At 54.1% G+C, this 138,484-nt stretch overlaps 4 protein-coding genes across 11 annotated transcripts in view; 3 read left to right on the forward strand and 1 right to left on the reverse strand.

The window, feature by feature from the left end:
- Positions 1 to 6,128: 6,128 nt before the first annotated feature.
- Positions 6,129 to 72,667, reverse strand: LOC147204425 (glutamate receptor ionotropic, kainate 3-like). Of its 3 annotated transcripts, none has more exons than XM_086113019.1 (17): positions 72,229 to 72,667; positions 71,969 to 72,107; positions 41,217 to 41,390; positions 40,872 to 41,129; positions 40,502 to 40,683; positions 39,240 to 39,293; positions 35,659 to 35,829; positions 35,340 to 35,483; positions 31,253 to 31,360; positions 29,564 to 29,677; positions 27,440 to 27,643; positions 25,906 to 26,129; positions 22,888 to 23,006; positions 19,692 to 19,909; positions 18,079 to 18,304; positions 17,283 to 17,533; positions 6,129 to 16,118 (listed from the first exon to the last, which is right to left on the reverse strand). In XM_086113019.1, the coding sequence occupies exons 1-17, from the start codon at positions 72,625 to 72,627 to the stop codon at positions 15,765 to 15,767; spliced, it is 3,339 nt and encodes a 1,112-aa protein (XP_085969145.1). In that variant the 5' UTR covers positions 72,628 to 72,667; the 3' UTR covers positions 6,129 to 15,764. The 3 variants fall into 3 exon arrangements, with proteins under 3 accessions (XP_085969145.1, XP_085969144.1, XP_085969146.1); XM_086113018.1 differs by having other exon boundaries at positions 19,692 to 19,966; XM_086113020.1 differs by having other exon boundaries at positions 19,692 to 19,966; positions 71,969 to 72,667.
- A 36,161-nt stretch (positions 72,668 to 108,828) lies between these two features.
- LOC147204426 (uncharacterized) lies at positions 108,829 to 115,436 on the forward strand. Its single transcript, XM_086113782.1, has 11 exons — positions 108,829 to 109,020; positions 109,541 to 109,648; positions 110,590 to 110,643; positions 111,640 to 112,296; positions 113,014 to 113,100; positions 113,210 to 113,266; positions 113,340 to 113,426; positions 113,501 to 113,584; positions 113,672 to 113,745; positions 114,211 to 114,309; positions 114,785 to 115,436. Exons 1-11 carry the CDS (start codon positions 108,924 to 108,926, stop codon positions 115,028 to 115,030), a joined length of 1,650 nt encoding a protein of 549 aa, XP_085969908.1. The 5' UTR covers positions 108,829 to 108,923; the 3' UTR covers positions 115,031 to 115,436.
- A 1,177-nt stretch (positions 115,437 to 116,613) lies between these two features.
- inpp5b (inositol polyphosphate-5-phosphatase B) lies at positions 116,614 to 130,786 on the forward strand. Of its 5 annotated transcripts, XM_086113306.1 has the most exons (23): positions 116,620 to 116,809; positions 117,542 to 117,621; positions 117,732 to 117,829; positions 118,404 to 118,433; positions 118,522 to 118,632; positions 120,053 to 120,196; positions 123,177 to 123,258; positions 123,831 to 123,977; positions 124,403 to 124,504; positions 124,607 to 124,721; positions 125,073 to 125,189; positions 125,263 to 125,450; positions 125,522 to 125,633; positions 125,709 to 125,818; positions 126,236 to 126,371; positions 126,997 to 127,107; positions 127,176 to 127,341; positions 127,658 to 127,893; positions 128,589 to 128,696; positions 128,774 to 128,858; positions 129,136 to 129,263; positions 129,345 to 129,456; positions 130,377 to 130,786. In XM_086113306.1, the coding sequence occupies exons 1-23, from the start codon at positions 116,753 to 116,755 to the stop codon at positions 130,493 to 130,495; spliced, it is 2,694 nt and encodes an 897-aa protein (XP_085969432.1). In that variant the 5' UTR covers positions 116,620 to 116,752; the 3' UTR covers positions 130,496 to 130,786. The 5 variants fall into 5 exon arrangements, with proteins under 5 accessions (XP_085969435.1, XP_085969432.1, XP_085969433.1 ...); XM_086113309.1 differs by having other exon boundaries at positions 116,614 to 116,809; positions 125,522 to 125,818; XM_086113307.1 differs by lacking the exons at positions 116,620 to 116,809; positions 117,542 to 117,621; positions 117,732 to 117,829; positions 118,404 to 118,433; positions 118,522 to 118,632 and adding an exon at positions 119,598 to 119,978 and having other exon boundaries at positions 125,522 to 125,818.
- Positions 130,787 to 131,644: 858 nt separating this feature from the next.
- mtf1 (metal-regulatory transcription factor 1) overlaps positions 131,645 to 138,484 on the forward strand; it is a 7,819-nt gene continuing 979 nt past the window's right edge. The window contains exons 1-12 of one of the 2 annotated variants that reach the window (XM_086114431.1): positions 131,645 to 131,877; positions 132,810 to 133,329; positions 133,972 to 134,210; positions 134,808 to 134,939; positions 135,100 to 135,173; positions 135,623 to 135,762; positions 135,848 to 135,925; positions 136,458 to 136,560; positions 136,634 to 136,950; positions 137,034 to 137,100; positions 137,229 to 137,434; positions 137,522 to 138,484. The exon at positions 137,522 to 138,484 is cut by the window's right edge and continues 979 nt beyond it. In XM_086114431.1, the coding sequence (XP_085970557.1) occupies positions 132,880 to 133,329; positions 133,972 to 134,210; positions 134,808 to 134,939; positions 135,100 to 135,173; positions 135,623 to 135,762; positions 135,848 to 135,925; positions 136,458 to 136,560; positions 136,634 to 136,950; positions 137,034 to 137,100; positions 137,229 to 137,434; positions 137,522 to 137,602 (1,887 nt within the window). In that variant the 5' untranslated portion in view covers positions 131,645 to 131,877; positions 132,810 to 132,879 and the 3' untranslated portion in view covers positions 137,603 to 138,484. Of the gene's footprint in view, positions 131,878 to 132,809; positions 133,330 to 133,971; positions 134,211 to 134,807; positions 134,940 to 135,099; positions 135,174 to 135,622; positions 135,763 to 135,847; positions 135,926 to 136,457; positions 136,561 to 136,633; positions 136,951 to 137,033; positions 137,101 to 137,228 lie in introns of both variants that reach the window. The other variant, XM_086114430.1, reaches the window with a different exon arrangement.

The following is a 138,484-nucleotide window of genomic DNA, read 5'->3' on the forward strand; positions in this document are numbered from 1 at the left end:
GTTAGCACAGAGAAGAATGGCGTTAGCGCATCCACCTTTGGACATGACCTCACCCAGGTGAGCAAAGTCAGCACAAAGGCTAAGAAGGTTTTGGGCAATCAATCGTCAGTCATCGGATCCTGACAAAAGCCTCCGTGTGTCACGTTCCTCCGTGTCCGTGCTGATCCAAGGCCTCGGGTCATCATGATCTCAACCGTGGTTGCTTTTTGGATCTTTTGTAGATCGTGCCCTCATCTGCAGAGGCTGGGAAAAAAACAAAACAAAACAAAACACAACGCTAACAAGCTGACTTGGACAAAGGAAGGTGGAGAACCAAGAGACTGCTTTCAAATGTGGGCGGTAAAAAGGGAAAAGTACAGTGGCCGAGCATTTGCGCGTCGTTACTTGCCACTGCGGTTACGAATGGACACCGAACGGCGCACGAAATTTCTTGGCAATTGCCGGGTGTCTTGTCTTGCGCGCGGATGTTCATTTCCCGTTGAAAAGCGGAGCCTGTTTTGGCAAGGCGGGCATGCGCCGCCGCAGCAGTTTGCACCATTAGCGCGCAACGGCATCATTATTTTCCGGTCAGAGTCGAAGCCACCGGTGGACGGCGGCTCAACAGATGAGCTCTTTTTCTCGTCGCAGCGGTCGGCGCTTGTTGATGACCTCGTTAGAATGCAGCCCCCGGCCCCCGGCGGTGCCCTGCCTTCTGAACGACTTCCTCGTACGCCAAGCCCCAAACCGCCAAAGTAGCAGTCAACTGCCGAGTGGCGCTTCCTAGCGCTTGACAAATCTTGAGCGGACTGAGCATTTGGTGCCGGCCCACAAATGCTGACTTTCGGTAGTACCTCAAAATACTTGCTTACTGTGCTCGGGTCCATTTTTCAGGCTTCTGCACTTGAATTTGGATCTTCTCCACGCCGTTTTACTTTTACTCCTTCCATTTGAAAACCGTCATGGAGATTCTGCTCGTTACCGTGTAAAACATGAGCGCCATGTTTGTTTTCTTTTGTTTTTTCCCGCGCCCAATCTCTTCGGCTGACACGACGTGATTAAAGTCACCGTTGAGATCGTTGATGGAGATCTTGGGCCGTTCGGGCCTTTGCTCTTAGCACAGCACCGCGTCGGCCAACTTATCGATCGTGTTTGTGCTGCCGCGGTGCAATGTGGCGGCGCGGTACAGGTGACGCGCGCCGTGACGCCATCTGGACGCATCCGCTAGGCACGACAGTTGCTGGAGTGATTCCAGATTGACAACGGCCCGACATTTGGGCAGAGGGCACCTCCATAACAGCGTGGAAACAAACGCAGGAAAATGTCAGTCATGTCTGTCCTTGGGGAAATGGGAAACGTGTCACAGTGACGTGAGTAATAAAGAAACTGATCCCTGCTCAGACTGACGGAAACGTCGTAGTGATCATTCATCACGACCGTGACTAAAATGGCGCCCTGGGTAGGCACTTGTCTTCAAGAGGTCGCCGCTGCTTTCTTGTTTTCTCGTGTGGTGTTTGTTGACCTTTGCGTGGACCGGCCGTGGAACGTTTTGGCCGTGACATTGTTCGAAGGAGAAAAATCCGTGCTCGATGGTCGCAAGGGCGGCAGGCATTTTGATGAGGGGGATGTCGGCGCTATTGGACTGTCGCCGCTGGACGGGCCGCCTGTGTTGTTCGCACCCGCAACGGGCAGAATTTTTCACAGGCCCGTTTTGTTCAGCGGAGATGTCGGCGCCGTCGGACGGTCTGCCTCGGTGCGGCCGGATGCGCGACCAGAGAGGCGCGTCGTTTGGAACCGAGAGTCGGCGCTTGGAATTGAAGCGCATCGAGGTGGGACGGGAGAATGGAGAACTGCGCGTGTTACTCCTCGAATGTTTGTTGACTTTCTAGCTTAGCTTGCAGCAGACACGTGCGACTTCACGATGTCTCCGACGTCGCCGGTGAAAGGAGATTGCCTCGCCAAGCGCTTCGTCATCGGGAATGCCGGTGATCGAATGAGCGGAGGTGTTTCATCTTCTGTGTTCTGCCGTGTCCTTATGACGACGACGCGTTCTGTCAAGCGCTCGGTTACAGCCGTTGCTGTTGTGCAAGCGCCCTGTCAGTCGGGACGTGTCGTATCGCAGCTTGATGAGCTGCAGCTCACGTGCGCGCTCCCCAAGATGGCGCCATACCCGTGGAATCGGATGGGCTGGTTTGAACCTTCCGCCGTCCCGCTTTTCTCCTCGTTGGCCTCCCTATTCCGGAGTAAAAAGGACAAATTGTGGTCCTGCCAAACTTCATGTCCAGAGCAGCGGGAACAGGCACCGAGCTATCCTTTGCGGTCGCCTAGCAACCAGTGCCAAATATGAGCACGCCTGCATCCAAGCCCGCGATGCACCCTGCAAAAAGCAGTCGGAGACAGAGTGTGAGCGCCATTATGTGCCCAGACAAAGCCTCGTTGAGCAACGGCGCGGCGTAATTACACACGACTGCGAGATGGCCTTTGTCGTCAATGCTGACAAACAAGCCATGCGAAACAGGCGGCATACATTTGCGCTCATTAACATTTGAGAGGCATATTAGCGCCGCTGTAGCACAACAGAGGTCGGTCGACGCCGATGAGCCTTTAAATCACGTGTGGCAGCTTTTGTTTGTGTTGTGAACGGTCGGTCGCCCCTTGCCTTGATCGCACAAACTTGAAGCCATTCAAAAGGTGTTGGTCATCTTGTCGAATGGTTGCGCTTTGCCTCAATGGAAACATTGACCCTAAGCCATCCAGTCTCTGTCCTGCTTCTCTACGTTGGGTTGCGGGAAAGCGGACGGAGCCCGTCCCAGCAGACTTGGAGCAAAAAAGCAAAACCACGGAGCGGTTGGGGCACAGAGGAGAGACCGACGGATTCCGACAAGAGCCAAGTGAAGGTTGGGTGAAAGTTTTCCAAATAGTTTGGGAGAGTGACTTTTGGTGCCGCGCGTGCGCAAACGCTAAGTGAACCGGGCTGGAACGCGCGTGATCCCAAAGTGCTTCGGTGTGGAATGGAGCACTAAAAGACAAATGCCACTTCAGCCTTTTTCATTCTTGGATGCAAGCGAAAGCTCCCAAGTGCTTTGTGTCCGTATTACGCAAAGAGGCTTCCTGACAAAGAGCGGCTCAAACAAGCCAGGAACTGCATGTCATTAGGACGCTTTTCAAGATGAACACTCTTGATCGTCCATCACATCAATGCGACAAACGTTGGAACGGGGCCACCGCTCCTTCGAGTTGAGAGATTTTCACCGAGGTCGGCGAGAGGTTCCTTTTTAAGAGATGAAAAGCACTCTGGATTTCACTCGGTCATCAGAAAACCACTTAACGGCGAACCTTTGGTCGGGCCACAATCTTAAAATGGCGCTGGAAGTGATTTCCGAGCGATGGGCGATGACAATAGACGGTTCCGTTGACTTCAGGACGCATGGCTCGGCAATCAAACGCTGAGCTTGCGTCTGCGCCGTTCTACTTTGCTGACTCCGGCGGGAGGTCACCGGTCCATTCACAAGACGTTTGGTCCTACTTTTTAACCGGCGCGGTTTTGGCCCCACAGGGCAACGCCTGCCCATTGAGAGCCAGCGCCGAGATTGCCACCCCGAGCCTCATCACCATGAGGAAGGCTTCCGAGGTTCTCTTTTTGATCCCCGAGGGTACGGCTTGCCTAGGTGACCGGAGACTTGGCTCCATCCCGGCGGCGTTCTGGACCAACTGGAGACACCGGATGGAGGATTGGCTGACTCCAAAGTCAAGTGCATGAAAGCCATCCGGCCGAGATGCGAGGAAGGCGTGAGTGACTATTTGCTAAAGTCCAAATCCCATCGCAAATCCCCGTTTTTTGCCAATCAGAGCTTTTAATGTTTTGCCGCATTCTCTGAGGTATCATCGGAAATGACCACATTCATTGTTTGCGCTCGTCCGTTGCGGGGACCAGTCCAAAAGGTGAAAAAGCCCAAGGCACGCGTCCAATGTGGACACATCAGCTCAGTCTCGTATTGCCGGACTGCCGCCGTTGCTCATTTGTCAGGCCCGGCGTCATCAGCGGCCTGCCAGCGCAATGTAGCTTGATGATGATGCGCGAAGCAAAAGGGCCGCTTGCGCCGCCGTCTGTCTTCCAAAGCTTTGTGCTTTTGGAACCGGCGCGTTAGCTCGTGCCACAGCGCTCCCGCGAGACACGCATTTCGCTTCCTTGCACGCTTTTGAATCAGGATTCTCGAGTGTCATGCCGCGGATCGTGAACACGGTTTGTTTATAAAGGTCAACGATGCGCAATTGTCGGATCGTGCGCACGCAAACATGAGCCGAGCGCCGGTGCACGAAAATACGGGGCAACGTTCCCTGCGGAGGATGCGTTGGACGGCAGGTTACATCACAAAGGCTGTTTTGTTTTCAAAGCAGTTCACCAATGCTGGCTCTTGTTTTTTTTTGGGAGGGGGGGGGGGTTATTTTGGAATAGACGCTTGCTTCTCCGAGGCACTCACTCGTGTTCCATCCATCACTATGGCTTGAAAAAAAACTTGAGCGCTCAGGGCTCACATTTGATTTTCAAAACGGCCTGATGGAAAATTCTTGTACTCATGGAAATGAGTAAGAAACACGTCCTACGCATGCCACAAATCTCAACTGCTATTTTAGCCCATTGCAATGCCAACAAGGAATACAGCCAGCCGCATGTGGCATTTTCTCAAAGCTGCGAGTTGACTCTGCCGCGACGGGAGAGGTGGGGAAGGCATTGGGCGATGCATTCCACCCCGAGCCCCTCATTTTCCCCGACCTACTCGCAGGCGTAGGTAGCGAAGCGCATCGTTCAGGCTGCGGCACGTCACCCAGGAGCACAGAGGTGAACGTCGCCACCCGACGGCGCTGTCAAGGTCATCAAAGTGTGCGTCGCTCCCAACATGAGCACGCCGACGAGGACAACGATGAGCCGTTCAACAGAGCGAGGCCGACAAACTCCAACCTGCTTGCTAGCCGTAGCTATGAACAGACATGGTGTCAGATTTGCCCGCATCAAATTGGATGAAGACGCTTTTCGAGGCGGTAGCGTGAGCGATCGTGCTACGAACAAGAATGTGCTACCTGGCCCCTTGATTCTCCCCATTTTGGGGGAGAATTTATTTGGATTTTTATTTTTACAAACCCCAGAAATTCTTCCAAAGGGATCAATATTCAACATGCATTCTTGACCTAAAACAGGCCGAACTGGGAGGAAAAAAGTGCTTGCGCGCTGGGTCTTATACGACACACCGCCATTTTTATTGATTTATTTTTTTGCGGATTTGCAATGGACAAGCACGGCGGTGGCCAACCCGCGGCTCGCTCTTTGGCTGGTTCAATGCGGCTCCCGGGCTTTCGCATCACAAGCGTCGAAAACGCCTCGGCGGTGGCGCTTGCATTCACACAACGGCGCTAAATCCACAGAACGTACCACGTCAGCCTATCATCAAGACCGCTACTTGATTGACATGGAGGGCAACCAGTCAGATGACAACCGAATCACCGCTCATTCGCAAACAAAGGCGTGAAGCGCTAATCGCTAAGCTAATTTTAAGGCAGGGGTGCCCAATACGTCGATCGCCATCGACCGGGAGCCAGCGGACTGGTCCCAAGATGTCCATTCGGCGTGATTTTCACCGCCGTGGGTGAAACGATGACATTGTCATCACTGTCGGGTCCGATCGGAAGGGTGAAGCGTTGTTCAGTGCAAAGGCGAAGGCTGTTTGATGGAGCCTTTTGTGGACCCGATGGCCGGCGGCGCAAAGGTTTCCGTCTGAAATCCCGGTTCAGCGCGCGCAAGACAGCTGGCGCTCGGCTTGCGTTTCCCGTTTGTCCCGCCGCCGCCGCCGCAGCTTTGCTGTTCCCGCGGCGACAACCCGTTGCTGTTTTTTCCAGCGTGCTCATGCACTCCCGCTGGCCTGGCTCTGTCTGACGGGGATTCAGTGAGAGCCAAGAGATGGTAAATCATTGCTTGTTAGGCTTCACGCCACACCGCGCAGCTGGGGGATTTTGCTGCCCTTACCAGATGACTACCCGTGGCCTTCACTCCACTCACCTCAAGTGTATTTCCAGAGCCCTTTCAAAGAATCGGCGCAGTCTCCAAAGAATTGGGACAACAAACCAGATTGCTCACAACACAATCCAGTAGGTGATGATGATTATTTTTCTTTTTTCTTTTTTATTTCAAACTTCATGTCACAGCAAACTGTACAATTGGATAATTCACAGTGTGTTGAAAAGAAAATATTTCACTCACTTCTTTAGTTTGATGTTATGTCGCTGACAGTGGCTACGTTTTGCTCGGTTCTTCTAAACTTCTCTAAAACGCGTACTAGCATATCCATTTATTGGTACAAAACCTTACAAAAATCTATATTCATAGAAATTCTCAATGTCCACAAAGACAACCCTGGTTGGCACCAACATGTTTTTTTTCTTCTTCTTCTTTCCTTCGGACAACTGTGAGAAGCGGCGCAACTCGACGGGGAAAAACCATTGCGACGTTCATCTGCTCGAAACTCCTTCAAACCGACAGCCGTGTAAGTCCAAGAAACGCGACAATGGCCTCCACCAAGGAATGGATTGACTGACCGAATGTTGTCCGCCAGGGGTGGCCAAACGTTTGGGTTGGAGGACCACGTCCGGAAAAGTGTTTTTTCAACACACAGCCTTGTTTTACAATTGGTCGGTCGGTCGGAATTCAACACCGATGCAGAATTCCATTCATCACACACACACACACACACACACACACACACACACACACACACACACACACACACACACACACACACACACACACACACACACGAGGTTCAATCAGGCCTGCAGGATAATTTAAAAATGAAAAAAATGCATAAAAGACAGAACTTATATTTTTAATAAGGTGCAATTCATTGAGTATCCGCTAGGGGACACTGTTTTGACCAGAGAAGAAGACAACAGCAGCCTCAGTCCGTCACTTGACAGACCCATGACAGGAGACGCTATCAATAGCACTCTCACATTTACACATTTAACAGCACTCTCCTTAGTTTGTAAGGTGTAGGCAGGGATTACATTTAGATTTTATATACACGTGTAAATGGTTTAAAACTTCCTTTCTTTATAAATCTTGTTTAATTATAAAGTGCATTACTATATTTTTCCAAATACTTGTTAAAGTTTGTACAATCAATGGGATCAGTTGCAATGCATATATGTGAATGATAAAAGTAAATGGCACATTTGTTGAAGGAAATGTAAGGTGCTTCATTAAATGTTTTGTAAGAGATGCGTTCATTAAATTTCAACATTTTCCAAATGTTCTCGTGCTTCTTTATACCAAAACAAAGGAAAGACATGTTGTTTTGGTTGTTTGTAGAAAAATCGGTATCATTTTAATGGTCCGGCCCACTTGACATCTACCGAGGCCGTATGTGGCCCGCCATGTGAAATGAGTTTGACAACAGTGATGTATAGTAAGGCGTTTTTAGCCGAGAAAAAAAACGACCATTTATAGTAAGGCGTGTTTTCAGCCCAAAAAAACCGACCATGAATAGTAAGGCGTTTTTAGCCGAAAAAACAACCATGTATAGTAAGGTGTTTTGAGCCGAAAAAAACGACCATGTATAGTAAGGCGTTTTGAGCCAAAAAAAAAACGACCATGTATACGAAGGCGTTTTTAGCCTGAAAAAAACGACCATATATAGTAAGGCAATTTTAGCTCGAGAAAAACGACCATGTATAGTAAGGCGTTTTTAGCCAAAAAAAACAACCATTTATAGTAAGACAATTTTAGCCAAAAAAAACGACCATGTATAGTAAGGCGTTTTTAGCCCAAAAAAACAACCATGTGTAGTAAGACGTTTTTAGCCGAAAAAAACGACCATGTATAGTAAGACGTTTTTAGCCAAAAAAACGACCATGTATAGTAAGGCGTTTTTAGCCGAAAAAAACGACCATGTGTAGTAAGGCGTTTTTAGCCCAAAAAAAACGACCATGAATAGTAAGGCGTTTTTAGCCGAAAAAAACGACCATGTGTAGTAAGGCGTTTTTAGCCCAAAAAAAACGACCATGAATAGTAAGGCGTTTTTAGCCGAAAAAAAACAACCATGTATAGTAAGGCGTTTTGAGCCGAAAAAAATGACCATGTATACGAAGGCGTTTTTAGCCTGAAAAAAACGACCATGTATAGTAAGGCAATTTTAGCTCGAAAAAAACGACCATGTATAGTAAGGCGTTTTTAGCCGAAAAAAAAAGACCATTTATAGTCAGGCGTTTTTAGCCGAAAAAAACGACTATGAATAGTAAGGCGTTTTTTGCCCCAAAAAACAACAATGAATAGTAAGGTGTTTTTAGCCTTAAAAAAAACACCATGTATAGTAAGACATTTTTAGCCAAAAAAAAAAACGACCATGTATCGTAAGGCGTTTTTACCCAAAAAAAACGACCATGTATAGTAAATTTTTAGCCGAAATAAACGACCATGATTAATAAAAAAAACACAACTCCACTGCTCTATGTGGTGCTTTGGCTCAGTGGTAGAGTAATGGAGTGCCACACCAGTGGTTGAGTGTTCGATCCCTGTTTGGTGCAACAATGTCTACTCTTTAACCACCATATACAACTTATTTGAGGAAAAACACAAAACAACCCAAAGGTTCATTGTGGTGGGTTAGCTCAGTGGTAGAAAGCTGAAGTCCCAAATCCAGCAGTTGGGTGTTCGATTCCCAGGGTTTGCAAAAAGGTCACATCTTTAACCACCATTTGCAGCTTTATTGAAGACAACACAAAACAAACAAGGAGTTATGTGGTGGTGTGACTCAGGGGTAGAGAAACCATTTCCCAAACTAGTGGTTGGGTGTTCAATCCCCAGAGGTTGCAACCATACCCCTTCTTTCTTTGACCAACATGATAAGTAAGGCTTATTGAAGTGGTTTTTTGTATCGTAAGGCGTTTTTACCGAAAAAAACGACCATGTATAGTAAGGCGTTTTTAGCCCAAAAAAACGACCATGTATAGTAAGGCGTTTTGAGCCGAAAAAAAACAACCATTTATAGTAAGACATTTTTAGCCAAAAAAAACGACAGTATTGTAAGGCGTTTTTAGCCCGAAAAAACCGACATAGTATAGTAAGGCATTTTTAGGCCAAAAAAACGACATAGTATAGTAAGGCGTTTTTAGCCCGAAAAAAATGACATAGTATAGTAAGCCGTTTTTAGCCCGAAAAAAATGACATAGTATAGTAAGGCGTTTTTAGCCCGAAAAAAACGACATTTAGTAAGGCGTTTTTAGGCCGAAAAAAACGACCATGTATAGTAAGGCGTTTTTAGCCCGAAAAAAACGACAGAGTATAGTAAGGCGTTTTTAGGCCGAAAAAAACGACATTTAGTAAGGCGTTTTTAGGCCGAAAAAAACGACCATGTATAGTAAGGCGTTTTTAGCCCGAAAAAAATGACATAGTATAGTAAGGCGTTTTTAGCCCGAAAAAAACGACATAGTATATATAGTAAGGCGTTTTTAGGCCGAAAAAAACGACATAGCATAGTAAGGCGTTTTTAGCTAATAAAAAACGACATAGTATAGTAAGGCGTTTTCAGCTAAAAAAAAACGACATAGTATAGTAAGGCGTTTTTAGCCCGAAAAAACGACCATGTATAGTAAGGCGTTTTTAGGCCCAAAAAAACGACATAGTATAGTAAGGCGTTTTTAGGCCCAAAAAAACGACATAGTATAGTAAGGCGTTTCTAGCTAAAAAAAAAAAAACGACATAGTATAGTAAGGCGTTTTTAGCTAAAAAAAAAAAAAAACGACATAGTATAGTAAGGCGTTTTCTGCCCGAAAAAAAAAGACAGTATAGTAAGGCTTTTTCAGCCCAAAAAAACGACATAGTATAGTAAGGCGTTTTTAGGCCGAATAAAACGACATTGTATAGTAAGGCGTTTTTAGGCCGAAAAAAACGACATAGTATACTAAGGCATTTTTAAGCCCGAAAAAAACGACATAGTATAGTAAGGCGTTTTTAGGCCGAATAAAACGACATTGTATAGTAAGGCGTTTTTAGGCCGAAAAAAACGACATAGTATACTAAGGCATTTTTAAGCCCGAAAAAAACGACATAGTATAGTAAGGCATTTTTAGCTAAAAAAAAAAACGACATAGTATAGTAAGGCTTTTTAAGCCCGAAAAAACGACATAGTATAGTAAGGCATTTTTAGCCTGAAAAAAACGACATAGTATAGTAAGACGTTTTTAGCAACAAAAAAAAACGACATAGTATAGTAAGACGTTTTTAGCAACCTAATAGTATCGTAAGGCGTTTTTCGGCTAAAAACGCCTTATTATACTATGTAATTTTTTTTTAGCTTTTTTGGGGTGAAAAACGCCTTACTATACTATGTCGTATTTTTCGGGCTAAAAACGCCTTACTATACTATGTCGTTTTTTTCGGCCTAAAAACGCCTTACTATGTACTATGTCATTTTTTTCAGGCTAAAAACACCTTACTATACGATGTCGTTTTTTTCGGGCTAAAAACGTTTTACTATACTGTCGATTTTTTCGGGCTAAAAACGCCTTACGATACTATGTCGTTTTTTTGTGCTAAAAACGCCTTACGATACTATGTCGTTTTTTTCGGGCTAAAAACGCCTTACAATAGATGGTCGTTTTTTTGGGCTAAAAACGCCTTACTATAGATGGTCGTTTTTTTGGAGTAAAAACGCCTTACTATACATGGTCGTTTTTTTTCGGGCTAAAAACACCTTCCTATACATGGTCGTTTTTTTCCCCTAAATGCCTTACTATACATGGTCGTTTTATTGGCTAAAAACGCCTTTCTATGCATGGTCGTTTTTTTCGAATAAAAACACCTTACTATACATAGTCGTTTTTTTTTTGTTAAAAAGGCCTTACTATACATGGTCGTTTTTTCCGGCTAAAAATGCCTTACTATACATGGTCGTTTTTTGGGGCTAAAAACGCCTTACTATACATGGTCGTTTTTTTGGGCTAAAAACGCCTTACTATACATGGTCTTTTTTTCGGGCATAAAACGCCTTACTATACGTGGTCGTTTTTTTCGGGCTAAAAACACCTTCCTATACATGGTCGTTTTTTCCCCTAAATGCCTTACTATACATGGTCGTTTTATTGGCTAAAAACGCCTTACTATGCATGGTCATTTTTTTCGAATAAAAACACCTTACTATACATAGTCGTTTTTTTTTTGTTGTTAAAAACGCCTTACTATACATGGTCGTTTTTTCCAGCTAAAAACGCCTTACTATAGATGATGGTTTTTTGGGGCTAAAAACGCCTTACTGTACATGGTCGTTTTTTTGGGCTAAAAACGCCTTACTGTACATGGTCGTTTTTTTGGGCTAAAAACGCCTTACTATACATGGTCGTTTTTTTGGGCTAAAAACGCCTTACTATACATGGTCTTTTTTGTGGTTAAAAACGCCTTACTATACATGGTCATTTTTTTTTCGGCTAAAAAGGCCTTACTATACATGGTCATTTTTTTTCCGGCTAAAAACGCCTTACTATACATGGTCATTTTTTTCGGGCTAAAAACGCCTTACTATACATGGTCGTTTTTTCGGGCTAAAAACGTCTTACTATACATGGTCGTTTTTTCGGGCTAAAAACGCCTTACTATACATGGTCGTTTTTTTCGGGCTAAAAACGCCTTACTATCCTACGTCGTTTTTTTTTGGCCTAAAAACGCCTTACTATACATGGTCTTTTTTTCGGGCATAAAACGCCTTACTATACGTGGTCGTTTTTTTCGGGCTAAAAACACCTTCCTATACATGGTCGTTTTTTCCCCTAAACGCCTTACTATACATGGTCATTTTTTTTTCGGCTAAAAAGGCCTTACTATACATGGTCATTTTTTTTCCGGCTAAAAACGCCTTACTATACATGGTCATTTTTTTCGGGCTAAAAACGCCTTACTATACATGGTCGTTTTTTCGGGCTAAAAACGTCTTACTATACATGGTCGTTTTTTCGGGCTAAAAACGCCTTACTATACATGGTCGTTTTTTTCGGGCTAAAAACGCCTTACTATCCTACGTCGTTTTTTTTTGGCCTAAAAACGCCTTACTATACATGGTCTTTTTTTCGGGCATAAAACGCCTTACTATACGTGGTCGTTTTTTTCGGGCTAAAAACACCTTCCTATACATGGTCGTTTTTTCCCCTAAATGCCTTACTATACATGGTCGTTTTATTGGCTAAAAACGCCTTACTATGCATGGTCATTTTTTTCGGGCTAAAAACGCCTTACTATACATGGTCGTTTTTTCGGGCTAAAAACGTCTTACTATACATGGTCGTTTTTTCGGGCTAAAAACGCCTTACTATACATGGTCGTTTTTTTCGGGCTAAAAACGCCTTACTATCCTACGTCGTTTTTTTTTGGCCTAAAAACGCCTTACTATACTATGTTGTTTTTTTCGGGCTAAAAACGCCTTACGATACTATGTCGTTTTTTTGGCCTAAAAACGCCTTACTATACATGGTCGGTTTTTTTTCGGCTAAAAACGCCTTACTATACATGGTCGTTTTTTTGGGCTAAAAACGCCTTACTATACATGGTCGTTTTTTTGGGCTAAAAACGTCTTACTGTACATGGTAGTTTTTTTTCGTCTAAAAACGCCTTACTATACTATGTCGTTTTTTTCGGGCTAAAAACGCCCTACTATACTAGGTCATTTTTTTCGGCCTAAAAACGCCTTACTATACATGGTCGTTTTTTGGGGCTAAAAACGCCTTACTATACATGGTCGTTTTTTCCGGCTAAAAATGCCTTACTATACATGGTCGTTTTTTGGGGCTAAAAACGCCTTACTATTCATGGTCGTTTTTTTCGGCTCAAAACGCCGTACTATTCATGGTTGTTTTTTTTGGCTAAAAACGCCTTCCTACACATGGTCGTTTTTTTTTTTGGGTTAAAAACGCCTTACTATACATGGTCGTTTTTGGGGCTAAAAACGCCTTACAATACATGGTCGTTTTTTTTTTGGCTAAAAACGCCTTACTATACATGGTCGTTTTTTTTTGGGCTAAAAACGCCTTACTATACATGGTCGTTTTTTTGGGCTAAAAACGCCTTACTATACGTGGTCGTTTTTTTCGTTTAAAAACGCCTTACTATTCATGGTTGTTTTTTTCGGCTAAAAACGCCTTACTATTCATGGTGGTTTTTTTCGGCTAAAAACGGCTCATCGTTCACTTCAAAGATGTGATGGTGACAGGAAGGAGAGCATGAGAAGAAAAGAGGACATGGAGAGCGCAACAATTGGATGAACAGAAAAATACCGTTCAAGAGCAAGCTGCATCCCAATTTGGACTTTGTGTTCACTGTTAAATAAAGAAAAGTGCATTTTTCCAGTGTATGTGGAGTTATATGTGAGGTTCACAAATTATGACAATAAACATATTTTTATAACAGTCGTTTTTGAGACTTTTTTTTTTTTAATGTGGGTCAAATATGGCTCATGAAAGATGTGGCTTGGTTGAGGTTGAATTCAGGCTGCTATGAGGAACCTGTTCTGGCCCAACGTCGGGCCGGAGTAGGGCCAGATATGGTTTTACAATGCGGCTCAGATCTGGGCCGAATGCGATGCAGGACCGTCATTCATTGAGGTATGTGGGCCGAGTGTACGTGCCGTGTCTGCCCCAGAGCTGGGCCAGACCAATTTTGCTGACTGGGAGGTGTTTAGGCAAATAGTGGAGGAGCCCCTTTCCAAGTCTCAGGGGGGGGGGGGGGGGGGCATTGTTATTTTGTTCACTTAAAAATATTTGAAGTTACACGTGATGTTGCTAAGCGAGCATTTCTTGGTGGAGGTCATTGTTCTGACAGTCTCGATCGAGCGCAAGAAAATAGGTTCCGAAGCATAGTGTCGCTCTTCTTTCACAGGGCGGCGCAGGCTTTAGCTCACTTTTGACCTGGTAGAAAAGTATCAATTACGACGATGTTCGCCGATCCTCTCATTAAAATTCGGCCGACACAGAAGAAGATCACGGTGTTCCCACCCCGCGAAAAAAATAAAATAAAATTCAGTTGATTCTTGCCCCTTTTTTTTTCGGTCGTCACAAATACTCCAAGACAAGGTTTTGCACAAAAGTCAAATGTAAGCGCGAATGGACCCCCAAATGCACTATTTTATATTTTTGGGCAACTCAAAAATATCGGATATGTCATCTGCCAAAAATCCGATCGGGCTCCGCCTCAAAGCCCCGCCCCCCAAAAAACGCCCATGGGCCGGTCGGGCCCGAGCAAGTACCATGCAAGAAGAGGAAGAAGGATGCCATCAGCCGATTGAAATCCGATTTGGGGCCAAAGTGGGCTTGAAGTGAGCTCTCTATTGAAATAAATACTGTGGCGTCCACGACGCTGCCTTGATCACGATTACGACTTGTAGCAAAATACACGGGTCCTTATCTACACGCTCTACTTTGCAGGAGGACTCGGACAAATAATGAGATGAGGGGTCTCTAACCGGACCACCGCTAAACTTATACATACTCACCCACAAGCACACTCTTAACATAGATTTGCACTCTAAGGTCGATGTGGAACCTCACAGAGGTTCACCCGCGTGTTAGAGCCACACGGGCCCAACGGCCGGTCCGGAGGTCCGCTTGGACGTCGGATGAGATGACGCGCGGCAAACGCCGGACGGGCTCCCGCCTGAGCTTAAGATGATCTCCGTCCGTAGCGTTTGTCATTTGATTGCTTGATGGCCTGATTTCCCTCCGAACTACGCGACGGCCAATGGGCAGCCCCTCAGCTGGTCGTGATTCGCCGATCCTGCGTGACCAATGAACTGACTATTGTGCCCGTCAGTCGCGCGTTGTCGTGATAGTCCGCCGTTTGATAAATGAGACCAAAGTCAGGCTTTGTTCTTGGCTTCCCCTTTCTGTCACGAACGGACAGATTTTCATCCGATCCAAAGCTGAGCTCAAAAATGAAATTTGCACAATTTGCGATTTATTTTTTCTTCCCATTTTCCTCCTTGCCGGTGTGCGTGGCGTGTCGACGCCGAGATGGGATTCGCCTTGCCGATGGCAGCTTGAGGTCATCAAAGTACATCCATCGATTGTTTACAAACCTGCATTTGCATCGCAAATGAGACCGGCAAAACGTACAAATGAGAAAAAACAGAAAACCCAAAACGGTCCATCGAATGAAAAGTGTCGAGTAAGGGACTGCAGTGTAAGGATGGCTGGATTGAAATCGAGAATCCGATACAGGCGTGAAATGGAAATTGGTCACTTGGACCTGCAACGTAAATGCAAGCTTCTCATTGGCTTTCTGGCCGTCATGAGCTGCAGAATCCCGATTCATTTGGCACAGAGACCAAGATTGCGCACCGGTCCTCTGTCGACAGCTCACATCTTTGGCAAGAAACGCTATACGTATGTATCTTTTGTTTTGGCGGGGAAACAGATGAACAGTCCAAAGTCATGCCTCCTACGTGGAAGTCCCGTAACGACACCGCGACAAAGGCGGCTTTAGCTCGCGTCGAATGGAACGCGGTGGTGAAATGGCGCAACCTCGCTGCGTTTCGGACTGCGCAACGCAGTCTGTCCGAGGTAACGTTCGCGATAGTGCGTCTGCTATTATTGCCTTCTTTGTTTTTTGTTCAGTCCAGTCTTTTCTCGCTGATTCGTCGACGGTGTTTTTGCGTGGCCCACGCCGGCCCGGCGACTTCTCCGGGGAGCGGAACGAAAAGATGCTTTCTTGGGGATGGCGTCTGTGATGTTCAATTTTGTCGAGGTGGGATTCCGAGTCGTCATACCTGCGTGGCCGACGCCGGCATTTTGAGCTGCGCGAGTTTTGTCAGCGTCCCCGTGTCGCTGTGGTTGACGGCGTAGCGCAGGATCCCGTCCACGCCGTCGTCTCCGTTGTCGGGCGCGTCGCTCAGGAGGCCCTCGCCCTGCGGGGAGCGCAGGCTCAGGGGAAGACGGGGCTCATCCCAGCGCTGCGGCTCAGGTCGTCCTTGCCGGGGAGACGCCGGTCGTTGTAGGCGCGCACGTCGATCACCGCATCCGTCTTGGCCGCGGCCGGGGGCTGCGGCTTGTGTTTGGCCCGCCTCTCGCAGGTGAACGACAGTCTGATCTCGTCCGCCATGGCGCCGCACAAAGACCTCTGGGCAAAAAGGGAGGAGGAGCGCGAGGGGGAGGCGAGCCACGAGAGGAGGGGGGGGGGGGGGGGGTCAAGGCCTTAGCTTTCATTTGTTTTGACGGCGTCCGCAAAATGCATTCAAATGGCACCTCGTTCATGCTCGGCGCATGCCGCGCGTTTGCGCCACGTCTCCCGGCATCGCCTCGCGCGACATGATATCCGATGGCGAAAAGTGGTGAGAGGCCACGCCTCAAACGACGCGGCGAGCCGCCCATTTGGGTCGGAGGTTCCGCGAGCGCGTCAACCTTCGAAGTCTACTTGACATTTTCTCCGATCGGTAGCCAAATATGGCCGTTTTCGCCACGACGCGTGCTGTCCGGCCATTGAAAAGATCCGCGACGTGGAATTTGGGATGCGTCTCTGTCGGGGGCAGGCTTGCCAAAGGGTCTCAAGGATTCATCCCTGAAAAGACACAAGAAGGCCGGTGCGCTTCTGCTCCTGCTGATTGCGCGCGCTTACGACCAAACCGCAACCGATGGACCATATTGAAGTGCGAAACATTTGACGTGTCGTCGAGGCGCGTCGGTCGAGCTTGGCGGTCAAGCGTGAGGCCTCGGCATCGAAAAGAAAGAAATCGATCGGCTCCGCAAGCTGAATGCCACAAATCCGAAGAAACCTCGTTCCCTGAGGTCTGGTCTCTGAGCGGGGGCCAGATTTAAAACAAAGGCGATGGCAAATTTTGGGTCTCTCCCTCATGTGCCGTAAGATGACGGGAAGAAAGTACACCGAGTGACTTCTTCACCCGATGGGCGACGGTTGCCCACCGAGGACTCCCAACCCAAAACCTTTGGTAGATCCGCAGTCAGCGTGCCGCAGGATGCGTCTGTGTGTCTCAGCGCGCATGTCCTGGCGGGCTTGCGTGCGGAGCATCAAGATGTCGCGCGCGACGACGTGTCAAGCAACACCGCAAGCGCCGCCGCCAACACCTTGTGCACTCGAGCGTGCCGCCTTGGCTTGGCTTCCACTCAGATGAGAGGAAAGGGGTCACGGAGTCGCGACTTGGTTCTCTTTGCTCCGATTTGCACACCTGCCTATTCAAAGAAGCAAATGCGATGGCCGGGGGCACGCGAATCCTTTGCCGTCAACTGCCGTGACCTCCTCCCCTGCAAAACGGAGGCACGCATACCTGCTCGCGTCCCGCCGTCTTCCTCAGCTTGTAGACAAACTCGGCGACGGCCACCAAGACCGACAGCACCAGGCCGGACGCCAGCACCACGAATACGCCGCCCAGTTTCTGGATTCCCACGGGGCCCGCCTCTCGCCGCTCGTCGTCCGAGCAGCCGTCGGCGCTCCACCACTTCTCCTTCAGCATGTGGAGGCGACCGTCTTCCATGATGTTGAGGATGGCCACGGAGATCTTGTCCCTGTACGGCGAGCCTGCAGGCGACACGCGCGAGGCCGCTTTGACTTCTCGGCGTGGGCTCTCATGCCACCCGTTCGGCGTCATCAAAAGGAAAGATTTCTCTGCCGACATGCTGCCGTTGCCCCGACCGGACGGCGAGGGAAGCGGGGACGGCAAAGCCCGCCCGCCGCAGCCACGCGTTGATGTTCATTGCTAAGCTTTGAGATCGGAGATCGCTTTTGTGGTCGCGCTCGGTGCGACACTCTTTTGTTTTTGTTTTTTGGTTTGTTTACAACGGCCTTCACCCTGTGCGACATCCCTGATCATGGTGGCGATCCTGCGCCAGGTCAACCGACAGCCTCAGCCAGGCAACAGTGTTTTGGGCCGTTAGCGGCACACACGGTGGACTTATGTACTGGTCAGCCATTATTCAACATGTGGAGCATGCACAGTATGTGTTTCCAAAGAGAGCGGCGAGGTACAGTGCGCCGCGACTCTCCTCACAAGGTGTTTGCAGTACGATTCGTTGAGGCTTTTTGGAGACGGACACGGTTGTCCTCAGACAGCGACAATCTCTTACCGAGGGGAGTGCCGATCCCGTAGCCTTTGCTGTCGATGAGGCCCCCCACCTGCGTCAGGTTGCAGTTGCGCCTGGTGACGTAGTCGATGGTGGTGGACTCCATAATGAGGGCGTAGTCGGACTTGAGCACCCGCTGGACGCCGTCCTCGATGGACTTGACCAGCGACGTGCTGGGCTTGCTGCTCATGAAGGCCCACATCTTCTCAAAAGTGGAAACTTTGGATTTCTGGTGCGGTCAAAAAATGGTCAACGCTCGCACGGCGCTTTGAGACCTCGGCGACGCCGTTTCCGCCTCGTTGGCCTACTGATGACGCAGCGGCAGGCGCGACCGGGGATTCGGTATCTTGCTCGAGGACACTCGGACGTGGTCTGAATGTCAACATTTGTTGTACTTTTTAATGCTCTTGTTGTTGTGATGGAAGGCCCACATCAGACGAGCAAAAAGCCTCTCCATCAAGAGTCGAGCGAAGCAATTGCGAGATTGCGATAGTCTCAGAGTAGGAGATTGCTCCCTAGTCCTCCCGTATCTCGCCTCTCGCGTTCAAGTCTGGGGAAACCATTCTCAACGGCAGCTCCTTCTTCACCATGACCGATCGAGACAAGGCCCCCGTCATGTCTTTATTCTTGCGATTCTTATTTTGGTTGGACTTTTCGGATAAAACGAAGCGTTTCTGCTGGCTTGCCGAAACCAAAGCAAAGTCAAGCGTGTGGGTGAATCTCCCTCTGGATACGGATGTGGACCTAGGGGACGCGGCCCCTCTGCCGCCTGTTTGCGACGTCTCCCTGCTGGGGCGCGCCGGGAGCCTGCGATTGTATTGCGCATCTCCCCGCCGAAGCCATTCTGTTGGCTTTGCGACACCGTGACGAGGACGCCGCGGCGATGCGCTCCTCTTCATGAGCGCGACTCGAGGAGGGATAAGGAGCCTCTCCATTCGTCCTGCCCAGGCTGCCGTATTTCATGCCGTTTTGTACCAGGGTCACGTTCGGGCCGTTTCCAATCCAGGATAATTGCCGTCTTAACGACTGAGAGCCGTTTCGAATTGGTGAGAGGTGGCCGTTAAAACGAGGCCTCCTGTTTGCTGAAGACAAGAATGTTGATATTTGGGCGCAGGTTTGGAGAGAACGGCGAGCGATGCCAAGTGGCAGCCGAAGCGCAAAGTTGAATGAGTCTTTCACCGGACGCGTCCCTGCGAGACGTTAGAAAGACAAACTTGGCCCGCGCGAAGCCAGTCATCGTCATCGCAGAACGCTCGAAGAACAGTGAGAAACGGGGACCTGACGGACGGGTGACGGGAATGAATTGCACGGCCGCCTTTCAAAGGATTCTTGCTTTCATGTGGCGCAAAGTTGGCGAGGTGGATTGAAGTGCGGCGTTACATGTTATGAGGTTACAGCGTGCTACTTTCGGTAGCCGCATCAAATCAAGTGAAACAAAACCAAATTCAACCCACAGCGGTTGGAATAAAAGGCACAAGCATGTTGAGCGGCCTCGATCGGATCGCATGCGCCTTTGGGATCTCTCGAACGGTCGACGAGATCTTCCGCCGGGAACGATCGGATTGCCGGTGAAGGCGGTGACGCGATTCAAAGAGGCGCGATCGTTCACGGCGTACCTTGAAGAAAGTCATGGTGGCGCCGTCGCGGACCACGCCGTACTCGATCTTGGTCTGCTTGGCCATGTCATCGGCCGAGTCCACCGGTGAGTCCATCCTCTCCACGGTGAGGATCGCCGCCAGGTTGGCCGTGTAGGACGATATGATGATGAGCGTGAAAAACCACCAGATGGCGCCGATGATCCTGGTCGACAGGGCCTTGGGCATCAGCTCGGAGCCTGCGCGCAAGCCAGACGCCGCTCGAGCCTTTTCATCTCCAAAAACACCACCCCTGTCTGATCAAGGACAATCGCTTTGGCGTTTGCTAATTAGCCGGCCGCTCTTCCGGGTAAAATGTCGAGCGCAACTCCGAAGAGCCTTATCGCGGCCCGATTCATGCAGGAGCTAAAAGCCTTTCTGCGCTTCCTGCGCGCCGCCTTTAGTCCATGCTCAGGGCTGTCCGACATTTCACGCAATTGGGTTGGGACTTGGGGCAAAAAAGAAAAGCTCTTTCATGATCCTTTCATTCCCTTTCCATACTTCCCGTCCTGTGTTCCAGGTGAGCTGACTTGGCTCGGTCACGAGTCACTCGTAATAGACAAACGCACCTGGCAGGGACAATTTAGAGTCTTGGAATAGAATAGATTCCCATGCCGACCTCCTGTCTTTCCCCGTTCAGACTAGCCTTGCTCAGTGTCGAAATCGCCATGCTCACGTCAACGCTGGCATGTCTTCTCAATGCGACAAGTTGCGTCGCGGCGAGAATGTAAGCTGCAAGTTGTTCAGTGGTATCTGCTGCCATCGCTCGGCTCCAACTCACCTGGGAGAATACATGACTGAACCTTCTGCACCTTCTGAACCCTTTTCCTCTTCTGCGATCAGTTCATTTGTGGACTCGGCACATACGGCATTCGAGAGGGCCCAAGTAGCCCAGACGGTGTCCTTCCATGAGGTTTCTTCCAGAGCGACGGTGCCGTACTTGGTAAGCCTTTGGGAATATCTGCGCATATGGGCCGCCAAGCCCGGCACGGCACGGCCTCCGCCGAGCGATTCGGCTTCACCGGTGGCCCGCTGACTGATGCCGGAGTTACTTTATATCTCGTCTCTGACAAGCTTTAAAATACCCTTGCGCTCGGCGCGCACGTGTTACTTTCCCCAGAAGATTGATGACAGCAATTCTGAAGAGTAACAAGCCCGTGCGGGAGGCAGGCAGGGCGGGGAACGAAGGAATGAAGGGGGCGGGCCGAGCGCCGCGCTCTCTAACCTCTTCCGCCAAATGTGATTGCATTCGTCCTTCGTGGCTTGACGGAGGCTCGATGTGCTTACAAACGAGGGAGGGACGGTGCCATCCCCTAATTGGCTGTGACCGCAGGGAGGGGCGAGCGGCGCCGGAAACCGCGACAAGCGACGGGATTCGATTCCACGCCGTCAGCACCGGGGAGGAGGGAGGCGCAGTGCAAAAAGTCCAGCGGTCCCATGCTGGCAGGCTGATAAAAAAAAAAAGGTTCTTCCAAGGGCTCCCCTTGATGTTTTCAGCCTGTGCAACGTGCCTGGACTGCGACACTGACAGGGACGGAAAGCAAAATGGACAAAAACAAGCTCTGATACTTCAGAAAAGAGATTGGGGAGGGATGGGTGCATTTTCTGCGATTGGCCCCGTAACGATTGCGGACGTTGCGGTTGGAGAGGAAAAAAGAAGCTCTTACACGGGCAAATAATGGAGCGACAGGCTTTGCTGTGGTTAGTTTGTCTTGGAAAGAAACAGGCCCGCCTTGCTTTTGTCATTTTCTCAGATGAGTTTAGTCACGCTTTGGCCACGAGCAATCTGCGCAGACTTTTCTGCTCTGGTCTTATGAAGTCTGACTTGTTTCCAATCTGGTGATCCAGTCTGGATTGTAGGTTGGCCATGTTGAACGCTAAATTTGGGCGTGAGAAGATCGAGCCAACGGCGCTCAAGCTAGCAAAAGACAGGTCCAGAGAGGCTTCTTCTCTCCTGCCAGCTCGGTCAGTAACGACTGTCAAAGCGACAAATGTAATCTTCCGCTTTCCATTGCAGTCGCCGTCGCTCCACCCGAGCCGCAGCATCACGGCGGCAACGAGGCTTTTCGGGGTCCGTCTTTGTCGTCAGCCGCGCTTGATGACGGCCGTAAATCGTCCCTCCTCACTTTGGCAGCGTTCGTGGAAAAGCATTTTCCAACGTGGAGTCAAGGTAGCAGGAAATGATCACACATATGTTTGTTGTTGAGCGCCGAGCACATTTGAAGCGCTTTGTTGCTTTTGCACCTTGTCGTCTGGTGTCTTCTTTGTGACGCCTCCCTCCCACAGACAAGCTGCTCGTTTTCTCCCTCCTCTTAAACACAGTCATTTGCATTTTAAAGAAATGGCTGGCTTCCGTCTCAGCTGCTGTCACCGAGGTTGGCGGAGTGCAGGAGAAGAAACTCGTGTAGCAGACTTTAACAAACGACAGCTCACAGTGAATATCGGCAGTACTTTGTTTTTTCCTTTTGAGTACCACAAAAATCCAATTCGACAGATGTGTGCCCTTAATCCAAACGACTGAAACGCGAAGAATTACACACTGCGGTCAGTCAAAATTCCCACCATTTTTGTTTTTTTTTCCCTGTTGAACTTATCCAAGATTGCCTCGTTTGGAACCTTGGCTCGGAAAATATCCCAAGACACATTTGGTGCCGCCAACACGCGACGGGGGCAAGTTAGCGAGCACGCAGCCATTCCGATTTCCAAAGAGACGCTTGGTCTTTGGGAGACCGACTACTCTGCCTGTCGTCAGCGTTTATGCGAGCATCAAACTCCGTGACATGGTCAAACTTTGAACGAGCAATCTCATGAAGCCACATCACAGCGTGCCCGACAGCCGGCCGGCATTTGCCACTCTGAAGACGCTCTCCCGGGGGGGGGGGGGGGAACAAACGCCGCAACACTATCTAGCCTCAGCTGACAATGCCTGACAAGCCGCCCCCTTCCTTCTGTTTTTCTCTTTTGGGGGTGGGGGATGGGGAACAGCAGGTGGGTGACAAGCAACCCGCTCCGTCATGTGAGACAGAGCACCGCGCCGCTCGTCCCTGACGGGTGAACATCTTGCCGAAAAACAATCGCAGAACGGGGCGGGGAGAAAGCAAAAATAAAAATAAAAAATGGCAGGAAGTGGAGGCTGGGGGCGAATGGGGCGACTGTTTCGAGACAGCATATGCCGTACCTTGTTGCATCAAGGAGCCCACTCCGAACCAGAAGCTGTTGAGCAAGGTGAAGTTGTTCTCCACCACGTCTGATCCCGGGTTGCAGGGGTGGGCGTCGTACCATTCGTACGGGCTGAACCTGAAGTTGGGAAAGCAGATTTTTATAAATCCCACTCTTGCAGTCCCACAGAAAGCACAAGTTTCAACCCTTTGAACATCATCACTCCTCCCCGGTTCTGTTTGTGAGCTGTTTTGTACTTCAGTCATGTCGAGTTTGAACACAAGAGGCGCCAATGTATTGCGACGGGAAGTCTGTCAAAGTCGGAGCGCGGCTGCGTTCGCAAACTCACAGCAGATGGCTTTTCAAAGGCGCTCGACTTCAACATTTCCGTACTTGCCATTTCACAACATTTGCTACACCCGCACTATATTTTGTCACTCTGTGCAGGAGCTCTATGATTCTGGAAAAAAACCCCACTCTTCTTTTGATTGATGTGAATGAAACGATCTGCTTATTATTGTCCTGTAGTTTGCTGTGGAGTCGCTGAACAAAACGGTCAACGACTGTATTTGGATGTTATTGATGGACCGCATATTTGGAACTGGCATCCGAGTTATTTTGGCTCCGATCGCCGTAGCGGAGTCTGCGGCGCCGATCGCTTGCCGGCGCAGCGGCTAGCGGCAGCCGATCAGCAGCGAAAGCCGCAGGTTGCGCCGGCTCTCAAGACTCGCGCCTGAGTGAACGACGGTCGGGTAAAGCTTCGGACGTTTCCTGAAATTGGAATCAATGTCCGTCTTTTACAGCTCTCAGCAACTTGTAACGCTACGATGAGCTCATAGAAAGACGAGCAAAGTGGCGGCTCTGCTCGCCGGCCATCTCCCGACATGTCAATCGCTTGAATGGACGGCAATGGTGTAAAACACACCAAAGTTGCCTTGTGTATTCAATGTGCTGCTGCCGCCCTTGGCTAGCTCACCGGCTACCTACCAGCTAGCCCGGAGGGTCGCTGTCCCGCATGTCTTCCAAGTCTCCCTGTTGCAACGCACCTGATTCAAATGATCAGACGTTGAACCTGTTCATTTGAATCAGGTGCGTTGCAACAGGGAGAGATGGAAATCATGCGGGACAGCGGCCCTCCGGGAACTGAGTTTGACACCCCTGAGCTAGCCGCAACTTTGCTACGTCAACCACACGGTTCCGGGAGAGGTTTAACCGCCACTCTTGACTCGCCGCTGGCACCTCACGGCGTCCTACCGAGTCGGACGGCACACAAAAGGACCCGGGTTAGCTTAGCGCTAGCTAGCAGCCGCTACGACGCAAGCAGAAGGGTTGAGAATTGGTCCGAAAGAAGACCCCGGGCACGGCGAGGCACCAAGCAATTTCTTTTCCCAGCATTCGCCTGGCAGTTCTAAGCAAATTGCATCTTCTGTTTGGATCGGATTATCGCAAAAGTAGCCCCGGTGTAAACTTTTTTCGTTTCGTGAAAAGAAAAAAAAAATGCAAGGGCCGCTCAAAAATTCTTTCACTTTAATTCCCTCAACAGGCTAAAATCAGTCAAGCAAGCCGCAATATCTTTTCGAGTTACTTTGGAAAACATGGCCGATTTCTGTCCTAGGCGCGAAGGAAAATTGTGAAGGATTGTTTTTTTTGTCTCCAAGGTTTTAAGGGTGGTCAAGGGCCCGGTATCTCACTCGACGAGAGCCATCCCTCGCCCAATCCCATTTCCACTTTCAGAGCAGAAATGAGAGCAAACCATATCGGGCTGAGCATTTTTCAAACCGTGACGTGCAGAATGCTTCTCAAATGGAATGATCTTTATTTGTCAGTGTTTTGAAGAGAAATTGTTCTTTCGGGTGTGAACACAGTCGTTTATTTCTATCTTTGCATATCTGGCAAAGCTGTTCAGAATGCGAAACAAGTTATTTGTCGTCGGGTTTTTTTCTCACTCTGCCCACCTCCGCCCACTTCTTTTGATTTTTTAAAAAAAATTTAACTCGCCTTGTGGCCCGCATCGAATGTCATATTTAGGGTATGCGGCGGGCCACTGAACTGGCCTCTACCGTGACTAGGTGGCACAATTGGGAACATTTGGTGCATTTAAATTTTTTTTTCACTTGCAGAATAGCACTTTCCTACTTAGCACTCAGGGGTCGAGGATTATAATCATTTTTTTTTTGTATTCCGAGACTGAAGAGAGCCCGCAAATCTCTGCTACTTTTGCACCGGCTGGAATTAAGTGCGTCGGTGGCCATGGCGACGATAGCAACAAACAGCGGGACCGTCGGTTGTGTTGTGTTGACTTGGCCTGTCGCCGCGATCGGCTTTGTGACGCGAATGCTGATCGCTTCTCAGCTGAGGATCCCTTTTGTGTCGTCTTCCAGCCTTCGATTTCTTAACTGAGTGGCGGAAGTGCACTCGTAGCCTCTTACGCTCTCCCGCGCTGCACTTTGACAACCTTTTAGCTATCGAGGCCAGCTCGCCGATATCACAATCTGCCATGATTTCCTTCCCCCCCCCCCCCCCCCCCCCGGGCTGTGAAGCCCCCTCCATGCTTCCCGAACAAAAAGAGCGGCAGGGGACTGCAGCTGTCTGCACTTGAGCGGCCTGCTTTTTTTTTTTTTTTTTTTTTGCCCGAGCCCGACTTTGCATGAAAAGCGGCAGGAAACGGGTGGGCGGCGGGGGGGGATCATATTTCCACGTGAGATCGGGCTCAGCCAATGTGAAAAGTTGCTAACGGCTATAAATAGTCGTCATTGAGATCATTTCATCATCGGGCGGCGCCTTTAATCGTCCAGCTTGAGTTGGTAACTTTTGTTCCCTGCGAGGCGTCGATTCGAAGGAGGCTTTCCGGCCCCTCGTCCTCGGCCAGCGCGGCATGCGAGGCCGGCCGACGAGCTCCATTTCACACCCTGCAGTGAGAACCGGCTAAACGGCTCTCGTGGACCTCATGGAGATGTTTTGATGGACTGAGCCTCAAGGGGGTGGCGGGGGGGGGGGGGGGGGGGACAGACTCTTTCTCTCACTCTCTCACACTTGCCTGGCAATGACAAAAAGGACGCAGCTGACACCCAGGTAGGCCAGCAGGATGTAGACCCAAATGTCGGGCGTCATGGGGCTCAGGAAGGAGAAGAAGCCGTTGTTGGTGACGTTGGGCTTGCGGTACAGGATGCTGATGCCCATGTTCATGAAGGGCTTGGTGAAGTCCACCGCCTTGTCGCGCATGTAGGTGATGGTGAGGGGAGCCACCGCCAGGTCGGCCCTCTGGAACGCAAAAAACATCACAGCCGCTGTTTATGGCCCGTTGGGGGAGGGGGGGCAGAAAATGAAAAATGGTTTTATATCGGGGAGTCTGTCAAATCCGTATTCGTGAGCGAGGCGAATAAGGAGCACTTTGCGCCAGACGCTTTCCAGCCCCCGCACTCACGGTGCGGCGAGCACACTCTTGGTCAGCTGCTACGGAGGGAAAAAGAAAAAGATGAATCTCACTTCGGGTGCCATTCAATCTGCCTGTGCTGACCTCTCACAAATGTTTTCCGAGGCAATATTTTTGGCACTTCCAAAGCCAGCATGTGCTCACGCACCTGATCATCAAGTAGCCTCTTACAACCTCGTTCGGTTCCAAGGCGAATCCAGCTCGAAAAATTAATCACGTGTCCGTTTTTTGCTGCGGACGTTTGATTGATAATCCACCACTGGGTTTTTTTTCCTATTCACTTTGTTTTGGTCTTTTGCAACCAGATTTTGAGAGCTTGTCGACAGGACTGACATCTGAAAGCTCGGCGCATTCTTTGATTTTGGCGCTTTCCGACATTTTTTAAGCAGGAATCTGAAAAGCGGCTGACCTTAAAGGGCGGATGCATCCTGTGCCTTTTGCGTGTGCGTGCGTGTGTCGGCGCTCGATCCCGCCCCGGTTTCCGATGCGACAAAGGCGGCGCTGCGACCGCTGAGCAGGTTGTCAGCAGCGCTCGTGTCGTAAGAATATCACGTTTGAGGAGACGCATTCAACGAGCTGAATTTCACCGACCGTGCGTTCTTGTGTCGGCAAGCTGTTTTGCTTTTATGCTTGGATGCTCGCAGAGCACTTTGGATGAAGGCGCCATCTATGTCGAGGATATACAGTAGATGCCGCGGCTGAAGTTGCAATGGTTTCTTTGCGTTGGGGTCCACTTGCTTTGGGGCCAAGTGTGACCGGGACCGAGCGGAGGGGAACATCGTGCCCAAATGTTTTTTCCCTTCTTCGTTTTAATAAAAACAGGTTTTGCACAGCTCGGTCGCCGCGCCCCCGTTTGCCCAACCGTCTCTGTCGTCATTGATCGGACCCACCAAATAAGATGTTACATGGAACGAGGTTTCTCATGGCATACGCTTGTCTTCAAATCATCCCCGCCCTCCGTTTTTCCACGGGTCGAGTGTTTCTCAGCCTTTTGTTGGCCTTTGTTCTTTTCATGTTTTGTTTTGTTTTTTGGTCCCAGTGCGTTTCAGTGTCGACGAATGAATTTTTGTAGCCGCGCTTGGCTAAAAGACGCCGAGCCGGCCACGTTTCAAGCGGCGATGCGTTTTGTCGCACTCACGTGCTCGATGAGTTCCCGGATCATGCCGTTCCACTGGCCCTTGTCGTCCTGGGAGCCGTACTTGCCGTCGGGGACCAGGCGGATCTCGTAGGCGAAGCCCAGCACGCCGGCCAGCTCCTTGAGCAAGTCCACGCAGAAGCCTTCGAAGCGCTCGTTCCCCACCAGCGCCTTGTCGGACTTCTTCAGCATGACGTACGGCTCCTCCTGCGCGGGGAACCCCGTAATTAAAAAGCGGCCGCGGCGATTGGCGGTTCGCTCCGGCGCATTGGGCTATCCGACATCAAAGTCAGAGTCGCTGTCGCACTTAACAGGTAGCGACAGCGGAATGGCGAACTCGGGATAAAAGCGTCGCGGCGGCTTTCGCGGGGATGGATTCGCGAGAGAAGACGCGCAAGCTAACGTGACCGACGCGCAACGTACGTCGAACTAAGCCTTCTGCGCACGGGCCTCCGTCACGTCGCGCGTTGATTTTATGGTCGGGGAGCTAACGCTCTGCACCAGCCTGTAATCTCCCGCCTGGTTGCTCATCACTCGGGGCGGGAACCAAGAGCTAGATGAGGAAGGGAACGCAGCCGCTCACCGGAACGCGCCGCCGCCCACGGGGCCTTTGTCCGCTGTTTCCGAAGGGACGTGGCGTGATGAGAGTTACTCCACCTCGGATAAGTCAGGCGCAATTGCGAGCAAACCACCGATGGAGTGCGTTTGCCCTCAATTGTGACCCAGTCTGGAGTACATCGAGTCAACCATTTCCAGACTCAGCCCAGGAGACGAGTGAGTCATCGTGACGTCGGTGACGGTGACGCCGCCTTTTCACGCGGACCCCTTCGACAAAAACTCGCTCTTCACCAAAAGGTTCTGAGGACTCGATGCGCTGACTTTGGCCGTCGACTTCGCTCGAGCTGGCCAATGAAGTCGACGAAACAAAGTTTGCGCATGTTGAGGGAAGTCATCGGCATCTGTTTGGGAGCCTTTTTCCCCCCGCGGTTTGGGCTGCAATCAAAGCGCTCGTCGCGGCGGCGAGAGGAGGGAGGCGGGCCCGCGCGGAGGCATTACGGGCAATGGCGTGCAAACAATTAATGGAAGGGGAGAAAAGGCGTTCGGCGGCTCCATCTCGTCCACAAAGTTATCGCTAGGAAGCCGTCAGACGTCTCGTTCACGCGTCAGCGCCGCCGCTTTGCAGCAATGTCATTATGCAGAGATGCCGAGATTGATATTAAACTTGAAGATTTGCCTCCCGAAATTGAAAATTGATTGTTTTATAACCTTGAACTAATGACTTGTTGGAAGTACCGCAAATGCACTTTTTGGGAAGGGGCGGTGGGGAGGTGGGGCGCACCACGTCATCTTCATCGTCAACCAACTTTGACGTGTTCAGTTTTTCTTGCGATTTGGCTAATTTGACACTTTTTTTTTAGTGCGGCGGTGCTTATTGTTATTCCTCATACTCGTTAAAATGGGTGGGGGTGGGGGGGTGGGGGGTTGTGAATGTTGATCTTTTTTCTTGTACTATTCTGAGTTCCATATGCAAAGAGGGGAAGACCGATATGAAATCTTTTTGCGTTTGGAAAGTAGAGGACTTCCTGAGCATCAAGTCATGACTTGTTGGTCAGATGCAAAATGCCCTTTTTGGCAGAGGCAACGGCAGCTTCATCGCCAAGCAGCTTTGAGCCATTTCAAGGACGTTTGCCGTTTCCCGTTGCGTCTTGGCCCGGCCGCCGGGTCCAATCGGCGTGTTGACGGCCTTTTTCCACAGAGGGCGTCCTCAAGAGGGTCGCTGGGAACGTGCGTGTCCCCAGGAGCACCATTTCAGCTTGATCATCCGGTCACGATTGTGTCGAAAAGGATGCCAAAAAAGCAAAGGTGGGGGGGGGGGGGGGGGGGGGGATCACCGTGTTCTTTTTCGCAAGAACAGCTTATTCTGTATTCTTGAAGAGAGTTTACTGACACACTCTCTCTGCTCGTCGCGGTCACGTCCGAACAAATGCAAGGACCTATTTTGTTTTATTTTGTTGGTGGAGCACTTTATTCGTTTTTGTCGATCAAACCAAATGCAAAGCTATCCGTGCCCGGCATGAGCTCCGGAGGGCATTGTCGACCAGCGGCAAAGAAGAGCAAAGCACTTACAAGGATGGTGGTGATGACAAGCGAGCGGTTGGCCAGCGAATCCGTGATGTTCACCCCTTTTCGCTTGGGCACTTCTGTGATGTTGAGACCTGCGGACGGACTCCACTTGCCGACCTGCCGGAGATGACATCCGTGAGCTTTTCTCATCCGTTTTTCCCCTCATACGCTTTGTTCTTTCATGCCGTTTGTTTTGCTCACCGCAAATATTCTCCCGACCAGTCCGGAACTCTGGCAGAGAGAGCGATTGCGCGCAGCTTTCTGGGAATCCTTTCTAATTGCGCCCGATTCCATTTTGCATGATGAGCAAGAAGAGCGTGTTCCTGAGCGACAACTTATCTCGCGGCCCGCGTTCCCCAAAATCCGGTCCTGAATGACAATGACGAGGCGCCGCCGCTAAGAACCCCATCGTCATTCCGGCGCCAGCTCAAACCCGGGCTAATATTCAATTACAAGGGATTAGCCGAGAAAAGTCCACAGCCTAACAGGCTCGAGCCGATTCCGCGGCACGTCCAAGATGGAAGGGGAATCCGAAAACGCGCCGGCGGAGACGCTAATGCGCCATCAAATAATGATGACGGCACGCGCTTCTATGCTTCTATTCAAATGACCCCACGCGAGACGAAGGGGCCGACAAGAGTTCAGAGCCGGCGTGCCCCCCCCCCCCCCCCCCGCCGTCCTCGAACAGAAGGGTTACAAGATGAAAAGCTTCCGCTATTATGTCGTCTTGAGCCTTTAGGGCCTACTTGAGCAAGTCATAATGGGACTTATCCCGATTTGATATATTCATAATGGCGTAAAAGCCCTTCGAGGAGTGAGAGGCTGTTCGAGTTGGGAGGCTGCTTTGAAGACCTCCACTGTATTACCAACCTTTTACTTGAACACACACGCACGCACCAGCGCACGCATTATTTCTTCATTTATTTGTTTGCTTGTTTGTGTGTGTGTTCAATTTATTTTGTGTTTAGAGAGCACATTAGCACCAAACCGCATTTTGGGCATCACCTCAAATTATCATTAAGAGAGACGGCGATTAACACCCAAACGTGTGCCCGGATCCAATTTGCTTTATGATCCACTCGCATTTCAAGGAAGTGCCAAATTGGTTCCTTGTTAGAGAGGTGAATTACACTCGTCAGGTGGCGTTATTTGTCGCACACAGAGGGGAAAAATGACTCATTGCTTGGTCAATTTGGGCTTGATGCTTTTTGTCCACGATCGGGCGCTACTACTGCGCAACGGTACCCGCTCGTGACGCAAAGTCCTTCGATACTTGTGGGTCGGTGTAGCCGATACGAGCGGAGCCAAATTCCAGGAAAGACGATTGTGACGACAAAGTGAGAGCCCATCGACCGTAGGCTGGAGATGTGTTGCAGATATTTTCTTTTCCGTTTGGCCCAGTCGCCAAGAACATTTTAGGTTTGGGATATCGACGGTGTCCCATCTCACGTTTCTTTCAACAGTAACGGGGCAAACTGACATTCTTGCTATCCGCAACTTCTGACGAGGCAAAACTCTCGCTGCGACTAGCCACAATTTCATCAACAAAATGACGAGTCAGGATCAGTTTTATTCGCGATTGTCTAATTTACCGGAGAGGTCAAGTCAATGACGATTGCTTAATTTGATCGATTGTGGGAATTTGAAGGTGGAAAAAAGAAATGACGCGACACGGACTGAGGCGGCGCTTACCTTTTCAAGTCCCTCCTCTTTCAGGCTTACGACGTCCAGGTCAAAGTCTGTACGCAATCCAGTTGTCTTGTTGAACGAGAGTCTCCCGGTCAGTCCATCCCATTGGGACTGGAAAAGACAAAAAAAAAATTTCCAACCACAATCACCGGATTGCGTGTCTCCAGCAGGTGGCAGAGGAGGGCCTTGCCTGCGGCCTGCGCACCCGCTGCCCATCATAATCAGCTTTGTATTTAAGGAAGGACTTCCAAGATGCCATGCCTTCGTGGGATCATTCGCCTCGCTCACAACTTTGTCACTGTTTGAATTTTCTAGATGTCGCGTCGTGTTTTTGCGTGACATTTTAGTCTGGCCGTCTTTTTTTTTGCATTTCACTTTGGAACTAGTTTTTCGTTCTGATTCGTCATCTAGGCTTTGTATCATGAGCATTTTGGGTTTTCTTGTCTCTTGATTGACAAGCGATTTCCTTTGATATTTTGTGCTTGTCTTTTGACCTCCGTTACACGGGGTCCAGTTTGGATTTGTCCTTCTCGTATGTAAGACCTCATGAGGACCTACGTCAATGCACTCATAATAAATTGGTAACGCTGACAATAATTTAAGAGCTACGACGAGCAACAAAGCGTGTAATTAGCAGGCGGCGTGTATATATCTCACCAAAAGGCGCATCATCACGGAGAGCGTTCAGGCTGCATTTGCATCTTTTTGGTCATTACAATTCACATCGGATGCCGCCGACGCCAGAGAACCGCCGAGTTAATTAACGACAGTCTTTTGCTTGCTTCCCCTTGAAGAGGGAAATACAGAACTGCCCTCTTTGACTATTTTCCCCGGTAAACAGGAGACGCGAGCGGCGTTTGTGGCAGCATCCGCCCTGCTGCAGACCTTCCATTTCATCTGCCTGTTTGGTGCTGCGGTTTAAGTTGGGATCGAGCGCGAGCAGTGCCAAGCTAAGCTAGTATCTGCTCTTCCCCTTTTCCCCGTCAAAATGGATGGATGTTAAGGGGTGGGAGGGGCGGGGGGATCGGGGGAGGGGGGGCAGTTCCTTTTCCTAAAATTAGTAACACAACCAGCACTCTGAATGTTCGAGCTTCAATGTGACGTGACTTCCTCCAAGCGTTCTAAGTTGGCCTCGGGATGTTCAAAGGATTCAGAGTGCGATGCAAACGCCTCGGCCTCTTCGACCTTGACGACACATCTGACAGTCTGTCTTTGGGCGGTGCGTAAATCAGACCGGAGTTCGTGTTTTTACAAGCGAGCGCCGCGGTGTTGTCCTTAAACGGGAGCCCGGCGTAAGGACAACAATGTAATAATATTTCATTGGCTTTCGTCTTGATCGTCACCGGAGGCCGTTGCGGTAGCTTCCCGATAGGAGACCGTAAAAAGACAATCCCAAGTCTTTTGGAGGTGATGTTTGTCATTGGCGAGACAGACTGGAGGGTGATTCAATAATTTCCGAATGAGGACAGAAGAGCGCAGTGCGTTGACAGGGCTGTTGAAGCATGACTACAAACAACGGAGCCAATTCAATCTTGAAGGGATGCCAAACATTGATGTCACGGGATATCCAATCGGTCCGTTGGCATCCGCCTCTATTTTTGTCCACGTTTGAAAGAGGCCCCATTCCGATTCCGATTCAATCGCGGGGTGCGTCTCGACGAATAAGCCCTCACGCTCGCCTCCCGCCCTTTGGACAATTTCGAGGTTTCACCGAAGAAGCGTGTTTTCGGGGATGCGCGAGGTGGCCACGGGGCCCGGAGAAAATTAATTGCCAGCAGGGATGGAACAAACAAACTCTCCACACAGATGGTCCATCGGAGAGTCAAAGCAGGAGTGCTGACTGTGAGGCAGATGTCGTCCTAACTACTCGTCTACACTGCTGCCACCGATGCGTGTCAAATTCTCGTCCACCTTCAGAAGAAGCCCGAGTCCGATCTGAGGAAATTCAACGTACTTTTTAAGATGAGTTGGTGACAGAGGGGGAGGCGGCGCCAGAGTGGCCAAGCGGGAGATGAATCGCCGTTGCGCCCCTTACACGTCCTCAACGTTTTTTGTCGAACGACAAGCAAAAAATCACAAATCGTGGATGTAAGTACAAAGACAGTTGAAAACAGCAGCGGCCCCAAAACTGAACCCAGTGGAACACCGTACATTCCAAAAAACCCAAAGAAATCATAGCTCACTTCCTGTACACCCTAGCGTACGGCGTCTGGGGGTGCCTCCCAATTTTCACAGCCCAAGGTCAAATATAGCGGGGTGTGATTTTGTATCTTTAGCTCGCCTCGACCCATCCGGACCGGAATCACGTCACTGGAAATGTGCCGTGGAAGGCCTTCCTTCCTCAAGTTCTTCCAGGACAAACGACAAAGACACCGAGTTCGAAAGCCGACCCCCACCAGAAGGAAACACCACCTGCATACTTAGTTGAAATTTACCCGAAAGAGATTAGCGGATGATTTGCTGCCAAAGTCAAAATTGCGTCTGATCTTTCCCCGACAAAGAGAAAAGAGCCTAATGCTGTCAATTAGCGGAGGAGAGACTGAACTGGCACTCGACTGGACACCTCGTTCTTGCCGTTTTGGGATCTGCACCAGAGCGGATGACATTCCTCCTTGGTACGTACCCACCAACCTCCTTGGAAAACGTTTATTTCAGCAAAACAAATGATAACATAACCCCTTTTGGCGGTCGTCGGTATTCACAACATTGATATTTTGGACTGTAACAACACATCCCACTCTGTTTACCAAGCTTCTGTGATCTGGAAGAGCGACTCGCAACAAGCGCACCGCCCACTGTGATAGTTGCAATGTGCGAGCTGTCTCCGCAGATTGATCAAGCGAGGCCGCTTCAGCAGAGGGTGAGATGAGAGAAGACAAAAAAAACCCACAAAACACAATGAGCCTCCATAGCGCATCGCAAACTTGTCACTTCCTTGCTGGGTTTTGCGCAACGCACTGGAAATACAATCATGTCGGTCCCAAACGCCTCGAGACAGGTTTTTAAAGTCCATCAAGTAGGGCCGCTATTCTTTCTGAGAACTTGTGAGAAACCGCAAGAAAAAAAAGCCTCACGTTTTTTTTTTTTGTCAGTCACTTGAGAAAGAATGGAAATTCCGCAACTTGGTGGGGATTTAAAAATCTGCACGTAGCAAGCTCCTCGTGCGCAAATGGAAGGCGATGATCCTCTCCGAGGGATGCTAACGAGAGCCTCGGAGGACAAGGGAGTGGTTGAGTGATCCCGATTTCTCATTTGCCCACGCTTGGAGTTTGGCTCCGTCTGGGTCTGATGTCTGGCCATATTTCGGAGAGTTACATCAGACCTCAGACGCGGGCGAGCGGGTGCCGCGATCGTAGCCCGAAACTCCGGCTAAGCCGCGTGACCGGTCGTGCATCCGGAAATACCGCGGGAGGCACGTTTGACAATGCGCAGCCTGAAGGACAAGATAACCCGAGACTGATTGCCAGCACTTTCCCGTTCGGCCTTTTCTCTTCTCAATGTCTGACAAACAAGATTGCGAATAGGATCCGAACCAACACTTTTCAACCTCCTATGTCTCAAGCCCCCCAAAATGGCCGCGAGACGCAAAACAAGAGCAGCCAGCTTGCTGAAGAGAAAACATGCGTGGGGCTCCCACTCAACGCGAGTTGCGTTCTGCGTACGCTTCCTCACCGGCCATCAAAATGTGTGAAAGCGCTCAATGGCGCGAGGAAGGTTGCTCGGCGTATCAATGAGCTTCGTCCTCACGAGATAGTCGTGGGTCACATTCCCTGCATCTTTTTATCTTGAGGTAGAATATATGAGCATCTGTGCCCGGCCTCTCGGTCTTTCTATTTGCTGTGCGACAAGTCACTCGAGGCAAGTTTCACAAATTGTCCTTTCGAAAGGTTCAGAAGATCAAATAACGTCTGAAGGGGATTTTACACTGCAGACGACAACTTGGCTTTCATGTGTCTATCAAGGCTCTTTGTTTGCGGCTGTGATTGATTTGCCGGGTAAACATGGTCTCCACGCCTCCCCCTCCCCCTTCTCCCCCTCCTCCCTCGCCACTCGGCTGTAATATCACCGGCAAAGGGACGGGCGACTTTACCTCTTTGATGAAACTCATGAAGCGAGCGCCGAAACGCCAGGGCTTGTGGCGGTGGCACTGCAGCGAGTTGACGGTCATCTGCGGCGCGTGCTGGTAGGAGACGGACACGATGTGGACGGCGTCGTAGGTCAGAGCCGCATCTGTCTGGAATGGGGGTGGAAGCAAACCGTCAGCTTCCGAAGAGATTTGTGCGGAACCGGGAACGGCAGAGTGCTATTGGAGGCGCGCCGGCGCATTGATGCCGTGGGCACAGCTTCTGTTACTTTGCCCGAGGGAGGCAGAAGCCGCGGCGGCTGCGCGTACCAGTGCTCGGACGTACCGTCATGATGCCCTCCAGGAGGCCCGAGTCAGGTTTGGGGGGTTTCTGCCTTTCTGTGGACCACTTTTCCACAATGGAGGAGACCAGCGGGTTGTCCACGTTGAGGATGCGGAAGCCGGTCATGTTGACGCCACAAAAGCGGTAGGGCTCCAAATCAATGGCCATCAGATCCTTTGGAGAGGAAAGAGAGAGTCTCATTCCGCCTTTCAAGTGTGCTTGCTCTTCATCCCGCGCGCATGAAAAGCCAAATGACGCCGTTTCTGATTAGAGGGATGCTATATTCGGATCCAAATAAAAGTCAAAGGAGGATTTTTCAACGCCCTGCCAGGAGATTCATGCCCGCTAAAGATAAGATCGGATAAGATATCCTTTAATTGTCCCACGCTGGGGAAATTTACAGTCTACAGCAGCAAATCTGGGGGGGTGGAAAAAAGAAAAACAGTGTTTGCATGCACAAAAATACATGTAGATAAAGAGAGCTGTACGCACTTCAAATGTAAAGATAGATCTAGATATACAGTATATGCATATATGCAACTAGTATAAGGTGGCTGTGCTATTTACAATTGTTTCACGTATTGTATATTTAGCAGCGGATGCTCAAAAGGTGTCATGATTCTGTTTGTGACCAACAGGTGGCACTGTAGGGCTCTCTCCCTGCAGCTGCACACCTGTTGGTCGTTATGCAATTATTGCTCTAAAAGGACTCTCTCCCTCCATCCCTCCCTCCCGACCACTCATGTTGCTGTTTCTTTGCTACTGTCAGGTTTGTTTTCAGTCATGATTTTTGTTTGATACTTTGGACTTTGGTTTTTTTGGATTTAGTTTTTCTCAGTTTTGATACAATTTGTCCAGTTCACCCCGCTCCTCCCTCTTGCCTGCTTTTTGGGGTCCACCGCCACCTCGCAAACGTGACCAAAAGGTCTTCTCGACCCGCGGCAAATCGCACTCCGGTCAGTTCAAACTTTGCACCAGCGTATGTTTTCTGTGACAATTGGACCCCCAAATGGGAAAAGGTCATCGGTTTCCCATTGGTGAAAGCAATTCAACGATGGAACCGAAGAAAGTCGAGACTCGCTGTGACTTCTTGTCTGGATACTTGCAATGCGAGTGGAACTCATACGAGCGGAGACAAACTGCTGCGCTGTTTCTCCACGGTTGGCCAGTCAAGAGGACGCTCGTTGCTCGGCAGGGCTGCGGTCTCATTTCAGCTCCTGAACTCAATCGCAAGCGAATGCTGCAAAGGCTGTTGCGCTTGCCCCTCGCGCGACAGCTCCAACCGCATCGCACCAGGAGGCCGACGGGGAAACGTTTGCCGCATTGAATGTCTCGCGAATCGTCGCCGACTCCCATTTCCCCCCGGCGGACCAAAGCGATTCCGTCGAAGCCGGGGCCACTTCTGGGCAAGCCAATGCAGGCGGCGACGTGCAAAGTCGCATGCTGACACATGTCGCGGCGTAATGGCCATTTGGATCAACGTGGATATTTCATGAGCACCCCGGAGGGCGAGTGCCGGCCTGACAAAAATACAACAATAAACACGCCACCGGCCGCTGAATTATTTCTCCACTTCTCTTCATCTTTTGATGAGCGCAGATCAAAGTACGCGACTATTGTTGCGCGTGACATTGCGAAATGCTCGCTAAAGTAGGTTGGGGTCGCTCTCCGAGCTTTAGAAGCTAAGAATACAAACTAAATGGGACAGAAACGCTGTCAGACGTACGATGGCTTTTTTGTGACGTCCTCCTTTCTATTGGAGCCTTTTGAGGGTGTCACAAAAGCGTCTTGTTCCAATTAGGAGTTCACTTTGGCAGCGGCGACGTCGCACGGAATCCAGGCCGTCCTCCAAGTCTGCCGGCGCACCCTTCGGCGCACCTGCACAGTCTAACCCGTGCAAAATCCGACACCCTGCAAAAATAATAAGGCTGCTGCCGGGCCTTGGTCCACACCGTCAAGGAGGGAGAAATGCCACAACGTTTCGGGGCCTCACCTTGGCCACTGTCATTTTGGCAACGGAGTCAAACTTCTCACGTCGGCGCGCGGTTGTCCTCGACCTCCACCCGAATCCGGGTGAAGAGCCGGCGCCGTAAGCCCGATTTTCCGAACACGCAATCCATCGTCCTCGGTCGCAGTCCCCGCGACGATATTTGCGACCAACGCCTCCGTTGGCCACGGCTGCAAGCCCGCTGTCATTCCTGCGCACCTGCAGCACGGCACGCGGCGGCGCCCCTGCGGGCGGTTACCCGAGGTCGGGCCTGAGCGGCGGTTTTGAGCTCTTTCCAGAGCGCATGACGACATTCTGGATCAAGTCAAGGCGGCGGAGAGCGACAGGGTGTTGCGGCTTGACCTGATCGGAGCCACTCCTCCCGCGGGGCGTATTCCCCAATCAAAGATGAGCAACATCAAGCGTCGCAATTTGCCTTTTTTGAACAGCGGTTTCTCGCCCATGAAAGCAGCGCAGATGCTCCAAAGACACCGATCATGTCAAAACAAGGATTTTGGCCATGCTTCAGAGCACCAAAGATGACGCACGTCAGGGCCGGGCCTCGATGTCAGAACGCATTATCACCGCCGACTGGCCTGGTCCGCAGAGACAGAGTGCCTCTGTGTGTTTGCGTGGGGGGGGGAGAGAAAGAGAGCGCGACAGCGGGTGAAAGCAACAGCGTAGAACGTCGTTGCCATTCAACATGGCGGCGAGCGGCAGCGATTGCCGTCATCTAGGGAGACCAAAAGTGACGTTGGAAGCTCAACTTCCTCCCGTTGCGCCATGTGTGGACAACAGTGAAAAGAAGGCACTCGGTCCAGACTTTCCACATGGGCGGCAAAGATGCAAAGTGGGTGTCCAAACTACGGCCCGGGTCCCGTTTGCGGGCCCGCCATCCGTTTTTCAGTGGCCCGCGCCATAAACAACAATACTAAAAATGTCATTGGACATTGAAAAAAGGTGAGAAGGGCGGCTGTCAGAAAAACAGCTGCCATGACAACCAATACATTTGGTGCATGTACTGTCAAATAATTTACTTTTTTTTTTTTTATCGGAAGATACAAATGAGCCGTTTTGAACAATTAACCTTCCACATGTCGTCGTGGATAAAGACCTTTCCATTTGAGGGGCAATGATCGTTTCTTCCACTTTGTGCTCTATTTCGGAAGATAGCGCATGAATGATCCTCAAGCAACTACGGGGTCAGGGGGGCGGAGTCCCAACAATCCAGAATTTTCTGGTCTGACTTTTATCTTATAGACAGTGCAAAGTGCATTCTTCATCAATGAAGACGACTTGTCTGGATTGAGCGCGCGTTCCTTGACAAAGCTGTCACCGAGTTCTCCTTCTCTGGCATTGATTTGCCGTCAACGGCGAGCGAATGATCAAGGTTTTTTCAAGTTGTGGAAGCCACGTTTGACTTGGGCCCGTGCGTTTTCTGGGGCCACGTGCGTCGACTGGGCACATAAAACAGGAAGAGCGCTGAAATTCTGACTCAAAGGCAAGTAGCTCCGGAGCGGAGGGCCTACCCAAGCCAGGTGTTGGCAATTAGCCCCGCCCCGCCCTGCCGCTCATCAGGAAAGAGGACGTTCATTACCAGAGTGGTGAAGATGTAGTGGTAGTACTCGGTCATCATCCCCATGGTCTGGGCCTGGACAGCGACAATGGAGAGAAAAGGGGCAATGGCTCACAAAGCAACTCCAAGCCCACCCACACATCATCCTTACGCTACGTGCACCCCGAATCCGTTGCCAGCCTTTCTGGCGCTGCCGTTCAATTTCGAGGTCAATGCAGTTGGCGCGGCGGGAAGCGTGCATGCGCACCCAAAACCCGCTCTTTTCCGCTATTATTCCATCAAGCGAAATGAACTGAGCGGACGGCCGATCGGACTTCGGGACCCGCGACGTGGCGTCCCGCACGCCGGGCGGCCTTTGAGAGCGCAACGGAGGAGGAGGAGGAGATGACTGTTGCGGTCTGCGCTCACCCCGATTCCGTGCAATTCGAAAGTGCGCTGAAGAGGAAGTGGGCCGTCTCGAAGCGGCCATCTGAGGCATCTCCCCAGGATGGCGCTGGCCAAGCAAGTCGGACGGCCACTTTTCTCCATCTCAGGCGCTTGCCGTCGAGTGAAAAGGACACGTCGGCGCCGAAGGGCTCGTTTGCGGGTTTGTTCGGGTGACGTCGACGGGTGACGTCGACGGGTGACGTCGACGGGCACCGCGACGTCATCTTCAGTCAACAGCAAGTGGCGGTGCCGTGCAAAATGGCCGCCCGCCGAGACGGATTAAAAGCGCCGGAGTTTTTAATCCGCCTCTCATTGTCAAGGAAAATATTGACTTGACTTCCCCTTGAAGCGGTCGACGGCGCTCGCGCTTGGACAATAAAGAGGAGTCGTTCCGCTGCACGGGTGTTTGCTCCAAATCACCAGGGACACGCTTTGCCATTTTCTCCCGTTGGAGCGGCAGGCGGAACGCGAGCCGACAGACGCGCGCTGACGGGAGCGCGTGCGGACCGCAAAAGAAGCCCGCGTGCGTGCGCGAGCGCTACGCGGCCCATGTTGCCGCGCAGATAGCCGCTGCCGGGAACTCGGCCGCTTCTCTCACGCAGGCGTGATCTTGGTGTATCCAAATTTTCCGGTTTCGCCGTGAGTGCTGTCTTTTGGCTGTGCATGACAACTTTTCCCTCCTCACCACCTGCTCCTTGTTGATTCTTAGTCTTTTCTTCTCGTATTTGTAGCGACCTAACAGCGTTTCGTGCGCGCGTACCGCCGCACCTCGTTTGCGAAAATACTCGCAGCGATCGCGTCTGGACTCGAGCGTTTGAAGCGGGCGAGCCGCGCCGCGCTGAGACGTCGAGGCCGACCTGCTTGAGGATCTGCGCGGCCATGTGATGGCTGCAGTCGAAGATGATGCGGAACTCGCGGCTCCTCTTCATCTCCTTGAGGAGGGGCCGAGCGTCCTGCGTGTCCACGGGCAGCTGCCGGATCTTCAGCCGGATGTTGTACCTGGACGGCGCCATGATCAGCTCCTGGAGTCTGATGAGCCCTGAAAGAGACGTCGGGAGAGAGAGCGTCGGGGCGAGGGGAGGACACCGCGCGGACGTCCCTCGCTCGTACCTTGAAAAACAGCTGGAGAAAAAAAAAACGTCTCTGTGTCGATGCGCGCATATGTGCGCTCAACGTGAGGGTTTTTTTTTCCTCCCCCTCGGCGCCCGAAAACTCAACTGCGCTGACCTGTGCTGTCGTCATAGACCACGGTGGCAGTCTTCCATTTGAGGAACTGCACCAGGTCCAGGATGGCGTAGCTCAGCGACGAGTAGTCCGGGTACAAGTTGGCGTAGAAGGTGTCCCTGTTGTCGGCGGGGTGATGCTTCCAGCGCACCTGCACGTGCGGCACCTCCAGCGCGTTGCAGATGGACTGCACGGCGTTGGACGACGAGCTGTGCGACGGCCCGAAGATGGCCACCACGCCCAGGGACAGCTGGTCGCAGGCTGCCCGGGGGGTTTTGCAGGCTGTTGGGCGCCGTTTGGCCAGCAACGCGAACGACGTCTCGGCATTTCGCGCGCGTGTCGCCTCACCTTTCCTGGAGGCCTCGAAGCTGTCGTAGATGTTAATCCTCTGAATGTCGTAGGTCAGCGTGGTGTTGGGCAGCAAGGTCCGGTTTCGGTTGATGTTGTTGACGGCGAATTTGAAGGCCAGCTCCTCGGCGCCGACCAGGGGGACGGCGCCGTCGGTCTCCTCGAAAATGCCGCCTGGAAAAAAAGAAGGCCCCGTCAAAAAAGAGGCCGGGCCCCGCGTGGCAAAATGGAGGCAAATTCACTCGGACGCAAAACGGCGCGTAGGTCGCTCGCGTGCGCTCCTACCGCAAACCGACGGAGCCGAAGCAACCCGTCGGCGCGCACTTTTCCACCGCCTTTGCTTCTGCAATCGCTCTCTTGGGGGGGGCGGCATGACCTAATTGCCGGAGTCAAGCCTCATCTGAGCATTTGCCACCTATTTGCTCAAGTCCTCGCCAGTGGGAACATGAGAAGAGAGCGCGAGCCCCGACGGCACTTTTTCAAGTCCGCATTTCGGCTCGCGGGGGGGGACGTAACATTGCGCCCGGACCGAGTTGAATGCGCGTTCGACGGTTCATTTTAAAAGAGACGCTGCGCATTTGGGCCCCAAGCCCAGCGCTGTTGTTTCTTCAAGTAGGGGGAAATAAATCACTCCATGAATTTGTTCTGAAACATGCTAAAACACAACGCCACTCATTTTGTCGCCCAAATCGCCATCGTTGGGATACACGCCACCGCTCAAAACATGAAAATCCAAAGAAAAGATACGCTGGTTTGTTTTCTTCAAAACAACAACAACAAAAGCCCACTAAGAATGTCTCAAAGGCTATTTCTAATTCCTGTCATGTGATCAGGATATTTCCAAGCCTTCTGAGCGCCGCGTACACCTTGGCGCTCGCTGTGATTCAAAAAGAAACCAACAAAGAGCGCCAAATGGAAGGTATTTCAAAGTGCTTTTGTTTGTCTTTGCCGGCTTTCGTGTCCGCAATGCCACGCGCGATCGCCTTCATTCCAAGTTGCGAAGCCTTTGCTTCCTGCTGCGCCGTCGCACCCGCCATCGTGCGCTAACCTCCACCTTTCCAAACCCTCCGACGGTTTCGGTGACGTCACGGCCGCCATTTTGTCCGTCTTCAACAGAGGCTTGTTGTTGAGCGACCATTGCCCGCGTTTCGTCCTTTTCGTCGTAGAAGATGCGTCGGTGGGTGTTCGGTGTCAAATCGAGCATGTCCCCAAGTGACCCGAAAACGGACCGGTGTTGCAAAGCCAAGATTGACGGATGCAAAAGCGAATGGCTTTCTCGCTGTCGTTATGGGTTTCTTTCGCACCGACGAGCTGCGTTTGCTCGAGAGTGGCCCACGCCGCGGCAAGCGATGTGCGCGGGCCCTCCGGGGACCAACAATGACATGCGGCTCGACGTCAAAAAGTGACATAGTAGCCTCCAGATAGCGTTGGAAATAAACAAGGGGACAAATGGGTCCACGCGTGGAGGGAAGACGCGCACGCTCCGCTGTTGTGCCCGCGAGCCAGCTTCGGTCGGCTCGCTCTCAGTGGCGCCGGGTATGCGTCGTGAAAACGCTTATTTTTAACATGCGGCGACTGACTTCACAGAGCGAGAATGAGCGAGAGAAGTGAGTGACGGACGGAATGACGGCGTGCCAAAACGCAAGCGCGCCTCGGGTTGTTTTGTTTTCCCTTTCTGGCTGCCTGCTGATTTGCTTTCCGAACGCTTCGCGCGACAACTTTTGTCCTCTGATTTTACTTAAGTAGGTGGGAGAGGAAAAATATTTCTCACACACATGTAGGCTTGGAGGTATACATGTGTATAGCCATCCGTCTATCTATCGACACACATACGAATATCCACGATGTCTCTCCGTATGGATGTACTGTATGTCAACAGATACAATAGGGAGAGCAAGAGAGATTTGTATACATAGATAGCGACATACATGCATGTGAGCTGGGGGGGGGGGGGGTGGGGGGGTGCTGGCCGTCCTCACAGTCTCCACTGTGGTATCCGTGACACTGAATGTCGAGTGCCATGGAAGTCAGCAGATGAGAATGTCCAGTGGGCTGGCGCTGGCTTTGGCTTTGGCTTTGGCCAGCCACGCGCGCACAGTGACGGCGTCGGTCGAGGCCATCGGCCGGTCGCCCCCGGCCGCATTATTTTGTTCGGGGTCGGTCGGCTCGATCAACTTGGCTCACTTACTTGGTTGACCCAACAAGTGCAGTTGCGCGATGCCGCGGCGTACTGGCGAAATGACGTTTTGCGTTGCGTGATTTGCGTGACAGGGAAAACTCCCGTGAAAACAACAAAGGGGCTTTTCCGGAAAGGATCGGCCCGCTCGCGTTGGTGTTTTTCCGTTTGACGGGAAGTTGAAAAGAACAAAGCGAGGCATGCGACTCCTGCGACCTTTTCCAGACTTTTTCCACTGGCTTATCCGCCGGAAGGATCCATTGAGCCGGTCGGAGCAACCTGTCGGTCGTTGCATCTCTGGCACCGTGCTTGTTTCTGGCTTTGGAAGTGCCCAAAGTCTCCCCCCCCCCAAGTCTGACACAAAAACCGCCAAGCGCTAACCGGGCCGATGTTTACGGCCGATTTCAGCAAGAATGCGGTGGTCCATAATTATGAATAACGACACAATAACAATTTTCTCCACAGCCCCGCAGGACTCAATTTGTTAGCCTCAATTAACGATGGCTATCGTAAAAGCAAATTAAAAACCACTGCTAGCCTGTTCATCAACTCGGACGATTATGGTTCGGGTATTTTTTTTTTTGCTCGCTTTTACTGCCACGGGTGTTGTCCGCTGGCAAAGGACTTTTGAAGACCTTCTTGATCCCTTGAATTTTCTACAGTATGCGACACGTGCGCACGGCCATACTTGGGACCCCGTTCTTGCTTATGGTGTCAAACTTGAAAGTCTTGGACCATGTGATTTCCCGTCACGTGACCGTTTTCTTTGATGTCGTCTTTTCCTGTGCCGCCGTTCAATCTGCCGCTCCGAAGTGCAGCCGCGGATTCTTGGCCCTCTTGCTGCCGCTCGGTCCTCTGATGGCCTTTAATCGGCTTTGCCTTCCCTCTTCAAACACACGTTCCCACACATCCCCCCCCATGCTGCGGAAACCGAAAGCTCGACCCGAGCCTTGCTTTCATGACAGAATTCGGCCAGCAAATTGTTCTTGGGTGAACGTAAGGTCATGGAGGTTTTAAGATGAGGCGGAGCGCTTTTCAGGACATTTGCGACGATGTGTGCCTGTTTTTGTTTGTTTGTTTGTTTGTTTGGGATTTTTTGGGGTGTTTTTGGTTTTGGGGGGTGGGGGCGTTTGATTCGGCGGATCACCATATTCTGTTGGCTCCTTTGCACCCTTGAGTGGTTCTGATCCTCTTTTGCTGACAGAACGTTTTGCATTAGCCTCGGTTCCTCCGAGTCCAGGACTGCTCCACTGTTTTATGGTGTCCCACCGGGTTCAATTCTGGGACCCCTGCAGATTTCGTTGTATCTGCTCCCGTTGGTTCTTGGGGTATTTTCTTCCGCTGAGCCCCGAATCTTCTTAGGGCAGCGAGGGCTCCTTCGGGTTGATCGCTGCTCTCCATCGCCATCTTGGGCGTAGGTGACGAAAAGCCAAGTTTGGGTTCCAGCCTTGTTTATTCGTACATGCGACCATTTTGCCAGCTAACCGCCGGTGATTACAGGACGAAGCGGTCGAGGGGAGTTTCAACAGGTGCAAATAGTTACGTGTGCCGCCCGTCGTGGCGGAGGGGACCTTCCTACAAAGGCTGCGACCTAAGGCGAAAAAAGGGTACGAGAGAGCGGCCGAATGACGGCGGCCTCTCCTTGCGCGTCAGCCGTGAGACGCAAGAGGGGAAGCGAGAGGATAATTGATGGAAATGGAAGCTGCGCTTTGAAGCTGTCACCATTGGAAGTGAAAGGAAATGATGAAAGAGTGCCTTCTTTTATGGTCCAAAGCGACACGCCGGCGAGGAAAACTGCACGGTGAATGTCGGCCGCTTTGACACGGGGCCATTTATTATCATCTAAATGGAACACGGGGCCTCGCTCTTTTAATTACCTTCCACGCCGCCGTTGCGTCCAAGGCGGAGAGCCGCTCCTCTTGATCGCGACGGCCGAGATTGTCGGCGCCGCTCCTCTGTGCTGTCAGCTAACAACCCGTTTGCAAAATCTCATTTTATGCTCAAACGCTTCCGCTTTGGCAATTTATCGTGGCTGTGGCTCGACCGCTCCTGCTGAAACCACCCAACCAATCCGAGTCCCACATGGATGGTCTCTGCCCACTGTAGCTTGGTGAGGGCTTTGGATCTCATCAGCATTCCCAAACACTCGCACGGGATCATCTGTCAGCACAGGAGACGCTACTGGGAAGCGTGCGGGGCACCCCGGTCGTGAGCAGGGGTCTCGGCCATGCTTCGAATAGAAAATGCCTTCTCCCGTCCCCATTTTAATGGGCACACCCTCACTAGCCCCATAATCGGAGGTACGCCAAGGAGCAATTACACATACACACTTTATATATATATATATATATATATATATATATATATATAAAGAGAGAGAGAGAGAGGGTGAGGGTGGGCGACTCCGAACCGACTGCCAGCCAAACGAGAGAGATCTATAGCTCTATATAATGCAGGTTGTGCTCAACAGCGCTGAGCATTTTATGTAGCCAATGATTACCGACGACTGAAGACGGGGAAATCAATGCGTCTACTGGAAGCAACAAAAGTATATGGCAAAGCGTACGGCCATTCCGGCCAGTTGTAAGCCTGAAAAAAAAATCATTTCCCGAGGACCCAACAGCAGACTGGGCCACCACAAAAGACGGCGACATGTGCAAGGTGGGGAATTGAAAGTGGAAGGTGGAAATGAGACTGACTTCCAGGCCAAGATATCCATGAAAAAAAACAAACTTGTTGATGCGCGTCGGCAAATTGATTCCAAAGGTTTGACATCCTGTTTCTGGTCGGCAACCCTCGGCCTTCCGCTAAGCCTAGCCCCGATTCGAAATTTGGAACCCGCAGGCGTGGATGCGCTGCGATGTCAGCGTTTCGGCGGCCTCCAACCCGAGCTTTTCTCTCAATCCGTGTGAGAAAGGCCATAAGTGTGTCACTCGTGATTGCCGGCTGCCCTGGAAGTCGTCCTGCATTTGTAATGTAAATGGGAGGGGACAATCTGTTTGAGCAGGAAACAGCCACATTGACTGCAAGTAGCGAGGAAAATGGCTGCAAAAATGCAGAGCTTGGGCTTGAGGGCACACACACGCTTTGTATTTATCAGGGGGAATGGCCACACTGGCTCTTTTCATTCAACATTTTCAATGGGACTTGGTTGGTATGCTTGGAAGGGGAGGGGGGAGGGGAGTCGGCATGTTTTGCGTTCTTGTTTTTGGTTTGGTTTCTGGAGCAGGGCACCGATTTGAACATTGTGAAATGGCGGCAGCTGTCACGTCTCCACCCGAAATCTCTGTAAACCGAAGCAACTGCTACGGACAAACAAAGATGGCAGAACCCATGCGAAAAGTTCTCTTTTCGGGCTGGCAAAGCTTTGTTTGTTCGTATTTAAAAAGATGCCAGATTTGGGTTCATATCAGTCAGGAATGCAGGGTTCGCGGCAGTCGGAACCGTACCCACGGCCTTCCTCAAAGTTCAAACCAAAGTCAAACATTCGGTTGAAGTTTTCTTTGGTTTTTTTGTCTTTTGTTTGGGGGGTGGGAGCGAAGAGAAAAACTCGTAGCTGGCTGACAGTTTGGGCTGTCGCTTCAGCCCGCTACTTCCTGGTGACGCGTCTTCAAAAGAGCCGACCGGGTCGGGACACCTTCCAAATAAGGCTCCCCAAATAGGCGGCCGGCAGGCAGGCAGGCGGGCCAAAAATCAACCGATCAAGAGAGGTTAATGTTGTCACACTGGACAGGTTTGCTTCAGGGTCTCAGAGGCGCGTTGGTGGTCGGTTGTCCTCGTCTGACAATATTTTGGGGCACGCATCAATACCGTCGGTCTGTCCCCGCGTCATCATTTTTCACGGAGACCCAGAAACGACATTTGAAGATTGAAGAATTTGGGCTCGCTCATTTGGACAAATTCTGACCCAATTAAACGCTTTCAAAGCAGCCGGAGAACAAATCCACGAGTTCTCTTCGGCGCTTGAGCTATCTGTTGTAAATCTCCGCCGCTCGGCTCACTCTGCGGGAGCCGTGCGGCATGATGTCTCCTCAAGATTGAAATTCAGGACATGAAGAGTGAACCATTGAGTCGGGCTGGGCCTTGGTGGCGCATCGCAAAGAGTCGCGACACCGTGCCATACGCCGCAGAACTGCATTTCTTTCTGTTGTGCAAAAGGCTCGAAGAGACATGAATGGCGAACGGGCTATCGCTTGAATTGCGCCTTTCGACCCGTGGTGCTCAAAGCGCTTCACGCCGTCTCCTCGTTCACCGACAGAGGACGCGGCGGATTGTCTCTCGCTCAAGGAGACACGGGCGCAAGGGCCGGCCGGCGATCCGACCGCCAACCGCTCCGACGCCGGGTCATTCGGTCCAACGCGTTGGCTTGATGACGCGGCATCCGAAGCCGTATTTCCGTCGCTCGCTCAAGGACACGGTCGCTCGAACCGCAGACTTCTGGGTCGAGAAATGCGCACTCTACCACTGAGCCGTGCCTCCCGGAGATGTCCGTTCACAGGAGCGACCTTGTTATTGTTCTTATTCTTATTGTTCCCCCCGCCCCCTTCTCCAAAGTCAATGGCAGCAGCTGCTAAATATGAAGCTGCCCTACTTACTCTTCTAATGGAGCCCACACACCACATTAACATAGACAAATGAGGGGGAGAGGGGGGGTCAGGCGGTTCGGGACACCTCGGGCTAGTTTCTGGGACTGGAAAGAAGTTTCCAAAAAAAGAAGAAGAAGAAGACAGAGAAAAACCCTTGCACGTTCAAATTGAAGCCAAAGGCACTCAATCTCTTCCTGTGACTTTGTGCTGGCGCGACAGGGGAGATTATTTGCCTCGAGGGGCCCCCCAGAGGGGGACAGAGGGGAAGGGACGCCGCACTCATGAGGATTAGCGAGAGTGCCGGCGGCACTTGGATGGCAAGGGACCGGCCATCCGAGGGGCATTAGCATACACCCGCGCGACGCAATTGGACATTCAAGGAAGGAAAAGTGGACCTTTTCCGCATTCGCAGATGGCTGCAAAAATCTGTGGCGCGCAAATAGCCACTCGGGCAATATATATACAGTTTAAATATATATATATATATATATATATATATAAAAGAAGCAAGCATGTGTCCCTGAAACGGTCACACTTTCCACGTTCCAATTTTCCAAATAACATCCTAACGATACAGAATTCAACAACGCAGACATTCCCTTTGAAGAAAATTCACGCTCAACAAATGGTTTTTTTTCCACGAAGAATTTCTTTGGACTCCCGTTTGCCTCCCGTTTGCGGGTGGATGTACAGAGCTGAGATGTTTCTTGAAAAAAGAATGAAAAAAAGAAGCTCGCGATCCACACCAAGCACCTGGCCGGCGTCTCCCGCGGTTTTACTCAGAAGGCGCCCGCGCAACGCGGCGCTTCCGTCCCGTCGGGTGGCCGGCGCGTCGACTCAAAAGGTCGCGCTTTCGAATCCCGCTTTCCGAGCGGCCCCGCCGCTCCATCGAAAACATGCACTTTGGTGGCCGGACGCCGGGCCGTCGGAATGATGAGAAAGAATTCACAAATGAGATGCGGTTGGAAGATGGGCGCCTCTCACCTCTGTGGCCGCCAATCCAATTAATACCGAGAAACTGGCTTTGTCGACTATTTCGCTTGAAAGTAAACGATTGAGCATACTTGGGAAGCCGCACGGCCCCTTCTTCACCCCGAGAGGCGAGCGAGCGCTTCTCTTGCTCTCCCGTTTTTAGCCGCGGACCGTTTTCAAAAGCCTCTCCCAGATGTTGGGATTCACATCGTACCCATGAGAGATCCCAAAAGTTCAATCGGGCTCAATCGGTGCCTGACGGGTATCCGTGATTTGAAGCGGAGACGCCGATTCCGATATTTGGCAAAAGAAAATGAGGAAAGCCCATTGGAAAAAAAACCTACAACGAATAAAATTTTTCGGGGGACCTTACGACATTGCAGTCAAGGGATGAGGTCAAACATTTGACGCTTTCACACCACTCGCTCCTTTAGAATTTACGTAAAAGCATCAGAAATCGGCCGATGGTCTGCGTTATCTTTGTCTCGCGTGATGTGAAAATACATCAATAAATAAATCAATGAAATCATCATCATCATAAGAATAGATGGTATATTGTCCAGTGAAACCACCTTTAGCCAGTCTCGGGTCTGACAAAAAGCGGAGTTGCTCGTCCCTCGTCTTTGTCCAACTCTTCAAGCCCCCTGGACCGACCTGGCGAACACACCCTCGGATAGTGCCGTGCAAATTTCGAAGCGCCTTTCCGACATGGAATCAGAAGCGGCGCGCCCCCAATAAAGAGCCCGTTTCTTGTCCTTCTAATTTCGCTGGACACCGGGGCTCGTCCCCGAGGCGATCGAGTCCATCAGTAGCCGGGGCGCGAGACGCGCCACCAACCTCTCGTGAAATATGTTCCTCCTTATCGCAGGTTACATCCCCACCCTTGTGCCTCAAGATTCATTTGGCTCGGGAAATGAGTTCTTCAATAATTCATTGTGCGATATTTTGCCTGCAAATGAATCCTTATTCAACGTGACGGGGAGAATTAAATGATTGCTTACCGGGTAATTTGGACGTCATTATTCCTCTTTCGAGCTTCCGCGCGTCGCTGAAAATCTACAAGCGAAAGGCGGAAATTGATGACAATGTTTGCGGTCCGCCGTTGACAAAGAGTGCTCAGGCGGGATCTTGGCCCGCCGCGCATTCTTGCGCTGCTCTTTGGCTCGTTTCCGTCTTGGCGTCAATCGACGGCTCTTTAGCCACCGTTCAAGCAAGCCTTGCAGTCTTGCTGAGTCACAACGGAAAGTAGCCATTTTGCAGGAGGTTGAAGCTTTCTTTTTTTCTTCTTCTTCTTGTTGTTTTTTTCAATTTATTTGGGGGTGGAGGGAGAGGAAAAACTCTTAGCTGGCTGTGAACTGCTCCTCGGTGACGTGTCTGAAGAACAGCTGTTTGTGACAGCTCCGATGAAGCAACAGCCCAAACTGTCAGCCGGGTCAGAGTTGTCCTCTTCACCCAACAAAGAGACCGTTGTCTGACAAAAAGAAACCTTACACCAAATTTTGGATCATAAGTAGACAAGATGAACGTCAGCGCTACAGCGCGTTGGTTTCTACAGCACAGTATATGTGTGGATACACCGACAAAACTCACTCTGAACCGTCTGTGACTTTGTCTTCTCAATTCCATTTATAGCCGACAGCTAGCTTAGCTCAAATTTGACCAGCTGTTAGTTTGCTAAAGTGTGCGGTCAACGTGCGGTCTTTGAATCGTAAACCCCGCTCAAGTCCGGGCTCATGAATACCAAGTCGAAATCAAGTCGGCACACTGCCGAAGCGGGGCTCCGAGCCTGACCCGCCTGAGAGCGGAATGAACCAATCGGCGAAGAGCCGATGTGGCGTACGTGCTCTTATGAAATGAAACGGGAAAAACGCCGTCATCCGCCGGCTTTTTAATGACTCCGGGTGTTTCCGCTCATTCAAATCGGAGTTCCATCTTCTCCCGCGTCATTTTCAATGTGATGAGGATGGACTCGCGCCACCGAAGAGCGACTGCCTCGCGGCAAATAAACAAACGGCACCATTCGTCCGAAACCGGGGCCGAGCCGCAGTCGCGGGCGGGCTGTCAAGACCCGGTTTGGCTTCGCGGGCCAATCCGCGTCTTCCTCGACAATCGCCCCACGCCATCGTACAGTCGGAGTGTCTTTTACGTGCAGCTCGAATACCCGTTTTTTTTCAGCGGCGGCTCGCGAATCGAGGGGGCTCTGGAGTCACCCATTGTCATTTCTTCGCTCGCGCCGCCGTGTCGACGTGCGGCGGGACGTGACTCGCGTTCAACTTTACGGACGTGCCGATCCTTATTTGCAGCATCTCTTTTTGAAAGGGACACGTTACAAAATACATCACATAAAGGTTAAATGCAAATTAGCCGGGTCGAATGAAGCTTCCGGGCCACCTCTGTCTGTTCTAGTCAAGCGTTGAACTGTCCAAAGCTGTTCCGCTGCCCCCCCACCCCGCCGCCTTCACCAGTCAAGACTACTCGTGACCGGAGGGCCGCGTGTCGCGGTCTGTCGGCTGCCAGCCCGAGACGCGCAGCGCACCGCGGCGGCCCACTGTCACTTGCCCCCCACGCCCCCGCGCGTGCATCTCGTCACATCGAAGGAAGCTCCCTTTGGAGATGCGAGATTTGGTCCGCGCTGTCAGCACGCATCAGACGTCATTAAAGTGTACGCACGCCGGGAGCCGGGTGACATTAGTGCTGTCAAGCCATGACAAGAAAGGATCCCGTCAAATGGGGGGGCCGTATTTCACATAAGCACAGAGAAAGAAAAAAAAATGCTGCTTTTTTTTTAAAGAGTGATTATTGGGTTGACGGGGGGGGGGGGGGATTATATTGGAGGGTGTCAACTAGATTATATACGGTGATTCAAATTTGGGGAGTGTGTTGCGGGGTGTCGCGTCTGCCGTTTTTGCCGTTAACATGTCGCATGTCGGAGAGTTTTTTGGGGAGCGTGTCGCCGTTTTTGGGTTTTCCTTGGAAAGCTGACAAAGCGTCATGACGAGAAAAGTCAAAGGCGTGACAAAAACACCAAGCGTGAAGTGACCAAGCTGTCCTAATGAAAAGCCAGCCTCCTGCTGGCTTTGCAATCCAGCCCAGTATCAAATGGAAGCTTTGGCCGTTAACCTCCTGGCATCAATCCCTCGGCCGCACGCGCGCCATATTGGCCCCGAGTGGCCCCGTTGAGTTCATCTCCTTTCTGCACCGCTTGACCTGCGACAAGTCCGCACTCTTTTTCATCAAGCCACGGCGGAGGGAGGCCGCGAGACTTGCCGCTTGATTTTTTTTCTTCCGGGAAGTTTGTGCGCATTAACAGTCACGGTGCGTTTGCTCAGGCTCGGCACGCGGGCACCAAGTTAGCCAAATAAATCGGATGTGGAAGAACGGGAGCCAAAAGCGGGAGCAGAAGGAGAGAGGGAGAGGCGGAAAAAAAAAAAAAGACAAATCAGATGGATTATCCTGAGGCAAAAGTCTTTGGCAATCTGTTTGCTCTCACAGTTTCTCATTTCGATTTGTTTACCGCATCTTTTTGTTTTCCTCCCAATAAGCTGGTGGAGAAAAGAGTCCCCCCCCCCCCTCAAACCCCCACACTCTCTGCGACCAAAGGGTGTCGCCATCCCCTCTTTCCATCTGTCGGGCCGCTCTTCCGGGGGCTAATTAGCCTAATCCCCGGAATCCAGAGAGCAGGCCGGCGGCATGTGGCGCGGTCCCAGGACGCTCGCGTTTTGCCTCCCGGTTAAAATGTGGCAATTCATCACTGGCCGCCGAGGGCGAACGGAAGCGGCGCGCGGGGAGTCCCCGGCAGGTGCGGCGGCTCTTGAGGATGTCACGACGGCATCCAGTCAAGGCTGCCGTGTTATGGCCAACGTTTGACTGACAAGTTGATTGATTTGAAGCGCGACCGCCATCTTTGTGAAATGCTCGAGCGCGTTTGTTGAACCGGCCACCGTCTGTCCAACGTGTTCCAAGAGAACGATCCCACTCGTCGCGGCCGAAATGTACATGTGGCACTTCTCCCAGACTTCCTGTTCCAACCCGACGCCGGACACGGTGGCGTTTTTGCCACCGGGACGGAAAAGAATGCCAAGCCGCCAATCTATTCAAGTTAGGCGGCCGTAGCGAGCGGCCGCGTGTGGCCTCGCTTCTCCCGACAGCGAGTAAACGGCATTGTTTTGGTCCGTTCGTCTGCAAGTCCGTGGGCCGCTTCAGTACGCGCAGATTTGGTCGCCACCTTCAACCCAAAGTCAATTCCCGAAAAACACAACGACATCCGAATTTGTCGGTACGGTCCAACCTCGTTCCGCCGTACCTCGTGACACGTCACCGATCTGTACCTTATAACGGCACCGCCGAACCTCGTCTCAACGTTGACAACGTTTTCACCTCGCTAACGTTCACATTTCAAAGTCCCTTGACAACACCTTTCCACTCCAAATTGTCCCGAGATGTGATCGGGAGCGCCGACGGTTGTTGGTCTGTGTGTGCCCTGAGACCGGTTCGGGGTGTCCCCCGCCTACTGCCCAAAGGCAGCCGGGAGAGGCTCCGGCACGTCCGCCACGCTCGTGAGGCTAAAGCGGCTCACGCAACGGACGGAGGGAGGGATGCTTATCGTGTATTACGTCTTTATGCTTTTACATTCATGGAAATGTTGGCACTGTATATTCCATCCTAGTCGGCGGCCATTTTATTGGGAATGGCGACCACGAACGACTGTAAATTGATTTTTGCCGCAAGAGGTCACGATAGCAAGAACGAAGCGAGATTGAGAGCAAGAGTACAAGTTGCGCCGATGGATTTCTGGCCCAGCGCCAGCATTTGCTCCAAGAAGTTTGTGGATAGCCGCTGGTGAAATGAATGATGTTCAAGCGCCGCTGCACGAGGGAAATCAAACAATGTGGGCTGTGAGAGAATGCAGAACAACAACAACATCGTTTGGACCGGGATGAAGGTTTGAGGCCAAACACGTTCGCCAACAACCTATTGTGACCCGCAGTGCAACAAGTTGCAATACCAGCACTTTTTGCCAGAAAGTTCCACCTCGGTTTCATCAGGCCGCAAACAAGATCTCCCAAGAGCCATTTTGCAGGGGGAGTGCAAACAATAATCTCTTTGTAACCATGTATTTGGATATATTTTGATGCTTTAGGAAACATTCATGTCTGAATTGGGGGTGGGGGGGGGGGGAATAGGGGAATTTACATTGAAAACGCGTCTCTACTTACAACATCGTCTAGTTGAGAAATTTCTTCCAGAACCAAGTCATTTCATCAATAGAGGTACCAAAATCTCAACAAAGACCTGAATAAACCGGATGAATAAAAAACGACTCGGTATGAACTGAGGGTCAATCGGCCAACATGCACACACACATGCGTGTTTTCACGAGACTCAATGGCTGAGCCAAACTATGGACCTGAGCAAAACAACTTTCCTCTTCATTAACCACACTATCTATGGATCTATCTTTCTTTCTTTCTTTCTGTCCACGTATCCAGCCAGCTAGCTAGTTTGCCTGCAAGCTAGCTATCTCCATAGCCACCCGCCCGCCCGCCTGCCTGCAGGTGTGTCCGTCCATCCGTGCATCCATCCATCCGTACACGTGCGTCTCCAGTCATGAGTTTGTCGAGCCTCAACGACACGGCCAAAGTCGTCATCTAAAACGCCCGACCGGAAAGCACTTTACTCACCCTGACCACAAATGGTTGGAAAGAGACGCATGCATGAAAGCGGGCTTTAAAACCCCATCGGTAGATAATGAAGCAAGCCCGAGGGAAATTGTCTGGTTCACCGTGTCCAATTTCAAATGATCAGACATCGTGACGAGGGAAGGCTTCGAGCGAGCGGCTTTCCATCTCAAACAAACGCCACGCGGGCTGATTTGGCTTGATTAGCACGCCTCCTCGCAGACAGAGCTAGCTAATTAGCCAAATCACCTGCCGTACCGCCGCGCATAATTCCCCCATCGCTGCTTTTAAGCGTGCCTGCGTTGCCATCCGCTTGTCAAGTTGATTACACCTTCCCAACGACCTTGCCGGTGGCAAGTGTGTGTGGGGGGGACGGGGGGGGGGGGGGGGGGGGCTTTTAGCATTCCACGGGAAACGTAACCACCCCACTTGACTTCCAGAGATGTGATTTCACCTTCACCTATCCTCATTAGGATCTCTTTGCTCAACATTAGGGCCCTAAGTGCCTTTAATTGACGGTCGTTTCTCAGCGAGCGCGACTTTGCCGCGATATGCTGACGAGAAGGTGCACTTGTTAGCCTTTCCAGCCTCGAATGGATCGCACGCTGGCTGATGGAAGCGTCTCTCAGCGTTTCTTGGCAATTGTCGTGACTCCGACGTAGCCTCATTTTTCCCCATAATGTTGACTCGGATTGGGCGAAGGCTATTTTGAAGGTGAGTCAAATGAGATGATCCCGAGTGACGGATTCCATCGGGTGACCTCATCTTCTTCTCCATATGAGCCTCCTCCCTGACCACCAAGTATCGATCGCTCTCCCTCCCTCATCGACTTGATCTTTGGCAGTGGCCAATGCGTCCGTTTTCCTGCCAAGTCTTGGCGTCCGTTGGAGCTCCCTTTCGCCGATGATCGTTTGCCTCGGCACGCAAATCGTACGATTTTTTTTTTCCAACCGACATTCCCAAGGATTTTCCTCTTCGTCTTGTTGGTTGAACCCCAAACACATCAGAAGACGCCGCGCGAGACAAAACATTTGCGTCTCACAATTATCTATCAACTATCGGCTGGCCGATTATGGAAAAAATAATAATAATCACGATTATTTTGCTTGAGATTGAAATCGGGATGGAGAAAACGATTATTCATAGATTATTGATTCAATTGCTAAAATTCAATGGAACATGACCTTGACTCGAGCATTAGTGGCTGGCGATGTTTTAAAAACGAAGTATGTTTTTTTTAAAAAAATTGAAATAGACGATGTTTGCAATTCTTTTTGCGTTTAGTTTAAGAGTAAACTCCAGCCGGGGTGTCTTAGACCACTTGAAGGAAGCTTGCAAACGCACCGCGCCGTTCTCCACCTTAAGCGTTTTTCTTCAATGATAAAGTCTGAAAGGTGGAGAGAAGGCAAAATGTCAATCCCGATAATGAATGTTTTGATGCGTTGCGCCTCACTATCATCACCTTTGTTGTCGTCGGCCACATCGTTCCTCGATGATGGCGCACCCGCAGAATGGAAAGTGGCGTCACCCTGTCGGCTGCGACCCCCCCCCCCCCCCCGACACTTCTCACTCCACCTCCACACGTGCGCGTCTGTGCGTCGCATTTTCGTGTCTGTCTCTGAGTTGTTTTGTTTTTTTTCCTTCAAATCCAACCTGTGCTTCCCTTAGTCAGTTGAGGTTGTCTCCCCCCCCCCCCCCCCCCGCTCTTTTTAGTTCGTGTGGAATAATGATCTTTGAGAAGCTTCGAGGGCAAGACTTTTCTTTGACTGCTTTTTGTAGTTGAAGCATTCAGGTAATTCAATTGGACTCGTGTGTGCCATCTCATTAGGCTGAGCTTTGTTTTTTGGGTGAAGACGGTTTTTGCTGTCGCTTCAGCGGAGCTGTCAATGCCCCGCGAATACATTACTGTTCACTTTCTCCGAAGGCGTTACAGAATTAGGAGGCGCGCCACTATTTGAGAAGAAGATGCAAATGATGAAATGAGCGACGCACTGACGTCGTGATCATCACGTTTAATTCAAGGACACAACTGAACTGCGGCAGCCTCTCCGCCTGGCATTTCATCTTGCGGATTTTCCACCCGAGCCCGTTGACCTCTTTGGCATCTCCTACATCACGTCCTTTGACGGGCTGGATCGTTTGGGGTTTTTATTGGGTTTTGTTTTGGGGTTTTTTTTCCTGTTTTGACATTGACCTGATTTCTCCCCCGACTGTCACTCAGAGTTTTGCTGGAGCCTCACCGCGGTGTCATTCGATCCGTCCCGAAGCCTGCGACAGGGTGATCGTGGAGGACAGCGCGGAGCTCGATGAGCGCACGAGGCAAGAATCTCTCCTGAATCGGGCTTTTGCGACCAGGTTTCTGATGACTCGCTCTTTAAAGAGAAGAGCACGTTCGTTGCCAAGGCACGACAAGCGTATGGAAATGTGGACATGCGTCTTTGATCTCGAGCCAGCTCTCTTCCCTTTTGAGCAGCGGCGGGAATTTGGCAGTCGGCGTCTGACCTCCGGGCACGCTAACAGGCTAACGACGCGCTAATGCGTCCCATTAGGCCCGATTTGCCGGGAGGGCTTTCTTTTTGGAGAGCATCACGCCGCCGCTGGATTTCGGATGGGCGCGGTATAATGACGCGTGCCTTTCTTCCTCCTTCATAAAAGACTGAAGGGAGCGGTCCTGCTGAGAGTCATTAGGAAGGCCATTTGTAGCAGGCTTTTCCTTTTCACAAGACGTTGTCAAAATGAAAAGTGTCGTGCATCTCGAAAGTCTTCCGAGCATCTGTTCAACTCTCGTAACTACCGGCAAATCCCGCACTCCGCGAATCCAAATGAGCGATTAGATGCATTAAGCGCTTCGGGACGTACGCAGGAACAATGGGGAAGACATTGCGCTTTGTGTGGCGTTGCTGCGCACGCATGCAAATTGGCACGACGCCACGCAGGGAGCCATTTTCCGCCTTCCCGTAGCGTGGCGTCGACAAATTGAATCCGTGGCTGATTTCCATTGTGCCACCGCATAAGTAAGCTCTTATTTATTCATTGCTTTTCTCTCACGGACATACAATCAAATGGAACAGCTCTGCTCTTTTCGGCTGCTGCCCGCCACAAGCGGTGAGCGGTGCGATTCGCATTCATGTTTCCCCGGCGAAAACCCGCGTGCGAATCTGTCGCTTGGTTAACACGCATCGGAGACGCCGCTCGCGCTGAAAAGACGTCATTTCAAACTCCATTCTGCCCCGACGGACAATTGCTCCTTTCTCGGACCGTCTCCGGTTCTGGACAAAATTGGTCTCAAACTCGAGGCCCGCGGGCCAAATGCGGCCTGCAGAGTGCTCGTTAGAGGCCACCACCTTGATATGAAAGTTTAATGTGAGTGCCGCCCGCGCGAGTTGGATATGGATGCTGTATGTGTTAGCACTACCGCTGTGCTAAATCGTTAGGTCTGTCTCATTCGAAGGCCGACAGTTTCGGAGTAGCCTTTAGCGGCAACGTGACCGTGCCCGCGGTGCGCCGCACGAGCTTGAATACGCGTGTAATTCACGGATAGAAACAATCCGCCGCTGCTGCCTTCGCTAGTTTCGCTGCTGAATACACATTTAAACAGACAAACAACACGCCAGTGTGGCTGTCACCGGAGCCGGCTGCGCTCGACACACGCACACAGTTTTTCCCATTCGTGATCTGAGATGTCAGGTAGGGAAAGACTGAGTGTCCCTAGGTTGCCGTGGTAACAGTGTAGGACGCATGACTGGCATCTTTGACTTTTCTGATTAAGCTTTGAGGCCAAACGGGGGGGGGGGGGGTGTATGTACATGTAATTAGAATTGAATTGAATTTGAATTGAACATACACAACATAAAACACCGCTCCCTGATGGCGGCGGTGCTCCTTTTATTTTTTCAATTTTATTTTCACCACAAAATTCCAAGGTTCGAAGGCTCATCAGTATGCCGAAGCGCTCCGTTGGCTACTGGCTACAGTTTGAAGCCCTGACTTTTGGTGGCATTTTCCCTTCAAGGTGTGTTGTGCGTTGACAGTGCTGCAGTTTTTGTGAGCAACAACCTGATAGCCTACGAGGCCCAGAGGACTGGTATCTTCTTTTTCTTTGCCAGGATATATATATATATATTTTTTTTTGGTCAGTCCAGTAGAGTTCTGCAGACTTGTTGAATCCATTGCATGGCAGCGGAAAGCTGATCTGATGACCCCGCGCCTCACCGAGAGGCTTTCTGTGCCTCCTTTCCCTTGCACTCGACTTTGAGGGGAGTTGGCATTGAAATGCTCAAACAAACTTTGGAGCCCGATGGATGCCGGTGTTTAAAATTTGATGCCTTGTTTTGGGATTCTTTTTGATTCGGTTCAATCTGAGGTTTGGTATGCAGGGAGCAGCGTGCCGTCCTTCCGCCCAACCCCGATGGGTGATTGCTCCATTACGGGGATGCGGCTCAAATATGTCCACTGTTTACTTTGTCTCATTAGCGAGGAGTGACTTCGAATGAAGAAGCTGTAGGAGGGAGGCATCCAACACTATCTTGACATGATTCAGCCTTGGCGGAGGTCTTCGCTTCACCGAGTACAATTTTCATTGTTAATTAACGCAGTCGGAGAGCCTGACAATCGTCAGCTCGCGTATGAGTGGATGTACCGCATCGCTGTCGGTGGCGGCGTGTCTTTGCTCAGCCGCAAACGGGGGCTTTAAGTTGTCGGATTTGGGGCGGGGGGGGGGGGGGTGTTCAAGAACATTTCAAGCGAACAAAAATGACTATAATAACTTAATGCAGTGAGGCAGCAAGCTTTCACGAAAACAGGGCAGCGATAATGCCGCGTGTCGCTTCACGGTCAACATGCGCTTCTACTTGCAGTGCAACCACGAGTCCGAATCGAGCGGAAACATAAATGAAGAAAGATGCCGTCAGGGCAAACCCCCGATCTGGGTAGAGTTTCTCTTCCAGGTGTATTTCGATGATCGCTGGGGCTGCTGTTTGAGTTGGCAACCAAATTGCACCGGGCTACAAGCCCCACATCAGTACTTTGGGTTTTTATCAGAACAAAACAAGTGTTGATCTGCAAAAATTACGTGTTTGAAAGCATCTACAACGTTGCCAATTTCATGACTATAATCTATCAATTGTTTCGGACTGATCACGGATCCTTGCGGTACTCCCCAAGTAATCTTCTTCAACTCTGACACGGTATCATTCATTTTGGCATGTTGATGTCTCACCTTTCCAACCATGAGTCGGTGACCGCTCGTACCGCGTGCTTTTTGTTTTTCTTCGAAATTTGTCTGTGATTTATTGTATGAGACACTTTCTCCAAGATGATATGAAGTAAGGGAATCCTCTGCTATTTGTATCCCTACCAAGTAGTGGTCCTGTTTTACCAAAACCCCTGGTGATTTTTACCATACATTGTATTTGATGAGGGGGGCGGGGGGGGGGGGGGTTCGTTTCATAAATAACTGTTAAAAATGTCGGAAAATTACTGCTGATGGTGATGATGGCGCTGGTTTTTTGGCATCCAACTTTTCCTGATGCGAATCGGCCGCTCGAGTATACTCAAGCCATGTTTCTATCATGCGCCTACACTTGACGTCCTTTGTCGACAACACTTTCCAAACCTTGGCACGGGTCCTTGTCGGTTGCGACGGTGCTGCCATTTTGCTAAGCGGTAGGGTGTGAAAAAAGCATCCGAGAATTGTGTGAAATACAGTTACTCCTTGTTTCCAATGGGTCAAGGAAAGTGATTCTTTGAACCCGGGTTTCGTACGCTGACACTGTTTCGAGCGCAGCGGCGCATGTAGGAAGGTGACAGAAAACAAAAACGCCGCCACCGGACTTAATAACCTGCAGCCGCCAGCCCCATCTACCAAAACGACCAGACGGGTCACCGCGGAAAACAAATGGCCTCCGTATTTTCCTCTGACCCGACGTCAGCGCCGTGGCACTATATCTCCAGCGCGTGTGGCCGACTTAATCAAAACGCTCAGGCGGCGAAACGCCGGCGTTCCCCCCCCCCGCGGCTCGCCACGCAGTTTGTTTTGCTGCACTGCGGAGAGAAGCGCAGCGTACCCTTGCTGACCTTTCGCAAGGCTGGGATGGCAACAGTCACCGCAGCGGCGTTGAGGCTCCGACATCAATAAGCAATTGATAACTGAGATCCCTTTCACTCGTCTAAAATGCGATCTTTGACAGGCGGCGTTGGCGACCAAGACGCCGGCGCTGTATGGCGGCGGCAGTGGCGTCAACTCACTTGACAGATGGTGAACAATCCTTCAAGCTCTTGATCGCACTAAAATCTGCCAGCTTCGTGCTAACAAATAATAGGTTGGGGCTACCCAATCGTCTTAAGTATCATATCCCTTTTAGAAAGGCCCCGTCTCAACACTTGGAGTGGCGCAAGTTTTGTTAGCAGACAATGTAACAGCAGTCACGGACACAAATAGACTTTATCCTCTCATAATACTGCCGTACAAAGGAGCCGAGACCGGCCTCGCGTACGGTGGATCCAGATCACATGTCGGGGTTTAGCTCGGCCGTCTTTAGGCAGCCGATCGCAGGGCGCACGATCGGAGACAAACAACCATTCGCACTCATCATCACACCGATTTCGAGTGTTCCATGAAGCGAAGGTGCATGTTTTTGGAATGTGGCAGGAAAGCCACGCTGGCACGGGGAGAACACGCCAACTCCGCACAGGAAGGCCGGGGCCGGATTCGAGCCCGCCACCTCTGCACTGTGAGGCAGACGTGCTGAGCAGTCAACCAAAGGACTTATGACCCTCAAAATAGTATTCGACCCCTCAAATCAATCCAAAAGAGATGTCCAAATGTCACTTTTTGCCCCAGCAAAGTAGAATGACCCCCCCCACCCCCGCCACAAAAAAAAACGTTTCTCTTCAAATAGGACTTCGCACATACAGCTTTTCTCCTACCAAATTAGACTTTCAAACTCCCCAACCAAACCAAAATGATGCCTTTTCCGCAAAAATATGACGTTTTCACTCCAAAACTACAAAATCCTTCTTTATGATTGTCTTTTTTTTTGTTTGTTTTTTATAGGCAGGGGGGCCCCGGTTAATTCATTCCTAATCAACAGTTGCATCCATTTCCAAATGTCGATTATTGGCCACTGATAGAAATGCTGACCCTCGGAACGTGCTTCACTTGCCTAATTAGTAATCAGCTCAGCCACGACGATGCATTTTCTCTGCCTGCGGGATCACTTTTAATGAAATCCGTTGCCTTGACACACTCATGTTTCTTTCGTTTATTTTATTCTGCCCCCCCCCCCCCCCCTGCTTTTCCCCAAGCCTAATCCTCATAATGAACCTCGGGCCAAAATAAGAGACGCTGCAGTTTGCTCAGCCAGAGTGAAAAGCACTTCGCCGTCGCAAGATTCATGCTAAAATCATCAGTGGAGCCCGAACTTCAAAAAATGTGCCGTCGTGACATCTTCGGGTGCCAATTAGGAGGCGCTCGTCATGTGCCGCGTGCAAAACAAAGACGTTGATGAGAGAACGGGGTGACAAACATCAAATGGAGAATGTGACTCCCCAAGATGTTTGCATCACTAAGTGGAGCGTCGTTATCTCTCCAAGCTAAAGCGGCAAAGTGTCTTTCTTTTTTTTCTTTTCTTTTTAGTATTTTTTTTTCCCTTCGGTGAAAGGATCCTTCCCGGAGAAGATTTCTTGTCTTCAGGGTCTCTCTTGACTGAACTCATCCCACACAAAGGCTGAACTTTGTGTCGACGATGGCGGATTTTGTTTGCGATACTCCTCGGGCGCAACGTCAAATAAATAAAGCCACCGCCCTTGCAGCGTGGGGCCGACGCCGAAATCCATTTCCCTTCAGGAGCACTAGGACCAGAAAAAAAAAGGTGTAGGGGAGGGGGCGGGGGGCAGTGGTATAGGCTTCAGTTTGGTAAATGGGAATCGGAGCGATGAGTAAAGCCATGTCCTGGAACACACACACAACAACAGCCGCATCCTAGATCACATTTCAGCGCGGCGGACGGAAAGAAAACAACACCGGAGAGTGATTTGATAGACGCCTCGACAACGGCGACTGTTTAGCGAGTTAAAAAGTACACGCGAGGAAGCCCGCGGCCGGCCGCAGCTGTCGTTGCGTTCTCTTAGAAGTGGAGATAAAAGCAAAAAAAAAAAAAAAAACAAGGGCGTTGAATTTAATTGCACACAAGCAGGAAGCAAGTGAGTGTACAAAACGCTAAGGTGCCGCCAGGCTGCGTTTGAAGCGAGGAGCTGCTGTGGAATGGCTTCGAAGAAATGAAATGCCTTCCAGACCTTTTGGGACAATTTGGTTGAGTGACGGGCGGTCGGACGCGGCCACGCCATGGCGTGACCGGCTTGTTTTAATGTCTTGCTTTTTGACAGTAACGACGATTCAGTGAAGTGGCTGCAGTTACTTTGCGAGGTCACAATCCGTTCCAGGAGAGCAATTAATGATGACAATCGACCCTTACCGTTCACTGTTGAGCGCTTGTGCTCGGGCGCAGGAATGAGTGACGACACTCGAATGGGAATCGCATCTTTGAGCAACTATATTGCCGGGTTAGGGGGTGGAAAAAGTTTTGCAATTGGAATTTTGTTGGGAGTCCTATTTTGGTGGATGAAACAGGGGGCAGTCTCATACTGCAGATGTTGTCCTGTGCCCCTTTTTGTCGGTGTTGTGGTTTCTTTTATTGGAATGTATTTCTGTATTTGATGGGCTGGTAGACTTTGCTTTCTTTTCCCGTATTGGCTGGCTGATGGGAGACTTTTGACAGAGGCACGCTCGGAGGACTTTGAAAAATATTCTCACATCTTCGCAGACGAGGAAAAGACGAGCGGCGGTCGATCAACAACCTGACAACGAAAAGTCCCGGTAAACTGGAACCAGGCAAAAACCACCTCGGGCCAGTCGCCCGTTAAGCCGCGGTGACCTTCAGCCGAATGTCAAAGCAATTCAACAATTGCTGCCACCGAGCGTCCGGCACGCCGGCGGCAGCATGAGGCGCGATCGCCGGGATCCCCCTCCCAAAGCCATGCAGCCTGAATGGGGGTCTGATGAGCCAAAGCGCCACTCCGATCCATCGGGGGTCGCGCAGCTCATCAACCACTGGCGCCCTTCACCGCCTCGCGGGAGGACGAGCCAATCAGCGGCCCATTTGCCTGCGCCGCACTCTCAAATCAAGTTGCATAGATGACTGGGGAAAGACTGCCGGGCACGAGTCGGCTCGCCGCTGGGCGCGATCCGATGAGGCGCGAGGGGGGAAGGGTCGATGCGGAGGCACGGCAAGGACGGCTAGAGGAAGCCGCCGCCGGGAGCCGCGAGACCTCACCGGGTTCGGCTCGTAAATGAAGACGGACGTCTTGTCATTCGGCTCCGTCGGCAAGACAGAAGGGCGACCGTCGCGGAAAGGTCAGGCCGACAACGGGGCCGAGTAAGAACGCCGGCAGGAGGAATCAAACTGCGAAGCCTCTCGATAGACTCGTAAGTAAAGTGAGATGACCGCAGAGGGCGGACGTCATTGGAATCAACTCGCCTCCATTTGTCACGGCGGCCTAAAAATAGCTTGAGATGAAGTTCTTGGCGTTCCGCTAGTTACTGAGACAAATGAAGCTCACTCATTGTGGCTGGGACAATAGAGGCTAGCGAAAATAAATTGGACTTGGGTGGAACAGAGACCGGAAAATGCCTTTGGATTTGAAAGACGAAAGAGCTCATGAATGGCAAGAGCAATGTAAGATAACTTGGGATCGGATATTGCGGCCCCTTTGCAGCTCAAACTCGGGGTGCCCAGACTTGGGCCCGCCGTCCATTGCCAGCAGGCTACGGCGCAGACCGATCCTTCGGATCATCGTTTGCCAAAGTGTGGAATGCGCGCCGCAGCTAGTGGGTGGGCTCCCCCTGGCGTCAGTCGCTCCATGAACGCAATCACGTGGCGAGCAGAGTCCTTTTGGAGGTGGCCAACGTTGGCCAAGCGCTGCTTTTGAGCAAATTGGTGCCGTTGTCCTTTCATGGGAGGCAGCCGGCTCAAGTCAAGGCTCTCCTTCCTCTCATGAGCAGTTGGAAACAGCCATCATCGGCGTCTTCCTCGCATCTCGGACGTTGCTTGAGTTTGGAATCGGCCCGTCCTCCGTCGAGTGACTCCAGTCGCTCCAAAATGCCGCAAGAGACGGAGCACGCGCAGCGTAACTCCTCCACTGTACGTTTTGGAGTTCTTTTGAAGATCCGATGATTTGGCCCGGCCCCACCTTACCTCTGCCCTGCGCCAGGGGTCTGCGGACATCGAGAACCAAGCAAGAGGGGACGCGGACCTTTGCGTCGCCGCTCCCTCTCTTCGGAACCAACGTCCCGAAAATGCATTTTTATTCTTTGGTTTTTGACTCGGCACGAGACTTGATTTGGAGTCGGACTCTTTTGGCGCTTTCTCCCGTCGTCGTTATTCATTTGTCTTCTCGTTTGTTGTTTTTTGCGCTCCTGTACAGCGCCGCATGTACAGCGCTAGTTGTTTTCAAGTGCTCCCGAAATTGTTTCCATGGTGACCTCCCGCCAGCCCGGCCGTCGCCCCCCCGCGCTGCGCGACGATGGTGACCGGAGAGGCTCCCCCTTGCGGCAAATCCACACATGCCGTCAGCATCGCGTCATGCGTTTCCTCTCCGACGAAGACTGTCACGCAACGGCGAGTTTATGACGTGTCCGAGGTGCCCTCGGCAAACACTGATTGCACCCCCACTGTTCTGCCACTTGGGCCCGGCGACCTACAAAGCAGCAGACCTTCCCGCCGGCGCAGTCACACGAACGAGGCACCTTCAATCACTTTTAGCAGGAGAGCAAAACTATTTGTGAAAATGGTCCGTTCGCGGGTCGGAATCGCTTCCAAAAACATGACGGCATGTCTTTCCGTACTTATTTGTCATGTCCTCGTTTATGATGATGCTCGTGTAGCCCGTACGACCGGAGACAAATTCCTTGCGTGTTCTTCGGACTTGGCCAACAAGGACGATTCGGATTCGGATTGGGAATTCTCTGCCCATGTTATTGGATAGGAGCGCATGTTCATCATTTGTCAGCAAGCACTATTCGCAACCCGGTGCTTTATTCGGTGACGTCAATCAACAAGTCGGCCCGTTTCAAGCAAAACGGCGGAGGAAACGGTTGCCGTCGCGCGTGGCGACGGACCCAACGTTGGTCACGGGCGATGAGCGAGCTGCGGCAAACGACACGCAACGCTTGAAAGAGCCTTGATTGCCGGGGCGCCCGAGTGACACGTACGTTGTTTGCATTAGCGCCGAGCATTACGGGCCCGCTTAACGTATCGCAGATGTCTCATTACGTTTGCCTCCAATTATCGCTTCCATTGATCCTTTTCATCGGCGGAGATAATAGTCGCTGATTGCGGACGATCGGGCCGCATGCAAATTCTCTTAATGGGCGGCAATCAGCCGCATTGTCAGCCCCTTTTGCTTTGACGGATGAGCGGGCGTCACGCAAAGCTTCGGGGCTTCAAAGGGGCCCAGTCAAAGGTCAAAAGCGCACCTGGACGCCGGCCGCCATTGCGTCTTTGACGAGCATTTCACACGTTGGCGGTCGGGACGGGAAGTTGGCATTTGAAAGCCGAGCTCAGACGATGATGATGTGTCAAGGTGTCAAGGTGCCACAGGATGGTGCCTGGCTCAACGTCAGATTTCATTTTATTTTTTGCTCCCTGGCTGCTATGGTCACAAGTACCTTGAAAATAAGCCCGATACCCCACGTCGGTAGTCGCCCATCCCTGCGAATAAGTCCCCTTTTGGACCCAGTGCAGGGTTTGCTCTTTCAAAGCCCCGCGGCTGACCTTTGAAGCGTGCACGCGGTCGGCGAGGAACACCGCACGGTGAAGCGCCGGGAGCCAACCAGCCCCCCGATACGGACCCCCGCAAGGCCGTCCTGAGCCGAAATTGGGATTGAGCGGAAGGTTCCGGCTCTGAACTGGCAGTGACTTCGCACCTCCGCGGCGCCCCGTCGGTCGAAGAGAGACCGGAGGCGCCTCTGCTAGCGCCGGGGATGAACTAAAGGAGCCCCGGAGGCGGGAACGTGGAGGAAAGGCTCGCGCTTGCCCTCTGTGCCGTTTGCGGTCTGGGACTTTTTGGGGGGCCCGATGAGGCTCGTCTTCTCCGGCCGACTCGCTCGCAGTTGATGAGTAGCTCCCGCTCCGGCTCGAGCCCGCGGGGATCCGACGCCAGCTCCTCTTATACGTCCCCCTCGTCAGGCACGCACGCCGCCAAGCAGCGCCGGCCCCCCGCTTAGCTGCCGAACGTACGCGGCTCCCCGCGGACATGCCATTTCAAGGGATTCGCGCAAGCTGACGTTTGTGGCGCACCCCCGACAACGAAGGCTCGAGTCAAAGGGCGCCGTGGAAAAAGAGGCGGCTTTTGTTCTCTTGTCCTCAGCCCAGAGCCAAATGGGACGTACTTACTGGGCGATACCGTCGCCGTCAAATTGCGACTGCCTCGCGCCGACACGTCGCAGGTTACGTTACGCGCAACATCTGCAAATAGGTAAGGACGGCGCCAACGCGGAGGAGGGAGGGAGGGAGGCGAAATCGGACCCCAGGCTGCTGCCGCCGTGAATCTCGGAGTGTTGTTGCGCGCAAATGAAGCCGGCTTTTATCTGGGCTCGGAGGCGGCGCACAAAAGGCGGCGGCGCTGCACGACGTGGCGGGTTTTCAAATTGGGATCAAAAGGTTGCAGCTAATTAACAGGCTCGATGCGAGTTGCTGGGCTTCATCCCGGTCACGTTCTTGTTTGCAACGTCAAAATAGTTGCTCTGTTGGTTTTCCACGCACCTGCAGTGTCATAAGCGCAAGATTAGAACGGCTTTCTCGTCGTCGGCGCGCGGCGCGACAAAACGGACCGAGAGACATCGAAAAGCGAGGGATACGGAACGGGGGTCCGCCGGCGAGCCTTTTACCGAGCCCCGTTTTCGCAAATCAAAAGGAAAACATCGGCAACGGCACAGACCGAGCTCCTCTAACGAGAGCACGGAACGGTTGCGGGGGAGAAACCTCAGCAAACTAGCATAGCTGAAGAGAAGAGCGCACGCGGAGGTGGGGTGGCAGCTATCATTTCAGTCCACCTTGCAGAAGAAAGGCTTTGCGGCCGACCGCAATCCCGTTCTTCAGGTGCGCCGTCGTCAAGGAGAAAAAGGGGGGGGGGGGGGGGCTCACTGTGGTGACAGCTAGTTGAGGCTTGAAGCAATATTTTGTCTTCGACTGGATGCACTCATTCTTTGCTTGTTGACAAACGGCAAAATTGCTGAAAATGGAAAGAAAAAAACGGCAATACGTGACGCGGGGCAGGCCTCCTGTAAACGGATTGACTCGCTTTCATTTGGATTGAAGCGTTGGATGATTGGCAAAACGTTTTTCTCTCCCGAACGCCGATGGAAAGCTAACGCCTCAGCCTTCCGTCACACCTCTTGGAAAAGCGTCGTCAAAGCAGTACCGTCGCCAATCGTCACGGCGCGGCATTTCACGAGGCATATGCTGTCAGCAGCCGTTTCGCCGGCCGCTTTGCGCCACGAAACGAAAACACCATCTGGTGTGCCGGCTAGCGGCTAGGCTACGCTAGCTGGGGGCCGGATCGGGCCCCGCTGCGTCCCGGGATTATTTTAGCGGCGGTTTAGATCCTCTCCATTAGCCCCCAGTGGCTCGGATTATTGGCTAATCATCATTATGCGTGCGTGAGCAAGCCGCTTAAGCACCTGCGCTTTCACTTAAATCTCGTTAGCTTCAGCGATCGGAAACTTGGGCGTCGTGGCTCGGATTAATTCAAGAAGGGGAGGGAAAAAAAACAACAACTTCTTCCGATGTAAAGCCTGTTTGGAGCGTCTTATTTTGCGCCGGAGAGCAGATGATGACAGGAGACGCAAATCCACCATCTTGAAAATCAATCTGTCGTTTCTCATGGTAATGAATCGACAAAAAACGGGATTGGATCGGCCTGCAAGTACCCCCGCGAGACCGCTCGTTTGTTTTAGGGAGCGACGTGGGCGAGGAGTAATGGCTTTCGTTACCTTCCTGAAAAGCTCCCCTCGTGTGTGTTCCGCTCGAGCGGAGGAGAGGAGTGCGTTCGAGCCGCGGCCCGAATGAACCAAGCGTAGCCGAGCAAAGAGCGCACGCGGCCGTCTTTGGAATTTGATTTTCCCCGCGTGGAACATTCGAGGTAAGGGAGGCGGAATTTTCACCGCCTCACACTCGAGCCCCGCGCCGCCGACTCTGTCAACAAACACGGCGCGGCTTCGCGTGTGTCCGCTCCTTTCAAATGGAAGCAGAAAATGAGACCTCCGTGAGAGCTTTTGTAGCTTTCCGATTCAAAAGCTTTCAAGTTGTATCGTTAAAAGTCAGCTCTCCACGTGACGCTTTCACAATGCATACATTGGGGTTCAACATTCACAGCGGTCCGATGGCCCGTGGCCCACCCGGTGCCCAAGTCGACCGGTACCGGCCCGGTTTCATAAGCGCATACGGCGTCATGAAATCAACGCCCGCTTGCTTTTTTTGTTTGCTTGTTTTTTCAACTCACCTCAAGTGTATTTCTCGAGCACTTTAAAGCTACCACCGCTGTATAGAAAGTGCTCCACATGGAGCAACCGTCATATACAGTATGCAACAATAAAACAATGAATTCATAAAAAGAGTCGAAAGCGCAAAAACGGTCAAACGGAGTCATGCCGAGTCAAAAGCCACAGAATACAAATCGGTTTGGAGACGAGCTTGAAAGATGGGCAGCGAGCGGGCTGGCCGAAATTTCACTGGCAGGTCATTCCAAAGAGGGGGAGTGCCGACGCAAAAGGCCCCGTCCCTTCTGGGCCTCCGCTCACATTTAATGCTCAATACTTTGAGTTTTCTCCACTTCAATTGATCAATCAGCATTAATCTTTTCACCACTCAGCAGACATTTGGTGCGTTAGGTTAGATATAGTGTGTGTGTGTGTGTATATAGTTACTAGATGATGGTTCATCACAAATTTTAATCAGATGGTTTTATGTGTCCCTTAACATATTTTTAATGCTGATTAATACATATATATATATATATAGCACATAGCTATGTTAGTCAAAAAAAAAACAAACATTTACTTGCACCTAAGCCTTAATTCATCAACATTACATGTCATATTATTGTTATTCCGAAAAGCCCACGTGCCAGAGAAAAAACAGGAGAAGATCTGGAATCCAGAAAGTTGACTTGGGTTTCCAAAGTGATGACATTTTTTTGGACCAGTCTTCATTTTCATTTTCATTTGCCCGGAAGTCAAGCAAACGTTGTAACGTGGGAAGAAGATGTTGGCATGAATTTGCACGTTGACCTGCGGTGCCAAGCCGGCCCGGGTCGTGCCACGAACACGCACGCTCATATGAGGCCTCGCAAAAGCGATGAAAAAAACCTTTGCCGAGACCAGGCGAGGAAATGAAGTCAACTCCGCGGCGAACAAGCGACACTGATGAAGCGCTTTACAGTACGACGCAGATAAAGCAAATTGATCCTTCGATAAATCCTGCGCCTGAGTGGCAAGCCGACCAGACAATAAAGTGATGAACGACTTTCATCGGTGGGGAGGAAAGAAAAAAAAAGAAGAAAAGAAAAAGGGCCGTGACGCGTCACGAGCGGGGCTCGTCAAACAAGTTGCGAATGAATGACTGCAAATGAACCCCCCCCCCCCGCCCCCACTGCTACTTTAATGGGCCTCATATTTTGGGGGTGAGCGGAGGGACACACAAAAACAACCCAACACAAAACAAAAAGCACAGCATGCGAAGAGGATAAACAGAGTGAGCGCGCTTTTCACTCTCCTCTCTGGAAAATGGAATCGGCAGAACGAGACCAAAGCGCCATCTGGCCTCCACTTCCATCAATGTAGTGTCAGAAGCGGACGAATCGATGGCGACAACTCCACCTTGGACGCCCACCGTTACCCAGATGGCACGTTGGCGGTTGTGGGCGGTGGGGGGCCGGCGGGCGCACCACCACATTTGCCGGCTAAAAAAAGAGCGCCCTCTACTGTGCGAGTCACTTGGAATGGCTTTGTCATGTCAACGCGCTTTCTCGTCATGCGGCGCTTTCACGCCAGGTCGCCAAAATATCGGAATCAATTCATCAACCGCAATCAGAACCATCGATGACTTTTGAGTCCACCCGCCGTTGTGACTGGAGGCTTTTAGAAACGCACCAGCTGACCAAGCTGCGCACCGTGGAGCCATTTTGTTTTCTTTTGGGTTTTATTCTCCTCACTTGAATTTGACATTGAACGCGCTGCGCGACCTTCTCGTTCACACGCGCGCACACCGTCTGCACTGATGCGATGACGACGGTCTATAAAAAGCAATTGTGCGAGTGTGACACTTCAAGGTACATTTGTCTCAGCACCTTGACATTGATCTTTTGTTTTTTGGAAAAAATACAACTCGTCCGTCAAGTCATTTTCCAGCTTTTTGCCACCACCGCTCTCAGAAAAAATAGAATCATCCTGAAATTCGATCACCTCCCGTGCATTTGCGACATGATGCGCACCGTGCTTTTTTCTTCTTTTGTTTTCATGCAGGACAATTTCCATCTGATCAATGATGCACGCAGTACGTACGGAAATGAGCCGTTCGGCCTGTTACAACTCAACTTTTTCAATGAGATTTTGCAAAACCCAAATCAAAATGGGATATTCATTGACACATTGGTGACTACCTCCTAAGGGACCTTTTTTTTTTTTTTTTTTTTCAATTTCTCAATTGATGATTCAACTGAGGATCAAATCACAAACGTGACATATTTGGGATAGGATTGGAATACTTTCAGTAGGACTTTGAGTCGACTGTTGCCATTGGCGCATGCATCTTCTGCGTGTGCACAGGATGCCGATGCGCATTGTGCCAGCGGGGACACACAAAAAAAAAAAAAGAGCCATTTTCATGCTTCCGCTCTCACTATGTAAAGGCCATTTGTCACTTGTCCAAAAATGGCCCCGGTCCCAAAACGACGTCGACCACCATTTTGGCACCGGAGGGACGCGGAAAACAACGCGCATTGATCCGCGCCGATGCTCACTTTGCGGTGCGTCGTTGAGCGATCGCCGGCACGCGCAAAATGACTCGCTCGCGGATGTTTGGAGTTGGCCAGCTGCGCGTTCGATTCCCACACCCGAACTCTTGTGATGGGGGGGGGGGGGGGGTCAGGGGGGGGGGGTTAACTTCCTCGCCACCCGCACATTGCCCCACTTGTGAAGTGATACCACGACATCCTGTTGCTTCCGAGTCCGCGTCCGGCGACAGAATAATCTTGACCGATAGCTTGAAGAAAAGTCCGACTCACCTATTCGGATGACGTGAGGCATCCCGCACGAGTGTCGAATCCATATGAGACACGCAAGCATCCGCGTCCAGTATTCCGAAGTAGTCCCAAACCGCCAAGTGCGCCGCATGCTTGTAAAGTCACCCGATCCACTTTTTCCCTTTCGAGTGTGGAAAAAAGGAAAAACAGAAGCCAAAAAGAGCACTTAGGAATCGCGCATCAGGACCGAAAGCCTCCTCTCGTACTCGCCGTTGCGGCGCACGGATGCATTTTCCTTTCACCTTTTTGCCCCTGTCCAAAACGCGCTTCGAATCGGGGAGAGGGCAGAAAAGAAAAACAAAATCCCCACTCGGCTCCACCAAGCGGCTCACTGCACCTGCGTCCAATTGGGCAATTGTGACCTGCTGGCTTTGCGCGCGCTCTCGCGCCCCTTGCGGAACTTGGACGCGCGCACGCTCGCACGAACGGCCGCGTACGCGGATGAGCGAATTTGCTCCAGCCAGCTCCAGCCGGCTCCAGCGCTCCTCGAGGTCTAAACGGCTGTTCCGCGACGCGCAGGTGGATGAGGAAGAGCGCGCGCGCGCGCACACGCACACACACGCACGCGCACACGCACACACACACCACGCACGCTTCCTACTCTCCGGTTTGGTGCGCTCGCGCGGACGCTCAATACGCATCCGCGAGGCTGGCTGCAGGTGGACCGGCGAGCGTGGTTGCTGCGCGTGCAAAGGGGAGGTCGAGCGAGCGAGCGAGCGAGAGAGAGAGACGGGAGGGGGGGAGGGAGAGAGGGGGAAGAGTCGTGGGGAAGTCCACTCATCCGTAGGTGCGCGTCACAGTGGGGGGAGATGGAGGGGCGTCACTGCTGTTTGCTGCTTGTTGTCGTCGTCGCTTGTTGTTTCAGGTGATTTCTTTTTTGGGGGAAGGGGGGGCGGGGGGGCGGACATTCGACTCCAAATCCTCTGCACTTCTTTCCTTAACATACCCAATTCTCTCCACTCTTTGAGACCGTCGAGAGGAATCCAATCTGGCACCCGAAAATAAAGCGGCAATGTTGTGCCGTGTTAAAAAAATAATAATAATAAATAAATTAAAAAGCAATCCTGAGCTGCAAATGGAATGTACATTTTGAAACGGTTTTGCGTCCCGTTTTCATGCTTGCACTCAATGGCCACAGTGCTGCTCCTGCAGCGGGTGTGTGCACGTGGCCACCAGGGGGCAGAAAGGCTCCAATAACACGACGGCAACAGCTCAGTCGTCCTTTTTCACACCGCGTCAATGCTATCGTCACGTGTGCAGTTTGGGGGGGGGGGGGGGGGTGCCGCGTTATCTCTCGCTTTACTTTTGCGATTCCGCGGGTGGACCGCGTCTCATCCATTTGTGCAATTCATGACACAATTGTTGAAGCCAACGTAGCTATCGTTCATCCATCCATCCGCCCCTCATCGCTGTCTTTCATCCATCCGTCCATCGCCATCATGACACCACCAATGAAGCCGCCCGCGTCGCTGTCCCAGTTCGTCCGCCGCTCCATCGATCCTGCCGTCATGCCTCCACGCGTCCCGGTTCATTTACCTCGCCATCAGCACTGGCGTCATCCCTCCCACTGTCCCCATCATCCGTCCACTGATAGAGCGGTAGAGCGAAGAAACACGATGGAGCGGCCAAAGGCGCAATTGATGTTCTCGCACGATGCCTTTCACTGTTCCACCTACGAGGCACTCGAAGCGCTGCGCACGGATACCCGGTTCAGCCGCTGATGACGCGGCTTCGGGAGCCACCGGGGCTTCGGTCCCGGTCGTCACATGGGCGGGGGCTCGAACATGCAGCCTGCCCACCCCCCGAGGATTAGGACACACAGTCGAACAAAAACAGCGGCGCCATTGGAGCCCTGCACTTAGTCGAACATCATTGACGAGATAGCGTTGCGGCCCATTGCCTTTATTCCTCCGTTTGCAAGGCGGAGGTGTGTTTGGGCCATAAAATGTGCATCAAGCGAGCGGGCACAAGCCAGACTGACTGCTGTTGCAAATTCATGCCTCCAATACCCCCCCCCCCCCCCATCCCAGAACAGATTTATTGCCTCTCGGCACAACGTAAGGACTATCAGCGTGAGTTATGCGGCCCGGCTTTCGCATTATCCAGATTCATTGACTCGCTGCTCTTTCAGACGCAAAAAAATGTACACAGGCGGAGCCGAGCGGACGCTCCGGGGCGGGTCTGCGGGCGGGCGCTCCCCGCGGAGGGACGGTGGACGGCCGTCGGCTGCGCTCTCACGCGGGACGCGTGGATGAAGCGACGGGGGGACGGGGGCTGCCCGTCAAAGGTCAGCGCGCGCCGTTCAGCCTTTCAAGAAACCTTTTTGGAAAAATGACAGGTTTCATCGAATAATCACGTGATGGAATAGCCTTTTACTCTGGTAAAGTAAGAGAATAAAATAATTCATATAGCAGAGCTCATAATCGCCCGCCCCGAAATCCAAATCCGGTGGAGGATTTCAAAAGTTGTCTACGAGTGCTCGTCCGGCTGCGTGTTCACGAATCCATGAAACGTCCCACCTCGCTCCGTGGAAATGATTGGCAACACTTTGAACAAAAGGGGGCCGGCGATCGATGCCTCATCTGGCAAGGTGGTCCCGACTAATGGCCCCAGAAACACGGCGTCTCCTTTGTGCGGGCTGCAAAGGCTGACAAGATGACGACTGGATCAATCGGCACATTCTGTTTATTTTTGTGAGAGGAGAATAGAAGATGATCAATTTCCACGCGGCACCTATCAGAGCCCGCTCACTTACTCGTACATACGCCGGTCCAGATGGAGCTGCGGCACCAGATTTCGCAATTATTCCCAAGGGAAAATTGCTGCAATTCACTCTGGTCTTGAGGGGGGAGCCAGTGTGGGGGGGGGATTTGAAAAACATTTTGGATGATGATTGAGCCGTGCTTGTCAACGCATATTCTGTTGCAAGACTGAAGCGCTTCCTTGGCAGAGCTCCTTCCAAAATGATGACAAGTCGCTGACGTGGAGGGACCATGAAAAGTCCAACACACATTTAAAGGGTTAAGAACAAACCTTTTTGACCTTCAATGAACTTGCCTTGTCATTTCTATTGGAGGTTTTCTCGAGCAGTGACGCATGTGTTGTACAGTTGAACCCCAAACCGTTTCATTTCATCTTGATAACTTAATGCTAGCTAGCATAACGATGTGAAATGTCAGAGACGGGCGAAAAGGAGCCGATCTCTAATGTGTCCTTCCACACAGACACAAAATTGGTCACCGTGCAACTCAAATTCGGCCTTGCCCGTATTCTATGAAAACCCAGGTCGGAGGGCGTCATTTAGTGACCTAATCCAGCTCTTGATAGCCACAAATGCGCTATCTAGCTAGGGCTATGTTGACCCTTTTTGGGTGGCTGTAAGTCTGGCGCCGCGTGGGAGTGTTTCCATATTTGTCGACTTGAATGAGGCGCGCGCGCTCAATGCGATGCTTTCTACGCCGTTCTTTCGCCCGGTGACACCTTCTGCTAGGGAGGGGCCAGCCAGGCAGCCTCCCCAGCCAGGGTGCTCTGCACCTCACACCTGAGACTTGTCGGCTCACCACCCACCTGTTGCCTATCTGCTCGTTTGGACCGGTACAAATTGACTCACAGAGCATTCCTCAGTGTAAGTTCGTGCCGTCGCCACGCCAGTGGACTCTGTTGCCGTCTCCTGCAGCTTCTTGTGTGGACACTTCCTTGTGGACTCCTCGCGCTTCCCCCTGAGTGACTTTGCGAAGACTCTTCAATAAACTAACGCAAACAACTAAGTGTTGGCTTCAACGATACCTGCCTGTTGTCGTGCTATTGGGGTCACATCCAAACCCTAACACCTCCCGGGAAAGAAAACATTTCCCAGCCGGCGGTGTCCCGCAATCGCCGCTCGTCCGCACACCGTCCCGGCCGCGGCGGGCTTTTGCGGCCGCTCCGTTGCGTCGGTTCCGCAACCTCCGCGCGGCTTTTCTGGGTCCGGGCAGATAATTAAACGTCAATGCCGGCGTTTCAGCCGCACTGGGAGGCCACGTCGCCGCTCCCGCGGACAAATTGGAACGGCGGCCGCGGCCCGGAGCGACCTTGCGATTCAAGGCGAGGTGCCTCGAGCAGACGAGGCGATGAGGAATTGGCCCAATTCGGGCGCCGATCGCGACATTTAATGGCGCCGCGCGCGGGCTCGCGAGATGCCGCCGCAGATGTGTGCGGCGGCGGTGCCTTGACGATGGACGATGAAGACGATGGCAATGTCGATCGGTCATCCGGACAGTCTGCGAGATGGGGAAACCGCCACAAGCAGGCTGGAGCCAGCGGATACAGATGAGAGTGGGACCGAGTCGTCATCGATTCCTGACTGGCCTGATCTATCAATTGAATTATTGGAGTTAGCGTCCATATCAACCCTGTCATATGTCTTCGGTAACCAGGGGACGCCGGTGTCAAAGTGTCAGGGCAGTTTGTACACACTGGGAGAGGGAAACGTCCCACGGCCACCGTTTCAGAAACTCCCATTGGGTCCGTTCCTACGGTTTGTGGGGGTCGACGCACTTCGATGGAAAATAGAGCGACCGTCTGGGGGGAAAACGGAACCCGCAACCTGTCGGAAGGGTCAAAGATGGGGCCCTCCCCGAAGCCATTTGGACACTTGCTTGCGGGCAGTCAGCCCTAGAAATCCCATTTGGGCGACGGACCCGCCCGCGCCATCCAGAACCGCCGAGCCGCGAAAGGCTTCCGCCAATCGGATCTCTCGGTTTGAAAGACCCGCCGCGGCACGAGACTTACAGCCACCCAAAAAGGGGGCGCGCTCTGTTCTTCTCGGGGCGGTAGGGCGGTCGTCCGCCAACCCGGAGGTCGGTGGTTTGAGCCCCGACCGTTGCAACCGTGTCGAGGTGTCCTCGAGCAAGACACCGCGCCCCCACTCGCTCCCCATGCCGCGTCACCACTAAGTCACAGCGCTTGGAGAAGAAAAGCGACCGCCCGTCTTACCATTCTTAGTCACTTACTCGGACTTTGCTGCGAAAAAATCTGAAGGGAGACGTCATGACGCAGCGCCGATCAATAAGTCGAGAGGTGAAGGGCGTCTCCTCTCTCGCCCTTGATGAACTCGTGTCAGATTGTTGCCTTTTCTCTCCGCGGCGGTTGCTGCCACCGCGCCGATCTGAAGCCAAAGTACGGCTTTGGCCGGCGAGCTCCCAACATGCTACTCGTGACGGGATTTGGACTGCGGAACGGGCCAAAGGCTAGCAAGTGCTTCAAACGGAGCCGGCGGCCGACGCCGTCACGGTGACGCATCTTTCATTCCACGCGAGGCTTTGTTTTTCGCACTCGCACCAGTGGCCCATCTGCCGGTGACTGAAGAGGGCCGACGGGCCGCTCGCTCCTTTGATCGGGATTCAAATGAATGCGCAGCAAAGGCTCCCAGCCCACGTCCTGCGCTGCGACTCCATTCGCCTCGACGACCTTGTCTGACACGCCAAACGATGAGAAACGAATGATATGGGCCTATCTGCGCTTTTCACGGGCTTCCTTACGGCCAAATCCACGGCCCTTTGAAAGATCCCCGGCAACGCCGAGGCGAGGCGCGGGTGCTAGCGGGGTGTTTTTAGCCTCGTCCGTCACACTTTATTGCGTGTGATCAGCCTCTCGTGGCTAGCCCATTGATTTCACTTGGCGCGCTTGTCAAACCTCAAGCAAAATGAAGTCCGGCTTGTTTATTTTGGGCGGCGGAAGCGTTGTTGCTTTTGCCGAGGCATTTCGGGCAGGTCTGCGAAGACGGAACGTGACGCGCAAACGGTTTTCGCCCTGACGAAAAAACAGCCGGACGCTGAACTCAAGTCCTTCCGATACGCCAGCTACATTGTGCGTCCCAGCCCGGTAGCCCATTAGCGCGTCGCTCATTGCTAATCTGTAGCAATTGGTGCGCTAAGCAGTGTCGAGCAGACGTTCACGTGATGTTATTGTCACTGTGGAGTAATTGCAACCTCTGCGGTCCTTGCCTCGGGAAGAAACTTTTTAATTACATCGTGGTGGTGCCTTCTTGAACCAATGCCTCCACTTTAGTCCTGAATGATGAGCGCCCGCGCCGAACCGAGAGTTCACTGCCTGTACCCGCTGTTGGGGGGGGCAGCCTGCCTTCTGATCTGCCGTCCCAATCCGAGATCCTGTGCCCGCACGCTACCGGCCGTGTGATTTTCAGCCCGGTGCGGATCGCTTTCATCCACGCGCTCAATGTTTTGCATCGACTCAGGCATCCGAGTGGATTTTCCAGCGAGCCCGGCTGGCTGAACGCCGCACGTGTTAACGTGTCTGCCGCGGGAAATTGTACGGCGCTTTATGTTATGAATAAAACATGGCAAATTAATTGTCTTGTAAAGGCTGTAGGCTTATTAACTGAGACTACGACAACGCCGGTTTGTTGTTATTGCCAGGATGATTCCAAAAGACAGATGGAGACTCTTTTGGGGGGGGTGTATTCATTCTGCTCCGCTGCACCCTCAGCACGAGCGAAGATGCTCACCATGTACCTGTGACCTACTATGAAGCCATCGTGCTGCCGGTGGCGTCCCGTCAAGGTCCGGCGGGAAATAACGTGAGCGGAAGCGCCCCCTTCACTTATCGTTGCAGGCCACGTGGAGGAGTGGCCCGAGGAGAATGTCCATTCGGAGTCGACGCCCGGCTGAATGCTTGAGCTGCTGGAACATGCTACACTCATTGGTCTTATTCAGGAAGAGTGAAAGCGTGTTTTTGTTTTTTTGTTGCACTCCGCGGTCCGAAGCTTAGCCTCAGAGATGATTTGCAGCAGCGGCGCGCAGAGTGATGGTGCGATTCATTCCCCCCCGGCACGGGAGAGCAAATGTCAGAGCGCAATCACGTGTTTGACTTGGACTTGCGCTCTCGCCGTCCCCCGCGAGCCGACGGCGCCAAAGTTCAGGAGGCGCTAGCCGCGAGGTCGGCGTGATTTGCCGCGCATTGCCGCGGGAGAGGTCGATGCGGGAACTAAACCGACGGCTCAACTTTGCCCTCTCCCGACTCCGCGGACGGCGCATCATTTAATTAAAGCGCGGCCGATATTCCGCTGCGGTTTACAACCCCGAGAGGAGCGTTTAATTAGCGGCCTTATTATCGAGAATCTTTTGACACGCCGCGCCGACACGTCTGTGAACCCCGACGCCGTCGGCGGAAGACGGCAATCCAAACGGAGATGCGCGGGCGGTAATTAAGAGCGGATTACCTGACGGAGTGACTTGACACGAGGTGCGCCGCGTTCAAGTCATCCGCGACAACGAGAGCCGGATGTGGTTCGGGTGACGACTTTTCACCAGTCGACGCTGTCACTTGTGCCGCTGCAATGTCAGTCGGCTTTTTTTTTTTTTTGACAGCGACTTGTCCTTATTTTGACTGCACAATTGAGAGGGGGAGAAAAAAACGTAGGCACAAAGTGGTGTTCATGATGCAGAAGGAATGTTGTTCAGCCCGCCCGTCGAGTGTAAAATGACGCAACCACGTCCAGTCAAGCCCCATCCGTCGCGGGGGATTTGGTCCGGACCACCGCCGCAAGAAGTGAAATCCGCACAAGTGGAATACCCGATTTGAAGACTCCCCAGACACTGTTTTTTTCCAAACGAACAAACTCACCCTGCCCCAAATAAACTCTGTCCAAAGATATTCATTGTAAAGCCATTGAGAAGCCAAACCCGGCTGATCTTGAAACGCCGTTGGCCGACTTCAGCTTTCAAATTGACAGCGCAAACAGGAGCGCCCCCGCCCCCGCCCCAGCAAATGCATTCCAAACCAACGTGGACCGTGGAACTGTGCAAACCCCCCCATCAAATGAGCATGACCGCCTGCCCGGAACCCGTGATGAGCGGGCTTGACTGGAAATGTCAACGTACACAATACTGCCCGTCGGGATGACAGGGAAGCGCGGTTGTCGCGGTCCGACGGACGTGATCGGAACTCGGGGGGCGGACCGAGCGTGAGTTCCAGCTGATGGGATGTGTTGAAAAAGATGCCATTCGGAAAACCTCTTTTTGTTCTTGCCTCGATTTGGACCGCTGCTGATTTCCAGACACGAAAAGCTACCGTCCCGCCAAAATGAAGCGGCAAAAAAAAGGCCTCTGGAACTTCTGACCTTACTTGCTTCTTGAAATTCATACCGGCTGATTTTCTGGAATTCGTTTTTCCTCTTACTTTTTTACCAGCCCCTTTTGCATGTAAGCGTAAGAACCCGCGGCGCTTGCAGTCGGAAGCCGAGCTTTGGGTGAATTTTCCCGCGTCTCATCCCGATCCCGGGATCGGATCGCCGCGCACGGGCCGGTGCGTTGACAACCCCGCTCGGGGGGGCTGCCTTTTCTCGTTTCTCAAATCTTGATGTGAGATTGAACCCGAGTTGCCAAGCTCTCCGTCCAGGGCCTGGAGTGTCACTTCCATCCAACCTCATTGCGCTTGCGTGACGGCAGAAATGGCGAGGTGGTGTGCGGTAAACCTTGGATACTGACTCAATAGTACACCTGGAAGCGTTTCTTGTGTTCCATTGTTTTGCAGGGATCACTGTATTATCGTTGTTATTGTTTTACACACACGCACATACATCTACTTATATACATATATAGATGTTTTTTTTTCTATCCCTAGAAATTAGAAAAACAAAATGTCACAGGCCCTACAACAGCCCAATTGATTGAAGGGAAATGTATTTCTTTCTTGATTTTCGCATCCAATATTCCTTGGGAACAGCCAAGGTCATGGATGAGCGCTGCTATTTTTGCTCACGATTGGTCTTCCTTCATCCGTGTTGACGGTTAGCTAAAGTGCTTCCTTGCGAAATGACGGCCGTGCCCCAGATTGCGAGCGCCGCGACGCGTGCGCGCCAGGCAGAACGCTAACGTTCCTTGACAACTGTCGTGTTGCGGACAGTTTGACTTGAGCTCACGTTTGGTGGCACGGGCGGTCGCGGCGCTCGCGATCGGTTGTCTTCTCATCATCGGACGGCGGCGCTTGACCCTCATTGCGCCAGACCGCTCAGCGTGACGGGAAGGTAGTCGGCATGTGTTCGAGGGAAGGAAGCCGTCGTTGGATTTGGAGGTCGACAAGTGAGACGCTCTTACGATACGAGCCGCCCCCCCCCCCATGAGCGATGAGTGAAAAGTTCTCCGAAGACGTTTTCCGCCATTGCGATGTCGTTTTCTTAGCCCGATGTCAAAGTTGTTTGTTTTCAATGCCCTACAGATGGCCGAAGGATAAAGTGCTGGGCCCCGGATAGAGCGTGACTGGCTGCCGAGTCGGGGTGCGGGGGCCGGGGGGGGGAGCAAAATGAGAGAAAACAGCGACCTCCCCCTCAGGTCTATAATCCCGAGACGACTGTTTGCTCCGCGGCCCGTCGGACTCCACTCGGGGCCGCCCGCGCTTCACTTCTAATCTCCTCGGCCCCGGCCGTCCGCCGATTGATTCCGAGATTCTCTCAATCAATGACTCCTGCGCCCGAGGTTTCATTGCCTGCGAGTTACGCTCACGCGTGCTCGGGAATCCCGCGCGCGCCCGCGTCCAACAAACGAGCCCTTCGTCCCACCCGCACCGCGCAACCTCCGACGGAGCTTGTGGCGCCGTCGTGGTCCAAAAGCGCTCTCGAATTAGTTTGGCTCTGGCTCGGCCCTTGGGAATCTTCCTTCCCATAGCGAACCTCAGTGCCAACGCGGCGCCCACGTCCGCCAGCGGAAGTGGAAGACACGGAACTCTCGCATTCGCATCCATTTGGGGGGGGGGGGGTTGTTTTTTCATCATGTCGCCATCCGTGCAAAGGGCGATGACAAAGGAAGGAGTAGACGGTAGCGATATCGGTTTCTGAATGTAATGCTGAAAATCAAAGTACGGGCGCCCGAAGAATGCACAAAAGACGAGAAGTGGCCTTTGGATGAAGAAACCTCGTGACAAGGATCCGGTGCCGAAGAGCGGGCTTGGGACGGCGCGGACCGGCGGCCCGCCTCGTCGGAGATGGGCTCGGCGTCCGCGGCGACGGCGCCGTCCGTCGAGCCGTCCTCGATCGTGCGCGCCGCCGTCTGTTTTGCGGCCACACGCGCCCCAACCTGCACGCGGATGAATAATTGACGCGAGCTGGGAACGAGGAGGCGAGAAGACCGCTCGCGTTCAGTTGAGTGAGACTCATTATTTATTGATTTGCTTTGGCTGAGTGGCGGGAAGCTCACAGACAACAAGCCCGCGAATGTTTCATGAGGAGGAGAAGAGACGGACTCCTCGGGCGCGAGAAGTTTTCGACGTGAACTTCCTCGGCCCCCTCGGCCGTAATTAACGCCTCCCCGCTCGGCTTGCCGGGGCGAGCGGGCGCAAATCCTGGAAAACCGCCGCCGACGGTCTTTTCATCGGCTCGCCCAAAGACGGCGTTTGGAAGGGCTCCGAGGCGTAGTTTGCGGCTGCGAAAATCACGGCGCTTTAGTGGCAATTAAACTAACGAGCGCTCAAATAGCCCGCAGCGCCTGACTCGACGGAGCCGCTCGCAGCCAAACGGCGATAAAGTGCAAAAATTAAAGACGAGCGGGAACGATGAGCGAGTCGTGAATGTCAAAGCAACGGAAGGTCACCCGGGAGGAGGCGCGCCGACCGAGGCCCGGCTCTCGGACTCTCTGCCGGCGCGCGATGCTTCCGGGGCGGGTTCCTTTGCTCTCGCTTACCTTTGCGGGCCGTTCCTTCCCCTGGAAATCGGCCTTTGCCCCTCGCGATCGTTCACGTCGACCGTCGCGGTCACTCGGCGGCATATACCGACGGCTCATGTCAGCGCTTGGGCTTTCGTTCTTTGAATGCGCGCTCGAAGTCATGGCGCTGTGGCTCGAATGACTCGCCAAGTGCGACGGCCTCCGTCGGTCGAAGAGTCGCGTGCGCGATAGCGTACCTCGCTATTTGCTTGATCTCAACTCAACTCGAGCGTACTTCTGGAGCACTTTCAAACGACCGGCGCCGTCTACGTAGAGTGCTCTCCGTGGACAAAAAGAATCCATTCAACAACATACAAGAAAAGTATGTAAAAGCAAAAGACAGTAAGAAAATCGAGTCTCCAAAAGCCAAAGAATACAAACGAGGAGTTGGAGGCGCCTCGATTCCGAAGAGAGGGAGCGGCGACGGAAAAGGCTCCGTCCCCTCCGAGCTCAGTTACCTCTGAGAGCGCCTGGTCCCGAAGCTCCGAGAGGTCAGGTGGGGGGGGGGGGGGCGTTTCAAGATTGCAACGCAAATCAGAGGCTCTTTGTCTTGTCTTTTTCATGATGTGAGCATCGTCACAACGGAAAGTAGGAAAAAGCTGCGCACGGCGAGCTCCCGTCACCGAGTTTTACGGCTGAGAGAAGACGCAGCTCGGTCGCATTTCAGGTACCAAAGAAAAACAATACAGCGGACGCGTATTGCGACGTCGCGGCGCTGCCTCGCACGTCTTCTTTGTCCACAAAGACAGACGGCTGACATTGTGGCCATTGCTATTTGAAACGACGCCATAATTGTTGGACTTTGTTTCCCGAAAAGAAGAGCGACTCGGTTCCGCTCCGTTCCTCCGAAGATGTTGAAGATGTCCGTTTCGTGAAAGATGTTTTTATCGGCACGCGTTGTTTTGGGTGGGAATCTTTCACCTCCTTGAAGACATTTGACTCAGCGGTCGAATCGAAAACCTTGCGGACAGCGAGTCGACTTTTCCCATCTGCCGCCGCAGTTTGAGAATTCTCCACCGCCGCAATGGCGCCGTTTCAATCCGTTCCCGAGTATGAGCCGAGCGCTGCGATGTGCCGATTGGCGGTTTGCTCCAAGCTCAGAGATTGTCACGATTCGGTTGGGGACCGACAGGTGGCGCTGTAGGCCCCCACCCCCCTGCAGCCGCGCACCTGTTGCTCATGAGGTCATCGGTGCTTTCAAAGGACTCCCGGCCCGAGCGCTCAATGTTGCTGCTGCTCTTTGCTACTGTCAGCTGCGTTTGTTGCTGTTTGCTCTTGGCTTCCGTCATGTTTAGGTCATTGCTATGTTTTCGCTTCAGTCATGTTTTGGTCCTGTTTTTGTTCTTGAGAGTTTTTCCTTTCTGCCGTGGTGTTTGCTTGTTCCTTTGGATTGCTTTTGTTTTCATGACTTTGTTTTGGATTTAGTTTTCTGTCTTTTATCAAATACGCCCCCGCTCCTGCCTCCCGCCTGCTTTTTTGGGGTCCACCGGCACCGCCTCGCTACGTGACAGAGATGATGACAAATGATCGGGGAGCGGCCCTCCAAAGTTGTGCAAAGGTGCGACGTGCGCGCGGCGTCCCTCGCTGTCACCGGCCATCGGCGTCTGCGGAGTGAATGATGAACACCGATCCCATTTCAAAGCGACATTCGCCACTCGGCCGATTCCGTGACGTCGTCTCATTTCCAGGTGTCACATTTCCCCTCCACGCGTCTGTCTTAATTCTCTCCCGAGCGCGCTCTGATTAGTCAGCCCCCCCCCCCCCCGCCAACTCTGTCCTTTGTCCACCTCCCCAAGTTGTGAACGCCTCCTGATCGCAGGAGATTTGTGTTTTGTGCTTTGTTTTTGTTCCTATCATCGCAGTATTGAGCGCACCCCGAGCCGCTCACTCGTGTCCGCCGCGAGCCGACTTCCTCCCGTATGCGAGGATCTCTTGAAAGAAAATAGCTCCGGAACCACCGTCGTCATTCGAAATTCCCCTCGCCGATATTTTGGGGCGAGAGCAAAGGTGCGGACGGCGCACCGACAGCGGCGACGGCGGCGGACCGATCATTCGTTTGGGCCGATCGGAAAGTCCGCCGGCACCTTTCCGCGTCAGACCCGCTGTGCGCTTTCCAAAGACGGTGACCCCGTGCGGCCGTTTTCAAAAAGGGCACGTCAAGTCAAGGCAAAAAAAATGTCTTTCTTTTTTTTTTTTTTTATCTCATCTCGACGCAAACTCTGATGAACTTTGCTCTCAGAATACGAATGAAGCAGTCAAATGCGGCCGTATTGTCTTTTTTTTTTTTCCATCCATCTCCCGCAGCGGCCATTTTGCCCCTCGCTGTCGACCGCGAATGACATCGCAGTCGCTCGGGGAACAACCGCACAGGGCTCCGTTGACGGAACTCGGGAAACGGCGGCGGCTTCTGCTGACGGACAATCGATTTGATCGGCCGGTCGGGGTCGCTCGACGACAAAACGGCACGTCAACGGCATATGTTGATTTGTTTGTTTGCCGACGCTTATGAATGTGATCGTTTTGAAAAAAAAAAGACAAAACCAAAAGCAGTCGCCGGTTCCTTTGCGAGGGTGGCGTTTCCTTTCCAAACACTCGAGCTGGATTTTTCTCTGAGAGCGGAAGCTCCCGCGGCGCAGTGAGCAGTGAATTCCCAGCAGGGGCGCTCTCCCTCTCCGACGCGCGACGGCGGCCGGCGCTCGAAGATGCGACCTGAGCTGCGGCCTCGACGCTCCGTGCTTGTTTGTTTGCCTCCTGCGGGATTCCGTGAAATCTTTTTGTTTGCGCTCCCGACCGCATGCCCGATTTGCCCGTTTGCGACGGGGAGCCCAGTGAACTTTCCAAACGCGCTCCCGAGGTGAGGTCGTCTTCCGCGACTCTGAAAATGAGGCCGTTTGTCACGGCGAGCCGCTCCGGCCCGGCTCCCTTTCGCGCCGTTTAATGGCGCGCGCGGGCCCGAAGCCACGCCATCCGTCAAGGTGTCAATACTTACGAGTGCGGGGAAAATAGGGGCCCGATCGATCGGGAGAAGGGCGATCATCGCCGTTGAGCGAACGCGGTCCCGGGAGCGACTCGGCACTCCCGACGGCCGCGAGCACGTCGTCGCACGCGGGCCGGAAGCGGATGGCCGTTCGCGTTTGTTTGGGCTTCTTCTTCCTCCTCTTCTTCTTCTTTGGTCTCCTTTGAGGGGGATGCCGGCAGTTGTCGGTTTGTCCATCGGCAAGCCGCCTCGCATTGCCCGGAAATGAATTCCGGCGCCGCTTGGAATCTCGCAAATGTGCCGCGCGGTCCGCCCCCCCCCCCCCCACTCCCCTCAAGTGGACGCTCCTCGAGCGCCGGCTCCAAGTTGGAGGCAAAAAGGAAGTCGCTCCTCGAAAGACGGCGAAACAACGTCTGAGAGAAAAGGGAACGTGAGTCGGACGTGCCGCAATCCGTCGCTGGCCATCAGCACCTGGTGTCATGATTGGGTTTGGGACCAACGGGGGCCGCTGCGGGGCTCCCCCTGCAGCCGCACACCCGTCGGTCGTGAGGTCATCGGTGCTTTCAAAGGACTCCCGGCCCGAGCGCTCACGGTCGGCTCATTGTTTGCTCTTGCTGCCGTCGTGTTCGTTCGTTTGCTGCCGTCAGGTTTGTTTCGGTCACGGTTCTGTTTTAGCTTCGGTTGCTATTTTTGTTTGCTACTTCGGACTATGATTGTTTTTGGATTGTGTTTTCTCAATAGACTTCTTCAAGTACACCCCGCTCCTCCCTCCCGCCTGCTTTTCGGGCTCCGCCACCACCGCGCAACGTGACAGCTGGAAGGGACTCGTTGCCCAAATGGGACTCTCTTCCCTCGTTGACCTCGTTCATCTTCGTCAATTCCACCTTTGACAACAGTATGGCCATCTCAACACATTTTCTTCCCGTTTGTCTGACTGGGTCATCGCTTGTTCACCGGGCCCGATGACGACACGATGGGCTCCGCGTGCGGGAGACAACGGGGGAACATTTTCATTGCCCGTGTAAAGACTCGTGTATGTCATTCCCACTTTGACACGCGTACGCGCTCGCGTTCTAACCGGATTAGGAAGCAAAGCCCACGGGGAGGACATGAATATGCATGGCTCCTCAATACGCGCGCGCGCACGTGTGTGTGTGCGCGTTCGGTTGGCCTGCACTTGCTTAAAAGCTGCAAATAGAAACAGCCATGTTAATATTTGTGTTACTCGTCACCCTTGAGGGATGATGAAACATATTCGCGGCGCGTTTGCCCGCACGCAAGATGCGGAAAGGCCAGCGTGTGGCGCTATACCCACTCGCGAATGAAATTGTCGCACCGATTTTTGAGGGGGCTCGCTCGCCCCTCTGACTGTCCCGCAAAAGTAGCGATTTGTCGTCTGCGTCAGGAGCAAGGGAAGCTCCTGGCCCGGCGTCGCCGAGGAGGAAGCTGCGGCGCGTGCGATGTCGTTAAAGACGAGGCGACCGACGCCCGTCGAGTCCCTTGAACAAGCGGCAAAAATGCCAGCGCGGCCCGCCCGCCTCAACATGAGCGGTCGAGTCGCGGCAAGAAGCCATCACGATCGCGAGCGGCGATGATGCTAACGCCAGCCGGCCGGCGGGATCGTCGCTTCCAAAAGGACTCCGGGGTTCAAGTTTTCCCCGCAAAGGCGGTCCATTTGAGAAATGTCAGCGAGTGGCAAATCGGATGGCTTGCCGAGGATCGCCTGACGAGCTCTCACGGCAGCCTGCTTGGGAAGTCGTCACCGGGCTAGCCGTCGCTATCGCGGCCCTGGCCGCCGCCGCCGCCGCCGCCCGCGTCAATCGGCGGCTCCGCTTTGTGCCCTTATTTGGGACCTGACGCTTTGAATCGTTCATTTCTTTCTTGCTTTCTTTCTGCCCTCTCGTTTCGGAAAGCCAGAGTGCAGAGTGGTCCTTTACTCCTGGCCGTGCACATGCGGGAGGTAATCACGGGTACCCTTAACTGCGTTCCCCTGACAGTTGCTATGACAACAGCCCGCGCTCCATCCGCCGTCTCTGCGCGGAACGGCACTTGAGTGAGCAATTTCCAACGCGCGCGCCGCAATGAGCTTTGGAAATAATGGGCCCAACGGGGTGTGCCAATACCATGCGAGTCGTCACTCGTCGTCGTCGGCAGCGGCGTCCGCGTTGGGATTCTCCTGCATTGCGGTCACGACAGGTGAACGCCGCCTTCAAAAGCCAATTTATTCCTCCTGCGTGATGTGGACAGGCGCCTGTCATGAGGCTCGTCGCGGCCGGGCATCAAAATGCGTCATCGTGTGTTGTGGCTGATTCGCTGAGAAGTGTTTGGAATATTTCATAGTGCGGTCACCATCCCCCCCCCCCACCCCCCACATGAGGCCATGCCGGACGACGGTCCTTACTGTTTCCTTCTTCTTCTTTCAAATGGACACCGTCTCAAACGTGACCTGTGCCGCTATCTACTGGCCTGCAGTGGAATTACGCCCCAAGAGTGAGAAAAAAAAATAGCAAGACCGCCAAGCTGGAAATGGCAATGAACTGGGCTCGCGTTCATGTCCGCAAGCTAATTGGCTGTTTTGGTACAAATAGAATTTAAATGAGTGCCTTTGAAAAATCGAGCGAAGGAGGTTGTCCCGAATCACGCGGGGGGAGGCTTACGCTACGATAGGGCGCCGCGCAGTCTCGTTCCCAATCCGTGCGTGACTTACAGTATGTCCTCGAAGTGCGCGCTCATCATCGTCACGCGGCCTCAGCGGCACGGAACATTTATTTATCCTCCCTCGGAAAAGGTGCCGGCGCACCGATGAGGAAGAGCGTTCGCCGCTGATGCCGAGCTCCGTTGATCACACTCGACGGGAAGCTCATCACGCCTTCCTCGGCGACAATCAAGCGGCTGTGAGGCCGAAACCTTCATAGAACTCTCATCATGTTTTCTTCAGCTTTCAACAAGTTGGAGTCAATGGAACCGAGAAGCGACGGCAACAGAGAAGCTTTCCGATGGCTCTTCGCCGTCGGGAAAAGGAAAGGAGCGAGCGCGGGACCCCGGTGGACGCCTCGGGGTGAATCGCTGTCTGTCAGGGAGCTGTGATCCAAAAAACGGCGGAGGGCTCGCAAAGTGACCTTGGGAGCGGATTCGTAAATTCGTTGCAGAGACGAGGAGGCGGGAATCGACGATCGGTGGATTGATGTCTGCAACCATCTCGAAGGGATTTCTGAAGGAAATCCACCATCAAATGTCCGCAGATCCGCAGATTCAGCAAAATCGCCGGAAGACGTCCTCTGCCGAAGCCGACGTGCGGTTCCGGCAAAGGGAAAGCTGAGACGAGCTTTGGCCAGCAAAATGTCAGATGCGAACGGAGCCACGTGCCGGGGCCATTTTTTCCAGGCCGCGCCCGTCCGTTCCTTGTGGTTTTCCGTCCCTTTTTGCCGCACTTGTGTCGCGGCGTTTCTTTGTTTTTCAGGTCCGGTTGCGGAGCTCCTTTGTGCTCGGCACGTGCCGGTCGCGGGCCGGCTGCGGGATCGAACGTCGGCGGCGAGCAGACCCCCTGCGACACGCGTCCCTGGCGGGCTACAAGAAAAGTCGCGCCTGTTCCAGCGACAGCACGGCACGTTTGAGATACACAGCGCCCGCGTCCCAGCGCAGATGCCTTTGCCCCGAGCGGGAGAACGGGAAGACGTAATCGGCTGCGACGGGGCCTTTTCCCCACCCGCCTTCGGGCCGCTTAGTCACGGAGGCTCGGGGTTGAGCTCGGCCCGATCGAGCGCGCGACGTTTGTCTTTGGAGTCGGCCGTCAATCTCCCGGGCCGCTCCCTCGCTCCATCCGTTCTTCCGCCGCGCGTGGGCAGAGCGGGCCGATCGCTTGCGACAGTACGAGGGCCGCCGAGCGTCGCGCGCGGCGGAGTAAACCGCCTCCGACAGCCACGGCGCCGAAAAGTGCCGCTATTTATATCGGCCCCGTACGCGCCCGACCTCGCCGGGGAGTTTGTTGTTGTGGCTGAAACGCGGATTCAAACGTGCGTCACGGAGGACTCTCCTTGGGCAAGTGCGCTCGCAACCACCGCAAGGTAGAAACAAAACACAAAGTCAGTCGAGCGCGCCGCGGCGTGTGGCTTCAAGCGAGCTCGCGACGCTAACCGGGCTAACGTCACCTGATTTCCTTCTGCCGGGCAACGCGGAGGCACGACGCTCACTGTTGGAGAAGAGAGCGAGTCCAAAGCGTACGCGGCGAGCGCTTTAGTAGCCCCCCCCCCCCAAATCAGCCGTGCCAAAAGCTCGGTCGCCGAGCGCTCGCAGCGTCAACGTGGGCAGATCACAGCGCCTCGTTTGAGCCCTTGGCTCCGTCCGCTCTGGCAAAAGCTCTGCGTTCCCCCTTCTTGGTCGGCCCTCCTTTTTTCATGTCGGGAGATGGTTTGACGCGGTGACGTCATTCCGATATTTGGGACGCGGCGGCGTGTCGGAGGTGAGCCGTCGCGCGCCGGGGACTTTCGTTCTTTTTTTCTGCGAAGATGAGGCGCGCCGCGGTTGTTGTCTGTGGACGTTTCTCAGACGGCTGGTGCGTGCGCCATTGGCGGCCAGGCGGATGCGCGCCGAGGGGAGGAAACGCCAAGGTCGGCCAAGACCTCTGCCCGAGCCTTCCGCTCTCCGACCCCGGCGGCGCCGATCCCGGCGGGGCCACGTTGCGCGCCAAGTCGCGGTTGATGATGCGTACGGAAGGGAGGCTCCCGCTCGACACGCGCTCGGCATGTGTGCGTGTGCGTCTAAAGCCGAGAGAACGCGCTCTTCCGTCAACAGCAATGCCCCCGGGGGAAAAAACAACGGTGCGAGTGCCATTTTTGCATCTCTGAAAAGTCGTCGTCTCAATATTTGGCCTTCCCCCCCGCCAAATCAACGCGCGCTCCAAATCGCGGCTCTCAACCCGCAAAAGCAAATCAGCGTATGGCCACGCTAAACGGCGCTCGAGTTGACAAACAGGACGCGGCGTCACGTCTTCCGAACGTCCGTCCGTGTCACGCGCGAGAAGCGAAGCTTTTTTTTCTCTCGCTCCAATTGATGAATTGAGAAGAAATTTCATCTGCGCGGCACATTTGACAATCAAGTCGATCCGATCCGATCCGATTGTGCGAAAGCGAAACGCCCAGAGACACGCGGCGCGGCTCTTGTCGAGCGGAGCGTCGCTTTGACAAAGTAGCGCTGATGTTGGCGCTGCGGCGTGTCCGCCGTGTTGGATTTTCTCTCTCTCTCTCTCGGCGCGGGGTCAAGACATCCATCTGGAATGGGAGTGGCCTTTTTGACAGCGCCACACTGTTTCCCGTAATGGAAAATGAGCCTCCCTGTCCGCGACCGGCCGAGCGATGAAGATTGCTTCCCCCCCCCCGCCGTCGGCGGGCCTCGAATATTAGTTTACGAAGAGCGGCGGGGATTCGCCAGACGCCTCGCCGGCGCTCCTCCGGCGACGTGCGCTTCGCCCGCCGGGCCGCCGTCCCCGTCAAATCTTCATCTTTCTCCTCCGCGCTCACGAAGATGCGCCGAAAGAAGCGGGATGGCCTCTCGCGACGGGGGCGTCCTGACGACGGCGGCCCGCAAAAAGGAGATGTCGACGTGCGGCCGCGTAGTCCCTCGGTTTGCGGTTTGAAAGACGGACGCTCGTTCCGCCGCATCCGCACGGGAGGTTGTTATTTTGCGGCGGGGGTCGGGGGAGCCCCCGAGCGGAGGCGCCGCGGTCGTCGAAGGCGGACGACCTTTCCTACGGGCGCCTAATTAGCGGCGGGGTGGAGCGACGAGCGGTCGTTGCGAAGACCTTCTGCCTTTCGCTTGCGCTGGCCTCCGGGCAGCGGTCAAGCAAAAGGAGCCCGTCGATCGCTTCTACGCGCTGGCGAGCCGCCCCGTTCTTTCTCATTTGCCATTCCGTATCGATTTTACATCCTTTTACATCGGCCCCAACCTGGCCGACGTTGCGCGCCGCGCGTGGATTCTGGAACCCTCGAGCGATGAAGTCGAGGCGCTCATTTGAGTTTGCGTGCTAATGTTTACTCTGGCGACTGTGCCCAACGTATTGTTCGGTGATACCACACACACACACACACACACAGACCCGAGCCAACATCGTCAAAGCATATAAATGTCCAAGCGCCACTTTGTCTGGCAAATCAAACCCCGTGACGACGTTGACTTCCGTCGCCAAAGGTGAAGGTGAAACAGGGCTGGACTTTGCGCGAGGGCCAGCCCGTCGGCAGCACGCGAGTGGCTCGCCGGCTGCGCTTTCTCCTTCTTTGACTGCTTGCTCATTTGGCTCCCACTTGATCCGCTTTCACACTCGCAGTCCAACTTTATTCCCCCCCGCCCCCCAAACTTTTTGTCTGACCGCCAGACGCCCTCAGACTTTCCGCAGGAGTCATCCTTTGCTCCGTCTGTCCAAAGCGTCTTATTTCGGGGACGGGTGGCGCGTCCGACGAATTTCACACATTCGGGCGCTTTGTGTGTCTTAACGTCCTTATTAGCCCACGAGATGAGTATTCGATGGGGACGCTTCAACTTGGTGATCCGACGCCACGGCGGATGCGTTCGGTTTCGTCTTCAAAATGAGCGCTGAAGTGGACGCTTCGGTTTGAGCTGCCGTCGTGCCGAGCGGCGGACGCAACGGCTCGGTCCAAATGGGTTTTGTCTGAATGCCGAGCATCTGTCGGCGCCGGCAATTGCGCAGAGATTACAATTTGATTGCTGAATACGCTCACATCGCCAAAGGACTGTTAAGGCCAAAGCGACAAGGGGGGGGGGGGGGGGTCAGGATGTGATGAGAAAATGCTTGGTGCTCGTCAGAACGGGAAGCGCTCATTGTCAACGATCCTTCTTCTTCTTTGAGAGAACAAACAAAAAAAAAAAGGCGTCACGCCGGGTATTGCCACTCCCAGCTGCAGTTCACCGACAAACTTCACAGCGTGGCTGTGCGCATATGCAGTACATATGCCTCTGTGTGTGTGTGCGTGTGCGTGTGTGCGTGCGTGCGAGCGTGCACGTGCGCAGATTCGCTCCCGGGACGTCGGCTGCTTAAAAAGTCGATGCGGGCTCAAAAAGGGTCGGTCCCAGTCTACTTGGACGAATGCGAACGCCGCAAAATGCTCCGGACGGGCTAACGAATAGCATCGGCGCCGTTATCGCGGCTTCGCGAAAGGGCTTTGAACTCAGATGGCGCACCGAAGCGACACGTCGACACGCAAGCTTACGTTCTTTATCCTCTGCGTAGAACGGGCATTTATCGCAGCTCGCGGAGTCGTCTCGACGTACTGTCTGATACTGCCCCCGAGTGGCCGAGTCACACGCACCGGAGGGAGCGGCGCAAAGTCCGTGACATTGAAGATCACGTCTTCTCACGTGTCCAGGAGGGCTTTTTCCCCCACTTCATCTTCGTGTTGTTCTTCTTATTCTCTTCTAAAAAAAAAAGACATCTGTATATACTCTTTGCAAAGGACAACTTTATTCCATGAACGCCGCATCTGAATGAAAAAGTTTTTTCTCTTGAAGCGGCGGCGTTCGCTTTTGGCGTATTCCTGTTTTTCCCCAAACCTTTGCCGACATCCACCCGCAGCGAAATGTGAAGACGCGTCGCCGTTCCCATCCGTTTCCTTTGGCCGGACTCGCTTGTGTCACGATTGGGTTGGTGACCGACAGGTGGCGCTGCGGGGCTCCCCCTGCAGCCGCGCACCTGTTGCTCATGAGGTCATCGGTGCTTTCAAAGGACTCCCGGCCCGAGCGCTCAGTGTTGCCGCTGCTCTTTGCTTCTGTCATGTTTTGGGCATGTTTTCCTTATTGAGAGTTTTTGGTTTCTGCCACGGTTTTTGTTTGTCACTTTGGATTGGTTTTGTTTTCTTGACTTTGTTTTCTGTGTTTTCTCAATAGACTTCTTCAAGTACACCCCGCTCCTCCCCCCCCCCCCCCCGCCTGCTTTTTTAGGCTCCGCCGCCACCACCTCGCTACGTGACGGCTCGCCGTCTCAAGCGGCCCTGGCGTGAAGAGTCATTGGCGGCGGAGGTCGAGAGCGATGTTTTCATCATGTCGTCCTTGTCCCTCGCCCGAAAGGGAAAAAAAGGAGAATGTGACTTGGACCGAGCGAGGAAGCCGACGAGCTTCCACGCGGCGTCGGCCCCGCGACTTTTTCACCCGCCGGCGACGCGGAGTCGTCAATTAACCTGCGGTCGATGTTCGCGGGCGCGGGGGGGAGCCCGAGTCCTCGGCGGGGACCGGCGGGTCGAGGGCGTCGGTGCCATAACGGCCGCTTTTTATCCGCGGCGCCTCGGCCGCTTTGAAATGCGGCCCGGCGCTCGGCGCTCTCGGCTATTCGAGGTCGACGGTCGCATCTCCGAGGGCGCCCTTTTTCCGGCGCTGGCGGTTGTGAACAGGCGAGGCTTGGGCTCCGGCGACAAAAAAATCGGTAGCCCATCAAGACGCAGCAATCTATTTGAACAATTAGTCGGCCCACAAAGAGCCGAGATTTGCCGAGAAGTGCCGTTGGGGAACAAAAAAACAAAACCATCTGCGTTTCCAAATGTCCGGGGGAAAATGTTGTGCTTTTGTCATGACGACGGCAGCGCAGAGCCAGTTATTATTTGGCCCGTCCGATCAACGACCTCATCGATCCATCTGCAAATGACAACCGAGTAGCCGTTTGGCATCCGTTGGTTTGTTCCGAATATGTGAGGGGGGAAGCGAGCCCCCAATTTTGTGCCCAAATTCGATGTGGCGGGGGAAAGTCAACTCGGCAATTCTGCAACCGAGACTTGCTTGGTAGATGAGACCGTTTTTCTCGTGGGAATACTCGGACCTTCTTTTATCATTTTTTCTTTTCGGGGGGGGGGGGGGGGGGTGTCTCCACATTCCACCTTTTTTTTCTCAGCTACAGTGTATCGAGTGCCGCTTTGACTTTTCTCTCCCAATAGAAATCGGAGTGAATCAATCGCATTTTTTTCCCAAAATCCCAATCACGTCAACTCTTCCCTTTTGGCGATCGATGCGCTCTCTGGGCGATTTTTATCCGCTGACTTTTTCTTTGAGCACGGAGGCTGCGCAATGGAAAACGGGAGCCGCGCATTTCTGTCAAGTACGGCGAAGGTGTCGGCGGCGCACCGCAAAGCGTCGGCGCGGTCCGACCAGGCGCGAGGAGAAGCCGCGCGTCGGGAAGGAAGCGGCCAGAAGACTCGGCGCGGCGCGGCGCGGCGCGTCTCCGTCCCGACGGGCCCAAGCTTATCTCTCCGTCCCGCCGGGCGTCACCGAGCGGGGAGGAAATTCATCTCCTCCTATTTGCCGAGGTTCCACTCGGCGGAACTTTAATTCCCCGGCTCCATCCGTTCTTTATCTCTTACCTAATTCAATTTGCCGCACCCTCGTCCGTCGCTTCCGCCGGCCCGTCCGTCGAGCTGCCGCTTCTTCCTTCTATTTATCGACGCCGCGGCCCCAAATACTTTCTCGTTCTTCTCCGCGGGGCGCGACACGCGGCGGTCAGGTTGCAAAAAAACCGGGCCCGCTTCCTTTCTTCGGCCGAGCCGTTTTGTTTGTCTCGCTTCTCGGGGGAGCCGCTCGGCCGTTTGGGCGGGGCCGATCCGGAGGCTCTTCCGATCGGCGTGTCCGGGCCCGTTTCTGACGTGTCCGCGAGCGTTTTCCAAAGCAAAGGCGGGACGTCGGCGTTCGGCCGTCGCGCCGCACGCAAAGGGGCCGGCCGGTGTCCCGAGTGTGAACGCTTTTCAATCCGGCTCCGCGAGGAGGCTTTTTTCTTTTTGCAATTCACAGCTGCCGTTCGGGTCTTTTCCAGCCTTTCTGTCACCGGTGTTTGCGAAGCGGCGTTCGTTTTCTCCCTCGGTCGGCCGAGGGGCAAAACGCGTGGCGCCGCGCGGTCCCGGGTCTCCTCTCCGCTCGCTTTCAAAGTCATTCGTGTTTTGCCGCTCTCCCGCGTTGGCGAATGCGAGCGGACCGGACCCGTCACCAAAGGGGCCGCCGTGACGGAGACGCGCGCGCGGGGGTGTCCGTTTGCTGCCGCCCCTGCTCTCGTGGCCCCGAGCGAGCGAAGAAAATATAGCAGAGGAAAAGCGCCTTTGGGGTTTGTTTTTTTCCTCTCAAAAAAAAAAAAAAAAAAGAAAAGCCAGGTAGATGATGAGATATCCTCGGAAAGGCTTTTGGTCTTTGTACAGCATATCATGAGCATCAACTGCAGTGATCTTCTTGTCGCTTTGCTTCTATGCCCCCCCCCCCCCCCTTATAGCTAAAAAATCCAGCGCCGAGGCTGGCGCGGCAGCTCTCCCCAAACACCTTGATGCTGGCGGAAGAAACGCCAAAGAAGATTGCTGCCGCAGCTCTCGGGCAAAGGCAAAGTCTTTGCTCCGTGTTTCGCATCGCCGCGCTCACCCATGACGGAAGGTCGGCGCTCCCCAAGGTGGCGCGAGGGGCGCAAACGCCGTTTCGACGCAAATGCTTTCACTCTGAACTTTTTTTCTGAAATATTGTTTCTACTCTTGTACGAGAACGAACCATACGACGTGGGGGGTTTTTTTTGTTTTTTTTACTAAAACGGTCTGGTAGAATCGACAGGAATCTCCAACAATCCACAGTGAAGACGAAAAAGCAAGACATGAATTGGCTGCGGTTTACGAGGTGTCGGCGAACACACCGCGGGCGGCGGAGACCTGACCGCGACCCAACTGCATGAAAAAACGATGAGCCGCCTCGCGCGGACAACGATCTCTGCATTTGTCGCCGGGTGCAGGTGCCGCGCGCCGCGTGCCGTTGAGCGACTTCCGTCATCATCTGCTGCGGTTTTGCTCCCGCCGCGTGACTTGTCCCCTGCAAGTGATGCGTCCAAGGCTTCGTTTTCGTTTTCGTTTGCAATGAAAACGCGGCGCCGCGTTTGAGGATTCGGGGCAGGTTTTAGTCAGCGTCGCCTTTTATTGTTGCTTGCGGAACCGCGGCTTTTTCTCCACCCGAGCAGTTGGAACCGGGAAGAATCCGACGATTCTGTCAATCTAAACCCCGCATTAGCATGTCTTTGATTGCCGCCCCCCCCCCCCCCTCCTTTTGCGGGGAGGGCGGCTTCGTCTACCATTTCACAGGAGGGCTCCCGCAGGGATAACTCTGAAGCAGAGAAGCCCTTACGCGCTCGTTTCCTGCGCCGGCAACTTTGAGGATGCGCCGTATTTCTCATTTGGAGTCCTCCCACCAAAGAGCTTCGGAGAACGTCACTTGGGAAGCAGCGCGAAATGGCAACGGGAGCGGCGGCATAAATTATTCGCCGGCGCCCTCTTTTATTCCGACGCGGAGCTGGAAATAAGTGCGCCGGCTCCCCGAGTAAATGGAGAGGCGCTTTCCTTTTTTGTTTCGGGCGCGAGTCTGGAAATAGAAGCGGCCAAATGAGGCCGGTCCCGTTTGCCGCCCCGCCCTTCGTACGTCGTTGTTGTCCATCGGCGGACCTTCGCGGCTCTCGGGAGTCCTCGTCCCTCCGGCGCTTTGGGAGACATGACGGTCGTCCCCGGTTGATCGAAGGGGGTTACGTTCCAAAAAGAACCCGTGCTAAGTGAAATCCGTCAAGTAGGATTTTATTTTATTTTTTTTTTTAATGTGAGAGGGATGAAATTTCAAACGTGGTTTATGTCGCACGTGCAGCACATTTGACAGAAAGTTGACTCAAACGCAGTGGCGTTTCGCCCGGGCCGGCGAGGCCTTCCCCGCTGGCCTCAACATTCTCAGAAAAGTACATTTAATAAATGTAGTTTTCTGAGAATAACATCCATTTAATTTGTTATTTTATTTTCATAAATATGTCAACAAAATGATTGTCTGTATTCTTTACGTCATATTATTTCCACTTCATCGAGTGGCTTATTTGAAATAACATTGATAAGTAACTTATTTCTTATGGTGGAGTTTTTAACCAATCCTATTTCAGCTAGCTTGTGTTGCCAGGTCAACTAAACTTGCTCGGGGCCTTCAGATGAAACAGAGCAGGTCCCTCCCCGCGCGCTGCAAATGAACGGGCACGGTCGGCTTGCGATAGCCAATCAGATCACGAGTCTGCCCCGACCTTACGTCGACACTGGACGCGCGCGCTCGGTGATTGGATGAGCGCCCGCTAGAGGGAGCGGTTGCTGCATTTTGACCCAAAACGGACGCGCGCCTTCGGTGATTGGATGAGCGCCCGCTAGAGGGAGCGGTTGCTGCATTTTGACCCAAAATGGCCGAAGGAGAAGACCTTGATCTGCTTGCGGGACTACTTTCCACACCATTTTCAAGACGGACCTTCCGCCGGATTTACCCATTGAAGTTGTTTTAGCAAGGCGGCAAGGAAACGTCGGAGCACGGCCGGGCACTTACAAGCTGCGGTGCGTTTCAAAACGTTTGGGGACACTCGCGTGGATCTGCAGCTCGGTGAACAGGCACTACATGGGTGAGTCAATGGGTGAGTTTATTTGACATTTCTTCTCGTCATTTTATGTCGTTAGTATTAACGGTCACGAAATAAAAAGACAAAGATGCAAAAACGTATCGAATAAATCAGCTCGCCTGCAATTTCTAATGGCGCCTTGTAGTCAGCTTCGTGCACTAAAATTCCTTCAATCTCAGCTGCTCAACATTTTCAGTTATTTTCTGTTGTATCGCCTATTCTCAAAATGCAAATGATCTGTTGACTTTATTTTCAAAGGACAGTTTGTTTTGCTATTGTTTGGTTGGTGTCTTATATGAAACCGCGACATTGCGCAATTTATTGGACGGACTTGTTTAAGATCACACAGCGTCATTTGGGTGGCATTTTATTGAGTATTTTTCAAATCTTTTTATTTTGGACAATATCTGTAAATGTAGTTTCCTGCTCCTAATTGTGACTGCATACTTGATGGTTTTCAATGCTCCTGAAATGACGTGCTGCCTGACGAGCCCGGACTGTATTGTGTTCATGTATGTGACGTCACCGAAGGCCAAAGGTTGAAATGCTCGGCCCGCCGCTGCTCAAACGTAATAAAGAACGCTGACACGAGGCAAGAATTGTATTCCCCGATTCATACTCACTTGAGCGAGAATTGAACAAAACACTTGACTGAGCTTATTTCCAAACACGACGCACGTCAGACAAGGACTCTTAAATCCTTCGGGAGCGGCCCCGACGGGCGAGCCGATGAACAAAGGCCGAAGCGTCGCGGATGTTTTGCGAGGCGCGATGAGCCGTTTTTGGAAGCGTGTGCCGAATTGCGGCAAGACGGCAGCCCCCGTCCATCGAGCGGTCTCGCTCCCGCGTCCTTCAACGAGCATGCCGTCATCTGCGAGCTTTGCGCCCGAGTGCGGAGGCTCCTTCTTTCGAGGGCGTCGATGCATGTCGCCATTGCCGAAAAGTCACTTCTTATCGATCGTGGGCGGCGCCCCTCACCCGACCCCCCCGCCCCCCCCGCCGCTCACCAGATGGGCTCGGTTCATCGACCCCCGCATCGCAGCGTGCGGCCTCGCGACGCACTATTTCTTCATTTCCGGGCCCATTACGTATCGATCTGGAAACGTTCTCTTTTTCTTCCAAAATAATAGGCATCTTTTTTTGTGGGGGTGGGGGGGGGGGTGAAAGGGAGTGGCAAACAGTGTTAATTGCTCACTTTTGCAGAAAAGGCTCCTTCCCATCAATCTGCGCCCGATCCAATCACGACCAGGCTCCTTATCTTTTTTTTCTGAAGCTTTCTGAAATGTTCTGCGCCTTGGTGTTAATTCTTGGCTGATTTACAGGATTTCTAAATCGGGCTCCCACTTCAAGGTGACACTCGGGTGCTTTGTTGTTCGCAAGAACAGAAACGGGATGGGGAGGGGGGGAATGAAGGGCAAAAGAAAACAAGGAGCAAAAAAATAAATAAATCGAGCCGCGAGCGTCTATTTCTGTCGTGCGACGAGCCTCTCTCACCGCGTGTCAAAACTTGCATTTTGCACGAGGAAGCGCAGCGTGCTTCTTCTTCTTCTTCTTCTTCTTCTTCTAAAGGATGAAGGCCGTGACGGCGCCGCCACGGCGGCGTGCTGACCGGCGGTGGGGACGGACGTCGGCCGCGTGCGCCGACCGCTTCTCTTATCGATTCGGCGCAGGAGAGGTGCGCCAAACCCGAAAAATGGATCTCAGTGGCGAGTTGCCCGGTATTCGCGTGGCAAGCGAAGCCCGCGGCTACGACGGCGCCTTCCTCTTTCGACGCGGGCGTGCCGCCGCGTTGCTTTTCCCGGCCGACGGTCCGATCGCGTGAGCCGATGCAAAAGAGCGCTTTCGGAGCGAGGCGACGCGCGGGCGCCCCGCCGATGCCGTTGGGCTTTTCCGCCGCCGCCGTCGGCGCGCGAGCGAGCGCTGGCTTTTGCGCTCGCTCGCGCGCCCAACGAGGCCGACGGGGCGGCCCCGCCGATGAATGACCGACGGCGCTCATCGATAACCTCGGCGGCCCGCTCGCCAGCAAATTCGTCATTCGATCGGCGGAGGATTTCATCCGATCGATTCTGCCGTTCATAAAAGTCGTAAGCGCGCAGAAGACGCGCAAGCGAGCCGACGGCCGGCGAGGCGTCCGCCGCGTCGCGCCTTGGATGCGCCTTCCCGATAAAAAGTGGCAGCGCGCGCCAAAGAAAACGCTCCCGCGACGGCGTCGACCGAAGGAAGCGCATCGGGAAGAGAAGACGACGGCGTGCTGTCCGGCCGTTCCGAGGGCCGCCGCGCCCCCCCCCCCAACCCACGCGGGGTCACGTCGTGGTGCCGCGGAGGCCCGGTCGGGCCGTCAAACCAAACGCACACGATCGCATTTGCGCAACAACACGTGGATGACGAAGGCAAAGCCTTAAAACGGGCACCGACGACAAAAATGATTTCTACGCGTGACGTTTGGAAATTCCGCAGGTCAGAGTTGCCGTTGGAGACGTCGGCCCTGAGTTTGACGCCCGTGCCGTGCGCGGGGCGTCCCGAGAGTCGGCGCGCGCTTCCTTTGGGGTGTTTTTCTTCCAAATCCGAGGTCATCGGCATTTGATGGCGTGGCCTTTGTTGATTTTTGCAAGTCCCGCATGCCCGTGGCTGAGCTTCGGCCTAAAATTGTCAGGGGGGGGGGGGGGGGGGGGGTTCCCTCCCCGACGGCAGTTCGGCATTCGGGACGTCATCCGGGGGGGCGCCGGAAGGCCGTCATCACGAGCGGCGAAACCCCTCAAGCGGGCCAAGTCTCACCCGGAGGGCTCCGAAGGACGGGGCGTCCTTTCTTTTCCTTTTTATTGTGCGGTCACGTGGCCGCATTTTGAATTTGGCAAGGCAATTGATGTCGTCGTTCATTTCCCCGCCGAACGGAAGGCGGCCGAGTCGCTGAGGGCAAAGAGCGCCGTGCCGCCGCCTCGCTCTGTTGGCATCGGCGTGCGGAGCGCGTGGGTTGCTCATTTTTTGTTTGTTTGTTTTGTTCCGGGTGGGGGTGGGGGTGGGGGGGGGGGGGTTGGCTCGGCGTAGGAGGAACAAACCCTGCCGATGGGCTCTGAAACACTCATCGGCACGTGGAGTGCTCTTCACGAGATGCGCCAGTGAACGCTGGGCCGGCCCTATTTTGAAACAACCGCAAAGGCTTTTCGCCCCCCCCCCCCCCCCCCGGACCCTCCAAAAGCATTCCTTTGGCTTTCAGATCCAAACAATTCCAGTTTTTCTTTCGACGGGTTCAACGAATCGGGACAGAGCAGCGTCGGTTGCGCGCTCACGGGGGGGGGGGGGGGGGGGCTCGCCATGACCATCGTCACACGTATGGACGAGGGCCCCTCCGTTTATTTCCCTCCGCATCCAGTCCGAGTCTTCCCACCTTTGCCCGGGCAATCCGTTGACTCCACCGGGTTGTTTTGGCGTGGTCGTCAGTCACGGTTTCGTTTGATACTTTGGATTCGTTTTGTTTGTTGAGGATTTCTTTTTCTCTCCGAATGCAACCGCGCTCGTCCCTCCCGCCCGCCCGCCGCCGCCGCCGACGCAACGTGTCGCAACGCGACGCCTGTTCGGCACGTACCCAAACGCGCTTCTCTCGTGTTTTTTTTTTTTCTTGCCGCCGTCGAGGAGCCTCGTCGCGCGTGAGCGGCGAGCTTTGTCGTCCGCGTACCGAGATTGAGTGGCCGTTTACTCGAGAACCCGTCGACGTACGCGGCCGCCGTCTCCTTTTGACGGATAGGTGCTACTTTGAGCGGCGCGCCACAAACTCCTCTTTCTAATCGGGGCGGAGCGGCGGGAAAACGGAGGCTTGCGGTACTTTTGGTTGACCCGCGTCGCTTTTCACTCGGTCGCCGGCGGCTCGGGCGGCACGCGGCACGCGGCTGCTTATTCTGCTGAAACAACAGCAAACAAAGTCCACTCAAAAGTCCAGGGAGAGTTGTTATCTGCTAGTGCCGCTTTGAAAGCCGTGTCATTCTGTACGAAAAATATCATTCGCCGTCAGTTTCGCTAACATTGCGGGGGGGGGGTCTAATAAATGAAAACCCAAAAATGCAAAGAATCCTTTGGGACGATCCATTTATCCGCAACGTATCCCCGCTTCTTCTCCGAGGCTCCGGGGACCGTCATTGAAGAACAGAAAGAATGAAATGAAAGAAGTGGAAAAGAGGAATATCCGCTCAAAGATTGATGAGCGGACGGGACCGTCGGCCGGCCGGCTGCGTTTCGCTAGCAAGAAAAGATCCCGTCACGGGCTCCCGGAGGACGACATCGAGGGGGCCGTGGCCGCGACGCTCGGCTTTCGACTTTCTCCGCCGAAGAGGAAAAATGCAGGCAAATGGAGCTGACTCGTTTGCTTCCATCTGCCCTTTGTTTGCTTGATTTGCTGAGCTCAATCCGCCCTCCCCCAAATGTCCACCCCGCTGCGCTCGCTCCCGCGACGGCCGAGCCCCCATTTTGCCCCCCCCCCCCCCCCCCCCCCCGCCGTCCGTTTTGGCTGAGCGCGGAGCGACCCCAGCCGGCGGGGGCGGGGTAGCGCTACGCGGCGCCGGCGCCGCTCTCTCTTTGGGCGGGCTGGCGTTTGCCGCCGTCTCCGAGTGGCGTTGGCCCCTCGCGCCGGCCGCCTTCTCCCTCGCCTTCTCAAGCTTCTCGGGACGAACGCCGAGCGGTGACGCGTTCCGCAGGGGCCGCGAAGCGCCGCCGTGGACGCCGTGTCCTGGATCGTGGCCGGCACGCCATTATGAACGATGATCAAAGGCTTTGCCGAGATAAAAACAAACGGCCTACCCGTCTCAATCTTCCCTCGGGCACCTCCCTCAATCAGCGATGCGTTGGCTGGAAGTCGTAAAAATCACATTTCTACATTGAAACGTCTGCTGGGAGGCCATTTTGTTGTTGTTGTTGTTTCTCCTGCTTTATTTATTTTTTTTTGTCTTTGAAAGCGTCAAGTGGGTAAACAACATCAGCGGCGAATTTATGGGCTCCAGAGCACAGTGGTCGCTCATGTCAGGATTGAAAAATGACGGCATTGGCTCAATGCCTAACTGGCCCGTGCTCTTCTTGTTGCTAGCGCATCATTAGCAAAGGGGACCGTGACTCAACGGGATTATTTTTGGTCCTTCCTGAAAAGATGTCCAGATGCCGCCTTCGTGAAAAGGCTCCCCAACGGACGACCGAACGCGCCGTAACATCCGCGCCGGCTCGCCGGGCGGCGACGCGTCGTTTTCCCGATGAAACGGCTCGGCCGCGACTCGGAAGGCCGCCGCGTTCGAAGCGCTGCGAGTCGGCTTTCGAAGCTTCCGGGTTCCTCGCTTCTGTCCGAGCGCACGCCCGCCTTTGAAATGCGTCGCGACGTTCCCAAATGAGGTTTTTCTGAGAAATTTGGGCACTGAGGAATTTAGTTGGAAAGTAGCATATTTTCATCAAAAGTGAGGATTTGATTTATTTGGTCATGATGAAGATGACGATGAGCGCTCTGACAATCAAGTTGCCGCCATGACGTCATTCCTCCTAGGTTGGACGACCCTTTTTTCTTTCCTTTTTTGTCAAGACTCGCAATTAGCACTTCATCCCATCCCAAAAGAATCTGACCAAAAATGAAGAAATGGCTTCCTGCAACAGAAACCAAAGAGTAGGTCGGTCACCGCATTCGCCCGGGCCTCCGTATGCTATATATGGTGAAAGGTTGATTGGGATATCTCAATTAAATATTTGGAGAGAAGAGAAACTTCATCGGTCCCACTCGGACGTAAATTGGCAGCGTTTCGCCAGCGGGAGACGATAAAAGAAAAAGAAAAAGAAAAAGGGGCATGCTGGCGGCGACATTTCTTCAAGACGGACAGAAAGCCACCATTTGTCTTCTCCAATCTATCGAGAAAAAAAGTTCCCAAATACCTGCGCGGCAAAAGGCCCCGGATAGAATAATGGCGCTCCCGATAGGTGTGGGGGGGGGGGGGCTAAAATGGCAATTAGAGCCCTTTTCACAATGGTTGCAATTGAGAAGCGGCGTCGCGCCGGATAATAAACTGCCAGGAAGATGATGCAGTCGCGTACGTCGGGATGCGGCTCGTCCCCGGGCGGCCGCTTCGGTGAGGAGATAATGAGGTCCTTTGCGCTAGCTGGAGGAGGCGGCTGATGGAGCGGGAGGGCGCACGTTCAATCTCGCTGCATTTTTTTTCCCCTTCCTTCCTCCCGTCTCGGTCAGCGTTGCGAAGCGCTTGAGCTGCGTTGCCCGCCGCCGCTCGCCGGGAACGCCTCTTTCGCGTCTGTCCGGCATATATTCATCGCCGCCGGCATTTACGCATTCCGTCGGTGCGCTCGAGAGGCGGGTCGAGCGACGCGAGAGAGCCCGCCCGCGGGTTGCCGTGCGCCCTGGGAAGCCAGGCCAGGCCTACCGCGCGTGCGAGGAGTTGACGCTTTCTCGCCTGACGGTAAGAAAGTTGCGGGGCTGGAAAAACATTTCCAATGAATATCCCTCGATCGGAATTTTGCCGGCCTTCTCCGGAGGAGGCGCGGCGCCGTCACCGCCGACACAAATTTCCCCCCCGCGCTTGTCTGTGCCGAAGCCAAAGCCGGACAACTTGTCATCGCCGACCCGACCGAGACGACGTAACCCGGAACGACGACAAAAGAAAAATATTTTCACAAACGGGAAAAAACGACACCCGAGTGCCGCATTTTCAAAAGAAAACTAAAGTGGCTTTGACTAAAACTAAAGACAACTCACCGGACGGAGGAAAAAGGAGACTCGAATCGACAGCCGAAGCACACGCGAGTGGAATCGTCGCGTTCCCGTCCGACTCCAACGGCAACGGCCGTGCAGGCGTGCGCTCGGCGTGCGTTCCTGGCGGCCGATCTCGTCCGGTGCGGTATATCCGGGCCTCGAGGGCCGTTGGACCGCTTGAGATCAATCCCGGCTCATCCAATCCAAGTGGCCAAGGACCCTTCCGGGTAAGCCTTCCATCAAGGCCTTCCCCCCCCCCCCCCCCCCCTCCGCTCAGCTCTTTCATCCCTCCCACCCTTTGCGCTCCCTTTGCCCGCTCATCTACGTAGGACGCGCGGCGCCGCGTCCCAAGCGATCGCGCAACAAGACGAACGCGCGGCACATACGCCGACGTGCCGAAGCGCTCGTCGCCGACAGTTTGCCGCCACCGCACAAAGGCCGGAGCGGCGCCGCTTGATTTCCTTTCCGGATCCAAAAGCGCGGCCCAATCGGAACGGCTCCGACAGCGCCGGCGCTAAGATGGATCGCTCCGCATTAAAAGGCCGCCGTCTCTTCACTTTGCCCAATCATACGTCAATTCATCTTAGTGTCAGACGGCTGACCCGTGAAAGCAAGAAAGGGGGGCGGCGGGGGCGCAACGGTGCTTCAGACCGGCTAGCCGTATCCAGAGGCTCTCGGAAGAAGGCTCGATGGAGTGTCGGCGGCTTAACCGAGCGTGCCAAAGTACGCCTCGCTCCCGAAGGACAAAAGGGAGGAAAAACCGCCGACGCCATACCTCACCGTGCCCTTCCCGCTCATCCGGGAGGCCGGCTTCCCCGTATGAATTTGCTGACGATAGCTCGTGCGCGCGCCAAGGAGCCATTCCCGCCACGACCCGCCCGTGAATTCTCAAACAATATCCCTGCCGCCGAAGGCTGAGCTTTTTGTAGACCGAATCGATGGGGTTCGGGGTACACTTTGGGAAGTCTCCGACATGTCGGGGCAATGTGTGGACGCAGACGGCGAGGTTATTTTCAATGACGATTCATGGAAAAATACAACTCAATTTGAGCCCTAAAATGTGTTGACAAAAGACGAGAATGCTTTGGGGGGAAAAAAAAAAAACCACTCGCGGCAACTCGATGTTTTGTCGACTCAACTTGACGGGCAAATTCAATCCGGCTTCTCTCATCTCGGGCAGCCGGCTAAAGTCAAACCTCTCCTTTCCCACGAGCACCTCGAGACAGGAATTCACGCGTTGGCGGAATGAGCTCCCACCGAACATTGGGCAAGCCCCCTCGCCGGCCATCTCTCCAAACTCACTCGTATTCTTTGGCATTTGACTCGGACTTGACCTTAGTTTTACTCTCTGGTGCCTCGTGACTGATTTCTTGCTTTCTTGTCGTATATATGTTGTATTTATTTTGTGCGTGCAACACTTTGTTTTGTTTTTTCTCTTCTACCCCCAACGCCCCCAATTTTGCCGCTGTAGACTGCAAATTTCCCCAGCGTGGGACAAATAAAGATGACCTGACCCGATCTGATCTGATACGATAGTTGTACAGCACTTTGTATGCAGCGGTGAAAGCGCTCTAGAAATACCGTTGAGTTGAGTAAACTGCCTAAAACGAACTAGAATTGTCCTATTGAACAATTTATTGAGGACATTTCAAAATAGACCCACTTTGACGCGACGGCTCGGCCGCGGGCCGTACGGAGGAAAGGCGAGCGGCGGTCCTTTGACTCTGCGTCGCGCGGAAGCGACGTCGGCTCGAGGCCGCGGCCGCGAAATGACGTGGTTCTCGGCGACGGGCGCGCTTTCTCGTTTGGCGCGACGGTCGGACTCCGCCCGTGTTTTCTCTTTAGTTTTTATTCATGGATGTAACGCGCGGTACGCCGGGCTGGCTTGAATCCTATCCGAGTCCCGCATCCACTTTAGAAGTTGCCACCATGGCAAGCGAGGGCCGGAAAGCGAGAAGACCGTCCTGGTTTCGATGGTGGGCTTGGGATGCATCGAACTCGAGGAGCAGGAGTATACGCCGCACTTCAAGTCCCAGCCTGCGGACCCTTAGGCGGCATCCGTATGAGATTTGTGGATGGTTGTTTCGCAAATGTTTTCCTACGCAAGACTGGGATTTGCACGCAAGAAAGACGCACGGTTGAAAAAAAAAAACCAAGAACCGATACTGGCACTAACAACTCTAAAATGGAATTAAAACTAACTCCCAAAGAAATCCAAACAAAATGAAAATTCCAAGACACCCGCTCCCCCTCCCTCCCTCCCCCCCCCCCCCATTCCCAGGCAGCCTTGCTCCGCGCGCATGCTCGTGCGAGTCGCGAGTCATCCTCGCCGGCTGCCGCTCATTTCCCCGCGGTCAGAGTTGGCGCGAGACCAAAAGGCGGCAGGCCAGGTGCTCTTTTTGACTTTCGGGTGCCATTAAACAGCGTCACAAAAGTGCGACGCCCTCGGCTGAATTGCCGCACTGCTCTTGACATAACGCGCAACGTGCGTGCGGGGATTATTATTCACCTTTTTTTTTGGGACTCGCACGTCCTCCGTCCGCTCCGCGGCGTTGGCGGCCGCCGTGCATCGGGCATGCCTCGATGCTCGTGTGACATCTGCTGGCCAACGTGGACGGCCTGATCGTGTCGGACGACGGAAAACCCCGAGTGGAAGAAATGCATCGAGGAGTAAGCACTTAGCGGATTTCTCTGCTTACCTTCTGTCTTGAACGCCCCCCCCCCCGTAATAGGGAAAGGTGATTTGTTCTTTTGTTTTTGTTTTTTTGCGGATCAGGTTCATGCCCCCGGACGACCCTCCGGGACGAACGACACCGTCCCGATCTCGACAACTTACTCGGGACAGAGCCGCGACCGCCAGAGCCCGCCTCGGCCACCCCCCGACCTTTGCCGGGGGCTCAGTCCAGGCGGAGAACGCCGCAAAATAAGGCCGTGACCGGGTGCCAACACAACATTTTTTTTTTTTAATCTTCAACGGCGGCCGCTTTACTCGCCGAATGTAGCGCACGCTGAGCTGTTGCCACTCCTCCCGCCGGCGACGCCTAATCCTCTTTGTGGCCGAGTGACGCGGGCCGCTTCATTGGACGGGCCGAGCGCGCGGCCGATAAGCCCGCCCTCCGCGGGCCCTCCCGGTCCCCGATGACGGGCCCCCGGGGTGCCGCCGGGCTGTCGTTCTCTCCGCCCCACTCAAAGGAGGTCCCGGCTCGCGACCGCGCTCGCGTGGACCCGCCGGCCCCGGAAGTCTGCTCCGGTCTGGTCGTTTCCTCATCGGCGGTCCGCCGCGTCATCGAAAACCCACCCCGAGCCCCTTCGACCGACCCCTCAAAAGCGCCACGCCTCCGTCGAGCCGCGTGCGCGCGGCAACGGTGACGAAAACGCACGTCCAAATGCCAGCCTGCGCAGTGAAAGCGGCAAGGGAGACGCCCGCGGCTTCTGGCCAAAAGTCTGCAAAGTGGTCCGACCGGAACGGAACCTTCCAAACTGGACGACGGCTCACAAAGACGCGAAGACGGCATTTCGTGTTTTGCCAGCGCCCCGTGGGACGCTGGAAAGGAGGAAAAGGACAAAAATCCAAAACGCTGCCGCTCACTTTCAGAAAAACCAAAGTAGCAAGGACGACCTTGCCGGCGTGACGCAAACGCTCACGCGCCAACGGGCGTTTTTTGTGTCGCGTTGCTCACAAAGGCCGAATTGTTGTGTGTGTGTGGGGGGGGGGGGGGGGGGCAGGGCTCTGATTTCGCATTGTGTTTGCCCGAAACCAAAGGCCTGCATAGAAAATATCACCTATCGGCAACAAAATGTTCAGTCAAGTGAGCAAAGGGACTTTCGCCTTGTACCAATGCCAGTTTGCAAAAAAAACCCCCAAAAAATGTCGTGATGCAACGCCATTTTCTGGCTCATGTCATCATCTCCCGAGGTTTCAAAAGAAGTCGGGCCTATTTTGTCAACCAAAGTCATGGAAAGTACACATGATGAAATGAAGGGAATAAGTCAATCCAACCCCCCCCCCCCCCCCCCAAAAAAAATGTTTTCGCACCGCAACAAAGACTGGGGTGGAAAAGAAGGGAGGGCAAACTGCTTCGAGGTGACAAATAGCACTCGACAATCTGCTCCATTCCCCTCGCATGGTGCTGCCCTTTCTGGCGCGCTCGCCGCGTCGTGTCCACCCGGGGGCAGTATCGGACGGACATTTGGAGGCTTCGCTCCTCTCTGGGCTTCTCGGTACGGCGGCAATATCGGTGCTTCTTTGCGCAGGATAAGGAGTTATTCCATCGCTTATATTTCTCTTGGACTTTCTCTCTTTCGTCATTTTGCTGCTGTAAATTGGCAATTTCTCCATTGTGAGACAAATGCAGGTTTTCTTATCTTATATGCCCGCGATTGTCCGTCTGCGTGCGTTTCACTGGCGTTTCTGTTCACGTCGGCGTGACTTGCAGGGTCGCCGCGCTGCCACAGAGATGCTAATTGTTAGCCGTGCGCCTCGGCACTTTGCCCCTCGCGGGACAGTTTTCTTGCCGCCGAGGCTATGTGGACGCTTGAATTAGCCAATTGTTTAGTTTGACAGATTCTGACTTTTTCTTTTTTTGTAAAGAATATTTACTCATGTCATCTGCTTGTTTTGGCTCACCTGCCGCCATGCGACGCTCGCGTCACGGCTCGTCCGAACGTGGCCATATTGCTTTTGAACGCTGTTTTTCTCCCCCCCCCCCTCCCTCGGTCACTAATTGCTGATGTTTTTCAGGTGAGTGCGTCCACGCCCTCTGTTGCCGCGTCACCAGGCGAAGAGGAGCCGAGCGAGAGCAAGTCTTGCGCCGGCTCTCCTTCTCGTCACCTGCCGCTGACGCTCGAGGTGAGTGCACCTCTATTCAAAAAAACCTGTTTTGGGGCGGGGGGCTTTAATACCAACATCGGTGTTGTCGTGATTGTGGATTTATTATTGATTCTGTCATGTACTAGCCTAAAATGACTTGTGAAAAGCAACAATGGCGTCTGTGAAGAAGTGTAAACGGATACCTGCGTACATGTTTGGGGGGGGGGGTTGTGCCCTAAGCTTTTTATATATGATCCATGTTAAACATGGATTTGGAAAATATGTTGGCTGTGAGTGCGATCGATTAGGCATCGTTATTCCATTGAGAATGGGACACAATTTGTGTGTATGCGCGTGCGTCTACATTTCCAGAGATTTGCTTTTGTGTTGTTTGGAATCGCTTCATTTGTTCATTGTTTTGCCGTGCTCTTTCTTGTTTGTCCTGTTTATTTTCCCCCCCATTCGATTCACCGGAGCTGTTGGCGCAACTTTTTTTGAGGGGGCGGGGGTGGTCAACACCTGTAATTGCTTCTTGGGCGCGGGTTACCGCGGCAGCGCGTTCCCCCGACGCGCGGTTTCCACGTGAACTCGGGCCACCGCGGCGGCTGCGTTTCTAGGGCGCGCGGCCCAGAGGAGGCCGCCGGCGAGCGCCCGCCGGGACCGCTGCGGGGGCGGAGCCTTCTTGGTCGCGCGGGCGCCTCCGGACGAACGGATGGCGGGGAGGCGGGCGGGCCGGAAGACAAATTGGGCAAAAAAAGAAAAAGCGGTCGGGGATTGTCGGCGCGCTCCATTCTTTTGTCTCCGTGGCCGCAGAGCAAACAATGAGGAGATGGCGTTCCCCTCGACAACGGGGGCCATTGTCTCGTCAAAGGGGAGGATGACAAAGCTGACATTTGCTCAGATGGCCGACGGAGAAAGAGCCTCTCTTGCTCCGACGCCAGGCTCATCCCGCTTTTCTTTTTTTTTTTGTGTCATTGCAGGCTCCTTTTCGGCCACGGCGACGATGGCCTCCACCGCGTTGCGGATGTCCGCAGGTACCGGAGACGCTCGATTGAACAAAGCCTGAGCTTTTGACCTTGTTTGGATCCGCTTTGTCAAATGACATCGGCGCCGTCGAGCTTTTTTTTTTTTAAATGATTGATTTCTTCTGACCCCCCACCCTTAGGCGGAGAAATTGTAGCGTATGTACTTTGGACACCGGGCCACTAGCGGGGGCAGGGGGGCAAAAACCCGGAGTCGGGTGGTGACGACAAAGCTCGACGGCCGATTTTCAAACGGCAATGGATCGGCAGGCGCCGCCCGTTAACCTCCGTGCGGCTTTCTCTTCGGTTGCGGACGGAAGAGTTTTCAGATGAACTTGCCTTGCGGATGCCCGCTGGACTCCCAATGGAAGTTTCCCATCGAATGGGGAATGACGACACAAGCGCTGAAGCATGAGCGTGTTTTTTTATTCCTAAGACCAAAATCGTCGTGAAAAGAAGAAAGTCCAAGCGTTGCGAGGAAACGCTCGGCCGATTCTCTTTTCAAGTGAAGAGTTTTATTGATCGAGCAAACGTTTTTCCCGAGACGAGGCGTCAAAAGCGAGATTGTTCCGAGAGCGGGTGTCGCCGCCGTCCAAAATGGCAGCGTCTTTGTTCGGATTCGATTTCAAGAGAAACGTCGATTGAAGTTAAAAATGCCGGCGGCTGATTTCAAAGGACCGGCTGTGGGATTTGCGGGGCCGCCGCGGGCTCCGGGCGCTCTCGGTCACCGCCTCCCTTTTGCGGCGCGCAAGCCAAGCTCGGTTGGATTTCGCTCGAATGTTTCATACGTTGAGACCTCATCGTTTTGCGCAGTACGGTCGGCCTCGCGGCGCAGAGGACGGATGCGCGTTTCCTGTATTCGGGACTTTTTTCTTTTCGTCGACTTTGGGCTCGAATCGGTCTTTCGGTACCTTTTTTCCACGAGAAGCGCGGCGTTACGGCGGCTCACCGAAAAATGGCAAAGACGATTGAAAATAAAGGTCGGCTCACTTCGTTTTGCTTGCGCAGGCCGGATCGGCGCGGCGCGACGGCGCGTCCTCTTCTTGGGTCTCCTCCTGCTCGCGATGTCGAGAGGCACGGCCGGCGCCACCGGGTCTTCTCCGGTCGGCGGGACGGCCATCGGCACGAGCGCGCCCCCCGCCGCCTCGCCTTCTTCGGGAGCGCCCGTGAGCGACGCCCCCCGGGGCCCCTCCGCAGCGGCGGCCGGCGGCGCGCCGACGTCGCTCGGCGCGACGAGCGACGTCGCTTCACCGCCAGCGGCTTCCGCCGGCTCGGTGGCCGCCCCCAATACAGGAAGCGTCTCTCCCGCCGGAGCCGCGCCCGCGTCCGCGTCCGGCGCCACCTGGAGTCCAAACGGCGGCTCCGGCATGCCGCCGACCGGCACGACCATGTCCTCCGGCGCCACCTGGAGTCCAAACGGCGGCTCCGGCATGCCGTCGACCGGCACGACCATGTCCTCCGGCGCCACCTGGAGTCCAAACGGCGGCTCCGGCATGCCGCCGACCGGCACGACCATGTCCTCCGGCGCCACCTGGAGTCCAAACGGCGGCTCCGGCATGCCGCCGACCGGCACGACCATGTCCTCCGGCGCCACCTGGAGTCCAAACGGCGGCTCCGGCATGCCGTCGACCGGCACGACCCTGTCCTCCGCCGCCATGTCAACCGGTGCGTCAAGTCATTGCTGTCGTTTCCCGGTGCAAACGATCCCTCGGGCGTCTCGTGCACCACGGGGAATTGAAAAAAAGAAATGACTGTTATTTGACTAACACTCATACTTTTCAAAGGGGGGGGGGACTTCCTTTTGAATTTAAAAAAAAAAAAAAAAAAGCTTTGCGTCTTTTCGAGATTTTTTCTTTTAGGTGAGGTGAAAAGTACGTTTTCGAGAAACTAAATTCCAACAAAAAAGACTGAAAGATGTCCTTTCCCAGAAAAGTTTCGTTTTTAATTCTACACCCCCCCCCCCAAAAAAAAAAATCTTGAGAAATTCCAACCCCAAACTTTTCCATGCCATCTTAGGGCCATCCTATTTTCACATTTTTCATGCGAGTTCCCCCTTTCATTTTGGGAGAAAGGGGGAACATTTTTAAAGTCGATAAACACACGAACCCTTTTTTTTCTGGGGGGGTTAATTTTTTCCCAAATGTAACTCCTATTTTTTTCCTTGTCATTTTAGACGAAAGAATAAAAGTCGTACGATTGCAGTCATCGTGATATCCTCACAACTTTAGAGAATGATTTTCTGAGAAAACAAAGTCCGAAGTTGATGAGAAAAAACTTGGAGTCAAGAAAGCTTCTTTTTGGGGGGGGGGGGGGGGGGGGGGTGTTTCCATGTTGTGAGAAAAAAAGCTTTTTGAGATGAAGGCTAAGCCCCTCCATTGGCAGCCCCCGGAGCCATGTCCAGTGCAAGCCGGAGGCCGGAGAGCGGCTCTGGAACCGCCACCCCCGCCGCCACGATGTCCACATCTGCTGGTATGTTTTGCATCGCCGCTCGATGTCGTTCATCTCGTTTACCCGGCGGTAACCACCCCAGCCCCTCCCTTCAAAACGTCCACTTCCGGTCTCTCCTCCTCCTCCGCAGCTCGGCTCTTTGCCAGCACCGCCGCCGGTCCGAAGGGCGGCTCGACCGCTTCCGTCGGTACGTTTCGTTTCGGCGCTTGACGCCAAACGGGATGTCGCTGTTTTTTCTAAACGATGCGGCATCTCCCCAGCCGCGTCCCCCGCCACCGGGACGAGTCGGAGCCCAAACGCGGGCTCCGGACACCCCGCCACGATGTCGATGACGCCCACCCCCGGCGGTAGGTTTGCTTCCGAAGCTTTGTACGGTTTGGATTTGCCGGCGCCAACTCGGGCGCCCCGTTGCCCTCGGCAGGCGGCGCGGCCGGTGCCACCGTGATGACGACGCCGCCGATGGACGCGGCGAGTCCAACGCCGCTGGCCGCGACGACGTCTGCGGGTAAGCCTCGAAGGTTTCCCCCATCCGCTTCCTGACGACCGCTCGAGCGTCCGCGTCACGCAACTGCGCCTCTTTGCTTTCGCCCAGCCCCCGCTCCGAGCGCCGCATCCGTCACCGTGCCGATGACCGCGAGGCCCACCCGCCCGGCTACCACGGCTAACGTAAGCACAAAGACGCTCGACCGACACGCACGCGCGATGTCTACGGTAGTACCGAGGCTGACCTGCGAGGGGCAGCGCTGCGCCCAAAATACGAAGAAGAAGAAATGGAAGAAGCTCAGCGAACTCTTTTCACCCGCTGTGTCGCAAACTCCAAAAACGTGTTTATCCCCCCCCGCCCCCCGTGCAGTTCCTGAGTGGCGATTGTTCCATTTCGCGTCGCGACCTGCGGCTTTTGACTGTCCGCGTGTCCCCCGTTTTTACGACGTTGGGGCCGCGATCGTTCTTCCGAGCAGATTTGAGAGGGGAAAACACCCCCAGAATCTACCGCACGGCCGGGATACTATACAATACTCCAACCGTGTGGATCTGTGCCTGCCGCGCTGTGGGCGCGGCAACGGTGAAAAGGGCAGCGGACGCCGTCGGGCTGTGGCTCCATCCACCTTTGCATCTCCTTTGCTCTGTCAGGGAAGGAAATGCCACCGAGGGACGTGCACGGGGGCCACCTGCTACACCGGCTTTCGCGACGCGCTGCAGACGTGCTCCGCCGCACAGCCGCACTGTCAGGTGAGAGCGCGCGATTGGACGCGGGATGCCGTCGACGCGACGGCTTCATACTCTGTCGCAGCTTCGAGCTTTTCTTTTGAGCAACGTGCAAGTTTTTCCTTTTCGGAGATGACTCGTGTGAACATCAACAATTTGAACCGTGTGAATTAGAATGCTGCCCCCCCCCCCAAAAAAAAACAAAACAATCAAACCTCAGACACCAAGTAGCACTGGTGAAAATCCAGGATTGAATTTGCCCATATGTCCTGAAAATCCCCTCGATTAATAAATGTCACGGCAGAGCGCACAAGATTAAAAGCAAACTGTTGCTGCGCGTTCAACAAACGCAGAGGGAAAATCACTTTTGTTGAATGAAAGCAAACGGCAGCATACCAGGAGTTGGCGTCAAAGCCCGACCGTACCCCCCCCCCCCCCAACCCAAGAAAAACCTTGACGGCAGGCAGCTTTCACTGTATTCTGCGTCTCGTTTCGGCAGCTGATCAAGCAAACGCTCCAGTCGGCCACGCAGTGGACAGCGGGCTGCGCCGCCAACTGCTCGGGCCGGACGGCGTGCCGGGCCGCCGCCCCCCCTCCCTGCCACCTGGAGTGCTGCGTGGCCGTCGCCCGGGCGTCCTGCCTGCGGCTCGACGGGACGCTCAACCACGTGGCCGCCCGAGCCGCCGGAGCCGCCGCGTCGCCGTTGGCGCTGTGCCTCCTGCTGGCCTCGGGCCTCCTGATGTGAGGCCGCCGCGCGCGCGCCCTCGTCTCCGTTGCTAATATGCGTGATTGTCCTTTTTTGTGTTGTTGTTTTTTTTTTTTTTTGGAAACCTTGAGGCCGACGCTATTTATTTCAAGGCCTCCGGCCATTTGGACGCAAGTATTTCAACGCGAGGCGAGCCGTCTCGAGAGCGCTTTCGCGACGGCCGCGGCCGTTCAAGAGGCGGCCCGCGACGTCGTCCGGCGGCCGCGAGAGAACGTTCTATCTCGAGTTCCTTTTCTTGTTGCGGGAAGTGCACCTTTGCATCTCCTTGCGTAGTTGAGACCGCATGTCCACCGTGTCTGCAAAGTCGCTTGGAAGGTTCCGCGTGGCTTCAAGCCAACACTTTTTGTCCTGTACAAAATATGGAAATAAATCTCCTGAAGATTGAGTGGCAACGCTCTTATCCGGCAACGCGGACGGCACTTTTCACGCGGAGGCCCGCGCGCCAACCGCGACGCTTTGGCCGCAACTCTCGGAGATGAGGGGAATCGTCCACCAGATGGCGCCGGCGATCCCCGAATCCTTAAATTTGACTTTGAGGACGAGCGGCTCAGATGGCGGACGGACGGACGGACGGCGCCATTTTAGTTGCCGATTGGAGTGGCAAATTCCGCTGAGCGACAAGTGGCCAATCGCAGGACGTCAGGATGTTTTGCGTGAATTGTTTCGCTACCTTTTCTCGCGTTTTTAAAAGCGTATCGAGACGCACGCTAAACTCGGAAGCGCTCATCCTCAAGAGCGCCCGGCCCAGCCGTCGGCGAGCCGCGCCCCGAACGAGCGTTTCCGGCCGTCAATCAAAAGCCGCGCCGAGGCCGGAATCGAAGCCTGCGCCGGTGCGCTGCGAGGTGCCGACCGGTCGGTGGGCGGGCGGGGCGTTCGACGTGTGATGGGATAGAAGCAACGAAAAGGCTTGACGCCGGCATGTCTTCCCTCCACGTGCGGAGGCTTGACAAGCAGAGTGCGCCGATCCTCTTTGGATCGCGTGAGCTCCGTGTGCGGACGCACTCCGAAAACAGCTGGGTAAAAAAGGTGACCCGGCCAACTTTGTGAGTTCCCCAAAAATGACTCGCCCTACAAAGCAAGCCCCAAATATGGGCTTGCTCAAAGTTTGGGATCGGGTTGCACAGTGACACGCTGTCAGAAAGTCGAGCTCTCAAAAACGCCTCCCGCTCCTCGTCGCGCCTTTGCGGCATATCCAGACTCTCTGGCTTGCTTTTTCCCCTCCTACTTCCGCTTCTGGGTTCAAATGACGCTCATCACGTGACAACCGCAACACAATCACGCCCAAAGCTTGACTTTTTTTTTTGTGTGTGTGGGGGGGGGGGGGGCGCCCCCCGAAAAATAGCTGTGTTGTTTTGTGCTAAAGGGTCCTCCCCAAAAAGTTGTCTAGCGATGTAGCCTATTCATTTGACCTAACTTTTCGGTCCAGCCCCCCCCCCCCCCCTCCTCCCCGCGCGAGGATATTCATGTTGGAACGGGCGCGCGCGATCGCGCGCGTGTTTTGACAGGCCGGTGCTGACGTCACAGGGGTGCGGGCTTCCGAATCGGCGCGTGGCAGCGGTGAGCGTTTGTCCTCACACGAGCGGACGAAAAGTCACATTGCGACCGAGAAGCCCGCATGCCGCGTCGGCCACTCGTGAGATCCGCGACGACCCCCCACGCGTGGACTTCCTGCAAGTTGCCTCGAGACGCACCGCGGCCGTCATGGATCAGTCGGTCGCCATCCAAGAGAGCCTCCAACCAGACGAAAACTGCGTCTTAGTATCCTTCGCCTTGGTCGGAGCGACCCGCGCCTAATCTCCAATTCGGCTTTCTAATCCTGTCCGGCTCCGTTAAGAGGCTTTAGTTCAGGCAACAAAAGGCTACGTGCCGCATTTTAGGCGAGAAAACTGCGCTCGGGGGACACGCTTGCGTGTTTCGCGGGTGGGACGACCCCAAATTGGGAACCGAGTTTGGTAGCGACCGCCTTTAGACACCAGATGGCGCCGGAGCTCCGACGGAAAAGGGAGAGGGGAAAAAAACAGGGGGCCTGCGTCGGTGTTGTTCATGGGAGGATCACGCGTGGCAAAAGGATTCATTCGGAAAACGACTTTGAATAAGAATGAAAGGGGAAAAGGAGAGGGTGCATCCCCAACGGCTGGTGGTCCCGAGGGCGGCGTGCTCGCCGCGGCCGTCGGCAGGCTGCTCCCTCAACAGGTTGCGGATTCAACTCGTGTCCTTTCAAACTTCAACTCAAAACAATCGTCATCATAAAAATACAGAGTACGGCGGTGTCGGACGATAGAAGGAAAGGTCGCACGTATCCGCGCCGTTTTCCGAGAAGGACCACGGTCGTTGCAAAATGCGAAGCCTCGAGTCACGAAACGTGCGCGCGCCGTTAACCGCTCGCCGGCCGGCCGCAGGATCGAACGCGGGTCCTCCGGCGGATGTCTTTTGCGCCGAGCGTGTTTTCGGTCTCGGCGTTGCATTTTCCTGAACGGCGGCGTCAAACACGCGGTGCAATGCGACGTCCTCTCGGGTGACGCGACCGAGAGCCGACTGCTGGGATTGGTGGAGGCCGCCAGAGAACGCGCGTGAGTCCCGTCGCGCGACCTCCGTTGGTTTTTGGACGCGGCTCTTCCCTCGGGTGCGATTGCGGCGCCGCTGGTCATTTTTCGCCGATTGTTGCTTTACTTTCTGACAGAATCTTTATTTACACCCATCGGAGGATGGCCATTGCCGCGGACGACGTGTCCCTGGAGGACGTCATACCCATCGACCTCCACTTTGCCGTCGTCGAGGGTGAGCGGGCGCTCGATGAGTCCGCGCGTTGGCTTCGGTGTGCGCCGCAAGCGCACCTCGCTGGCGAAGCTGCCCTGAAAGTGCTTTGACTTCAAAAGGTGGATCGACCGTAGATTTGTCCATGAATGGTCGCACCTGTAAATAGGCAAGCCCGTTCTCATTTCTTGGGATGAGGAGTTGGACGACGCGACGTGACGCGACGCAACGCGTCGCGACGCGCTTTCATTGGTGGAGGAATTCTCCGCTTCTCTCCGTCGGAAGCTGCCATCATCCAAACTGCAACAAATTCCGATTGGAAACCTTTCACTCTGTGCGTCCATCTGAGTACTGCTGCAACAAAGGACTTTTGAGAGCGGGGGTAGGGACCCGCGGCCCCCGGAGGCCCCCGTCCCGCCTCACTCCGGCACAGTCGTCGGTGACGGTTTCGGGCCCCCGCGGAGCTCGCCGATGATCTGATGGTTTGAATCGGCTGTGCCGAAGGGGAGAGGGATCGAAAACGCTCTCGGGCGACCCGAGCGCCCCGCCCCCGTTCTCCAGCTTAACTCTCCGTCAAACATCTTTGTCTCTTTTACAGTTTCCTCCCCCGAGGAGCTCGTACTTGTCGGTGAGTGGCTTTTTTTTTCCTTGCTGTATTTTGTGCGGTGTCCTTTTTGTGACGTAACCCCCCCCCCCCCCCCCCGGTGTTCTCAAAGGTGCTGATACGCGAGTGCGAGTGAGCTACAAGGATGAAAGTCTGGAGCTCAAACTTCCCTTCGGGTCTCACTCGAGACTCTTCCTCGGGGAGGTCATTCGTGCTTGGAGCGGTAGGTGGCTTTTGGTGGCAGCATTTCGTTTCGCTCGAAAACACTTCACAGCGACGTGGCCAAAACCCGTTCATTTGACCATCACAAAAGATCCCGAATACAACAAATCTCTTGTCCATATAATTCCACCCAAATCACAAGACAAACAAAGATCATCCGTTTTTGTTCAGCTCGAACGGAAGGAAGGAAGCCTTGTTTAAGGTGGAGGCAAATTTGGACAGTTTGAAATACGGTAGCAGTGAACACAAAACCTTCAGGCTTCTGCTTGGACTCCCCCCCCCCCCCCCCCGCCCCTCAAAAAAAAATCAGGAAGTGCCTTCTGCAATATAAGACAAGAAAAGCCTGCATTTGTCTCACAATGGAGAAATTGCCAATTTACAGCAGCAAAATGATGAAATGCAGAAGTAGAAGAACAAGAAGTTGCGCTATGGAAATCCAGATCGCTATCGCCATCTTCAAAATGGCCGCGTGGGGGCGAGTCCCGCCTATCCGATAGCGGGACCTCTCCTTCTGGCGGGGGCGGGCGTATCGCTCCCTGACTGGAGGAGCTGCCCGGTGCTGTCGGGGTGGGCCTGGGGGGGGGGGGCCTTCTGCCCATCCTAGCTTTTAGCTTGGCTAGCTTCCTCCTCCAGAGGGTCCGGGGAGCAGCCCGGGACACGGCTGGCCCTCCTGACCGGTCGCTCCAGCTCCTGTCTCTCTCTCTCTCTCTGTGTGTGTCCCGGGCTGAGATGCAAATGAAAGTTTGCCATCTTAGCCGCCCGAGTGTGGGTCTCCAAGTACTTTCTGGAGGTGGAGTATGGCGACGACAGCGGCGCACGCTCCAACTCAAACCCTTTCCCACCGAGCGCCGACGGACCCATTCTTCTTCTTCTTCTGTTTATCCGGACCACCTTGGTGGTGCCGACCGCAGAAATGCTCCGCTTGCCTGAAGTGCGCCTGCGTTTGCCTGACTCGCGTCACGCACTCGTTCCAAAATGAAAGCTGGGCGTGGCGCGACGCGACGCGAGGAGACTGTGACACAAGAAGAGGCGGAGTTCAGGTCGGATCGAGCTCCGAGTTCTTTCCCGGACGTCTCGCCTCTTCCTCCCCGGGCTTGTTTTTTTCTTTTGGTTTTTAGCATTTGCCTTCGACTCGATTGGAGTCGGCGCGATGGGATCGGTCAGGCAGTTGTCACTTTTGCCGGCGGGGCGCCGCTTGCGCTTCCCGCTCTCGGGGGCGCGGACGATGACCTTTTGGGTAGCGGGTGTTTATTTTGGGGCGCTGTGGAATTAGGGTCCCGAAGATGGAGGGATTCCACAAGGCGCTACCCGTCGATGCTCAAAGTAAGCGGGTGGGAAATGGCGAAGGTGAGCCGCCCGCAGAGGCCGTCGTCACGTCGAGCGACGTCACTCCAATGCTCTTTTTCTCCGTCTCTCTTCAGACGTTTGCAAGTTTCCAACCCGAGAAGCCAAATTTGAGTGGATCGACAAATACCGAACAGCCACCAGAGGCCCGGGACTCGTCAAACAAGCCTTGGCACCCCTCGGCGCGACGCTGAATAAACTCAACCAGCACAAGAAAACAGGTTTGTCGCGTCTCCGGATCGTCTGAGGGCCACGCTGCCTCACAAAAAACAAAACAAACAAAAAAAAAACACGTCTTGCTGCGCTTCCTCCATTTTGAACACCAATAGCGGGGGGGGGGGCAAATGTACCTGAACAAAAGCAAGACGACTCCTTTTCGAGGTCTTCAAAAACCTGACAGCCCCCCAAATGGCCTCCATTTGACGTCTTTTCCGAGTGACTCGCACAAACGGCATTCTTTCGCGCTGTCGTGGGTCACGTTTGACCGCTGTCGACAACAATGAATCGAACGTTCACTTCAATCGCAGCTACCGGCGGCGCGCTTGCTTTTACTCCCCGCCGGAAAGTACTTTTCGTTTTCCTTTTGGAACTGTGCGGGTCACGTGAACTTGAAGGCGGGAAGGCTTTTGAAACGGTTGATCTCGGCCCGGTCGCGTCGCGGGTGCTTTCTTGAGCCTTTTCTCGGGGCTTTGATTTGGTGAATCGTAACTAGGCTTCGACGCACAAAGAACAAGACGACCAAGGGTCAGAGAGCGCACCGCTTCCCGTTGGGCCTCTTCAAAATAAGAGGGAGGGCGTCAGAGCGCCGTCAAACAAATAGCGTACTGCCCGCCAGCCGTTTGAAAGCGGAAGCCGACCGTTTCGAGCCCCCAAAAAGCAAAGGAAAAGGACTTGCGCGTTCGCTGGCTTCGGCCGTGCACGCGCGCGTGATGAGGTCGCGTTAGCTCCTCCCACGGCGACGTTAGCGCGGGCCGCCGCCGCCGCTCGGGAGCCGCCCGCACCCGCCGCTCGGCTCGTCCCCCACAGAACGCGAGCAGAGCCCGAGACATGTCCGTGGCCACGAGAGACTCCGGTACGACCGACATTTTGCTCCCGCTCCACTCGTCGGGTTGTTGACGGCGCTCGGTGGTTGGCTGGGGCGAACGAGCAGCCGAGCTCGAGGGAGGAAGGCAGCGAGCGACATTGGGTGGGCTTTTCTTCAACCGGACGGACCCTTTGCGGGGAACGTCGTGACCGGTTGGACGCTTTCCTTCCCGGCCGGCGGTCGCGCCGTCGGTTGAGCGTCGCGTTGTTGTGGTTACAGTGTCGGAAGAACGTCATTCGTTGGGACACGCGCTTGCGTCTTGCTCGCAAAAGCGTCCCGCCGTCCTTTTGGCCGTTCGCGTGGAAGCGACTTGAGCGGCCGCGACTTTTGACATCCTCTTGCGTGCCGATTGGCGGCTTTCACGCTGTGACGCAAGGCCGAACTTTGTGCGTTCGCGTTCGAAAGGTTCCGAACGGCCGTTGCGTGTGACACGATAAAGCGCCCGATAAGGAGGCGTCTCGGTGAAAGTGCAATGCGATGGCGGCTCGGAAATGGGGGCTGACGGGAGCGGGATGGAGGCGAGCGCCACGTGACCGAGAGTTTTGGCGCCTACGCGTGAACGACGACAGAAATCCAGCTCCCCGTTTTCCGACATCAGTCCGGACGCAACCGTGAATCGAGTAGTCAACTAAGCGATCGTTATTTTGCGGAATCCGCTCGTTTTGTTTCATTTCAAAAGGTCCTCCTCTCCTCAACAGTAAATGTTCCCCGGTCGCCAAATCAAAAGAAAGCTTTTGCAAACATTTGCTTTTCCTTTTTGGAAAACAACGATCGACTCGCTCGCCTCCTAAAAGCAAAACGACGTCCCGGTTTTGAACCGAGGCCTGCGAATCAACATCGACGTTTAAATCTGACGAATCGGTGATTGAAATCGCGGTCGGTTGCGGCGCCGCCGTGTACATTTATGCGGAATAGCAGTTCTAGCTGCGTTGCGCGTGTGGTGCGGGTGTTCTTTTTTGCGGCGGCCCGGCGCCGCGAACGCGGCCTGAGCCGGAACGCCGCGCGGCGATCGACCGGATGCTCATCGGCCGATCGTTTGCCGCTCCGCGCGTTGAGCGACTTTGTCGTCGGTTGCGGCAAAAGACGGGATGGCGTGTCCACGTGCGCCCGTGTTGATTTTTGTTCGGTCAAGCCGTCGAAAGGGCACGGCTGGCCGGGACTCTCGCAAATTCGCCGCCCGACTGTAGAAGCGCGCTTGTGTCCTTGAAGCCGGCGGTGCTCTGCGGACAAAAAGAAGACGTGCGGACGACCCGGGCGAGTCTCGCCCCCCCCCCCCCCCCCCCGGCATAGCAAGACATTGACTCGCCATGTCCCACTGCAACATACTTGCTTGACAGCAAAGATTGCTTTCAGGGCCCGCGCGGCATTTTGCGCCACCTCGCAGCGTGATAGAAAGGCCGCAACAAGCGCAGCGAGGAGGAAGTCGGCCGCCGTGTTCAAATCCAAATGACGCTCGAGTGTGAAGAAAACGCCTCCGACCGCAATATGAGGAAATGCCCTTGTCTGTTTTTGCCACCGAATGTCCAAAGAAGCAAATCGCACGTGAGCGGGAGGTCGTCCTCATCGGAGTCGCCGAGCTGGAGAATTTTTCCGGATCGAGTCGTGGCCGTTTTTTTCCGCCGTTGTCCGACAACCATCCCGTTTGGAATGAGCGGAGCGGGTTTTCCTTTGCCGAAGCGAGGAACCGCCCTTCAAAAAGAGTCCAATCTCGCCGCTCTCAAGGCGTTTTATTCCACTGCCGTCGGAGTCGACCGGCAAAGCGAATCACGCCGCTTTGTCGTTTATTTCCCGAAGGCAGCTCGCCGCGGGCTACTGCCCGATGGAAAACGCCGGTGACCCGCTCAGGAAAATGAGCGCTTCGCCGCCCTCAAACAAAGGCCGCTCGTCGGCGCGCTGCCCGAACCCAAAGCGATTTCCGCGTTTTCTTCTTGGACTCCTCGTTGTAACGACGCGTAGCTCAGCGCGGGGACCCGCGCCGCCTCCGAGCGGCCGCGTCCTGAATAGCGCTCGCAACAGATGCGCACGCCGGGCGCTCCGGTCCTGATTTTGGGGGGGGGGGGGGGGGTCTGAAGAGCACGCACGCGTCATCTTGATTCCTTCTATTTTTTAACCAACAGAGAAATCGACAGACAAGAAAAAGCAAAGCTTGGAACGGTTGAAGGCCTCCAACAGCGCGACGCCCAGCTCCAGCGCAGAGAGGTAAAGCATTTACGCCCGCAATGAACCCCCCCCTCCTTACGCAACACGCTTTTGTACCCAGTGACGGGAAGGGTTTCCGGGAAAGAACATGTTGTCTTTCTCAACCGCGTGTTCCGCGGGCCTCGATGACGGCGTTTTTGTCCGTCGTCAATTTGGTGCGAAAAGATCGCCACCCCGAAATTGGCCGCCGGTGAAATCAAAACGGGAAAATGCACGGAGATGGCCCCGCGCGTTGTTGGAAATCTTGGAATTCCGCGCGGGGCCGCCGCACGATACGACGCCTTTTGAAGTGCGGCTCTCCGGGCCCGCCCGGCTCACCCGAGCCGAGGACTGCAGGCCTTCCTGTTTGTCCTTCAGCGGTTACTCCGGGTTACAGATGATCGTGATTGGTGCGTGAAAGGGTGACGTTGGCTATTGACAAAGCCAGTCTGAAATGCGACGGGGTCCCCGCGAATTCCTCGCGCTTCCGCCGTAGCAGAAGGACGCCGCGGACCGAGACGGACGTGGTTTTATCACGCCGGCTCGCCTGACGGCTCCCTTGTTTTTGCTCCGCCCCTCGCCGGCCGCCGCAGTCGGGACGCCTCCGGCCGGGACGAGCGGGATGAGCGGGCCGCCCGACCTCCCGTTCTCGCCGTGCCGCGGTTGGGCCTGCGGGACAACCTCATCAAGTGCGAGCTGCTGAAGAACGAGGACCTGTACATTTACCGAGAGCATTTCAGGTACGCGACGGCAGCCCTTCCCGCCTTGAGATGTCACCGTTGCTCACCGTTGATCATTTGCGAGCCAGAAATAGTCGTTTTTCTTGACGGCGGGATTGTGGCCTAAACCCGCGCGCTTCTCCAATTTCACTGACGTGAGAAAAGCCACGACGACCGCCTACCCTTGACGTATTTACACGTCATTTTGCGCGCTACGGCGCGGTTCCGCCGAGCCGATCCGCATCGTAAAGCGTTTAAAATGTGGCCGGCGGGCGGCGGCGTGCGTTTCGGGATGGGCCCGCCCAATCGGTCGAAGAACAAAACTTTGCGTCGTGCGCGCACGTCGACGATGATGATGATGATCCGGCATGTTAGCGGACGCCGCTCCGGTCTCGGAGAGGGGCTTTAGCTTGGCGCGCCTCCTCACCGCTCCCCCTTGCGCGCAGCTTTTTTCTAGGCACGTACAACGTGAACGGGCAGACGCCCAAAGAGAGCCTGCGGCCGTGGCTGAGCTGCACGCCCGACCCTCCGGACATGTACTGCGTGGGGTAGGTGCCCCCGGACGCCGGCGGCTCCGACGCCTGAACGCGGAGCCGACCGCTCGCCTTCGGGAAGTGCTCTGAAAAGTGTCGGTCTCCCCCGCCCCCCAGTTTCCAGGAGCTGGACCTCAGCAAAGAGGCTTTCTTCTTCAACGACACTCCAAAAGAGATGGAGTGGACAAAAGCCGTGTCTGACGCCGTGCATCCCGATGCCAAGTATGCCTTGGTAAGAAAGTCGCCCCCCCCCCCCCCCCACCACACACAATTGCAAATCGTTGCCGCGCGTCGTAATAAAAGGTCCGGAATGGGCTTGTGTCAAAGCGACTACGGCCCAACCGAGATGCACTTTGAACCGTGCGATCTCTTGAGTTGGCGGGGCGGGCTGCTCCGTGGCAATGAAATACCACTGCCGGCACAATTCAGAACTGCTCGCTCACGCGCTCACACACGCGTGGTTGTAAAAGAGCGGCTAACAAAAGCTTGACTTTGCGGTTGGATGGATGAGCGGGCGCTCGGGACACTAGCGCGCGTTGGTGTATTTTGACCGGCGGAGTCCATTTTCCATCCGACGGCGCAGGTGAAGCTGGTGCGGCTGGTGGGCATCATGCTGCTCTTCTACGTGAAGAAGGAGCACGCCGAGTTCATTTCGGACGTGGAGGCCGAGTCGGTGGGAACCGGCATCATGGGGAGGATGGTAAGGACGCGCGGCGAGCGGCGAGCGCCGGCGCCTCGCTTCCGGTCTGATCCGGCGCGCTCGCCGCCCGCAGGGCAACAAGGGCGCGGTGGGCCTCCGCTTTCGCTTCCACAACTCCGACATCTGCGTGGTCAACTGCCACCTGGCGGCGCACGCCGAAGAGTACGAGAGGCGCAATCAGGACTACAAAGACATTTGCGACCGCCTGCGCTTTCGCCAGGCCGACCCCGCGCAGCCGCCGCTGACCATCGCCAAGCACGAGTAGGACGCCGAACGCGGCCGCGCGCCCCCTCGCCGCGTGCGCCGCTTGAATTGTCCCTCTGCCCGCTCAGCGCGGTCTTCTGGATCGGCGACCTCAACTACAGGATCGGCGACCTGGATGTCGCCGACGTGAAGGACCTCATCGGCAAGAAGGACTTTGAGATGCTCCGCGCGTACGATCAGGTAATCGGCGCGACGCGGCTTCGCCGTCCGCGCGCGCTCCGTCGATTGATGTCCCGCGCCCGCGTCGGCCGGCAGCTCAAAAGGCAGATCGAAGAGGAGGCGGTGTTCGTCGGCTTCGCGGAGGGGGAGATCCATTTCCAGCCCACCTACAAATATGACGCCGGCTCCGACGCGTGGGACAGCAGGTATTTCGGCTTCTTCGAATGAAATCTCGGCGCCGATCGGGCCCGGGTCGAGCGCTCGTGACTAAAAACCTGACTAAAAGCCTCCGGTGACCGGGCGGAGATTTCCCACGCGCCGGCCGTCGCGCGGGACTGCTTTTAGTCCATCCGCCCCCCGCCCTCCTCGCACGGCCGCCTTTCTCTGTGCGTCGCGCGCGCAGAGAAAGGCGGCGGACAATGAGGCGCTCCAAAGCGGGCATTAGACGATCCAAACGAAGGGATGCGGGGCTGCGGGCGTCGCTTGCGCACCGCGTCCGGAACCAAAGGTCTTTCCGAACGAGTCTCCGCATTCACCCGACCTCGACCTTTGACCGCTCGGCGTCGTTGTTGTTGTTGTTGATTTCAAGAACCGAGCTGAAACGTGTTCTCTTGCGCCTTCAGTGAAAAATGCCGCGCGCCTGCGTGGTGCGACCGTATCTTGTGGCGAGGGAAGGACATCAGTCAGCGGCATTACCGCAGCCACATGACGCTGAAGACCAGCGACCACAAACCCGTCAGCTCCCTGCTCGTCGTCGGGGTCAGTCGCCTCTTTCGCTGCAAAAAATCGCCACGTATGCCGAGTCCCCGTTCGACTTGGAAAGAAGGCCGAAAATGAAAAAAAAATTCTATTACAAAGTCGTCGAAAGCTCTTTTAAGTACCGAGCGTATCTTGCCGGCTGCTATTTCTGCATTGAACACATCAAGAAATATTCCGGCAGCGGGCGTGCACGCTCGCGTACGTCTTGAAAAAGGCAGCGGGAGCGAAACTGACCTCTGTTGTCCTTTGTTGAAGTCTTGAACAATGTGCTCGCGTTGCGTTTTGATCAATCCATCCAAATCCTCCTCTTTGGGATCTGGGTCAGCGCGCATGGAAACGGGGCCATCCCGACCTTGCTTTTGAACCCCCCCCCCCCCCCCCCCCCCGGTGGGATGCAAACAATCGTTACGGTGGCGTCGCCTTGCTTTGAATGGAGTCGCGGCACCTTTGTTCGGTCCGGTTCCGTTATCGGGAGCCGCGCGACACTTGCGTCGGCTAGCTCGGAACCGCGCGCCATCCTTGCGGAAGCGAGGGCCGCGTTGCGGACGGCGCTTCCGCAAGGAGCGGACGATGACCAATTTGCTTTCTCACGGGAACGTCCTGTGCGCATCGCAACTGTGTCCAGGTCAAGAGAGTGAATGGCGACTCCTACAAGAAGACCTTTGAAGAGATCGTTCGCAATTTCGACAAAATGGAGAACGAGTGCATTCCGTCCGTCACCTTGTCCAAACGAGAGGTAAGGCGACGGCGACGTGGCGCGCGGCCGCTACGGAGCCGAGGCTCGTTTTTCAACTCGTCCGACAGTTCCACTTTGAGGAGGTGAAGTACATGGCGCACCGGGCCAGGACGCTGAGCATCATCAACGACGGCCAGGTGCCGTGTCACTTCGAGTTCATCCGCAAGCCCAACGAGGCCGCGTACTGCAAGCCCTGGCTCACGGCCAACCCCCCCAAGGGCTTCATCGCTCAGGGTGAGCCGCGCTCCGCCTTCGCGCCGTCGCTTCGGCGAGCCCTCGTTGAGCTCGACCCGCCGCGGCGCCGGGCGCGGGTCCTTTTGCGGCGGGACCTCCGCGTTGAAGTTGGGCGTCGCGGCCGCCCGGAAAGCGAGAGCGCGATCGGGGCACCGTCGGGAAAGAAGGCCGTCGCGGAATACGCGTATCGCTTGAAGCGCCTCGTCCCGCACCGCCGAGTTTGGCGCACCGATGCGGCCCAGAAAAATTGGGGCGGGGGGGCCGCTTTTCGCCCCTCGCCTCCCCGGCGATGACCGAGCTCTCTCTTCAAGCGCAGGCGCTTCCGTGGACGTCGACCTTGAGGTTTTCGTCAACCGCGCCACGGCGCCCGACTTAAATTCCGGCAAGCAGGAGATGGAAGACATCCTGGTTCTCCACCTGGAGCGCGGCAAGGACTACTTCATCTCAGTGACGGGAAGCTACCTGCCCAGTTGCTACGGCACCCCCGTCCGCGTCCTCTGTCGGCTGAGGGAGCCCATCCGGGACGTGCCTCGGGAGAGCCTCCGTCAAATGGTGACCCGCTTTATTATATGATATTGTTATTGGGTGGGGGGGAGGGGGGGGTCCGTGTTTGCGGGGGATCTGGCCTCGGGTGTTTCCAAAAATCCGCAAGTTAGCTTCATCCGAGACACTCGATTGGATTTAAAGAATGGAGGCTGCCACCATTTTTCATCGGCACAAGCGGGAGGCAACGCCGGACCGTACGCTTGATAACGAGACGCGTTTAAAATACAAATAAAGACGTCTCATTTGCCTCATTCTAATCATGTAGAGAAGAGGATCTGAAGATATTGTAGCGCTCAAGATCCACTCCTCGACCACGAAGGCTTTGAAGCAAACGTAATCCTTCAGCGGCTCTCCTCTGATTCTGTAGCTTTTTCCATGGCTGATGGGCTGAGACTTTTTTATTTGGGGCGGGGGGTGGCAGCTCTCTGTTTCTCATCCATCTCGCGTTATCGGATCTTTTTTCAAAACCAACGGAGGCCGTGCCCGCGGGCCGCCGCTCCCGTTCGCGCGTCCGGGTACGTGTCGCGATGATCCGCCGAGGGCGCGCCGCCGCCGCCCAAAGTCGGCCGGGTCGGGCGCTAGCTCGCGCGCGACCCCGGTGAGGATGAGCCAGATGGAAAACGCGTCCGCGGATCCTCGCGAGTCCGGAAGGCTCGCGAGGGCTTTGGCTGAAGTCGCCTGTGTTTGCGCCGAACCGACAGATGGCGGCGTCCGCGCACGAGAACGCCGCAGGCGCGGAAAAGCCTCTGGACATTCCCAAAGAACTCTGGATGATGGTGGATCACCTGTTTCGCAATGCAATCAAGCAGGTTTGAAGTTGGGATCGTCGAGCGTTCGCTCGGTTTTGCCTCGGCTGGAGAAGTCTTTGTTGTTGTCGCCGCCGCAGGAAGACATCTTTCAACAACCGGGACTCCGCAGCGAATTTGCCGAAATACGGGACCGTCTTGACACCGGCGCGGCCGATTCTCTCTGTATCCTTTCAACCGGGGCATCCTAAAATTGGTACGCGAGTGTTGAAATGATGCGCGACGTTTGAGAAGAGCCTTGAACTTGTTTGGGCTTTTTTTCTGGTCCGGTTCAACAGTACTGAACATTTACCAGAAACGATTTTTTTTCCTAAAGCGCGCAAAGTTTGAGCAATCGCGGCACTTTTCAAAGTTGGCGACTTTGCGTGGGATTTGATGAGAGCGAAGCATTTGTCACTTTCTCCTGCAAACGTGGCGTCCTTGACATCGCCGTGACGCGTAGCCGGCGGCAACCACTCGGTGGCGGAGGCCTTGCTTCTCTTCCTGGACGCCCTCCCGGAGCCGGTCGTTCCCTACGCCTTCTACCGGCAGTGCCTCGAGTGTTGCTCCGACGCCGTCCGGTGTGAAAAGGTACTTGTCCGCCCCCCGCCCGCGGCTCGTCGGCCCCGTCGCTCGTTCGGAAATCTCAGAAGGCGCTTCGTCTCTTTCCAGGTGGTCTCCGTGCTACCTCAGTGCCACCGAAATGTTTTTAATTATTTAGCCGCCTTCTTGCGGGAGCTGTTGAAGAATTCGGCCAGCAACCGATTAGACGTTACCGTCGTAGGTAAGACGAATCAAAGCTTTTTTCTGCAGTCTGCCTTTCCTGATTAGAGAGGAAACCTCCTCGGGCCACCCGGGATGCATTTGGTTTGCTTCGGGGTCGTTTTTTTTTTTTTTTTTTTTTTTGCCTGCGGAAAGAATGGCAAGAGAAATCGAGTCGAAGGTCAAATGGACACATGAATTCTTCAGCTCAATTGAATTCATTGTTTTTGTTTGCTTGTTTTACACCGGGCCAATTGTGCTTTTAAAATAAGGACGAGGATTTTAAAAGCATCGTTCAATTCAAATTCACTTGCGTTTTCTTTGACAAATATGGAATTATGTTTTTTAAAAGCGCATACACATCCGTTCTGCCTTCAAACTCTGTATTTTTAATACGAATAACATGTTTTGAATTCATCCGTCGCAGTGATTTGAAATCAAATTTCAAAAAAACATTGCTGACACGGCTAAACTATGGCATTTATAAAATAAGAATAGTTAGAAAAAAGAAGGGGGGAGTTTCATTTTTCAAGCAGAATAATTCATCTCTTCCAAGTTCCAACTGTCCCAGTGTTAAATAAAGTAAATTAAAAAAAACATTCAGGTGAATACATTTTCAAAAAAGTTGTGCATCTTTCAAATTCCAACTTCCTCATTCAGGACATGTTGGCAACGATTACTCGCATTCCCCAAATTGCCACCTTTCATCATGAAATTTCCAAATGTCAACACATTTGGCATATTTCGCTCATTATTCCGCATTGGCCGATCAGAAGCCAATTGCCGTCGTGTCTCCCTTCCTATTATTCAAAACTTGGATTCATTTTATAATCTTTCGCCTCGGCGTGAGGAGCATTCTCATGCAATTTTGGTGGGGGTGGGGGTGGGGTGCTTCTCGGGTTGATCCTAATTGTTATCGCACACTTGTATCTCCACGTGCAGCCACCATCTTTGCCTCGTTGCTCCTGCGGTCGCCGACCAAGCAGGACCTCGCGGAGAAGAGGAAGGCGAGGGAGTTCTTTCAGCACTTCCTGGGCCAGAGCTCATCCACCTCGTCCTAGATGGAGGGAGGACCACATTGAAATAAAACGCACACAGAGACACGCAACTGCCTTCCCATATTTGAGATCATTTTGCATGTTTTTGAAGAGTTTTCAGACACATTAAAAAAGATGTAGTATGTAGTTAATGTGAGACACTCTACGTATGTTTGTGTGATCTGTGGATTTTTAATTGTTTATTTTTTTTTGTCAAGCCTGTTTTCAATGTTTATTTAAAATGGATATATTTTAATGATTCCTTCGAGTTGTACAGAGTAATTGTTTTATATATAAAGAGTTGTTGGAAAAGGACCGTTTCGTGTTTTTTATTCTTGACACCGTAGCAATTTACTGGAAAATCGGCATTATTTCCGACTCCAAATACTGTCCTCCCATTTCTTTTGTACTGAAGTTTCCAATCTTTCTTCGCTGGCCTCTGGCACGATAATAATAATAACAATACATTTTATTTATGCCGCCTCTCACAGGTCAGTCTTGGTACTACGTCAGGCAGCTGTGTGGCGTGTGCTGCGCTCTTTTTCTCTCCAAATACCGGAAATGTCATTCTTTCACATGATAATTTGATGATTTTCTTGAAAGTCACGCACAAAAAATCAACACATCAAAATGTCCTTTTTTTCTGACAGTTGATAGGGTCGTGGACACTGAGGCTGTCCCTCACTAAGTTTGACAAGGTCGGGGCAGTCGGAGACGCTTTCAATAAAAATGATGAACGCGGCTTAAAGTCAGAAACCTACGATTACTCCTTCAACCTCTAAAAATATCAAAGGAAGTCGCCACGGTGTTTGGGATTTTATGGACATATTCGGGTTTTTTTTCTTTTTACATAAAAAAAGAATGACAATAATAGCTTGTCACATGCAACTTCCGTTTCAGCTACACAATAAAACGTTTTTCTTGTCACCTTTTGACGCAGGCCGGGTTGAACTTTATATAAATATCAGGCAGTTCGTAAAACATTCAATGTAAATGTTTTGACCTAAAAAGTCAAGTGAAAGTGAGTGTGCCGGTCTCGATTCTGTATCGTGATTCCATTTTTTTTCCCCCGATCTCAACGTTTATTGATTTATTTTCAATTTCGAAATGAGCACGAACGGTGGGCGGTCGCGTCAGTTGCTGTTACAATTTCCCACAATGCACCCGGACTGCCGTTCCCACGTGACGTCGTTCGGTGTCCCGGGGAGGCTTCGCGGTGCCGAACATCCCCAAAACACGCGAGTCAACCCCCCAGCAAAAGTCGGGTCGCCTTCAATTCGGTGCCGAGAAGGGCGCCTTCGGAGTTGAGAGTCGGGGAAAGCGACCGTGTCGCGTTGCCACACGGAAGTCATTGAGTGCGGCAAAGAGCGGAGAGAGCTTTGAGGTCAGCTGTCGACGTTTAAACGGTAAGTGGTGCGTTTGTGCGCTGCGCTGTGCTGAGCTAAGCTAGCCCGTCCCCGAGCGCTCACGCCAAACGTTACGCGAGGGTGTCAAACGGAACGGAGGTGGACCGGATGCGGAAAGATGAAGGCGCGTTCATTCGACCTCGGCTTACCGCCGGCTAAAACGAGGCAAAGAGAAAGAAAACGGAGTGTTATTTGTGGCAGCTCGGTAGCATTGCAAATTCTTCTCTGCTTATACAGTATCGATAGATGGATCGGAACACTCGGAACCACCGGCGTGAGTATGTTGGGGTTGACTGCGAGATAAAACAGCCCCCCCCCCCTCCCGACGACAGCAAAATCGATCAAAGTGACGGACAGGGCGAAACGTCGTCTCGGTGACTTTCTTTACCGTGACGATTCGAGGAACGTCATTGAAAGGAAACTTCTCGATCCTTTTGAACTGGCTCGGACAGGTGACGTAGAAGGCGAGAAGTCATCCTTTTGCCACCGAAAGGAATCCATCTGTCATTCATCATCTCGCAGCTCGGAAGAAGGAAAGATTGCACTTTGTGTTCACGTTGCACTTGCGGCTCGTACAATTGGTCAAGGATGTTCGAAATACACTCGAGTCGCTCTCGTCCAAGGGTCAGCGACATTTTTGAAACCGAAAGCCACTTCTTGAGTAGACCGATATGGGCGGGGGGGGGTTGCGGCTTGATGCGCACCCGCCACGACGACTAAAAATTGCCGTCGACCTGGTTGCGAATCACCCGCGCACGATGATGACCTGTTTTGCGTCCAGGTGAGCGGCGGTCCGCGAACCGGCTGAACGTTGGCCGCCCGGACCTCACGCGCCCATCGCGCGTCGATTTGTTCGTGAAGCCCAAGTTAAAAGTGACGGGCGATGCGCAAGTCGAGCGCAGCCGACGGCCGTCTGTCCTGTGTTTTGCCAGCTCCAAGCGCAGCCGGAGCGAAGCGCGCGAGTTCCGTCGGGCCCGAAGGAAGGAGCGGCACCGAGGGACCATGTCGGAAAATGGCCCTCGCACGCGGGCGCCGCTGCGCTCGGAGGTGGAGGCGGAGCCCTCGGGAGGGGACCTCGAGGACGACGAGGACAAGACGGGCTCGGACGAGGGCGAGCGGCCGCCGTCGTCCGGCGGCGGCCGCGTGTACGACCGCACCACCGTGCTCATCGAGCGCGACCCCATCCGGCTGGACGAGGAAGGCGAGGAGGAGGGCCACTGCGGGGGCGACGACGACGGGGTGGCCTTCCTGACCGAAGGCGACGACGAGGAGGAGGGCTCGCTGGCCTTCATGGCCGACCCCGACGCCATGGCGCGGGGCTACGTGCACCACACCATCTCGCCGGACCAGATCCAGTTCACCATCAATCCGGGCTCCACCCCCATGCCGCGCAACATCGAGGGCGCCACCCTCACGCTGCACTCGGAGTGTCCGGAGACCAGGCAGACCGAGGCAAGACGCCTTCTTGGCTCGGGGGGGGGGGGGGGGGACCGGAGTTGTTTCCGCTCTTGCCGTACTCTGACTTTGGCTGGCGCCGCGCTTGTTTGATTGAATTTTGCGAGCGCTTCAAAGTTGAGGAAGTCAACATTGAAGTCGATGGACGTTTTCTTGCCGAATCTCGACGCGGTCACTCTGAAAGGGCTCGTTGTCGTACGGATTCATTTGTTGCTTGCGTTTGTTTGGAAAAGAGGCGCAGGCGAAGAGGACATGGAAATTGCGTTCTTGAGGGAAGGAGAAAAATGCTCCACGTTTCAGGCTCAAGGGGAGAAAAAAAATGCCCGTCTACAAATTGACGCGGCACTCGTCGCCCCCTCCCGGCGAGCGGCCGGAGGTTGGGTCGGGAGCGCGGACGGGTCACGGAATCGGACGCGGAAAGCGTGTCGTAGGTCACGGCCGGAGGGGAGACGGTCGACTGTTGTTGACGAAGGTACGCTCGCTCGCGCAACGTCATCGCCCGCGGCTTCGCCGAGATGGCGTGGCGCCGTTCTTCTCTTCAGGCGTTCGGGCCCTTACCGAGATCGTCCAAGTGGGGGGATTGCGGCCGTTTCTTTCTCCCCCCGCGCTCCGCTTTCAATTTGCGTCCGTGCCGCGCAGGTCAAACGCTACCAGTGCACGTTTGAAGGCTGCACCAGGACGTACAGCACGGCGGGGAACCTGCGCACGCACCAGAAGACCCACCGCGGCGAGTACACCTTCGTGTGCAACCAGCAAGGCTGCGGCAAGGCCTTCCTCACCTCGTACAGCCTGAAAATCCACGTGCGCGTGCACACCAAGGAGAAGCCCTTCGAGTGCGACGTGCAGGGCTGCGAGAAGGCCTTCAACACGCTGTACAGGTAAGCCGCGCTTCTACGCCGTTCGCCGACGCTTGGCTTTCTGTCATCAACGCGGGAGGGGGGGGGGGGGTTCTTTCTCGCGGTCACTCCGGCTGTCGCGGCAAACTGCGTTTTCTTATCTCGAGCGAAGCCAAATTGATGGAAAACGTGGGCGGGCGGGACCGTCTTGTGAAAACCAGACGCACAACCCAACGCGACGAGTTTGGACGCCTCCCCGATTGACTCTCCTCGTGCCGGCCGAGCCACATCCTCGCCGAAGTCCCTTCTTTCCCAGTTGCGCTTCAATTTTCTCTCGCCGGCGCCGGTGAGACGCGCCGGTCTTCCGTCAGCTTAGCGCCGCGCGCGACGTCCCCGTTTCGTCCTCGTCACCCCTTGCCTGTGGAAGTTTGCCTCGCCGCCGTGGCGTTCTGACGGCGAGGCGCGAAGATGAGCCGGATTGTCGGCGGGGACCGACCCTTTGCGTCGTTTGGGTCCTCGCCGACGGTGACTTTCCGCAGGCCCCCCCCCGCGTGGGGGATTCCCGCCGTCCGAGGCATTTGAGCAATCACCGAACGGGGCCCTCTCCGTTTTCCACCCGCCCGTTGTCGTTCTCGGCAGGCTCAAAGCGCACCAGAGACTCCACACGGGCAAAACCTTCAACTGCGAATCGGAAGGCTGCAGCAAGTACTTCACCACTCTCAGCGACCTGAGGAAGCACCTTCGCACGCACACCGGAGAGAAGCCGTTCCGGTGAGCGCCGCCGTCGCCGAGCAAACGGGAACGGGCCGCTTCCCCCTCGGATGGGAGGCCCGAGCGCCGTCGTCTCCTCGCGCTTCGCCTCCCTTTGCGTTTGGCCGGCTCGGCCCCGCTTTGACGTGATTTGTTTGTTTTTTTGTTCCCGCCGCGCAAGGTGCGACCACGACGGCTGCGGCAAAGCTTTTGCGGCGAGTCATCACCTGAAAACCCACGTCCGCACCCACACAGGTACCGACGCGCACCCCGTAGCTGCGGTTCCCGCGCGCCAATTTGTCGTGGCCAAAAAGTGCCGAGTCGTCGTATTTGGCGGAAAACGTGACGGCGCCCTTCCCGTGGAGGATTCCCATCCGAGTCTCTCTGGAAACGATGGCGATTTATTTAATCCGCCCTTTTATTTCTTAAATTGATTATTATGAAATAATAATAATTGATTATTAATTATTATGACTCATTTTTGTGAATCGTCTAAATCCGTTGAGAAAATTTTAGGGGGGTCAGGTACCTTATGGTCGAGTTTTCACGAGCTCTCCCGATCAGTCTTTCCATCTTCCGATTGGAAACAGCCCCTGTGATTGGACGTGTGTGACGTCTTACTCGTCGCGATTGGTCGCCGCGTCCGGGCCACGCCCCTTTGGGCTTTTTTTCCATCGCTCGCCGTCGCCATCCCCGCTTTGCAGGCGAGAAGCCCTTCAACTGTCCGAGCGACGGCTGCGAGAAGACCTTCAGCAGCCAGTACAGTTTGAAGAGCCACGTCCGCGCCCACGATAAGGGAGCGCCCTTCGGCTTCGGCGTGGCCCTCGCTCGCCCGCTGTCCGAGGTGAGTCACGCCGCCGCCTCTTGGAGGATCCCCCCCCCCCCCACCCCCCGCTCATCTTTTCGCTCGCGGTTTTCTTTGGCCGCAGGATGCCAACCACTCGCTGTGCCTCAGCGACTTGAGTCTGATCTCGACCGACTCGGACCTGCCGGAGCAACTGCGCAACGTAAGTCCCCCTTGGCCGCCGGGATTTCCGATGGCGATCCTCGAAGGCTCTCGCGTCGTCGCCGCCGTCCCAAAGCCAAGAGCCATTTAGAAAAACGCCGCCGTACTTCTTGCGGCTCCCCGCCGGATGGCGACGGATCCTCGTCGAGATGCAAAGAAAGGAAATGGGGGTGCGATTTGGAGCCGGGCGCTCGCCCCAAAGTCTGCCCTTGATTGGGAAGCCGCGTCCTTTCCCTGCTGAATCTTTGACAGTGGTTTGAGCATCGCGCTCAATCTTCACACTTCAGGTTGTGGAACGTTGCCGCTTGTCCTAGCAGGGGGGTGCCCCCCCCCCCCCAAAAAAAAAATCCCCAGGTCACCGTCCCACTGATTTAATTTTTTTCCCTTCCCCTCGGTGGCTCGGAATCGGCACGTTTGCGAACCTCCGTCAAGTCCCGCCCGCAATCGGTGTCGCGTTCGTGTCGAGGAGAGCGGCGGCTTCGGGTGCCGAGTGGCTGACGGCGAACGTCGTTCCCGTTTCCAACTGGTTGCAGGCGCAGAATTTGGACGCCAACCATCTGACGCCCGTGAGAATCTTTGAGCTCATGTTCCAGAGTCCCGAAGATAGCGTGAGCCAAGAGGAGGCCCCCCCGGGCGGTGAGAACCTTTGTCGGCCTCCCCCCCAAAACGTTGTCCGCGCGCTGACGCCCATTGACCCGCTCCTCCGCAGAGGGTCTCGACGAGCGCTTGGGGCCGGGGACCCCCGCCCCGCCGGCGGCGACCGAGGCTTCGTCTCTCACCCCCTCGGCCGCCTCTCGGCCTCCCTCATCTCAGGCCCCGGCGCCGGACGTCGCCTCCCGCGCTCAAGCGCCCGCCTCCGAGGGGCCGCCGGCTCGGGCTTGCTGCCGAGCGCCCGACCGGGCGGCCCCGCCGGCCGCCGTCGGGCCGACTCCGAACCCGCCGCCGCCCGGCCTGGTCATGTCCGACCAGAACCTTCAGTGGATCCTGAGCGGCGCCGCCAACGGCCAACTGGATCCCCAACAAGCGGTGAGTGAGAAAGGCGGCCGCGGCGCCCGCTATCGTTTGGCGGCGCGCCTTTCCCATTCCTTGTGTGCCATCTTCCTTCCCAGGCGCCGGGCGGCCCGAAAGTGGAGAAGGTGTTTTTTACCACAGCCATCCCGGTGGGCGGCGGCGCCGGTGAGATGGCTTTTCATCCCAAATCGCAACGGCTTCTTTTTGTCCTTTTGCTCATGGAACGGGCGAGGACGGACTTTTGCTCGCTTTGACGAGCGCGCGGCGAATTGACGCGCCGTTCCTCTTTTCAGGCAGCTGCGTCCAGCAGATCGGCCTGAGCCTGCCCGTCATCATCATCAAGCAGGAGGAGTCGTGCCAGTGCCATTGCGCCTGCAGGGACCAGGCGGCCGCGCGGCAGCGGCCGCCGGACGCGCCGCCTCCTCCTCCTCCTCCTCCTCCTCCTCCTGCGGCCGCCGCCTGCTCTTCTCCGTGCTGCCTCCCCGCGTCTTCCTCCGAGGTGGGTGAAGTCGAGCCGCGCCCCGCCGGGACGTCGCCGCCGCACGGGCTCGCCAACATGGACGTGTCGGACTTCCTCTCGATGCAGAGCCCGGACGGCGCCGCCAACATGGAGGCCCTGCTGCTCGTCGCCGACGACTTCGGCATGGCCACCGAAGGCCACCCTTAGACGCGCGCGCTTCGCACCTCTCGTACCTTGAGCGCGTCGTCCTCTCCGTGGCGTCGCGCGACGTAGCCGCACCCACCGCCGTTGGAGTCTTTTTGCGGCGGTTGACCGTTAAAGGACAACCGCGCTCCAGGAGGCGTTTTGTTCCCTTCGCTTGAGGAGCGTTCGTCCCACGACGCCGATCGCGACCGCATCGAAGTCACGGACGGCATCCGGTCCGGTCGCGCCGTCTACACACTGAAATTGCGAGCGTCGGCGGCCCGGCGGGGGCGGCGCTCGGAGCTGGCTTTATTGCACCGATGGAGACGGAGCTCCCCGCGCTTGGCAAATTTGGGCTTCTGTCGCTCCGCTCCAAGTTAAACCTCATTTGGACTTGTCGGTTGTCCTTTATTTATGCCTTTCGCTTCCGACCGGCAACGCCGTCCTGTAAGATGAAGAGCCTTTGATTAATTTATTCCGCTCGGACGTGCATTTGAGTTTGGGGTCTGCCCACGTTTCCTCTTGGGGAGGGAGAATGAGCGCGTCCTCTCCCGAAGCGCGGCCGTCGGCCTCTGCCGTGACAAACGGATGATCCCGACACGCCTCCGCTCTGTGCCGGCCCGGCGTTCGGCCGCGCTCTCGGCGCCGCCGCTTTTTGCACCAGGCGGCCGGAACGGGGACGCTTTCAAAGCATCGACTGTTCAGAGATTTTCTATGGATGACCCCCCCCCCTCACATCCAGCTGCTTGAGCACGAGTGACTTTAGCCCCCCCCCCCCCCCCCCCCCCCGAGTGCAAGAAATGAGCCTCAAGGCAGCTCGATTTCCCGAGAGCCACGGCCAGCGTCGACGTGCGACTTTTGCTCTAGACGGCGGTCCCGCGCGCGCGCGGCGTCAACTCGGAACCA

The sequence above is a fragment of the Hippocampus guttulatus genome, chromosome 6 (assembly GCF_054856545.1).
Source record: "Hippocampus guttulatus isolate MCC_2025c chromosome 6, RoL_Hgut_1.0, whole genome shotgun sequence".
In the NCBI taxonomy this organism is placed as follows: domain Eukaryota; kingdom Metazoa; phylum Chordata; class Actinopteri; order Syngnathiformes; family Syngnathidae; genus Hippocampus; species Hippocampus guttulatus.

Excerpts from the sequence above, each read along its gene's own strand:
- LOC147204425 (XM_086113018.1), bottom strand. The coding sequence starts at position 72,627 with ATGCGTATTGAGCGTCCGCGCGAGCGCACCAAACCGGAGAGTAGGAAG. Across the intron at positions 41,391-71,968 it reads GCCTCACGTCATCCGAATAG|GCGGCATTTTCGAGGAGACC; the intron begins GTGAGTCGGACT and ends CTTTTTTTCCAG. Across the intron at positions 35,484-35,658 it reads TCCTGGAGGGCATCATGACG|ACAGATGCGGCTCTGACCTA; the intron begins GTACGTCCGAGC and ends CCCCCATTCCAG.
- LOC147204426 (XM_086113782.1), top strand. The coding sequence starts at position 108,924 with ATGGTGCTGCCCTTTCTGGCGCGCTCGCCGCGTCGTGTCCACCCGGGG. Across the intron at positions 113,746-114,210 it reads GCCCGGCTACCACGGCTAAC|GGAAGGAAATGCCACCGAGG; the intron begins GTAAGCACAAAG and ends TTGCTCTGTCAG. Across the intron at positions 114,310-114,784 it reads CCGCACAGCCGCACTGTCAG|CTGATCAAGCAAACGCTCCA; the intron begins GTGAGAGCGCGC and ends TCGTTTCGGCAG.
- inpp5b (XM_086113309.1), top strand. The coding sequence starts at position 116,753 with ATGGATCAGTCGGTCGCCATCCAAGAGAGCCTCCAACCAGACGAAAAC. Across the intron at positions 123,978-124,402 it reads ATTTACCGAGAGCATTTCAG|CTTTTTTCTAGGCACGTACA; the intron begins GTACGCGACGGC and ends CCTTGCGCGCAG. Across the intron at positions 127,108-127,175 it reads TCACCTTGTCCAAACGAGAG|TTCCACTTTGAGGAGGTGAA; the intron begins GTAAGGCGACGG and ends CTCGTCCGACAG.